This window comes from Mustela erminea, chromosome 8 (assembly GCF_009829155.1).
Source record: "Mustela erminea isolate mMusErm1 chromosome 8, mMusErm1.Pri, whole genome shotgun sequence".
NCBI classification, from domain to species: domain Eukaryota; kingdom Metazoa; phylum Chordata; class Mammalia; order Carnivora; family Mustelidae; genus Mustela; species Mustela erminea.
Window position 1 is genome coordinate 89,959,243 of NC_045621.1, and position 144,179 is coordinate 90,103,421.

At 36.1% G+C, this 144,179-nt stretch overlaps 1 pseudogene; it reads right to left on the minus strand.

The window, feature by feature from the left end:
* Positions 1-32,533: 32,533 nt before the first annotated feature.
* Positions 32,534-95,931, minus strand: LOC116597916 (annotated as a pseudogene).
* Between the last annotated feature and the right edge of the window lie 48,248 nt (positions 95,932-144,179).

Below are 144,179 nucleotides of genomic sequence, written 5' to 3' on the forward strand. Positions count from 1 at the left end.
GGATGAAGATAACAAGGTACCTTAAAATCATCCTGCTTCCCATTTAGTGGGGGCCTGTGAACTCCAAGTAAAGAATAAAGTTCTGGCCCGAGTTTCTCATATAGTGGATTAGTACATCCAAGGATCTAGCCAGAAGTTATTCTCTGTCCCTTCAGTACACAATTGGGATGCATATGCTGAGGATCTGGCACAACTCTGACATGCATTGGGGGAGGAAAAGTCCTTATATTAAGGGTTAAGTGGACATTCCCCAAACTGCCCTATGTTCTGGCGAAATAGTAAAATAAAAACAAGAACAAATTCCCAGAGAAATTTCAGAGATCTATGCCACAATTAAAGATTTAAAAGATGTGGTGGTGGTGATTCCCATCTTAAACCATTTGTCTAAATAATAAATAAACCAAACTAACAAAACTGTGGCACTTTGTTTGCAGCTATTGATCTGACAAATGCATTTCTTAAATCACTATCAGAGGAAAGATTAAAAATCTCTGTAATGCTTGAAGAAGAGTAATATGCATTCACTTTGACCATAGAAATATGTTCACCCACCCTTTTTTTTTTAAAGATAGATTGATTGATTGATTTTAGAGAAAGAGAGTGTGCATGCACACACAAGAGGGGCAGAAGGAGAGAAAGAGAATCTTCAACAGACTGGACTGAGCATGGAGCCCAACACAGGGCTCGATCCCATGACCCCGAGATCATGACCTGAAAATCAGATGCTTAACCAACTGAGTAACCCAGGTGCCCCTACCCTTTTCAGGATCCGGAGTCATCTCACATTTTGTAGAACCACACAGTGACATGAGGAGGTCATTCAAATGTTTAGTAAATATAAGCATGCCACATGCGAACTTTCTAGGTTGATATTCATAGGTTTATAATTGAAAATCATTTGCAAGACTTACATTAATTATCGTGACCATTTTGGTAGTGCTATAAAACTCCAGACATAAGGTGAAGTTTAGAACTAAATTAATTTTTTTTGCCTAAATGTTTTTATTTTAAGTAACTGCATGAAAAACACTACTTCAATTCTACATTCCATTTATTTTCTATGGTCTCTTCAAATTTGGTGTTACTTGCACTTTATTTTTAATATAAGTTTTGTTCTATTAAGATATAATCTTTGGGGACACCACACCTGGATGGCTCAGTAGGTTAAGCCACTGCCTTTGGCTCAGGTCATGATCTCAGGGTCCTGGGATAGAGCCCCGCATCAGGCTCTCTGCTCAGTGGAAAGCCTGCTTTTTCCTCTTTCTCTCTCTCTCTCTGCCTGCCTCTCCACCTACTTGAGATCTCTGTCAAATAAATAAATAATATCTTAAAATATATATATAATCTTTGCCTATAAATTTCTCTTTTGCTTGCTTAATGATATTCAAAATAGTGCACTTTTATTCACCTTAAATATTGCAGCAGAAAACATAAACCTTTTTGAATATTTACTTTGCCATCATTATTACTTGCAGCATGATGCCAGCACATTCATGGAAATGCTCCTTTTTGGCCTATATTAGATTGTAAAATGAACTCTGAGTCCTATGCTTGTAAGTGGATGTATATAAATATTTGAAATGAATGTCTTCAATGGATTCTGCAAGACAAGATCCCGACCCTTGACTCTCAATTAATTAGTTCAAAGAAAGAAAATCTAGACAAACAGCCTCCTAATTCATTTGATAGCTAATTAAAATGCATTCTCTGTAGAAGTCACTTGACTCTCAATTACAATTAAATATGCAAGGTTATCAGAACATTGCAAGCAGAAAGCTGAAAGTAATCTTCCCTGTTAGAGTGAACACATCAAGGATGGTTCTGTGTGGTAAGGAAAGGTTTCATGTAACACAGCTAGCTGTGTTGTTCATTTACTGTTCCCACAAGACCATAGAAATAATAATGTCACTGCTGATTCTAGGATCCCATAAGCTGTAGTAGTTTCAAAGTTAAAACCTAGTGAACTGTTCAAATTGTTCGTGGACCCCTCAAATATCAACTAGAATGGTCTAAAAAAAAAAAAATAGCTGTCAAGATTTGCCTGTTGCTCAAATGGTGTTGGGTTAATTTTGTCATAAAATTAATGATGCACTTAAGATGAAGAGATTTATGATATCTGCAAGCACTTCTAATTGAGTTAACCCCACAGAGTAGCTTCCAATTCATACAACTCCAAAAAAGAATGATTAATAAGGTGCCCAAATTGTATCCTCCCTTTTTGACTGAAATCTTCAATAGGCTATTAAAATTATTACCTCATTTTTACTTCCATTACTGTTTTTTTAACCCAGAATCCATTTTTTTTCATAAGATAACAGTATTTTTCATGAATTTCAAGCTCAATTGTTTCCTTAAATTAACCTATGAATAAAAGCTTTTTTGAGCCTTGGAAAAAACCCTTACTATCTATATGTAATTAAACATGGTCCCTTTATTTAGTTTCTATTCTTAAAGTGTAGGATGATTTTATTTGACATCACCAGCTGAATTTTAAAAAGGCATTCATGCATTAAGTGGTATACTGAAGAGACATTGATAAAAGGCCTATACCTAAAATACTAAATACCCTGCATATTTCAGTGGAACTATTATGATAGGGATAAAGAACAGGGACACTCTGCTCCCTTTGATGGTTGTATCTGAGATAGAAATGGCAGCTTGAAGATTTTAACAAGCTCTGGTTAAATGTGTGTCATTTCTTCTTTACAAAAAATCACTTTCATGCCACTAGACTTATGATGTGCCAGTTTCCCATTACAGACCATTTGGCTAAGATGCGACATAGTTATCGCTATGGCTAGTTCACTGTGTGGCAAGAAGGAAGTGCCAAATTTGATTTATCTTCTAGTGCAGATTTCAACAAAAGAACAGTTTTGTATAAATGAAACAACTAGAAAAATCTGGCAAATCATATTTGATATTTAAAATGACACATACTCTACATATCAAAACTTACATGAAAAGATGAAGAATTTCAGACTTTAGGCCCTTATAATTGAATATAAGTCCATAATTAAGCCAATAGCATCTGTTGACCATTAAGTACAAGGCCTTTGTTTTTTTCTATCATTTTGAATTATCCATTTAAGTAACTATAATTAATAAAGATAATTTGTGAATAATAGAACTTTTGTTTTTAAAGTGCTATCTATATGGAATGAATCTAAAATCTACTACTATCTGTTTCTGCATTTGTATTAATATTAAGGCCTATTTATGATATATGTAATTTAACTTATTTTAAAATTGCTTTCTTTCACCTGGCCTTGGGGATTAAATCATGGATGTTAAATCATAGGTCATCATTTCAGTGATCCCTTGAAATCCTAGTTTCGTCTTCGAAGCTGGTATTAAAACACCCCATGGACAAACATGGCAGTTATGTTTTTATCCTAAAATCAGACCCAACCTATCCAAGCCATGCTCAAACAATGTAACACAATGCACGTGATAGTAATTTTATCCCTTTTTGAGTACATATTTTTTATCTATAAAAACCCCTAAAGTGTTTCTTTCATGGATTTGTTTTCACTACAGAGATAACATATATACTAACTATATGTTAACATGTGTAAACTGGATGTTAGCTAAAATGGCTCTTTTACAATATGCAGGGTACCATTTTAAGAATTCAGTATTCAGGAACACATTATAGACATAATATTCCAAATTTCAGAAGGCATGTCCAACTTACCTAATTGATCTCATTGTATTGAAATAAGGCCTAACTTACCATGGTTTCCAAAAGACATATGCAATTTCTTTGGATACTATTAAAGAAGTTGTATGTGATGGAGTACATTTTGCCTACTCTCTTCAAGTAAGCTCTGTGTTTAAAATGTCTCAGTATTATAGAATAATCTGAGATTACTTTTTTTCCCACTTTTAATGTAAATACAGTGTAGTATTAGTCTCAGGTATACAATATAATAATTCAAACCTTTCATACAATAGCTGGTGCTTGTCACAAGTGTCCTCCTTAATCCCCAAGACATATTTCACCCATTGCCCACCCATCTCCCCCTGGGAGCCATCAGTTTCTTCTCCATAGTTAAGAGTCTGTTTCTTGGAGTGCCTGGGTCGCTCAGTCAGTTAAGTGCTTGTCTTTGGCTTAAGTCATGATCCCAGGGTCCTGGGATTGAGCTCTGGTAGGCCCCTTGCTTAATGGGGAAGCTGCTTCTGCTTCTGCTTGTGCTGCCACTTGTTGTGCTTTCTCTCTCTCACTCTCTCTCCCTCCCATTGTCAAATAAATAAATAAATAAAAATCGTTAAAAAAGGGAAAAAAAGCAGAGAGCCTGTTTCTTGGTTTGCCTCTCTTTTACTTCCCCTTTGTCTGTTTGTTTTGCTTCTTAAATTCCACATATGAGTGAAATCCATTCTATTTGTCTTTCTCTGACTGAAAATACTAATTCAAAGGGATATATATATACCTCATGTTTAAGGCAGCATTATCTACAGTAGATGCATTATTATGGAAACAGCCCAAGTCTGAGATTTCCTAACAATATATTTCAGATGAAGATAATAAAATCCTCCTTGATCATAAAGCTTTTCAGATTTCTGTATTTTCTTAGAGGATATTAAAAATGGAGTACAACATCGCTTTGGTTTTCAAGAACCTTAGTAAATCCCAGAAAAATCCATGTTGACATGAAAATCGCAGGTATGGCTGCTGTTTTTTAGGTAAATTAAAATTTAGATGCATCACTGAAAATATCTAATTCCCTGGAAGTTACATTAAGAAAACTTGCATACATAAGACATAAAATATGTTGGAACTGGGACAGGGTGAGGGGCGGGGGGGAAGTAGAAGGAATAGGAGACCTAAATATCCTCAGGTCCCAGGAGTTCAGCTAGATAGTTATCACGCCATTCTGAACACTTACAAACTCAACAGGGGATTGAAGAAAAGAATAGCAGCATTTTGAGGAATAGAAAAGTGACCACTTACTGGAAAGTAGGACTTGCAGAGAAGTGAATCCCAGGTGATATACAGGAAGATAGCCCATGGGGGGAGGGGTCAGCTCCTGGTAAGCTTTAGAGCAGCAGAGCACAATATTGGAATTTTCAAGTCTGCTCTACTGAGGGACATCACTCCAGAGGCTAAGCAGGGATTGGAGCCCTCACAGGGACAGGGAAGTCTCAGGACCTGCAGGGTAACAAAAAGACCAGGGGTGCCTGAGTGCAAAAGAGCTTCCAGGTACAGGAGCAGGGAAGCCAGCTGCAAAGACAGAGCTGAGAAGTGGACTCGCAGTTCAGAATTACCTTAAACTGTGATCCAAAGTACAGTCAGACCACTGCTCTTCAAGCAGGGACTCCACAGGTGACAGATCTGGGAAGACCCCCTCCTTCAACCTCCAGGAGGAGTGGCGCAGAAGCGCAGTGCCGGGTTTCGAGACTCCAAAAGGGGCTGTGCACCAGAGATAGAAATGCTCAGTCACAGGCTGGGTGAGCTCAAATTGCAGCTGGAGACCAGGGAGGCAGGAGGGATTGACTGCTTTTCTTTGAGGGTGCACAGAGGACTGGAGACCTGAGCTCTCAGCTCCTACAGGGCCAGAGATTTGGAGGCTGCTGTCTTCATTCTTCCCCTCCAAAGCTGTAGAGAAAGTGTTCAGGGAACAAAAGCTACCACAAGAGCAAATCAAGAAGATTACTTAACCTGGCCCCTGGTAAAGGAGGTGTAATTCCGCCTCAGGCAAAGACATTGAGAAAAACTGCAACAGGCCTCTCCCCCAGAAGATTGGCAAAAACATCCAGCCAAGACCAAGTTGACCAATCAATGAGAACTACAGGACTCCAGAGCTAGGGGAATGGAACACATAGAATTCATGGTTTTTTCCCCATGATTCTTTAGTCTTTCAAAGTAAATTTTTTTTAATTTTATTTTTTGCTTATTCGATTTTTAAAAATTTTTCCTCTTTCCTATTTGAACCTTTTAAACTATTTTATCTTATCAATACCTTCTTAAAAAATCTTTTTACATTTTCATTGTTTTAGTCATATTCTATCCTTTCACTGTATTTAACTTTATTTTTGTATACATGTAAGTTTTTCTGTCTTTAAAATTATGGGATACAATTTCTTCTAACAGATCAAAGAATACTCTAAATCTAGGGCATGGCTTTGTTCTAGTCTCCAGCCTGATCACATTCTTTCCTTTTTTTTTTCCAACCAACTTCTTATAAATTCCTTTTTTAGAATCTTTCTTAATTTTTATCTTTACAGTCATATTCCATCCCTTCATCATGTTTACCCTTACTTATGTGTGTGTGTGTGTGTGAGTGTATATATATGAGTTTTTCCTTCTGTAAAATTTTCTTCTAACAGACCAAAATACACATAAAATCAAATGTGTGACTTTTTTCTATTCATCAGTCTAACGTATATATATTATATATATATATATATATATATATATATATATGTATATATATAATTTTTTTCTTCTCCTTACTTCTCCCACCAGTTTCAGATCTCTTCTGATTTGGTTAGTTTATATTTTTTCTGGGGTCATTGTTACCATTTTAATATTTTGTTCCCCAATTCATCTATTCTAATATGGATAAAATGACAAGACAGAAAAAAGAAACCTCAAACAGAGATGATACATAGTAACAGTCACCTTATAGGCAATACAATGGCTGTAAAGGCATATCTTGCAATAGTTACCCTGACTGAAAATGAGCTAAATGCCCCAATCAAAAGACACGAGAAACTAGAATAGATTAAAAAAAAAAGTCCCATCAATATGCTGTCTGCATATTTTTCTCAAAAGAAAAATAAATGAAAGAACAAGAGGCAGTATTGATAGCTAGGGACCTAATCAATATGGACCTTAGTAAGATGTCAGAACTAGAGTTCGGAATGACAGTTATCAAGGTGCTAGCTGGGCTTGAAAAAGGCATGGAAGATATTAGAGAATCCCTTTCTGGAGAAATAAAAGAAATCTAAACAAGTTGAAATTAAAGATAACTATTTATGAGGTGCACTCAAAAATGCAGGCTCTTACTGCTAGGATAAATGACACAAAAGAGAGAATTAGTGATATAGAAGACCAAATGATGGAGACTAAAGAAGCTGAGAAAAAGAGAGATAAACAACTACTGGACCACAAGACGAGGATTCGAAAGGTAAGTAATACCATAAGATGAAACAATATTAGAATAATTGCGATCCCAGAAGAAGAAGAAAAAGAGAAGGGGCAGAAGGTATATTGGAGCAAATTATAGCAGAAAATTTCCCTAATTTGGCAAAAGGAACAAGCATCAAAATACAGGAGGCACAGAGAACCCCCCTCAAAATCAATAAAAATCGGTCAACACCTTGTCATCTAATAGTAGAACTCACAAGTATCAGTGACAAAGAAAAATCCTAAAAGCAGCTTGTGACAAGAGGTCTGTAACACACAATGGTAGAAATATTAGGTTGGCAGCAGACCTATCCACAGATACCTGGCAGGCCAGAAAGGACTTGCAAGATATATTCAGAGCACTGAATGAGAAAAATATTCAGCCAAGAATACTATATCCATCTGGGCTGTAATTGAAAATAGAAAGATAGATAAAAAGCTTCTAGGACAAATAAAAACTAAAAGAATCTGCAAACACCAAACCAGTCTTATAAGAAATATTGAAAGGGGTCCTGTAAGCAAAGAGAGAGCCTAAAAGTAACAGACCAGAAAGGAACAGAGATGGAAACAGCCCATACAGAGATATGCTCTAAAGGCATATCTTGCAATAGTTACCCTGAATGAAAATGAGCTAAATGCCCCAATCAAAAGACACGAGAAACTAGAATAGATTAAAAAAAGAAGTCCCATCAATATGCTGTCTGCAAGAAATTCATTTTAGATCCAAAGACACTACTAGATTTAAAGTAAGGGGGTAGAAAACCATTCACCATGCTAATGGATTTCAAAAGAAAGCTGGGGTGGCAATCCTTATATCAGATTTTTAAGCAAAAAAACTATAATAAGAGATGAGGAAGGACACTATATCATACTTAAAGGGTTTGTCCAACAAGAAAGTCTAAGAGTTTTAAATATCTATGCCCCTAACATGGGAGAAGCCAATTTTATAAACGAATTAATAACAAAATCAAAGAAACACATCTACAATAATACAATAATAGCAGTGGATGTTAACAACTCCTGCATTGAAATGGGCAGGTCATTTAAGCAAACAAAGAAATAAAGGCTTTAAATGACACATTGGACTAGATGGACATCATAGATATATTCAGAGCATTCCATCCCAAAGCAACAGAATATACATTCTTCTCAAGTGCACATGGAACATTCTCCAGAATAGATAATATCCTGGGCCACAAATCAGGTCTTAGCCAGTACCAAAATAGTGGAATTATTCCCTGCGCATTTTCAGAACACAATGTTTTGAAACTAGAACTCAACCGCAAGAGAAAAGTTGAAAAGAACTCAAATACATGGAGGCTGGAGAGCATCCTATTAAAGAATGAATAGGTCAACCAGAAAACCAAAGAAGAATTGAAAAAAATCATGAAAACGAAAACACAACTGTTCAAAATATTTGGGACACAGTAAAGGCGGTCCTGAGAGGAAAGTATATAGTGATAAAAGCCTTTCTCAATGAACAAGAAAGGTCTCAAGTACATAACCTAACTCTACAACTAAAGAAGCTAGATAAAGAATAGCAAAGAAAGCCTAAACCCAGCAGGAGAAGAGAAATAATAAAATTCAGAGCAAAAATCAATGAAATAGAAACCAAAAGAACAGTAGAAAAAAATCAACAAAACTAAGCACTGGTTTTTTGAAAGATTTAATAAGACTGATAAACTCATGGCCAGATTTATCAAAAAGAAAAAACCAAATTAATAAAATCATGGATGAAAGAGGAGAGATCACAACCAACACCAAAGAAATATAATTATGAGAACATATTATGAGCAACTATACACCAGCACATTTGTCAATCAGGAAGAAATGGATGCATTACTAGAGACATATATACTACTAAAACTGAACCAGGAAGAAGTGGAAAACATGAACAAATCCATAACCAGTAAGATTGAAGCAGTCATCAAAAAACTTCCAAAAAACAAGAATCTAGGGACAGATAGCTTCCCAGGAAATTCTACTAAACATTTAAAGAATTAATACCTATTCTCCTGAAACTGTTCTGAAAAACAGAAATGGAAGGACAACTTCCAGACTCATTTTATAAGGCCAGAATTAGCTTGATCCCCAAAACAGACAAAGACCCCATCAAAAAAGAGAATTACAGACCAATATCCTTGATGAACACGGATGCAAACATTCTCACCAAAATACTAGCTAGAAGGATCCAACAGTACATTAAAAGGATTATTCACCATGACCAAATGGGATTTATTCCTGGGCTTCAAGTTAGGTTCAACATCCATAAATCAATCAGTGTGATATAATACGTTAATAAAAGAAAGAACAAGAACCATAGGATACTCTCAGTAGGTTCTTTCTTGATCAAAACTCTTCAAAGTGTGGGAACAGAAGGTACATGCCTCAATATCATCAAAGCTGTCTATGAAAAACTCATAGCAAATATCATCCTCAACGGGGAAAAACTGAGAGCTTTTCCCCTAAGGTCAGGAACATGGCAGGGCTGTCCACTATCACCACTGCTATTCAACATAGTACTAGAAGTCCTAGTCTCAGCATCAACAACAAAAAGAAATAAAAGGCATCCAAATTGGCAAAGAAGAAGTCAAACTCTCACTCTTTGCACATGATATGTTACTTTATTGGAAAACCCCAAAGACTCCACTCCAAAACTGTTAGAACTCACACAGGAATTCAGGGAAGTGTCAGGATATAAAATCAACACACAGAAATCAGTTGCATTTCTATACACCAACAAGAAGACAGAAGAAAGAGAAATTAAGGAGTCAGTCCCATTTATAATTGTGCCCAAAACCATAAAATACCTAGGGATAAACCCAACCTAAGAGGCAAAGAATCTGTACTCAGAAAACTATAAAGTACCCATGAAAGAAATTGAGGAAGATACAAAGAAATGGAAAGACATTCCACACTCATGGATTGGAAGAACAAATATTGTGAAAATGTCTATGCTACCTAGAGCAGTCTACACATTTAATTCAATCCCTATCAAAATGCCATCAATTTGTTTTTTAAAAAAATGGAACAAATAATCCTAAAATTTATATGGAATCAGGAAAGACCCCAAATAGCCAGAGGAATGTTGAAAAAGAAAACCAAAGTTGGTGGATCACAATTCCAGACTTCAGGCTCTACTACAAAGGTGTCATCATCAAGACAGTATGGTACTGCCACAAAAACAGACCCATAGATCAACGTGACAGAATAGAGAGCCCAGAAATGGACCCTCAACTCTATGGTCAACTAATCTTTGACAAAGCAGGAAAGAATGTCCAGTGGAAAAAAAGACAGTATCAACAAATGATGTTGGGAAAATTGGACAGCCACATGCAGAAGAATGAAACTAGACCATTTCCTTATACCACACACAAAAATAGACTCAAAATGGATGAAAGACCTCAATGTGAGAATGGAATCCATCAAAATCCTTGAAAAGAACACAGACAGAAACCTCTTCATCCTCAGCTGCAACTTCTTCCTAGAAACGTCACCAAAGGCAAGGGAAGCAAGGGCACATATGAACTATTGGGACTTCATCAAGATCAAAACTTTTGCACAACAAAGGAAACAATCAACAAACCGATCAGATAAAGGGCTAGTATCCAAAATCTATAAAGAGCTTATCAAACTCAACACCCAAAGAACAAATAATCCAATCATGGCCAGAAGACATGAACAGACATTTCTGCAAAGAAGACATCCAGATGGCCAACAGACACTTGCAAAAGTGCTCAACATTACTTGGCATCAGAGAAATCCAAATCAAAACTACAATAAGATACCACCTCACACTATTCAGAATGCGTAAAATTAACGAGTCCTGAAACAACAGATGTTCATGAGTATGCAGAGAAAGGGGAACCCTCCTACACTGTTGGTGGGAATGCATGCTCATGAAGCCAGCTGGATAACAGTATGGAGGTTCCTCAAAAAGTTGAAAAACAGAGCTACCCTATGACCCAGCAATTGCACTACTGGGTATTTACCCTAAAGATACAAACGTAGTGATCTGAAGGGGCACATGCACCTGAATGTTTATAGCGTAATGTCCAGAATAGCCGCACTATGGAAAGAACCTAGATGTCCATCAACAGATGAATGGCTAAAGAAGATGTGGTATGCATGTGTGTGTGTGTGTGTGTGTGTGTGTGTGTGTGTAATGGAATACTATGCAGTCATCAAAAGAAGTGAAATCTTGCTATTTGCAACAATATGAATGGAACTAGAGGGTAATATGCTAAGCGAACTAAGTCAATCAGAGAAAGACAATCCTCATATGATCTCTCTAATATGAGGTATTTGAGAGGCAGGGTGAGGGGTTCATGGGGTGAGGGAAAAAATAAAACAAAATGGGACTGGAGAGGGAGACAATAGTCTTAATCTCAGGAAATAAACTGAGGGTTGCTGAGGGGTGAGGGAGAGGGATAAGGTGGCTGGGTGATGGACATTGGGGAGGGTATGTGCTATGATGAGTGCTGTGAATTGTGTAAGACTGATGATTCACAGACCTGTACCCCTGAAGCAAATAATACATTATATGTTAATCCAAAAAAAAAAAAGAAAGAAAGAAATATGTTGTAATTCAATAATGATTGACAAATATGTGCAAATGTTATTGGATTGATAGATGAATAATTAGTCCTTCTAGATACACAGCATTGATAAGTAAAATCTCTGTTATTTAGAATGCTATAATTTAAGATTTCCTAGATTATATTTGTCTGTACATTAGATTATGCCATAAAAGTCAGAATTTTGTCCCTGTTCTGTGTAAAATACAAATAAATTTTGGAGGAGAATAAGTTTAAAAATCATCCGTGTTTATGAAACTGAAAGATGACACTTACACTGACAGCATAATTTTAGTGAAAATTCACTTTTCACAAAAAAGATATATCCCAATTTCTATCAGCTCTTGTGAATTTCAGACCTTAATCTGAACATAGATGGTTTCTAATTTATAATGGTTTGATTTACAATTTTTCAACTTTATGATGGTACAAAAATATGTGCATTCAATAGAAATCATACTTCAAATTTTGATTTTTTTTCTGGGCTACTGATATGCTATATGATACTCTCATGATGCTAGGTAGCAACAGTGAGCCACATCTTCCAGTCAGCCATTTGATTATAAGGGCAAACAATGGATACATTTAGAACCGTTCTGTACCCAGACAACCATTCTTCTACTCACGTTTAGTAGAGTATTTGATCAATTGCATCAGATATTCAACAAATCTTATTATAAAATGAGGTTTGTGTTAGATTATTTTGACCAATTGTAGGCTAATATGAGCATCCCCTGCACTTTTGAAGTAAGCTAGGCTAAGATATGACATTCAGTAGGTTAGGTGTATTAAATAATTTTCAAATTATTATAGTTTCAACTTACGATGGGTTTATCAGGACATAAACCAATTGAAAGTCAAGGGAGATCTTTAATTGCTGCCTACATTTCTCACTTTTTCTTCCCTGTCTTTGTTTTCTTTTCTTTTTTTCTTTTTTTTTTTTAAGATTTTATTTATTTATTTGACAGAGAGAAAGATCACAAGTAGGCAGAGAGGCAGGGGGAAGCAGGCTCCCTGCTGAGCAGAGAGCCTGACGCCATGACCTGGGCTGAAGGCAGAGGCTTAACTCACTGAGCCACCCAGGTGCCCTTTCTGAATTTGTTTTCCATTCTACCACACCATTGTTGTCAGTGCAATGAACTTCATACCCAATTTATTTATTTCATCGAGGGGTTATAGAATCTTTTTTAGTTACTTAACACTCAATCCATACTATTTCCCTTGGGGATTTTCTTCCATTTGCCCTATCAGAATAGTTATGTGCTCATTTACTAAAAAAGAATGGAATAGGAGAGAAGTTTCAATACATGCTAGGAAAGAATGATCTGGATGGAAGATGGGACTTGGAAAAAGAATGAAGATTTACATTATCTTTGAGTTTCAATAGTTACTGTTTTTTAGTTATTATTGTTAATCAAGCATTTATAAAAATTAACTCTTTCATGCAGTTTTTAAAGTATCTTCATAACTTTTACTTTTGCTTCCATTCTCTTATACTATAGACCAAATGAACCTCCTGGCTACCACAAAGAATCCGTATTACAACATACTGCTTAGTACTATAACCAATCAGATCTAAAGCAATTAGTAACATGGTTAACTATAAACTAATACAACATCTTCAACAAGGAGCTCCTAAACAAAGATTATCTGTTGGATGAGTCCCAACTTGGGCAGAAATAGGCCTTTGTATCACCATCTTGTTTAGTCACTGGATAGCTTCTCTAGAAAAGTTGATCTTGACTCAAAAGCTGAGGCAGACTAACACTAAAGGCTTTTGTACAACCATGCATTTGCAGCTAATCACTGAATACTTTCTAGAAGCAGGATCGGGGTTGCAGATCTCTATCTCTGGAGCAACAACATTTTTTGGTTTTCACTAGATATTTACTGGATACCTGAAAGGTAAAACAGTATCTATAATTTGTAAAACAAAAAATGCTAAAACATGTTAAATACTCTAAAGAATTTGTAATTATTTACTTAATTAGAACATATACATGGTGTACTTGGGTGCCACAGTTGGTGAAGCATCCATCTCTTCGTTTCAGGTCATGATCTCAGGGTTGTGGGATCAAGCCCTGAGTTAGTTCTATGTTCAGTGTGGAGTCTGCTTAAGACTCTCTCTCCTTCTCCCTCTGCATCTCCCCAGTTACTCCATATCTGAAATAAATAAAGAAATCTTTTAAGATGAATAGGTAGATAGATAGATAGATGATAGATAGATAGATATAAATAATTCTTTCTATATTTTTCCCTGAATTGGTCTTTTCCACAAAGGTCTCTATCTACAGTCATTTTTGCCAATCAAAGCTATCGGTGAGTAGTCAAGTGATTACCTCTGGGTTTCCATTTTGTGATCTGCTTTGTCTCCTATCTCAGGATTGTGCTTCCACATTCTTTCACCTTAATCCTGATCAGCTACTAGTATGATATTGAGGAATATTTTGGATCCCCTAGGAACAGCTGCACTTGTCTGTACAAGGGCCTTAATTACCCCGCTTTTCTTAGGACATTTCCGCAGAACTAGAACCTTCTTCTGTAGCACCTTTCATTTATCTATACTCTTTTATAGATTCTCCAGAACTATTAATCCCCTTCTTGACTCCTAATTATTTGGGTGTCCCTCTAGATTCTTTCTTCCATGGCCTGCCCAACCAATGAGTGCTTTTAAAAATGACCACTTCAGAATGCAAGAAAGACTCCTGGCCTCATAAACCCTGTGCCTGTACTATATGTTCTCATTCCCAGCTCAGCCTCTTAAGTTAAGACTCTAAGCCCCATTAATGTGGATAATTTCCTTTAAAAGAAATACATATATGGATTGGTAGGATTATATATCTTGGAGGACAAAAGAAAAAATATATTAAATAGGTGCTGGTTTTTAATTGTTTAATTAGATGAAGTATAGGTAATTTTAGACTCATCATCAAATGTTTTATTTCATGTCATTTTTGAATATTTTTTCTCCTAAATAAAACAGTTGGTTCATTAATAATTAAGCCCCCATCTCTCCAAATGAGTGTAAGGAGTAAACAAGCCAATTAAAGTAATTCCCTTTGCAATACTGGTATAAAAACCCTGGAGGAGATGCATCAGGGAAAGCAGGTTCAGCTTCTTATAGTCGGGCTGATCCAGGGAATCTGCGAAAAGCTTGAACTCAAGAGATGTGAATGTGGAAGGATTCCTCTTGTTTATAGGGAGCTGTTAAAAAATTTTTATTTAAGCACCCCATGTAGTAGGCCCTTTGTAGTGTGACTTTGAAGCTCTTCTTATAAATAGAGTGAGAAAGAAGTAATGGTGTAGCCATTCTGAGGTCAGACTTCAAGAGCCATTGAATATTTTTGCTTATTTTCTTGGCATCCTGCTCAGCTGCTGCAGGAGGGCCTGGTTGAACTTGACAAAAGATGGAAGACCATGAGGATAAGAGGTAAGTCACTAGCTGAGGCTCCCTGGAGCTCTCAGCTAAACCAGTGAATGATGAGACCAGTCTACCCAGAACTACCCAACTGCGTCCAGTACAAGTTGCTATGCCACAGAGTTATATTAAGACACAAAATGTTAAGGTGGTTCCTTATGCAGATAAAGTGACTGATAATACCCAGTGATACCCAGAATGGTTTAAAAAAAATGTCACTGTCTGTACGATTATTGCCAATCACATTCATTCAAAGCAGAATGCCTAGTCCATGAGTATCTTGCCCTGACACTAGTGGTGGGAAAGTGTAGAGGACAGAAAATTTGGTTCCTTCCATTTTTTGTCCACTAGAGTAATAAGCACATATGTTTTCATTAATGGTATTCTAGGTGCACAAATCAATCAGAGTATGCATGTCAGACTATACAGACACATAATGGAATTTTCAGTTTCCATTTAGTTCAGAGTTATTTTCAGTATAATCCCAATTAATATAGTCCCCTCTCTACTGGCCAAGATATAGTTAGATCTGAAATCTAACTAACTTATGTTAGGAAGTACCATGAAAGAGGTCAAAACACTATGGCTTAGAGAGTTAATGACCACAGGTGCTCAGTGATTATTTCATAGATAAAAGGAATCTGTGGCAATCCTGAAAACATGGATAGAATCTCTGCAGGGGAAAAGAATTAGAGAAAAATATTCAAAAGCATAGGAATTATTTAAACCTAGAGCATATGTTTGAGATCCGGCAGAGGGAGAAGGAAGGATTTCATGAAGGCAGGTGGGGGTTTGGGAAGAATAAAACAGGTTAGGAGTCAAGAAATGGAACACCCCAGTGGCAGACTGAATTTGTACCTGACTTTGACTGATGTGGAAGCGTCTACTCTTGGAAGTTTCTGAATAAGCAAAAGATATAAGCAGAGTTGGTCTTTATAAAGCTGAACCATATGGCAGATACAGAATAGATTTTAGGAGTTGGGGATGGAATGACCTAATACAATATCTAGTGAAGAGTTAATGGTCTAAAGAAAGAACAACAAGTATGGTGAAGATAATCAGAAAGATCTGTGTGCGACATGATGTAGCATTTTAGGGACTTGAAAAATTTAAATTCTGGTTCTAATACATTGATATGTTTCAGACAAGAATACAAAGCTGAGATAAACAGTTGTTTTGAGACTAATTCTTTGTTCAGTTTGGAATATCATGAGTTTGTAGGTCTGAAAAAAAATATGTCAGATATTGGCAAGAAAGGTGATAGCAAATCTTGGGAGATGGAGTATATAATGTTCCTAATGGTTAGTTATTCTAAGGTAGACTAAACTTATTGGAAAGTAATTGAGAAGCAGAGCTTCGGGAAAAGGGGGAAAGGAAAGGAAAAAAATATTTAAAGAATGTCTTTGGAAAATTTGTTTCATAGTTATGAATTTTAATTCGCTTGCTTTTTGTTTTATTTTTTGGAAAGAAATCAAAGAAAGCAAGCAGTATAGAAGGAAGTATGAAAATGTGACACATTTAAAACCGAACATCTGCATACCACGGAAAGAAAAGTGAGAGAAAAATTTGACAAACATTTCTTTTAGCTCAGGATTTATTATGAGGTGTTTGCAAATTATCTCTCCAATTTTGAATATAAATTACAGAATAACTAATGCACACTTGTTATTGTGTAGTTTGTGTCATCTTATAATTTGAGCCTTGGAGCTTATTAACTTTTCTTTCTTTATAGAAGCTTATTCAAAGAGCAAAATAACTCCTGAAAAAAGAAATGTCAAAATATAAAAAGCATACTCAGTGCTTTGGATGGAGGAGGCTGATGATAAATACATGACAGATCTTTAAGTAGACTTCTTTGTCATACTATAAAATAATTGTAGATATTATATGTATTTATACATCTATATATTTTACAAGAATTCATGCTCATATCTAGCAAATAATTTAGAAAATAGATATATATTAACTGAAAGGAAAATGGAATAAAAGTGTGAAGGAAAAAAATAACAGCCTTTTCTTGCACTTTTTGAATATACTATTAAAGCCAAATGGTTTGGAAGAAACAAATCATAGGATGATGCATGCTATCCAGTTACATCAGAAAACCATAGAGTGAAGTGTCAAGCTGGAAAAAAATAAAATAAAACTGGTGTTTAAATGTACCAGTTGCAACCAGAATTTGATGAATATGAATATATTCCTACTATTAAATCTTTATTTTCTTAATCAATGACCTAGAAAATACAAAAATGATAGGTTCCAGGAAGAGTATGGTGGGAAAAAAACAAAAACAAAAATATCTGACCATCCTTCAGAGCGCCAGCTTGGAATTGCCAGCCTATCAGACATGCTTATTTCAGATGTTGCACTTTAAAAAAATAAAATACTAGACTGTTCAAAGTAGGAAAAACGAGAGAAAAAAGCTCTCCACCCAAAGAGGATGTGTTTTTTTATTATCGGTGAGTTTGTTAACTGTGTGTGGTATTCATGTGGTTTCTGTGGGGGTTTGGGAATGGTAAATGGGATAAAACCACTCGTCGGAGTTGATTCATTTATGTAGTTATCACTTATCATTTATGTAGTTATCATTGTGTGGCTTGCTCTAGTTACATTAGAGAAAAATACTGATGTATTATCTGATCTGAAGGAAGTAGCCATAAAGACAATGAATAAGAAAACAAATGCTTATGAATTGTGCTCAACACCATGAATACCATAAACAATGTATGTGATAAGTACAGAGAAAACGGGTTGGGGGGCGGCATTTGTATTTAGACATTTAGACATTGTGGTTTGAGAATGCCTCCCTATGTAGGAAATGGTTAAGCTGAAACCTGAAAGATGAGAAGGAGCAACAAGTCCACCCATGAGAAAGAAAATCCAGGCAGAGTGAAAAGTTTGCCCAAGGGTCGCAAAGTCAGAATAAACGTACTGTGATCAAAGACATCAAAGAAAGTCAAAATTCTTGGAACACTGAGAGTTACAAGGGGGTCTAAAATAAGTTTAGAGAGGGACCAGACCTACTATCTCTATTAGTGAACAGTCTACCTTTGCTATGTAACAGCCTCAGAAATCATGGTGTCAAAATACAATGAGCATTTGTTTCTAATAAATATTTAGTTCAACTGCAGTATTTCTGCTTCAGTTTGGTGATAGATGATGATCTGCTTTCTGTGTCCATTGGGAATATGTTCTCATGTCACAAAGAGGACATCCACTGAACAAGCCAGTGTTAAGCTTTTGTTTGCACAATGATGATAACATCCTCTTGGCAAAACATGTTACAGGGCAAGCACACTGGCAACCAATGGAGAAGAGAAACTCCTCTGGTAAGATATGGTAAGAGAAATGTCAAAAATACATTGTGAAGAGTGAGAACCATGTCTCCTATATCTTTATAATGTATATTTATAACATGTTACCTTACACATAGTATGTACTCAAAAAAAATCTAAGACATTTTTAAAATTGAGGATACAAGATATCAATAGCATTGGTGTTTGCAGTCCCCTCACCAATGGGAAATGTCTGGGGCCTTTTTAGTATAGGGAAGCTTACCAAGAGTTTTCACAGCTCAGAGTCTTCCTGTCAGTCATCTGCACAGCTATCATTAAGTGTAAGCAAAGCAGAAATTGCAGCAGCCACTGGAAATATAACGGTTACTTTCTGTGAGCACCTTACGTATCTGACATGATCTCATCTCTTTATTATTATCCTTCTGGCAAATATACCTTTGTCTTTTTTTTTTTTTCTTTTCCTTTATCCTCCTCCTTGTCATCTTACCTCTCCTTCCTCATTATACTATAAAGGGATAGCAAAGGTTTACGTCCTGAGTTTGGAACTGATTCTACCCTTTGAGCCAATCTCAGTTTAGGTCTCTGCTGTAAGTGTTAGGCTGAGTAAATAGTACAAAGTGATATCATTGGAGACAGGCATATAATATGTGCTATATTTATCCTAAAAACTTATCATTGTGATCACTATAAATACAGAGAGATGAGAAACCAGAATAACTTTGAACAGAATGAAGCTACTGACTGAGAATAACACAGATTAGAATTCCTAAATATCTAATTCATGACTGGCTTGGATTAAGCTAAGTGATGCTATTGTAGTGTCTTAAACATAACCTACTTGGCTTACTTATATATATGTAGTTTATATTCAAGGAGGTCCTCAAAATGTCATGAAGAAGCTTTTTATATTTTAACTTTGCCATGGAGATTATCTGAGATGAGCAACCAGAAAGGACCCAGTCTTCAGTCTACATTGCAAGGGAAATCCTTCTGTGTTCCATTAATGGAATTTATTAATAATGGAAGAATCATCCCTGGAGACCATTTTTACCAGAAGCCATGAATTTTTAAAATTTTTGACCTAGATGTACAGGTGGCCAAATTAAAGCAGCAGACCTATATACTACTTTGATGAGAGACTGTTGAAGACAACTAATCACTACTGTGACCCAAATGCATTTAAAAACAACAGGGAGTGGCACCTGGCTGGTTCGGTGGGTTAAAGCCTCTGCCTTTGGCTCAGGTCAGGATCTCAGGGTCCTAGAATGGAGCGCGTCAGGAGCCCCGTGTCAGGATCCCTGCTCAGTGGGGAGCCTGCCCCCCCACCCTCTGTCTGCCTCTCTGCCTACCTGTGATCTTTGTCTGTCAGATAAATAAATAAATAAATAAATAAATAACAAAAACAACAGAGAAACCCACTGTGTTTTGGTAGTATTTTAACTCAAGGTGTTTGTGAAGCTGACTTCCCTTTCAACGAAACTTCCAATATAGAAAAAAAAAAAAAAAAAGACATGTATTTCTTTTTTTAATTATTGACTGAATTCCCTATGCTGTGTTTCTCATTCTGATAACCTATTTATTTTGTAACTCAAAGTTTGTACCTCTTAATCCCCTTCTCCTATTTCACCCATCTCCCACCCCCATCCCCTCTGGCAAACACTAGTTTGTTCTCTATATTTATGAGTCTGTTTCTTTTGTTGTTATTTGTTTTGTTTTTTAAATTCCACATGTAAGTGAAATCATATGGTATTTGTCTTGGGCTTATTTCATTTAGCATAATAACTTCTAGGTCCATCCATGTTGTCATGAATGGCAAGATGATAAGAAGTTTTTTTTTTTAAGTAACTGAGTAATATATGTATACACACACGTACATCCATCTTCTTCTCCATTTGTTTACCAATGGGCACTCAGGTTGCTTCCCCATATCTTAGCTATTGTAAATAATGCTGTAATAAACATAAGGGCACATATATTTTTTCAAATTGGTGTTTTTATTTTCTTTTGTTAAACACTCAGAAGCAAAATTACTTTATCATATGATACCATATGATCCTTCTTTTTCTCTTTCTTTTTTTTTTTTTTTGAGTAATCGTCATACTCTTTCCTCTAGTGGCTGCACCAATCTACGTGTCCACCAGCAGTATAGGAGAGTTCCCTTTTCTCCACATCTTCACATCCTCTCTAACCCTGTTAATTCTTGTGAAAAGAGCATGGCTTGACAGTCACCAGTAGTAAAAACGTCTCAAGAGGGTAGAAGTGAGGGCAGTGGCCAGGATTTAAGGCATGATTAGAGAAAGAGGGAGGATTTGGGCCAGGAATTAGAAAAGCTTTTTTGGAAATGTTAATGTAGCTGGAACTGCACATACATTTGAATGATGAGTCATGGAGATTGCAAATAATGGATGTTTTTATGGTTTTGATAATCAGTGATGATGGTCTCCTTTGTCATAGATTCATTTCTGTTTTTGTTTTAATTGATAGCACAGTGGATAATGGTTTTCATCTAACTATTGGGTCATTAATTTGTGTTTAATTAATCCTGAGAGGACCAGTGTTATTCTAGAGTTAAACAATCAAAAGTTACATATTTTCATGAAAATAAGCAAGATTTCCTCCCATTTTAAAGACTGGTGGTTTATATTTAGCCACCAACCCTGTAGGAAAATTTATTAAGCCCAAAGAAATTGGCATTTATTCATTTATATAAACTTGTTACTGACCTAACCTTCTGCCTTTATTCAGGGTATTTCTTTAAGGAACATGTATTTCAGGTACACAAGAGTCTATTATTTGTTTAAAACTTGTGGCCAAGATTATTCTAAGAATGTTCTTGTGCTATCTGCTGATAATCAAAGAATCCAACACATATTCTGCATTTCTATTTCCTAACATGAATAAATAAATGCATTTGCTAGCAAATGTTAATGACCACTCACAATAAATAGAATTCACAGATAAAATCTGCATTAAAAGATCATTAGCATTGGGGATTGAAAACACAAAACTATGAAAATGAGTTTCAAGAGCTTAATTTTCTCATTCTATCTTCTCAGAGTTAGATACATACCACGGGGTAGAAATGAATCCAGAGGGCAATTTTAGTGGCATATGGGGTAGCATATTCCTTTTTTGCATTTGTAATTAGAAATCAGGAGTTTGGGGTCTCAGCCACAGTACTTGTTAATGCCTCATGGACATTTTCTGAGTTTACTCAAAGACAGCACACCAGCTTTGGGTAGCTCCTATACCAGATGTCATATGAACACATCACACCATACTACAACTTTGCTTTTAGTTCAAATCTGCCTTTACTATGAGATGAGAGGGTATAATAGTTCTAATTTTCTTTCCCTCTCCTGGTCATAGGCAGAATACCCGACCTTCCCCCGGGTACTCCCTCATTGGTTTTTACCAACCACTAGGGTCCTGTGAGCCTTCAGTGAGCTAACACATCAGAGTGCTCCACACCCTGAGCAGCCTGTGTTTCATCCAGCAAATATTTACTGAGCATGTACATGTGTCAGCACTGTTCCCGGTGCTGCGGGCACAGCACCAAACAAAACTCATTTCCCTCTTCTAGGTCTCTTGACATCCAAGTGAAGAAGAAAGGCAATAAACCAGGAAGAAAGGTAAAGCAGTATGTGTAAATATTGATGGGGTATTAAATTAAATAAGGTGGCAAGGGAAGGCCTCCCTAGAGAAATGACATTTGAAAAGAGATTTGAATCCAGTGAGGATGTGAGTCATTTGAACAAATGTAGGGGGTGGGTGAAGAGTGGAGATGGAAGGATGCTCCAGGCTTAGTGACAGGGACATGCAGAAACAGGGGGAGAGACTGATTGTTCATTTGGCATGCACAGAAGGGCCAGGGTGTCTGGAATGGAGTGAGAAAGTGAAAGACATGTGAGAATTGAGAAGGAGGCAGTCTGTGGTAAGACCATGGAGACCCTATGGGCACTGAGAATGGTTTAATTGTATCTTTAGACTAACAAATACTATGCCACAAATATGAAAAATGAATTTATTATGATTGTAGCATTAATAGTTTAGATATATTCCTAGGGAAAATGTTAATGATTAAACACTGAAATTAGTTTTCTTATTTGTAATCAGTTCTGGATGATGATATGATTTTAAATTATGTAATATAAATGCCATGAAAATCCTTCTGAACTGTCCTTGTGGGGCGTTTTTCAACCATTAAAACCAGCAAACTGGCCAGCAGTGAATGTGAATGCATAAACACAAAGAAAACTTCTGGATTGAGGCATTTCTTAAGGTCACATCCAGCATTATTTTTGAATATGAAATGCATTTGAAATGCCCTTTAGAGATTGTCTCTTTAATCCAAAGAAAACAAAAATAAATATTTGTATTTGTATTTTTAGTGGGCATTAACCTTCAGGGAATTGAAAGAGATTGGGGAATGAAGCGGCATTTTATATGAAATTAAATGTATTCAGCACATTCGATGGAAGACATTTTATTTGTTCTTTTTTTGGTATTACTTTTCCTACACCTTAAAATAGTCTGGCTTAGAAACTCTGTAAACACAGGTAGATATCTTGGTCCCACAGAAACATAAAATAAATATGGATTTGCTCCCAAAATATATGCTGCTTTCTCCCCAGGTTATATTAACTAAAAAACAGCAGGCTTTGGGGTTACTGGAAAACTGCATAAGTCATCTAAAATCAATACTGTTGGCCTCGCCTCGTCTAATAGGAGGTAATGTCAAACTTAGAGTTTAGAGAGAAACGGCTCCACTAATTAAATGTCTCACAGAAAAATGACTTTTTTTGTCAAAGAAATGATGCCTTACTCTGGATGCCAACCTTACATAAGGAAGAATTTTTTTAAGTTCTAACCTGCAGATTTTATGGGCATGGATTCTGCCAAAAATGTAGATATTATCCCAACTGTTCTGAACTTCCATAGTGAAGGTATGAGCAACTGTGTCACTGCCTCCTCAGCACCTGCCGGAGCCAACTCCTCTCTCCTCTTCCCCTCTTTCTCCACACCCCCAAAGCAGCTTTTTAGCTAGCTGCCACTAGAAGTTTCCTTTGAAAATCTTTTCATTTGAAACTTGCCTACATAAAGCAATTACAGCTAGTATAATGTTAGCGATGACACGATTTAGTGCTACAAGCGACAGTGTTTAATTTGCAGGATCAGAAAAGGAAGTCAGAGTAGATGCAAACTGTCAAGAAAAGTGGTTGGGACTTGTGGCGTTTCTTCAAGGTTGGGCACAGATTGCATGGTGCACTGGGAGTTATATGCAAACAATGAATCATGGAATCCTACATCAAAAACTAATGATGTACTGTATGGTGACTAACATAACAGAATAAAATAAATAAATAAATAAATAAATAATACAATTATAATTAGTTGCCCCCCTCAAAAAGGCTGTAGAACCTACAAAAAGGAGCTTCTGTTGTTAAAGGTAGACTGCATTTCTACTCCAGTATGTAAACATTTAAAAAAAAGTCTCACTATGAAATATCAATTATATGCTTTTTACATTAAAAGATTTTATTTGCTTATTTGGCAGAAAGAGATCACAAGCAGGCAGAGAGGCAGGCAGAGAGAGACAGGGGGAAGCAGGCTTCCTGTTGAGCAGAGAGCCTCATGTGGGGCTTGATCCCAGGACACTGGGATCATGACCTGAGCCGAAGGCAAAGGCTTTAACCCACTGAGCCACCCAGGCACCCCTGGAAAGCACTTTCTAATGTCTATGTAAACATTGATCTTGTCGGACCTCCACTGTTTCAGACCTGAATACTGGTTTGTTTATGGATTGAATTTTATTGTGTATAGAAAGGTTAGTAGATGCAGATACATGCCCATTCCAAAGCTTAAATAATTCTGATCTTTTTTCTTTTTTTCTTGAAATTATCTTTGGAGTAGCATGCATGTGATAGGACAAACATACTTAAATCAACCCAATAGAAGTAAGACTTTTCTGTGATTTTTCAAATCAGAAGTACAGTTCTCAACTGCATAAAAATGTAAAATATTACTTTAAATTACAACCCTATTTTACTATATTACATAGCCCTAGTGCTACTCTGCACATAAAACAAAACTCGTAATTATTATAATTTCTTGTCATCATCAGATGCTTTAGAACCATGAGTTGTTATATGAATTATAAACATGTTGATGAACAGAATAGTTACCATTAACATCATGGTCAATAGTAGGTTTCTCACAGTTAATGAAGTTTTGAAAAAGGTAATTCATTAATTTTCTCTTAGAAACTTGCATTTTTATTGGTCTCTTAAAATGTGTTGTAAACTCTATTATTAGAGGATAATGATAGTATGGGGGGAGAAGATAGTCTGAACAATATCTACTGAAATCAGTGAAACCTGAGTAGTTGTGCCTAATGACGGGTTGTAAAATGATCTTTGTACAGAATATTTCCTTCGATTATGTTGTTCTTCATCAGTTCATCAGAACTAAAAGAGAAAAAAATCAACCTGGCATGACTAGAGCTGAGTTTTTAATATTCCTTATATAGAAGTCCTGAGATGCTCAGGAATAGCATTTTCCAATGTGCAGAAACCAAGTATAAGTTTCCAATGAAAAAACAATTGGAAGGTTGAATTAGTATTACAAGGTGTTTGTGTCAGAGCACAATGGTATTTACAGAGTACTATCTATGTGCCAGGTGCTATGCCAGGTAATTTATATTAATTATCATATTTATAATTACAGAAGAGGACACTGGAGCTTAGAGAAGCAAGGCCAGTGTCTCAGAGGAGACAGCTGTGACTTGAACTCAAGCACTACTACTCTGAAACGATATTCTGGTGTTTCTTCCAAATTATAAAGTATGATAGCAACATTTATTTAAACATTTCCTATGCTAAATATCTATATGTTGTTTAATTTTCATAAAGATAATATAATTTATAACTATGCATTATCGCTTACTAAATTTTCTATTTCTTGAGAGTAGGAATACTGTGTTAGGCATATATGCCTCCCATACTGCCTTGCAATGACTTATAGGTATTCAAAAAATATACATGAAACATAAATCATGTTAACTTTATAACACGAGAGAAAAAGTAACTCTATGTGTTTGGTAGCTTCATAGTTATAATTATATAGTAGGCTCTACATTCCTGTTGTAATTTGTCTCTGGATTTTATTTGCATTGTTATTGCTTATTAAACCCTAAAGGTTTGCCATACAAACATCTTTTCAATAAAATCATATTATAGCCATTAAGGCCAAAGTCTCTGTTTTATGTAACATATTAACTATATTTCATGTATTTAGTAAAAGAGACAAATATACTTCACTCCAAACAAATCCACGATTACAGAATTTATAAAATAATCTCAGTTACCTTCTAATGACATCATCATAAACAGATTAAAAACAACAATAACAAAATGAAAACCTTTTAGGTTTGTCTACTTAATTCACTTTCTGAGAGGCCATAACAGTAATCAAAACAAAGTGAATAAAAAGTCCTTAGACTTTCAAGGAAAATAATTTAATTGCTATGGACAATATATCATTATGAACTGTAGTCTGTCACCATATGTTGAAATGCTTTGAGAAAACAATGTCTCATTAGCATTAAAAACCTATTGATTACTGAAATTTTAGTATATTCATCATTAATTTACTTTATCACCCATTTTAAATAATTCCATGCATATGTTCACCATTAACTTAAGTCTCTTAAATTCTGTTTCAATTTTTTTTCTGATTTTATTTTCATTCTTTATCTTCCATTAAAAAAATTCTTTATTTTACTTTCTATCTGACACATTTTCTTTCTCTTAACCTTCATGTTCTCTGCCTGTTCCACATTTTACTGCCGCTGTTCTCCATCTTAAATAGGAAACTTACTTAAATTCCCAGGATATCCCTAAGCAACATGCTGTTCTTACTGGATTCTAACAAAATAATTATATCTAAATGGCCACACTGATCTTAGCATTCACTATTGTCTTCTATATGCCAGGTATGTTCTAAGTGTTAGTGCTAGAGCAGTGAAGAGAATAAGCTCTCTTTTTCTAGTGAATAATCTAATAATATCAAATACAATTTACTGTTAATTAATGATACATGCTATAAAGAAAATCAAACAAGGTAGGGTGAAAGAGAGCAATAAAGGAAGAAGAGGCTATTTGGTGATAAGAGAAGTTATGTCCCAGGAAATAAAATACGAGCAGAAGAATAAATTAAGAGAAGGATACAGCCATGCGGTTATCAGGAAGAAAACATCCTGAAGAGAGAGCCACAGGTACAAAGAACCTGAGGTAGGAATGAGCTCAGAAGCACACAGCGACTCTGGTGGGATAAGAACAGAAGGAAGACAGATGTGAGGGAGAAGAAGATCACATGAAAGTCTTTGGATTTTGTTCTAACTGTAAAGGAAAGGGCATGGGAGATTTTGAACAGAGTATTGATAGGAGCCACTAACCTTTTGAAAGGACTATGTGGGCTGTTTGATGCTGAAATGAGCTATTGAGGGGCAAAAAAATATATATACACAAGTAATAGTAGAGAAGATTGAATGTAGCTAGATTTGGAGTATATTTTTTTAAGGTAGAGCTGATAAAACTCCTCAGACCATTGGATGTGGGGTGTAGGAAATTTAAAGATGCCACAACCCAATCGCACTGTCATATAGAAACCCAAAGAGTAAATGGTATTTGGCCTTAGCAAAGATACTCGTTTAAAGCAGAAATTATTAGAAGCACTTAAGAAATTATTAGAAATTATTAGAAGCACCCATTAAGTTGCATTTCAGTGGAGACTAGAAATGTAACATGGGAAAAAGACTGAACATTTCCAGTGACACCAAGTGTTGTTCCTAAAAAAGGCAAGATGGTTGTAGGAATTTGAAGCTGGGAAATTAGAAAAAGAGGAAGGAATTCCAAGATCATGGTGTTTCTTCTCACCAAGCACCAGGCAACCAGGCAATAGGAAGGTAGGCAGACAGCAAGATGGAAAAGGGGAAAACGCAATCTGCTGACTCAGCTTGGATATCCCCGTAGAGAGAATGTCAATCCTCATTCTCAACAAGTATCACCAACCATTCTTTGCTGTAGTCCTGATGATATTAGCAATACTAATATTATTTCTCAGTTACCTAAGTTCCAAGGATTCGTCTGGGTATATGCTCACAGCTATTAAACATTCTCTCTTTAGGAATATCTAAGCTGAGTTCTCAAAGACTGGCTTACAAACACAGGGTCTGTGTGTATATTTGGAAGCTGCATTTCCTCAGCTCACTTTGTGAACTTCTTCCCTAGAACATTCATATTTACAGCTATCACAGCTAAGAGCCCTACCTCAGAATTGCCCAACATAGGGGAATCAGTTTCCCACACTGGGATGGGAGTTGAGCTTTCTTAAACGTGTATTATGCATTTTTGTGACTGCAATTTTTGTCAAACTATAATGTTAAAAGGAATGATTTTGTAGAAGACTCTTTTGAGATTAGATTTGTTCATAACATAGAAGTACCTAGGTCTCCACTGAATCTGGTATCCCACACAGGTCTTCTGTCTCTAAACCTAGGCCTTTTCTCACCATCCTCCACGATTTTTCTAGAAAATTGCTTTGAGGGTTACATTAGAAGAGAAATTTTAACAAAAGGCAAGGTTCAGAAAGAACAAAAATAAAAAGAGAACTACATAGGATGCTCTCCCTCAATCACTCTATAAAAAGGCTGTCCTCAGCAAGAACAAAGGGTACATAGCGAGTCCACCAGATGGGATTGTCATGGAAGAGGGGGTGGAGTGCAATGGGATACAAAGGCATGAGTGAATAAATAAATATATAAGTTATAAAACCAAGTAAATGCCTGAGATGGACAAATGACAATGATGCCTTGAACTGAGGCATCTGCATCTGAACCCAAACAAACCACCATCATCACAAACAGCAATGAGATGAGCTGATACAAAACTTTGAGAGTTGAAATGCATTTTTCTGAAGAAACATATTTTTACAACTCATTTAGAAAGCTCACATTTGGGGCGCCTGGGTGGCTCAGTGGGTTAAGGGCTCTGCCTTCGGCTCAGGTCATGATCTCAGGGTCCTGGGATCGAGTCCCGCATCAGGTTCTCTGCTCAGCAGGGAGCCTGCTTCCTCCTCTCTCTCTGCCTGCTTCTCTGCCTACTTGTGATCTCTGTCTGTCAAATAAATAAATAAAATCTTAAAAAAAAAAAAAAAGAAAGCTCACATTTGGCCATCTATTTTCCTGCCTATTTAGGTGTCCTCTACTTCTCCGTTCCAAAGGTGAATCCAAAGGAATCTGCCTCATACCATGTGGCTAACACAGCCTCCATCCTCCACTCCCATTTCTAGAGATTCCTAACTCAAAGCTGTTTCTTCCACATGTGTCCTCCCTCTATAGTTCCTGACGGCACATTGTTACCCATTTTATTTTAGGGTCATATGAAAGAGAGCAATGGAATTATGCTCAGAATGCATCTAATTTGGACTTCAAGTTGGTTTGTGCAATGTTCTTAAAATAATATACACTGTTAATTTTTCTCAACAGAGAAGAAACCTTTCTGTTCAAGTTGAACATGCTGATTAGGAAGCAGGAAAGGGAAAGACAGAGATGCCAAGAAAAACGTGCTATTTTAACATCAAGCAACAAAAAAGAGGCATAGGGTTTTTTCCAGCCTTAAGTTGGAGGCTACATTTGGAGCAAAACTCTCGGATACCAGATGCTTAACTCAATCTTCTTTTTTCAATTGAGGTGAAGTACACATAACATAAAATTAACCATTTTAAAGTGAACAATCCAGTGACGTTTAGTACATTCACAATGTTATGCAACTATTACTTGTATAAATTCCAAAACATTTTCATAATCTTTGGGTTATGTACCCATCAAGCAGTCTCTCCCCATTTCCCTCTGCCTCAGTCCCTGGCAAACATCAAGCTACATTCTATCTCTATAGATAAATTGATTCTGGATATTTTGTATAAACAGAATAATATAACGTGATGTTCTGTGTCTGGCTTCTTGCATTTAGCGTAATATCTTAATGTTCTTCTATGTCATGTGAGTTGGTTGAGCATCACTACATCATTCTGGCTGGGGGCTCCATAAGTTTTCATTTTATGCATTTATCGAAATTGCTTTATTCATTAATCCATTAAAAATCAAATCTTAAAAGACACCTGGAGATGAAAATGTATCTATTTTTAGACTTAATAACAAGGTTTACAATTACTAGAATTTCTTAAATATGGCCAATCAATCAATGTGATTTTTCAGATGCCAAAGAATAAAAGTATCAGCAGCAATCACTGAAATATTTTTAGGATTCCCTTATTTTTTAAAAAAATTTTGTTTACTTATTTGAGAGAGAGAACAAGTTGGGCGTGGGGGGAGAGGCAGAGGGAGAGGAAGAAGCAGACGCCTGCTGAGTGCTTAGCCCAGCCCAGGGCTTGATCCCAAGACCCTGAGATCATGACCTGAGATAAAGTTAGACATTTAACTGACTGAGCCATCTAGGCACCCCTAGGATTCCCTTTAAACCTCTTAAAAATTGAGTTTCTCTTTCCTCTTGTGGTTTTAAAGTTACAGTCTTAGAACATGATAAGGAGAGGAATATTGAATTTTTTTTTAGCCATATATATCTGTGATTTGTTTTATGTTTAATTCATATCTCAATGTTTGAAATGATCTAGGAATCATCATTAAAAACAACAACAACAACAACAACTTGGCTTTATACTGCAGAATCAAGTTGAATTAGGGATAAATCATTCTGTAGTGTAGTGGAGAGACCCCGGACCCAAGCAGCCACAGCCTTGGCTTCGTGGTCTAGCTGTATTCATTACTTCCCCTGCTTCTCCTCCAGGGGAAACACTTTCCTCTTCATTAAAATAAATAAAGTTTAAGAACTTTCCCAAAAGTATGCTATCTATTTTAAATGTTAAATTTTTTTCCACATTTAAATAATATGAGAAAATACACGTTTCAATAATGAAAAAACTTGGTATAACACTTTTTGCAACTTTATGAATGAGCATTGCTGATTTTGAAAGATGGTTAGACTCTGACTTTTCTCAAACATATTTGATAATGAAAACATAGTTTTAAAGCAAAATCTAATAGGACTGATATTCAGCAGAAATAAAATTAAGATAGTTTTTAAAACCGTCTAAAAGTTTAAGAACTAATGCCTATTAAAATGCATCTTGTCATAAATGAGAGTGAAAGCTATAAAATGGGAATGATTATTGTTTAAAAAGGAAAAAAAAATGTATGACTATTCCTTTTTTAAATTTTGAATTTGAATTTTATCTCCTTCCTATTAGTGAAGTGAAAGCTTAAGATCTTGCCAACAAAGAACAATATGGCAATCTTGGCTGCTACATAGGAGCAGAGAGAGTTCCAGGGCTAGTGAAATAGAAAGAGCTAAGCGAGGAAGACTAAATTACTGAATCTTTTCAGCAGCAAACTTCATGACATTCAAAACTAAACAGACTCTCTCTTCCTCCTCATTCTGCTTAGATTTAATCACATACATGTCTATTCACACATACACACTCATGACACACACAAATCCTGATCTGCCGATGTTACTGAATGGTGATGATAATGAAATAATTAAAATATTCTATTTAGTGTTTCACTGTCCCTGAATTGAAGCTGTAAATTCCCTATCATCTTCCCCACTGATTAATGAAGATCATTATCTCTGAATTTATGGTTTTCATAAATCAATATTTATTCACTGCCAAGAGGCATGGCATAAGATGCTAGTGCTTTAGAAACACTGGCTTAACAAAGACAGCAATTCCTGCCCTCTGTAAATCTGTAGTTTAGAACACATAAGAGACAATGAGAATTTGATTAAAAAATTTTCAGGGAAGTTTAGCGATAAGAATGAAGGGTTGGTGTTTGTAAAAATACACTTATATATCCTATCGTTAAATACACTCCAATTACTCTGAGTTCCTAGGTGACAGACTGTGAAATAAAATAGGACCCACCTTCTTAATTTCTAATAAGAGTTAATAAATGAAACCAATTACAATACAGAAAGTACTCATTAAGGAACAAGAGAACGTATTCTCTATTGCATTAATAGATGAAAATAGCATAGACATTTTTACTATAACAACTAGTTTCAGGAAAACCATATTCAAGAATCCAGGTAAATAACTGAACAAACACAAATTAATGAAGAAGGCCCATGTAGTAATCAAGCATACATGCAAACAAAAGGAGAAAGCAAGTTTCTTATATCCTTCTTAATCAGTAAGAGACCCATTATATTCAAAGCTATTTATGTATCTTCTGGCTGGGGAAAGGTATGGCCAGAGAGCATCCGGGAGCTGAGCCAATAGTAGTCTGGGGGTGGGGTAGGAGATGAGGGAAAGTCTCTATCTGAAGGAGATTTCTTTACCACTCTGTTTACTAATAGTCCAAAGAGCAGAATGTCCATTTTCTTTTGGGATGAGAGGGTCAAAGATAGGTAAAGAAGGTATTATTCTTGTTACCTTCTATTTTTAAGAGTTTTAAATATGAACTTAAATAATTTAAAGGCAACATATGTTTTGCTTATAGCAGGTATTTGGGATTCACTGGTGAGTGTCTGTCTGAGATAATATTCCTTTCCTGCTAGAGTAAAATTGAGCAGTAGGGATAACACACAATATTAACAGGAAGCTCCTCTCCCACTTGTCAAATCTGGCTTTGCTTTCTCTAGTAGAGACTGTCAAACACCATGTACCTTGGGTTAGAACAAAGCATTTGCTATTCCTCAAAGGGGTCCTTGCCCTTATATCTTTTTTTTTACCCTGAACACTTCCAAGCAGTCCCTCTGCAGGGCAGGACCCTTACTAGGCCTCTGTGGACCTGGCAAATGGTTTTCCAAGGTATTTCAGGCTCATTTTATTTTCCAACATTTTATAGAAATCTGTAATCTTTGGGCACTAAAAGTTACCAACAACAATTATTCTGTAACTAACATTTTTGAGCACCTACTGTGTGTTGAATATTGTTCTAGGAACTGAAGACACCACAATGAGCAAAACAGACAAGAATTTTTATTTTCATGAGACTTAAAAATAGTAGGAATGGTCAAATGATAACCAAATGCAGGCATGTCTCAGTTTTATTGCACTTTGCTTTATCACACTTCACAGATATTACATTTTTTACAAATTGAAGAGTTAAGACTTCATTGGAGGAAGTTAACTGCAGGTGTGCTGTAAACAGCAAAAGAAGTGGAATTAGAAGTGAATCTGAAGATGTAACCGAATAGTTGGAATCTCATGATAAAATTTGAAAGGATGAGGGGTTACTTCTTGTAGATGAGCAAAGAAAGTAGTTTCTTGAGATGAAATCACTCCTGGTGCAGAAGCTGTGAAGACTGTTGATATGACAATAAAACATTTAGAATATTACATAAACTTAGTTGACAAAGTAGTGTGTGTCAGGGTTTGAGAGGCTTGACTCCAATTTTGAAAGAAATCCTACTGTGGGTAAAATGCTGTCAAACAGCATCAATGCTACAGAGAAATATGAAAGGATAAGTCATTTGATGTTGTGAACTTTGCTGTCTAATGTTAAGAAATTGCCACAGCCACCCCAACCTTCAGCAACTACCAACCACTCTCACCAGTCAGCAGCCATCAACATCGAGGGGAGACCCTCCACCAGCAAAAAGATTATGACTTACTGGAAGTTCAGATGACGGTTGGCATTTTTTAAGATTTTTTTTTTTAATTTGATAGTGAGAGAGACAGTGAGAGGAGGAACACAGCAGGGGGAGTGGGAGAGGGAGAAGCAGACTTCCTGCTGAGCAGGGAGCCTGATGTGGGACTCGATCCCAGGACCCTGGGACCATGACCTAAGCTGAAGCCAGATGCTTAACAACTGAGCAACCCAGGCACTCCTGGCATTTTTTAGTAATAAAGTACTTTTTTATTAAGACATATACTTTTTTTTTTTTTTAAGAAATAATGGTGTTGCACACATAAGAGACTATAGTATAGTGTAAATATATCTTTCATGAGCACAGGGAAAACAAAAAACTCATCTGACTCACTTTATTGCGATATTTGCTTTATTGCAGTGGTCTGGAACAGAACCCACAGTATCTCCAAGGTTTCCTTGTACTTATATGTATCATGGTAATCAGTTTTGTGAAAAAGAGGGCTGAAGCTGGACAGAAAAGTGTGGTGAGCCGTGGAAGGTGCTATTTTTGTTCTAACCCAATGATTGAGGGGCACGTGGGTGGCCTAGTGGGTTAAAGCCTCTGCCTTCAGCTCAGGTCATGATCTCAGGGTCCTGGGATCGAGCTCCACATATGGCTCTCTGCTCAGGGGGAGCCTGCTTCCCACCCCCCAACCCCCGCCTGCCTCTCTGCTTACTTGTGATTTGTCTGTCAAATAAATAAATAAAATCTTTAAAAAAATAAAATAAATAAACAAAAAGAATGATTGAGAAAATTCCCTAAAGTGAGTGTCCTTAGAAAACAGGTGGTGGTTGTGAGGGAGTGAGCCAAGCTGATTTCTGGAGGGAAGAGCTTAAAGCTTTGGGGAAAATGACATAAATAAATTAGTCCTATTGATCTCCTGCCAGATAGTGGTGATGATAGTAGGGATGTAATTCTTGAGGGAAGACTCAGAACTGCTTCTCAAGAAATTCCGAACTGCAAAAACTGAATAGCTCAGTGGGCATAGCTCTCCCATAGTTCTTTGCTTTTAAACTCACAGGGTCTTCCTAACCCACATTGCCTTCACTGCTCCCATCCGTATGTGCCTTTCTTACCTTCCTTTCCTTTTCTACCCTTGACTATTCGTTCATTACCCTTATGCTTCTTTGGGACTTTACATTCCCCAAGACCTTCTCCTGAAACACCACACTGAATCTTGTGATCAGGACTGCAATCTGCCTCAACTACTGCAGTGGCCTTGTGGACTCAGCTACCCCAAATCCTTCATAAGAGCTTTCAGCGCTAAATCTTAGAAGCAAGCTGGACAACGTCACCCCTCGTCTTGAAATCCTTTAATAATCCACCATACAGGAGAGAGCAAAGACTCTCCAGCATGATATTCAAAGTCCCTCGTGATCTCACTTGACCAATATGCCAGCATGGTCTCTGAGTTGCTCTGCCTCTGACTTTATGCAATATTTCCAGCAATCATCTTAGAGTCCCATTAGAGGCAATGTTGCTCCCCTTGCCTCTAGTCCTGTATTATTTTCCCTTTCCTCCTCTACCTCATTCTGGGAAATTTCCTTACACTCTTCTCTCATCTTCTCTCAGATTCATTGAGAATCCCTATACCATTCTCTTAGGATTCCTTGTGCCGACATTATCATTAAACTTACTCATTTACAGTAGCCTTATTATATGTCTGCTCCTACCAGACAAGTAAAGAAACAAACCAAAATAAATGAGCAAACAACAAGAATAAGACAATGAGGTTTTTACCCCCAGTCTTTTAGCACTATCTTTGAACATTTTAAATGCATGAATGAATGATTAATTTGCTAAAGGGAAAGTATACAACATTACAGATAATAAAAGAGATGAAATGGAAAGATAAATATTTGAATTAGAAGCTGATATCATAGAGGAAGCTGATGTAATATCCTGAAACTATATTTTGAAAATGATCTAGATGATGCAGACAAGATAGTGATCATCATGGTTTTTAATAAGCAGAGTTTCTTAAGAGATGATAAATTAAGAATGACCTACAAGTAACAGCAATCATTTGTTGATTGATTCTTTTTGTTTCAAATATATTTGTGGAGTTCCCCATATGAGTCAAACAGCTTTTCAGGCATTAGGAATAAAATGGTGAGCAAGAAAATGAGCTGTTCTTGCTTTCCTGGAGTTTAATATCACAGTAGTGAAATAGATATAAAACAGACATATTCATTTTGACCCTGAATAAAAACAATATCGTCCTTTGAAAATAAATAACCTAAGAATCTGGCCTAGTTGAAAGGATCAGGGAAGACTCAGCTGAGAGGTGAAAATTAGGCCATGCTAAAAATGCTAGGATATCACTGAACAGAGGCTGGAATTAGAGAAGAAAACAAAGAGCGGAAGGAGAAATATTAACATAGGGGTGTTCGAAAACAATAGAAGAGAACAAAGGGAAGTAGCATATTATTAGTATGTCATAAGAGGGCAGAACAAGATACTGACACAGGAATAATGACAGTACCAGCTAACTTTATTGGCTTATCATGTGTCAGATACAATGCTAAATGTTTTTGCATTGTATTTTCACTTTATAATGGCAAAAAACAAAACAAAACAAAACAAACTATGTGGAAGCATAACAACTTTTCTCATTTTTCATACAGTGAAACTATGTGGAGTATTAAATTGTCTATAGTCTCAGCTAGTGAGTAACAAAAGCCCAGCGAGAAACTATGGATCATGTGTTTAAAATCAATATTGCAGCGTGGAGAAAGGGCTAAAATGTCAGATAATCGTGCTCCTTCACTCCTGGAGCTCCAGAAACTGATTTGTTTCTTGAGTAAAATTTTATATATCTATATTTGAGAGAAGTTTTCCACTTAATACTTGAGTCCCATCTCCTGTGAAGGGCAAAACAGGAAGGATAAAACGTGGAACTTCTGGCATATCAGTTCCTAGTATAGTCTCTATACTTTTCTTGCTAAAAAGGGATTGCTGGTGGATAGGAACAAGACATATAGCATTGAATCCATTTTATAAAGTTCCTTTGAAAACTCTGGTTTCCATGAATTTCAATGATATGAACAGAGACACTGCCAGCATCTTGTTCTCTAGTCTTTCCCCCACAGCATGTCCCTGCTCTCCCGAAACTGCTGATTCCTGTCATCCGACACGTAACTGAGGCAGGAGTTTGAAAGGTGGAGAGGAACAAAGGAGTAGGTCCGGGAGGTGGCTTCAGATATCACCCCTTCCGAAGGCCAGCTGTGAACACCGCAGCTGCCTAGTAATATCCAGTTTTCATGAACTTACTTTGGAGAAAATAGGTCTTGAGATGGCCTCAATTTGACTTGGAAAGGTAAGATATTTTACATATGTTTAGTGTCTCAATGCACCAAAGAAATAAAATACACTATATTCTTCAGATAACTAACCAGAATCATTACAGAAATGGTGGCTGGTGTTCATAACAGAAGAGGGAGAAAGGAAGGTTTATGGGATGGTTCTAAAATCTCCAGAGATGATACACCCAACCTAAAGTGACAATGGCTATGACTAGCCAATGTGGCAGCTCTTACAGACTTTGACCACATAGGATGTCCTGACATCCAGTGATGATGTACTTACCGGGCAGAAATACATGAGGACTTTGAGGCAGGCTGTCAGCCAGCTGGCAAGCATTTCTCTTGCTGATATCACCTCTCCTGACCATGTATTTTCTTTACTGAAGCAGTAGTTACATTAAACACTTATGTTTTCAGACTAGCATTTTATTTTTTAAATAGAAAGGGAAATGATCAGTGTTATATAACCTCCATCATTTGGCAATGAGGAGTAAGAAAACACTGATAGCTTTTGAAGCTTAGAGAAAATAATTTAGGTGATTAAAATCACTTCTAATACCATCTTTGGTTAAAATATTTAAGTGCACGGCTTTTCAACTTGGATATATAAATGGTGTCAGGTAAAATGCAAATCATAGTGAAATAAATAATTACAATGTACTGTCTTTGGTTCAGGGATGAGGGAGGGGAGCATACTTTTTCTTTTCAGTCACCAGAGGGAAAGGAAAAATTGGTGCTGTTATGGTTATATGGTATTTCAGAGGCTGCAAGGATTTGCTTCCAAGGTTTACTCCAAATATAGTTTATGAGAGCACATTTCTCCCTCAGATTCATTGTAAGTCAGTTTCACTGCATGGAAAGCAGATGCTATTGGAGACAGAAAAGCTGCTTTACTGACACATTACTAAGTATTCTACAAAACAAAAGAAAAAAAAAAACAAATTATAATGCACACCTCTGAAGACCAAAGTTAAAACATTTGCTGCAGAATCGTGCATTTTTTATGACTTGTAGATTTCTTTTACTTAGGGGTCCAATGTCTTAATTAAAAGTTAAGCCAGTTTTGTATGTATATGTTAGTTACTAACTTGAAGTAAGTGACATATTTTAGCACTTACCCATCCACACAAATGGACAGAACTTAGCTAAACTTTCTCCACTGAGCCTGGTGATAAAATATAAATTGTCACTATGGGTTTAGGGTTGAATACCATTACTTAACATTTATTTTCCATTCACTGAAGAGATACAGAAAACACTTACACACACACACACACACACACACACACACACACACACGGCTTCAGGTTTCAGTGAGGAGTACCTAGTTGGAATGGTCAATATCTCTGGCATTATGGGGAGCAAATGAAACAGATACACCTCTGTGAAAGGAGGTGTCTCTATCGCTATTTTGCTCTGGTTCATCTTTCAAGAAAGGGGGAAGCTATGTTTTTCTCCCCACAAATCAATAATTTTAATGCTGACTTTATTCCTAATACTTGATGGTCAGGGTGTTCCAAGATTTTGCAGTCCTCAAAATTCATTTCAGAAAACACCTTTGGGAGATATCCTGGCAGGAACTCTGGCCTAAGCATCAAAATATTGGTCATAAAATTCTTATTTATTGCTCTTATTCCTATAATGGGAAGCACTCTGATGCTTATCTCGTACCCTATTGGGTAAGGAGTGTTTGAGATTAGAAGAATCATGCCAACAGCTTTTAATAACATGCTGAAAATAAGTGTTGGCTCTGCACCATGTCTCTTCTGGCCCTACTTCTGCATTCGGGGGGTTCACTATCAGAGAATCTAGATTCATTTAGAAAAGATGGAGAGAGAATGCTAACAAAAACAAACAAATAGTATCTAGGAGTGTTTTTATTTTGTTTTCTTTGAGTGGCATTTGTTATTCCATTGTGTTTGTGGAATCCAACAAATAGAACTCTGGGTTATTGGTCCATAAGCAGAGGAAAGTATTCATGCTCACAAACACCACACTCCTCTTTATCTTTTTCCGAGCTTCCCTGCTCCAGTGTCTGTTTTGAGGGATGGATGTTGACTTTGGTTATTTTTCTTTGTTCCACTAACCTGGGTGTTTGATACTTGTGCCAGACCAGATTCCCAACAATTGTGTGTTATGCATTAATACTTGGTATTTAGTCTCCTTTGATGGTGACGAGTAAATGGACAATGAAGAGTAAATGCTCAGGGCATAAAAGAGTTCACACAGGGAGTTCCAGGCAAAATTAGATTTTATAGTTAGTACTATCAGTCATCTTTTTTTAGTGTAGATTCCCTTCTCCTTTTGTGCTCTATTTCTTAAACGACCTCCCCCTTAAACTCTTTAAACTCATCCTCTGTATACTCAACCTAATTGTAAAGATTTTCTAATTATGTATCAGTAGATAAGAATAAATGGTGTGTACCATCTCTGGGGGTGTTTGTATTGAGAAGTATTCTGTGTCAAGACCCCTTGAATCATAACTTTATAGATCCATCCACTCCATCTACTCTAAAGGCTGATTTTGCTTCACACATAAAAGGATTTGACTATGTGGCCAGTAAATTCAGTTAAGGTATACAGACAACCTTATAAAGTGTTCTGGCTGGAATTTATAGATTGTTTTACTCTGTTGAGCAGTCATAATTTCAGAAGACACAAGATCACAAGTTTCAAGGTTGAATAATCACTGGTGGTGTCCTGACGAGCCAAAATGTCACAATAAGGCTAAATAGCATATGCTTTTGACCCAGCTGTCAGATGTTATTAATAGGCTGACTTTAAAAATGAAAGCAGTAGGGGTGTCATCGACATTTTGAGGCCCATATGCTTAATGCGGTAAAACACCTGCCAGGGCTAGTTTCTGGTTCCAAATGAAGTAAATCAGCTTGCCTTTCCCCCCACAGTTAAAATCACATCAACACCTACTCAGAATGTTACAATGTGCCATAACCCTCAGGCTATCACCTCTTCCACTCTGAACTGCTTGTGATTCAAGGTATAGAAACTGTTTCAATTCTTCTTGCCTTTAGAATAAACTTTTTAATATATATTCTTTTACTCTCTGTGTGTGTGCTTATTGGACTCCTCACCTTACTCATCTTTTATGATCTTCCACATTTACTAAGTTGAAGTGGAAAGTCTGTACACTTACAACATGGAAACCAAGAAGGATTTGGGAAATCCTATCTCAAGATGCGAAGTTGTGTTAGTGATTGGATATATCAAAAAGTAACTCACACTTACAAACTGTTATTGGTTGATCTATAGTAGTTCTTTCCAGAGGCCGTTAATCTGGTTTTAAAATCATTTATTTTCTATGGCTTCATATAAAAGAGAATATTAAGTTGTTCGTCATTCTGTGGGGGAAACTCATTGAGTGTCATTAGGCTAGAGCTGAGCAGATAGGAGTTTTTATTAAGATTTGGTCAAGCTGAACAATCTCAAGACATTTAGTTCACTTTTGGATTAGAATAGGTTCTCCATACTTTTGTAACAATGACATTAGTAATTATCCCATTTTAGCAAGAATCTATTATTCCTTGTGTCTACTATTCTAGGGAGTACTGGACTGTAGGGGAAGGAAGAAAAGCAGAGTAGAGTGTTGGTGGTAATTCATGCTTTATCCCAAACCCTTGTTTGAGTCTATTCACTTTGGCACCTTTTATTATTCTGCTTCATTTCCTTTCGTAATCTTTTAGTTTGAATTTTCTACATTTTCTTGGGTAGTGTTAAAAACTTACTCCCAGGACAATTCCAAAAGAGCAGTTCCCCAAATTTTTATCAATGATATACATATTCTATTACTGTACATTCTTCCAGAGTGACTATTTGAAGGGGAAGTTTCATTTGACTAATAATGTATTTTCCTTTTTTTAAGTCTTATTATGTTTCCCATCTTATACTTGTTACTTTAAACACCAAATCTTTCACATCATTTAACAAATGACTATCCAGTACTGACAACTGCCACTGAACTTTCATATGCATTGGATTCACAGCCAGCTGTTGACTGCCAAGTTGAGAGAATCTGATTTATTATTATCTACCTCATCTTCCCTCTTTCCTCTCCTGAGAAATAATCAATCCCATTTACAGTCATCTCTCCTTTGCCTTATCCAACTAATGCTTATATGATGTTGAAACAGCAATGAAAGTTCACGCCAAATTCCTATAGCATTTCTAATGTTAGAGATGAACTAAGTTTACTTTTCTGTGCATTGTGGAAAAAAATAAAGGTAGTAATAGGATGTCTCAGCAAAGATTGTTGGAAGATAATTTCATGAGTAAATGTCAGATCAATAGCATTATATTTTGCTGACATTTCTTCCCTTGCAGTGCCTCCAGCTCAGTTGGAATCTAAACTAGAATCACCTAATAAGCATAACCAAAGAAGTATTGCCATTGATTGTTGGTCTAATTGAGTTCTTTTTCAGGTGTTCACACCACCAGAAAGGGGGGGAAAAAAAAAGAAAGAAAGAAAAGAAAAGTATTTCCTTTACTTCTGTGATCTTAATGACACCTTCTTAATTCTACATTCACTGGGCCTTCTATCCTTTTTTCTTCTCTGGTTTCACATTGCATCCATTGGATTGCTTTATTATATCACTTTTACAGTCACACAAAGACACATACAGCTCAAAAAAATGGTAGTGTCCTTGATGATTATTTTTATATTACTCTTCAATAGCCTTAGTTAAAACTCTAACTTTATACATGCATACTGGATAAAAAGAGCTCAAGGGGGGCGCCTGGGTGGCTCAGTGGGTTAAGCCTCTGCCTTCAGCTCAGGTCATGATCCCAGGGTCCTGGGATCTAGCCCAGCATCAGGCTCTCTGCTCAGCAGGGAGCTTGCCTCCACGTCTCTCTCTGACTGCCTCTCTGCCTACTTGTGATTTCTGTCTGTCAAATAAATAAATAAAATCTTTAAAAAAAAAAAAAAAGAGCTCAAGGTCTTCTCAGGCAATAAACATGACAAGTCCTGTCTTTCACAGGCTATGAAAGTAGCTTCATTCTCCCAAGAATCACATCTGAGGCATTATGATTGCTTCCTACTGCTAGTCATTTGGTGTTTCACTGGCACTGGATTAAAAAGTGAAAAAAAAAAAATCCTGATTGGAAATTTCCTTAAGACATACTACACTCTCACTAAGTATGACAAGTACCAATATAAATAAGAAAATAAATTAAAGATAGACTCTGATAAACATTTTTTTGAAAATTTTGAAATAGCAATTTTGACCACTTGCATAATTTATCCCCAATATAGACTTCTCTTCAAATAATATTGAAATATCAAAATTGTATTACTATACAGAAATAATGATAAGGTGTATTAAATATTTTCACATTGTACTGAATCTTATTAGACCTTTTTTTTTACATGTCCATTTTACATATTGAATCAAGAACAACAGTGGTATTTTAACTTTGACTCCTTTTTCTTTCACAAACTACATCTAATCCATACCAAATTCTTTCTGTTTCCTATTTAAAATATATACAAAATTTCTGCACTTTCATTATCTCCACTGCCACCTGATTTTAGCTACCCCAATCTCTGACATTAATTATTGAATACCTTCTTAACTAGACTGTTTCTGGACCTTGCCACCTTGAAGTATTTTCTCAGTAGCAAGAGAGATGTTTTCAAATCCTATCAGACTGTGTCATTTTTCTGCTCAATAATTTTCTAAACCATGTAAGTCAAAGTCTAAGAGTGCCATCCAGCACCCTACCCAGTCTGCACCTCCAACCCTAACCCCTACCTCTCTGATTTCACTTCCCATTAACATTCCCTACCCTTCTTCCATTCCTGCTATGTTAGCTTCCTGGTTGTCCACATGCCAGGCAGCACATGATGTCTCTTTCCAGTCCCAACTCAAATGTCACTGGGTAAGACCTTCACTACCACATTATTTACAAATGCAACCCTTCCACTTGCCCCCTGCACATCCTATATCCATTCAGACATCATCTTTCTCCATAGTTCTTGTCAACCAGTGTATTATGAATTTATCAATTTATTGTCTTCTTTTTCTCTTAAATGTAAATTCCGTAAAGGACAAGGACTTTTTCCTGTTTTATTTATTGCTAATATTCCCAAGTCACTAGAATATTCCTGGTTATAGCATGAGATTTATAAACACTTGAATGAATAGAATGAAAGAAATGTGCTTGGCACAATATGTTGGACATAGTAATTACACCATAAATGGTAGTCATCATTATAAAGATTTTTTTCCAGGAAAGCTTTATTATATGTAATATCTAGTACTCTAGCTGTGGAGTCAAAACTACATTTGAATTCCACTAATAATGAAAACTTGGGAAAGTTATTTAATTTCAATGAACATTTGTTTCTTTATCTATAAAATGGAACTGCTAACACCATATAGATTCTACTTTTCACAAGCAGTGGATGAAATGACAAGTTTGAAATGTCTGTTACAGTGTTAGCTCTAAATCAATACAGATTTCTTTTGTCTTGGCTTCCTACTCATCCCTTCTTAGTGCTCTTTGATAATTACTTTTCAAGTGTCTACCTTGTGCCAATCACTGACTGCCACTGGATGTCAAACTGTGAGATACAGTTCTTGCTCTTGAAGTGCTTACAATCCATTGAGGAGATAAGTATATGAACTAAAAAATTTTTTCTTTAAAATAATAGAGAAAGTAAAGTAATAGAAGTTGTCTAGATTAGATAGTACCTAAGCTAAATTTTGAAGGATGGCTGACATTTATCCAAGCATCCAAGCTCAGAAATGAGGGAAGCTTTTCCTGGGGAAGCAAATATGCAGAAGCACATGTGAAGCATGTAAGGGAATAGCTGTGTAAGGTGAGCCAGCAAGGTGAAAACCAGGAGTGGCAGGAGACAACCAGGGAATCTGAAAACATCAGGCTCTTGAAAGACCTGTATGTCAGACTAAAGGACTTAGTTTGCATCCCCATGTCCCCACTGGTGGGGGCAGGGCTGAGGGGGGTGTGGGGGAGGGAGATGGAGATCGGAGTATGGCAGAATCACATCTATGTTTTAGAAAGAGAATTATGCCAAATATATGAAAGATGAATTTCAGTCAGGGATAGCAACAATAGTTTTTTAGGAGTGTGGAATTTGCAAACACACTTTTTTTTTTTTTTAAGATTTTATTATTTATTTGACAGAGATCACAAGTAGGCAGAGGCAGAGAGAGAGAGAGGAGGAAGCAGGCTCCCCGCTAAACAGAGAGCCCAAGGCGGGGTTCCATCCCAGGAGTCTGGGATCATGACCTGAGCTGAAGGCAGAGGCCTTAACCCACTGAGCCACCCAGGAGCCCCTGTGAACACACTTTTACCTTCCAATCTCACTAGTTCCACCATTTCCATTAGTTCCCAACCTATTAACAGATTCGAATTCTGCCAGCAACTTCCATTTACAAGCTAGATGTCCTTTAGAAATGTCTTAATATCTCTATCTGTAAAAACGGGATTAAAACTAGGATAGCTTTCTCCAAAGTGTTATTATGAGCATTAAAGGCATTAGACTTATAAATTTAACTTGCAAAATTTTTACAAGTTATTTAACTTGCAGAGTTAAACAATATATTTAACTAAAAGCATTAAATTATAGGTAATTATATGTATAAAATATACATAACTATATATGTTATATGTAATTGCATACATAATTATATATAAATTACATATAAAATTATATATAATTAATATATAAAAGTTGTATACATAAAAATACAGGACACTAATTAGAAGGTCATTATTTTATTTTATTTGTAAAATTAAAAATGATTATAGGAGTCTAATTGGTACATTACTGTTTTCCATTAAGATATTAGTGGTAGTAGTGATGAAGAGGAGGTGAATTTACAAGTATTTGTGAAGTAATACCAGCAGAGCCTGATTTTAGCTTTTAGCCTCACACAGTTGGTCACAAATTTCCACAAATTCCCATGTATACTATGTTTCTTTCAGAACTGGTGAGTGATTGGCCAGATTGGGAGCAGCAGTGGTTGAAGGAGCCTGAGACTTCTTAAGTAGAGTTAAGACTCCAGGGGTTTCCAGTTTAGACAATTCTGGATGTCATTTAATGAAATTTGAAATATAGGGTGAGATATTTTATACATTCCAGTTCTATACACCTACTATATCACCAAATATTTATTTGGTACTTAGTATGTACCTGTATCGTGCTAGGTACATAGATATAATTTCTGCCCTCATAAAGCTTAAATTCTAATTAAAGAAAAAATATAGTTGATATAAGGATCCAATTAATGAAATAAATATCAAATTAAATAAACAATATTCAATTACAAAGATAATGTTATAAAAATTATAATAAAATAACTTATTTAAGAATGACAGAAAACAGACTAACGAGGGCACTGATCTAGTCTAGAAATCAGCAAGATTGTGACATTTATAAAATTTCTGGAGATAAGCAGCAGATAACAAGGGTATATATAAGATGAAGCTAGTAAGACAAGCAAAGGTCATGAATTCCTGTAGGGTGGTATCATTGTGTGTCATTTCAAAGTCCGTCACAAATGGGGTAAAGTCTCTGGGACTTTGTGAAACAATTCTTTCTGTTTAATAGAACTTTTTCCTTCCCAGGAACAATGGTATTGTCAGAGAGTAGGTAACTTCTGATGTAGCTTTATTGCCCTCTTCATGTATCCAGCCTTTTTCTGAGTACATGAAGCCCAACAAGCTGTGTGCCTTCTTATTGATGGTGATTTTTCTTCTATGTTCCTCTTGTTCATCCTGAAAGTCTTATCTTTGTTGTCTTCCAAGTCCCTCCCAATTAATCAGATAAATCTGGGTCTAAAGCACAGTGGTATACATGGTTCAAGTTGTATTCTAGTAGATTCTTAGATATTAGGCAAATCAGAGGAATTGGCCAGAACTAATTTAATCTCCATATATCCCATCCATATTAGAAACTTAAGCTGGACTTCCAAGAGACTGTCATCTTCCTTTAGAAGTCAATACATTCAAGTATCAGTCCCAGTGCAAATCAACACCTTGCAATAATTACTATTCATCATATTTTATCATGGAATAAACAGGTTGTGTTTTTATATACTGGTTCATGAGTTCAGAAACCTACAATGAACTGGCTATCTTCCTCTCTGGGTTGTGTATCACATTAAAACAAGTACAGCTTGGTATGACCAAGACTTATATAGGCTGGTTCTCAGAACGATTCTGCCTCTGTCACCGTTGAAAGAGCAGAGGGTAGAAAGTGGAGGAGAAACGATGTGATAGATCAGTAGCATGGAGTAATAATGACAGTTTGGGATTCTAACATTCTAACATTCAGAACAAAAGCTTTATAAAAATGTCAATCTTCGGGGTGCCTGGGTGGCTCAGTGGGTTAAAGCCTCTGCCTTCGGCTCAGGTCATGATCCCAGGGTCCTGGTATGGAGTCCCGCATCGGGCTCTCTGCTCAGCAGGGAGCCTGCTTCCTCCTCTCTCTCTTCCTGTCTGTCAAATAAATAAATAAAACCTTTAAAAAAAAAGTCAATCTTATAATTCACTGATATAAATCCTTAACTCTTCAATATTATTATAGCTTTTAAGTTGAAGTTTTAGCCATCTGAGGCACAGGGGCTTTCATTTTCTGGCACCTGCCCACCTCCATTCTCAGATTACTTTTTTCTCCTGGAGCATTTTTCTCTCTAGCCCTTTTGTGCCATATAGAGTGCTGCCTCAAGTTTATGTGCCTTTGAACATGCAGTTCTCCTGCTCCCTTGCCACATTCCTCCCTAGTCTCCCATCCTTCTAAGCCCAGTCTGTTCAAGTGTACCATGTTTTAGACAGTTTTCCTTGATTCTCCACTGTGAAGAATCAGATCTCCTTTAGAGAGACGACTGTACTAAGCTCAAACTGCTGTTAGCCGACAGGCTCCAGCTGTTAACGCCTTTAGGATTCATTTTGGCTTTTGAGGAGCATGATGCTTTAAACTTGTCTCTTACCAGAGGCCACACACAGTTCATTGCCATGTGGGTCTCTCCATGAAGTAGCTCAAAACAAGGCAGCTGACTTCATCTGACCAAGCAAGCAGGAAGAGCCAGAGGGAGTGCAAATGAGATGAAAGCCACAGCTCTTTGTGACCTAATTTCAGAAATGAAACCCTTTCATGCCATATTCCCTTCATTTGAAAAGAGCCACTCAAGGAAAGGGGTTATACAGTGATGTAAGTATCAGGAAGCCCAATTCATTGGGAGCCTACCTCATGTGGTAAGCTCTTTGTCAATACTCTGTGGTTTCTCTCTTCATCTTTTCCATAAGAACATTTTCAGCTCAGATCACAAGCATTTACTGAACACTTTATTTATGCAGGCATACTTCAAAACTATAACACGTGTCTTCCTCTCTCATTACTTTATTTAGCACTCATATTATTCTGTAAAACTTTAATTCCTACTCATTTAATTTACATTTATTAAGCATGTACTATGCACTTGGAATTGTACTAGATATTGGAATTTCCAACATGAATAAGAACTCAGAAACAAATTTCTAACCTCACCAGTTTTATGTATAATTTTAATTAGCTTCATTTTACAATAGAAGTGACCTTTTAAAACTTAATCCTGTTAATGTATTTTTATAGAAAAATAATTAGTCTTTGATATAATGCATACTTCAAGAATTATGCTATCACGTTAGTTATGTGTTTGGGTTTTTAGAACATAGCAGGATAAATACCCTTATTTGAAAATGCATTATTGCTCCTAATTTTGTTGTTCCTATTAATGTTTTGTTTATGCCTTTAAACTGGCTACCGTGATTTAGATTCCTGTTTATAATAATGTGTGAACCCAGACATTTATAGTCAGAACATGAAAATGAACTAGCCTAGTCTATCCACAACGGTTGCAGTACTCTCTCTTTTAATACTGTTGATTGATTGCACATTAGTTTGCATTAAACTTAAAGTTGTATTCCCCTTGCAAATTACTTTTCTCCTTTACTCCAAAATATATCATAAATTAATTGCAAAACTACTAAGCACACAGCTACAGGATGGAAAACAACTGCTTTTAGACAGACCAAAATGATACATGTGGTTCCTAGAAGTCTATCTCTGGGTTGTGTATCACATTAAAACAAGTACAGCTTGGTATGACCAAGACTTATATAGGCTGGTTCTCAGAACGATTCTGCCTCTGTCACCGTTGAAAGAGCAGAGGGTAGAAAGTAGAGGAGAAACGATATGATAGATCAGCAGCATGGAGTAATAATGACAGTTTGGGATTCTAAGTATAAACAATCTGACAATAACTGAGTCCAAGGAAAAAGAATGGAAATGTAGGACTGGCTAATAAAGAGATTTATCCAGGGAGAGCCATAGCTGTTGCTGGGCTATTTTAAAAAAGTGGAATACATACAAAATTTAAAAATAAATAAATAAATAATTGCATTGATTAAAATCTTAGAAATGTTTTGATTACTTAACTTTTTACTGTGAATCATTTTTTAGATGTTTGGTAAAACTATTGGGGAAGATGATATATAAACTACTAACTTGTGGCATAGAAGCACTAACCATTGACAAGTGTTTGTTCTGCTGACCTCTGACTCAATCTTAAAGATTTGGGGTTACAATTACCCCTGGGGTGTAGAGCCTAAATGGCTCAGTCGGCTACATGTCTGCCTTCTGCTCAGGTCATGATTCCAGGGTCCTGGGATCGATCTCCATATTGTGGGGAGGAAGGGTCCCTGCTCAGCAGGGACTCTTCCTTTCTCTCTCCCTCTGCAGCAGCCTCCACTGCCCAGCTTGTGTTTTCTCTCTCTCTCTCTCTCTCTTGTTCTGCTCTTTCACATAAATAAATAAAATCTTAAAAAAAAAACAAAAAAAACAAAAAAACTTCTCCCTGGGGGACAAAGGAGAGATTTTTACCAGTGTTCAGCAAATCAAAGATGTCAATTAACTCTATAGTCTCCCTGAGATTAGAGAAGAAAAATAAAACCTAGATTCTAGGTATAAGATTAAAAATATTTTTAAATGAATTTATTTTGATAGAATCAGTTTATCTCCTTTGCCCTGGAGTAGACAAAATTGTTACTTTGTGGAGAAAGCGGTAACGTGGCAATTTACCTACATGGGGCAATTAGCCATGTCTGAACACATTTTTTATTATTATAATTGGAGAGGTGATAGTGGTTTCTAGTGAGTAGAGGCCAGGTTGTTGCTAACCATCCTACAGTGCACAGGCCATCCTCCCACAACAAAGAATTATCAGGCCTCAAATGCCAACAATGTCAGGGTTGAGAAACCTGAGGTAGTCATGAAGTGCACACTGAGAGAAAAGGTAGAGAAAGGAAGAGTATTTGTGGTATTTGTTTCCCCTCTTCCAATGCAAGTCAAGAGGAAGGAACACAAGAGTTCCTTGTAAGACCAGGACAAGTCTAAATGAAGAAGAGACATGTTTTCTAAGTACAGCCCAAGAAAGGAAACCCACAAATATGCCCTGGAGAAAGACAGTGACATCTAGGCATGAGAGGTTCTTAGATAAGCTTATTAGTTTTCCACAGGTCTGAAGGTGGCATGAGAAGATCTGTAAGTTCCCCCAGAGCCCTAAAGTGAACTGTGGGACCAGCTGGGAAAGTGAGTCAAGAACTACTCCAAGGAAAAGTGTGCTCACCTCAGAAGGGTGCACATGCCCTGCCCATAGGGAACTCCTAGGGGCTGGATATGAGTCAAGAGCAATACCTGGCTCGGTCCACGATACAAACCTGAGCATGGGCTAGGCTAGACCAACTCTGTTCAGCTAAGACCCTAAAGGGATAAGACATTTCCTTCTCTTGCCATCACCTCACATGCTCTGTGCTGAACCACTAATGGGAACCAGTGCCCACGGACTGTTTCACATGACTTTACAACTAAAATGGGAAGGAAGAAAGACCTTTTACAGAGAAAACAATGGTATAAAAATGAAACTTTGAGCATCAGTGACGTGCTCCTGAAGTGGCTAACGTCTTCTGAAGTGATCTGAAAAATTGTGCAGTAGGACTGAATTTACCTGAAAGCTCAAACAATAAGTCATCTGACAAAGCTTCAAAAATTAGTCAAGAAAAATTACTTTTTTTAATACCTCTGTTATATGGACTATTGTAACTGTGAAATATTATGCCTGTTACAAAGCTTCTGATTTATTTTTAATTTCTTGACATTGAATAGCAAACTGTGAGAGACAGGACCTCTGATATAACAAATTATAACCTTCTCCTTGTTTTACTGTTTCATTCTTAAAAGTTGCATCCCTTAATGACATGGGGCCACCTGCCAATGGTTTACGTTTTGGCATCACCCATCCCTTTTCATCTCATTAATTCTTACTCCTTCCTTTTGTCTAAACTTAACTTCTCTTCTACCTGAAACTTGCCCTAACCACTTCAGATTAACTTAAAAGCCCCTGAAATTCATTTTCATAGTACTTAACAAACTTTACTGTAATTCTTTATTACATTTTTCTTTTTCTTTGAAGACAAAGTCAATGGTTATGGCTTGTCATGGACTCCCCAGTGCCTAACACAGTACTTAACACATTACAGGCATTAATAGATGTTGGTTTTTCTAATTAAGCTATTAAATATGTTGAAAATTGCAATGGTAGTTAAGTTCTAACAGCTAATTAAAGCCCTTGAAATCTTTCCCCATTTCGCTACATTCAAAAGTCCTGTTTGTGCCACCCATATGAATATCATTTTTGAAAATTATTTGTTTATAAGAATCAATTTTGAGACTGTGTTGCTTCCTATTTCCTGGGTGATAAAAAAAATAGGACCATGGTTTTTAAAGGAGGGATGACAAATTACATATTTGAGCTGGAGGTTCCCAAGAGCAAGATATTGTGTTGTTTCATAAAATTAAATGCACATAACAAATATTAATTGGTTTCCCTTGAATGAGGGAGAAAATGAGAATATCATATAGGCTTTCGAGGCTGGCACAACCAATGTAGAGTATCGATTCCAGTGCTTACCAATTTTGTGATCTTGGAAATTACACCTATTCAAGTATCTGTTTCTTAATATGAAAAAATAGGCATAATAATTCCTAATTATATATTTGATGATTATATATTTATGTGTGTGCAAGTAAGAGAGAAAAAAGGAAGATGAAAAGAAAAGAAAAAGAAAGAGAAACTTTTCATCTAGATCCTAGTATAGGGTAAATAATAATCCAATTTCTCCCCATAAAAACATTAATTGTCTACCTCAGATTTCTAACTCTGCTGATGGGAGAAATCAATTGTGGTTTTTTTTCCTTTTTCTTTTTTTTTTAAAGAGAGAGAGTGAGCACGTGCACACTTTGGGGAGGGAGAGGTGGAGGATGAGGGAGAAAGAATCCTTAAGCTGGCTCTATGCCCAGCATTGAAATGAAGAATCAGATGCTTAACAGACTAAACCACCCAGGCACCTCAGTCATTTGGTTTCTTAAATGATACCTTCTGAACCATTATTATTATTATTATTATTATTATTATTATTATATAAATTATAATATAATTAGAATTATAACAATTACTATTATTAAATCTTTAAGCTCCTCACAAATGGGAATAACCCAAGTTGTTCTGTACTCCTAAAGCCATAGTTTGTGATACAACATTTGTTGGATTGCCAGTGATTAATTTATGAGCCTACTCCATCATCAAAACATTTAAGTCTGGGGAATTCCTTAAAAATAGAGAATTCCTTTTGACAAAACTTACCAATGCGAGTTAAAAACAAACAAACAAAAAAAGCATGTTCTCTTTCCTCTTGATGAGCTGAACTGAGGAAACCAAGGTCCTCAGAATGTCAAGAAGTTGGTGACTTCTGGAGTTAACAGAATGGAGGTACTGAAACTGAGCTATTTTGTGGTAGAACTGATGACTAAAGATGTAGTTTGGATAACTTTTAATCCTACAACACTGAATTGGAAGAGAAAGAATAATTACATATGGTCTTGAAATCAGTTATTAAAAAAATCCTTTAGGATACAAACTTAATATCCATTTTATGATTAAATTCTGCCATTATATTCCCAGAGCCTCTGGATAAAGTCCCATTCCTATTGTTTGATACAGCTTCCTGTGACTTACCTCTTCCCTGTCTTTCTACCTCCTTCTTGTTGCTCATGCCCATTTAATACTAATTCCAGCCATGCAGATATACTCATGATTCTCAAATAAACTGTGTTGTTTTACCCTTTTGTGACCTTGCCCTCCTAAGCAGGGTTTATCGCTCCCACCTAACTATACTTTGCATTTCAATTTATTTATTCAATCATCATTTATTAAGTATCTTCTGTGTCTCAGTTATGGCAGAAGGTTCTCAGGAAATACAATGCTAAAAACATGACCTCTTTCCTCAGAGGGCTTAAGATCTTATAAAGGGAGACATGCAGGTAACTAAATGTTCAGAGATGAACATACAGTGCATACAGTGGAGGGCATGGAAAATTCTGAAGGGGTAAGAAGATTTGAAACAAGAGTCAGAGAGGTGATCATGAGGGAAAGCTGGTCTTAAATGAAGGCAAGAAGGCAGAGAGCTGTGGAGTAAAAGGTAGGGTTATGAAACTCCCTGGTGTTTTAGGAAAAAGTATTGTGAAGAACTACAGACATAATGGCATAGTGGTGAACAATTAATAGCAAAGGTCTAGAGTCTAAGATCAGAGTCTGGATTCAGAATTTTAAGAAAGAAGTAGAAAGGTAAAATGGTGCTAATCAAAAGGCAAAATATGTCATATATGGTAGACCAAAATTTGGTAGACAAAATAGGTATCCATGTCCTAATTCCCAGAGCCAGAAAAGCTTACGTGGCAAAAGGGACTTTGCAGATGTGATGAATTTAACAGTCTTGAGATGGGAGACTATCCTGTATTACCTGGGTGGGCTCAGTGTAATTGCAATGGTTTATGAGGGGAAGAGGAGGCAGTAGAGTCAGAATCAGAGGAAACATGAAGAGGGAAACAAGTCAGGAAGGAGAGAAATTTGAAGATGCTGCACTACTGGGTTTGAAGATGGAGGAAGGCACCATGAGTTAAGAAATGCAGGTACCCTCCAGAAGATGTAAAGGTGAGGAAACAGCCTCAAAAGCCTCTAAAAGACACTATGGACATCTTGATTTTAGGACTTTTTGAACTTTAGAAACTATAAGATAATAAATTTGTGTGGGTTTAAGCCAATAAATTTGCAGTAATTTGTAAGAGCAACAATAGGGAACTGTAACATACCTAAACATATAATGGATATACCCTATCCTATGTTCAATGGAAAATTATTTGTATTTTAAAAAATAAATCAAGCTCTTAGGTATGCAACTTAGAAACAATTTCAGAGTTAAAAATTTTAAAAAAAGGTTGAATCAGAGATGAGCGATACTGAAAACAATAGAAGACAGAAGAGGAAACTTTTCAAAATCTAGGATGAAGTAAAGAGGGTTGGATAAAAGTATTATTCAGAAATGGAGGGGCACCTGGGTGGCTCAGTGGGCTATGTGTTGACTCTTGGTTTCCATTCAGATCATGATTTCATGGGTCATGAGATTGAACCCCATATCAGGCTCCACTCTCAGTGGAGAGTCTGAAGATTTTCTCCCTCTGCCCCTCCCAACACTCTGTCTTTCTAAAAATAAATAAATAAATCTTTTAAAATAAATGGAATCAGGGGTTCCTGGACGGCTTAGTCAGTTTAAGTGTCTGACTTCTGATTTTTGACTCAGGTCATGATCTAGGGATCCTGAGATGGAGCCCTGCTGTGGGCTCCATAATCAGCGCAGAGTTTGTTGGAGATTTTCTCGCACTCTCCTTCTGTCCCTCCTGCTCTCTCTCTGCAATAAATAATATCTTTAAAAAAAGAGAGAAAATATAAAAAGAAGAGAAAGAAATGGAACCAGATTTTATTATCTCTGAAGTATGTATAACTTATAAATCTGTGCAAAAAAAGTACCAAATTACAAATACAAAAGTGAATAAGGAAATATTTAGAATGAGAAACAAATGAGAAACAAATAAAAAACTGTTTTATAAAGTGATGGATACCACAAACATCACAAAATTTTAGAAAAATGTGATTTTTCCTTTTATCGATCAATTAATTAAAGTTAATTAATTTTTATTTGAGCCTAACACAAATCTGTAATCTCTTCCCCTCAGTAGGTCTGTAGCCCATTCCAAGGTCTTAGTAGAGACCAAAAAAGTGACAGGGCCACTGGAATGTAAGCTTCATTAGTTTTACAGCAGATATGCTTCTCATATGGATATAAAGACTAGAGACATTCAATAGAAGGGTGGAGAACATTTGCGGGTTATGATTTGAGTACTTGGGTGAAGTGCTTCTTCCCCTGATACAGCATTTTTAAAAAATATTTTATTTATTTGACAGACAGAGATCACAACTAGGCAGACAGGCAGTCAGAGAGAGAAAGGAAGGCAAACAGGCTCCCTGCTGAGCAGAGAGCCCCATGCCAGGCTTGATCCCAGGACCCAGCACCCTGGGATCATGACCTGAACCCCTGGGTTCATGACCTGAGCCGAAGGCAGAGGCTTTAACCCAATGAGCCAACCAGGAGCCCACCCCCTCACCGCATACAGCATTTAGAATATGAAAATAATGCCTTTTGAAGCTTACATCTAAATTCCTGGAGGACAGAGACTGTATTCAACCTGGTACAACATTTGGATGAATGACTATTACAATGCAGCTTTAACTGAAATGTACATACACATTTGCATTTTAAAGTACAGCTTATGTTTTGTGGCAGTATTATATAAACTAAAAAATTAGGGTAACTTTACTTAAAGTAAAAACTCTTTGCTACGATATGTACCATGGGCTATAATTACAGTGAAACTGTTTTACTTTTTCATTACAGAAGTTTTTTATTTGTTTTAGTGAAAAGCTGAAAATATCAAAACAATAATTTCAGTCATATAAAGTTATGGTTAGAAAACAGCTGACCACTTTGAGTTAAAAAAAATCAGCTTTCATTTCAAAAAATATAAAAAACACATTATGACACTATGAAAATAATTGATAACAAAATCAAATTTATTTTTTGGCATAATAATTTGCAATCTCTATTTCCTTATTTAGTTGTCTGGGTAATAATCTATTACCTCTAAGTTTTATTTTTTATCAAGTCCTAATACAATTTTAGGTATAGAAACAGACTGTCACTCTATTGCAAATAATTTATTATATCCATCCAATCAATTGCATTTGATCCATCAAGGATGACAACATCCACCCACAAAATATTTTACCAAGGAAATTTTACTTAAATTTTGGGAACACTACACCAAAAAGAAGTTAATTCTATGGTGTTAATTAAAGCATATAGCCAAATATGTCCTTGTAAGCCTTGAAAGAGAGTATAAAGGATGTAGGTTGGAGAATAATTTCGTTTCTTAACCAACATCATTCTAAAGTAAATTCAGGTGACTAAATAACAATTCTGATTATATATTTTTGTCAAATCCATTAATGTCATTTTAGCTGTACTTGGTATATCACTGAGAACTTTCATTCAAGGTAAAGAATGATTCTTGCAACGACCTTACTTTTGTATGTGTATGTGTGTTCAAGTGCACAAATACAGGACCAAGAATAGGAAGGTCACAACTTTAGATTACTGTGAAACAAGTCAGAATTTTCCATGCTTGCCACTTTGGAGTTCCAAAAATCAAGTGGCTCACCAAATATTGTTTTGACTATGACAAGTAATTTAGTTTTTTAAGCATCAACTCTGTGTAGGATACTATTTTGTGATGTTCAAGAGATAAAATAATCTCTGAAATTTCAACAAACTCTCTAATATCCATCTATCCAATTTGTTATGCCCAAGATAAAGTTGGTACCTGAGAATTATATAATTTAAAGGATGTCATTTTTATTCTCATTTTTTACATCCATTTCTTCTAAAACCTGAGACACAATCACTATAATATCCTTGAGGTGAGCAAATCTTCCTTGTTTGAGAATGAATTTCTTTTTTGAAATAGCCAAAAATTTGGATGCCATCCTGGTGAATAATGAGCCTCATTAAACATAAAAGTTTTGGTCAGAAACCAGGTATCACTCTACATAAATAAATCTGATTTATTTTTGTGGCTGGGAAGGTAAGTAAGGTAAATTTAAAATGGTTTTGAATATAGGCTCATGAAAAATTATGCAGTGCCTTCCCAGTCAGTGATTGGAAAGGGATGTTAGGATTTTGGTTATGGAAGCTAATGATATAGAGGTTTCTGTTGCACTCTGTCCTTTTTCCTTTACAATCCTGACTTCATTATTATATGATATATTTCCTTACAATCCTCACTTCATTATTATATGATATGCCCACTATATTATAAATACCTGAAGTATGGAAACAATATTGACTTCATTTTCCACAAAGTATTTACCTTATATCATCTTAAGACCCAAATAACCGGATTTAATTCCAATTAGCAATTAAATAATTGAATTCTAATGATATCAAATGAATTCTAGATACTAAAAAAATTGCACAATTGATGTATAATTTATCCACACCAATTAGGATGATGCAATTATATTATTAACTTCACATAATCCTCTTCTAGGAAGAAGGCTAAACCAGAAAATACTGAACAGTGATTCAAATGATACTTGATAGAGACTTAGGAACCTAAATTAAAATTTAAAAAAGAGGGTGCCTGGGTGACTCAGTGGGTTAAGCCTCTGCCTTCGCCTTGGGTCATGATTTCAGGGTCCTGGGATTGAGTCCCACATTGGGCTCTCTGCTTGGCAGGGTGCCTGCTTCCTCCTCTCTCTCTGCCTGCCTCTCTGCCTACTTATGATCTCTCTCTGTCAAATAAATAAATAAATAAAATCTCTAAAAAAAAAAAAAAAAGAAAAGGATATAACACAGTGTTCAAAGAAAGCTCTTCAAAGTTCAAAACTTTTAATTACTCAGAGGCAGAAACTTAATTCAGTAAATAGAAATAGCAATTTATCTTCAGACGTTGTGGCTAATGTGTTGTATTTCTTGGTGTGGTGGATTAAAAATGAAATGTGACTGGCATTCTACACTGATAATTGGAACCATTTCTTGTCTCTTGTTATACCTTGCCAACCAATCACTGGAGTACATTTACAAAAAATTAAAAAGTTAAAATTTTTTTTTATAAAGTCCAAACCCTCATAAACTCACAAAACCAAAGATCTGCCTAGAATTTTTCTTTTCTTTTTTTCCCTTCATATTTATTATCAATGAATTATTTTACATGGATTGATTATATATTAGCTTCATTTACCTCAAGCTCACATACTTTTATAATTTGGCTACTTAGAAAAACTCAAAACATACAACTATAATTAGTGAGGCCTATATAAAAAATTTATTTTTTTCTGTGATCTATGAATCTTCATATTTATTTTCATTTCTCCTTTATTATTGTTTTAATGACCAGCTCACATAGATTTGGAACAATGTAAAATTCTACATAGATGAAAAAAAATTTGTATAAGAAATATAAGAAAAAATACTGAATCATTTTTATTCTACTTGGTACTTGGTTTAGAAAATAGCAAGTATCCATTTTCAATTAAATATCATTTGATTCGTTAAATCTCCTACCCATTGAAAATAGGTTATTAGAGCAACTCAGGTCCCTTGAATACTGTTGGTAGAACCAAAGTCTTTTAGGAGAAGTATGGAAACTCTGTAATATATATTATTATTGATACAAATAAATTGTTATAAAAATTATCACTGACAATTTTAAGGCTCAGTTTTTACTGAGATATTCATAAAGCATGATTTATTTGTGCTAATTAGAAAGTACACACATGTGCATATATGCATGCACATGTACACACACATACATACACAGAGTTTCCAAATCTCATTTTTTAAAATTCCATTAAAAATTCATTTTATTTAATTTTATTTTTTATTTAAATTCAAGTCAGTTAATATATGGTGTTTTATTAGTTTCTAGGTAGAGTTTAGTGATTTATTCCTTTGCATATAAAAAATCATTTGAAGATAACCATTACCAACACTGGGTCACGTCAGTGCACAGTGCACTGATGAGCTGGAGAAGGGCATGCCTCTGCCTTGATTCAGGGACAGAATTGCTGTATTTCTTCTAAATGTTTTGCAGAATCTAGGGCATTCCACGTGCTGTGTTTCCACGTAAAGGATTCCTTTCTTTACTCATAAAAAGAACAGGCAAGTATTTATGAAGCTAATGCTGAAAGGCAGAATAAATCCTTAAATCCTCCTCAACTTAAGACTGTTGAGAAAATAGCTTACAGAGGACTTACAGTCTTGTTTCTGAAACACAGCTCAATTCTCCCCAATGTATTGCTTTATTCATAATGTGAAATTTTAGTATCAAAGTGTCAAATAAAGGGGAGAATATTATTTCTACAAAAGTGAGCACACAAGAGGGAAGACAGTCTGTACCAGGAGAGGAATTCTGTTTTTTAACAGACTGATTAAGCATGGTGCATATTCAAAAGTACAACTATGTATACACAGACTCACCCCCCACAAAACAGTTCAAAAGTAACCTAACCATGGTCTGTTCAGAATGAAGATCTCTATATTGGTATCAATATAGATCTTGATCTGACTTCTACGTTTGCCTTTCTACATTTTTCTCTTTTCTGTTTATTTTTATTTGGGAAATAAAGCTGGGGAGAGTATTGTAAAAAACCTTCCTGTAGTCTTATACAACTTCAATACTATCAACAATTTTTCATTTTTGTTTCATCTAGGCTACTCCGACTTTTTCCTGGAGTATTTTAAAGAAAATTTCAGATTTCACTTGAATTTGTTTATAAACATTTAAGTCTCTGTATGTTATTAATGAGGAGTAGATCTCTGATAAAGGTGAAAATAGGCAGGACTAGGCATGTATGGACTGGGTGTGAGAAGCATGTAATCAGTCATTATGATAATCTTGTTTTTTATTAGGGTTATTGACATACTAAAGGCTTAGGAAGTAAGGAAATATTCAACCTGTAAAATGACTCAGTTTTATCAAAATCAGATCCAAAAGGTCAGGCTGGAGCCTGCAGGCCCACTGTGACCTTACTTAGCTGGTTCTCCTAAATTTCTGCCAAGATCTAAGGTCCTGATTCTGTTATTTCCCCCATTTGATGGCACCTAAGATAAACTGCACTGCCAGAAAGAACACATTATTAATATTAGTCAACTCTGAGCATACTGTGTTTCGAAAATAATGTAAGCTGTTTATTTATTTTTCCCATCAAGTTATCTTTCTGTTTGTGTAGACTTTAGCTCATATGTGCAAAAGGTCTTCTGTGGCTTAAATGTCATGTTTTCATTTATCTCCGCCCACTCACCCACCCTAATTTCTTTCAGTTATGTCTTCCCTCTGTCCTCCCCCTGAGTCACACTCCATGCCAGGATCATACATCCTCTGTAGAAGGGGCTTTATGGAGTGCTAAAAAGCACGGGGAGTGGGCACAAATAGAACGGTATTTACATCCTTCTTCTAATGTATAGTACCCTTGAGACTTTGAGAAATGTGCTTCATCTCTGCAATTTTCATTATTTGTTAAAAGGTATAGGAAAATAACTCAAAAGTTAATTGTGTTAAATAAGGAATGTGAAATGATTAACTCAGTGCCTGGTATATAGCAAGTATTTCCTAAATATTAGCTACATTATGGTTCTTCTTATTTTGGTGATACAAAGACATCTAATAGCTTGTGAACATCAGCTACACATCACCACTGCGAACTGATTGAGAACTGGAAAAGGAATTAGTCCTTTGTAGCATTCTTATTACAGTCCAAAGTAAGTTTTTGTTCTCTAAGCTAAACTGGCATATATTTTATGGCAGGCATTTTATACTATATTTTCTCTATATAAGTCTAAGAATAATACTACATGTACACTAGATACTGATGACATAATTGCTAAATTTTATTTTTTTTAATTTTTAAAAGTTTTATTTACTTATTTGACACAGAGAAAAAGAGAGATCATAAGTAGGCAGAGAGGCAGGCAGAGAGAGAGGGGGAAGCAGGCTCCCTGCTGAGCAGAGAGCAGGATGCAGGCCTCGATCCCAGGACCCTGAGATCATGACCTGGGCTGAAGGCAGAGGTTTAACCCACTGAGCTACCCAGGCACCCCTAATTGCTAAATTTTAATATTACCATTGCTGATATGCATATCTTAAAGATGATGGAACTACTTTAATCAGATTTAAAATATTATTTTCATTAGAACACAATAAATTAAAGTGTTTAAATTACTCATAACTTTTATTTTCTCACGTATTTTTATTTTTGTTCACCATCTTGCAGTTATTGTACATAGACATTTTTATGTAATTCCTACTACATCATATATGGACTCTAAATAAGATAATTAAAAATGAGATAACCCCTTCAATCTAAGATTATATTATATTAATAATAAATTACTGCTATATTACTATATCATTACTGATTTTTCTTTTGTCTTACATTATTAGTCTTGGTCCTTATCCAACGAGCTCAGAGTTGAGAAACAAGAACAAGAATATAACATCCATGTGCTGCCTCTGCATGATTCCATGACTCCATTTTGATCCTTTTAGATTATTCTCCCAACTCTCAAGAGAAAAAAAAAATGTGCAGTAGTCCTAGTAAGGTGAATTCATGTACTTTCCTTTTCAGCAAAGAAAAACAAATTCAAGATGTTTAAAATTCAAAAAAGATACTATCAAAAAGATACAGTATTCATGGGTTTGTGTCAGTGTGAATGGAATTCAATTCTCAACTCCTGTATATAAACAATTGACCTAGTGTTTAATTATTTAACTATCATGCAAGACTAGGAGAGCTATTTGGGGAAAAGAAACTATATATAATACACGGAGTATATAATTTGTTATTTTCATGCTCAAATGCCTTCTTACTCAGAATTGTATAGCATCAGAGTATATACATAGTTAAATCCTGCTGTGTTTGAAATTAACCACATTAAACACCCATTGGTGTGATTAGTACAACTCAGCAGACTATGGGTTGCTGAATTAATATATTTATTTGTATCTATACTCTTATAAGACAATGATTTGGTTGATTGTATTATTTACAATTTTTTAAAGTATATCAAAATTCGACTACCAAAGGGTAGAAGAGAAAAATAATATGGATAAGCACATAATATGTGGATATACTGCCAATATCTCACTCCCAGTTGGAGACACTCACTGATATTTCCAGTGCAGTGAATAGAAAAGCTGCAATCACAGTTGTATTTTGCCAAGAGCAATGGAACTGTTAGTTCTTATAAATGAGTGAACCTAAAAACATATTAAATAAAATGATTACCTTCTTCCCCAGCTTGTCAAGAGTTCCAAAGCGTTCATTTTCAATGACACTTGGTGGAATCTTACTCCACCCTCTTCTGAAGGCCCACATTCTATTGAAATGCTAATGAAACTAATCAGGTTGTTTCTCTTTTGAACTTTTTTGTCTTTCAGTCTAAACTCTTTCTATCTGAGATGCTGATTCATTTACTGATTTATTGTTTGTCAAGTTTATACATTTCTTTGTCTCTCAGGGTAGAAATTAGGGAAGGGGGAGGAAAAAAAGAAAGGACTATGAAAGAATGTGTCTAGTTTCTTCAAAGTGATAAATCACTTCCAGATTTTGATTCCACCTGGATGACTGCAAATTTGGGTGCATCAGAATGTAAAGACTAAACAACTAACAGAAGGGCTGTCAAAGGATTATCATTTCAAAGTTAGATGTGGCAGAAGGCAACTCCCGCAGATTCTGGAAAAATGGCTAGGCTTGGGCTATATTTAGACAGTAGATCTAACAAGTAAGCAGAAAAAGGTTTTGGTGAAGGTCAATATTCCTATTTAGAAAAGAGAATGTCACTTGAGACAGGTGAGGTGTTCTTGACATGGTTATATTCATTTCATTTCCTACTTTTTTAATACTTTCTTCTTTTCTTTTTTTTTTTTTTTTCTTTAAGCAGGCATAGAACCTACAAAGAATAGTGTAGACAACTTTCAGATCTGATCTCACTGATCAGCAGTTTGGAAAACCACTATTCTCACAGGACTGTGTGTAGTTACACACCAGTTCTAAATTCAGAATATTCAGAAGTAGAAGAAAATGGTGCAGTTTGGCAGGAAGGTGAATTCTAGATCTACAACCTTAGCCTCACAGATTATATTCTGCAAGTCTCTGAGCTTCAGTTTACTTGTGTTCAATTCCAGGGGCATGTAGGAATAACATGCTGCGTGTTATACATGCTACATCCTAGAAGGAATATATGTGTGTGCATATACGCAGTTGTGTGTGGAATTTTACATAAAAAGTTTTGAAACATAAAAGGAACACTTCTAGTTGTTTCCATGGATAACCTATTAGAAGTTGGCTGAAAAAGATTAAAACTGGTATGCCTAATAAAATGCTTTTCTCTACTTGTTTGTAGGGGGGAAATTTGTGCTTCAATGGAAAATTATGCATTGTTAGAGCTCACACATCTTGGTTATTCAATTCTAGCATTATATTGCTTTTGAGCTATTTTAAAACTCTAAATTATAGATAATTGATAACAATGCAAAATCTTGTTTATAGATATGCTAATTCTGTCCTGTAGAGGTTCAATTTACTTCCCTCTCCCAATGTGAAAGAAGCCAATTTTGCCTCTATTTGCATATTCCTTCAATGTTTCTGATATATAAATGTGCGTTTTCTTTGGATTCTCCTTTGAATGGGTCATTAACATCTTACCAGTCCCCTCATTAATAGAGTTAAATAAACTTTATAATAAGTGTTATTATTATATCTGTATGAGAGTCACCTTTTTATATATTATTATTATCCTTTCCCAGGCCTAATAGGCTTTTTTAAGATTTTTTTTAAATGTAGGTGATAGAACATAAAAAATATATGTGTACTTAGAAATATACACACATTTAATATATATATTTTTGCACTATATGTTTTATTCCTACCAGTTTTGTTGAGGTATAATTGACAAACAAAAATTGCATATGTTTAAGGGGCACAATGTGATGTTTTAATATACACTTTTTTTTCTATTTCTGTAAAAAATGCCACAATCCAGCTAATTTACATATCCATTACCTTACATAATTACCACATTCTTTTGTGTGTTGTGAGAATACTTAAGATATACTCTCTTAGAAAATTCAAGTACACAATCCAGCATTAAAAACTAGTCATCATGCTGTATGTTAGCTCTCCAGAATATATTCATCCTGCATAACAGAAATTTTGTCTCCTTTGACCAACATTTTCCCATTTCCCCCACCTTCCAACCCCTGGTTAATACAGTTCTACTCTCTGTTCTACTCTCTAACTCTAAATGAGTTAGACATTTTAGAATCCACATATTAGTGAGATCATGAAATATTTGTCTTTCTGTATCTGGCTTATTTCATTTAGCACAATGTCTTCTGGGTTTATCCAAGTTGCAACAAATGGCAGTTTACTTACTTCCTTTTCTTAAGAATGAGTACTAGTCTAGGGTACCTATTTACCACATTTTCCTTATTCATTCATCTGTCAACAGACACTTAAATTGTTTCCATATGTTGGCCATTGTGAATAACGCAGCAATGAACATGGGAGTGCAGATATCTCTTGAAGATACCAATTTCATTTTCTTTGGATACATACCCAAAGTGGGATGGCTGGGTCATGTAACAGTTTTATTTTTAATTTTTTGATGAAATTTGATACTGCTTTCCATAATGGCTGTACTAATTTATATTCCGACAACAGTATACAAGGGTTCTCTTTTTCCCACATCTTTACAGACACTTGTTATCTTTTGTCTTTTCAGTAAAAGCCATCTTAACAGGTGTGAGGTAATGTATAATTCTGATTTTGGTTTACATTTCTGTGATGATTAATGATGTTGAGCACTTTTTCATGTGCCCATTCCATTCGTATGCCTTCTTTAGATAAATAAAGTCCCTTTTTTTTTTAAAAAAAGATTTATTTATTTATTTCTTTGACAGAGAGAGAGAGAGAGAGAGAGAGGTCACAAGTAGGCAGAGAAGCAGGCAGAGAGAGAGAGAGAAGGGAAAGCAGGCTCTCTGCTGAGCAGAGAGCCCGACACGGGCCTCTATCCCAGGACCCTGAGACCATGACCCAAGCTGAAGGCAGAGGCTTAACCCACTAGCCACCCAGGCACCCAATAAAGTCCTTTTTAATCAGGTAATTTGCTTTTTAATATTGAGAACCATGAGTTCCTTATATATCAGATGTGTGGTTTGCAAATATTTTCCTTCATTTTGTAGATGGTCTCTTCACAAGTTGAATGCTTCTTTTGCTGTGCTGAATTTTTAGTTTGATGCAATTCGAATCATTTGTCTATTTTTGCTTTTATTACCAGTGCTTTAGTTTCATATCCAAAAAATGACTGCCCAATGTCAAGAAATTTTTCTGTTTTATTATAGTAGTTCTGCATATTCATGTCTGACATTTAAATCTTTGATTTATTTTGAGTTAATTTTTGTATATGGTGTGAATTTTTTGTACATGTATGATAGCTTATTTATTTTTCCAGATATGGATAACCAGTTTCTGCAATGACCATTTATTGACAGGCTGTCCTTCTATTTATTTTTTAATTTTTTTATTTGAGACAGAATGAGAGAGAGCTGTGGGAGTGGGAGGCACAGGAAGAGGGAGGGAATCTCAAGCAATCTCCTGATGTGGGGCTTGAGCCCAAGGATCTTGAGATCATAGCCTGAAGTCAAGAACAGAGCTGGAACGCTTAACTGCCTGAGCTAGCTACCCAGGCACCCGAAAACCATGCATCTTTTGTTCCTGGCACCCTTGTCTAAGATCTGTTGACTGTAAATACGTGGATTAATCTCTGGGCTCTCTGTTCTATTGGTCTATACTGTTGTCCTTGATTTTAGTCCCTTACTGCTTTGGTTACCGTAGCTTTGTAATATAACGTGAAGTCAGAAAGTATGATGCCTCCAGTTTTGTTTTTCTTGTTCAAAACTGCTTTGGTTATTTTGGACCTTTGTCATTTTGTAAAAAATCTGTGATTTTCTTTTCTATTTCTGTGAAAAATACCTTTGGAATTTTAATTGGAATTGTATTCAATCCCCAAAATATAGTATGTTCAATTTAATATTAACTCTTCCAATCCATAAAAACAGAGTATCATTACATTTGTTTGCATCTTCTTCGTTTTCTTTCATCAATATCTCATAGTTTTCAGTGTACAGGTCTTTTACCTCCATGCTTTAATTTAACCTTAAGTATTTTGTTCTTTTTGAGGCTATTGTAAATGGAATTGTTTTCTTAATTTTTTGATAGTTTATTGTTAATGCATAGAAATGCAATGAATTTCTGTATGTTAATGTTGTATCTTGCAACTTTACTTGATTTATTGGTTTAAACAGTTATTTAGTGGCATCCTTAAGATTTTCTGTACTTAAGATACGTAAACTGTAAATAAAAACACTTGCACTTTTTTCCTTTCCAATTTGGATGCCTGTAATTTCTTTCTCTTATCTAATTGCTCTGGCTAAGACTTCCTATATTTTGTTGACTAGGAATGGTGAGGGTGGGGATTCTTGTCTTGTTCTTGATCTTAAAGAAAAAACTTTCTGCTTTTTATCACTGGGTTTTATGTTAGCTGTGGGTTTGTCATATATAACTGCATTCTGCTGAGTTATTTTTTTTTTCTTCTATTCCTACTTTGTTAAATGTTTTTTATCATGAAAGAGTATTTTTCAAAAGATTTTTCTACAGCCATTGCAATGACTAGATGACTTTTAGCCTTCATTCTGTTAATGTCTATTAGCTTCATTTGCTTTATAGTATTATTCAAGTCCACGGTTTCCACATTGGTTTTCTGTCTGGATGATGTATTCTGTGTTGAAAGTGGAATATTGTTGTATAGTTCTTTATTCCCCTTCAATGTTGTTAATAGTTGCTTAATATATTTAGGAGCTCCAATGTTGGGTGCTTATATATTTACAATTGTTATATCCTCTTGATTAATTGACCCCTTTACCATTATGTTATGACCTTTTTTTTTTTTAAAGATTTTATTTATTTATGATAGAGAGAGAGAGAAAGAGAGGGAACATAAGCACAGGGGAGCTGGAGACGGAGAAGCAGGCTCCCTGAAAGCAGGGAGCCCAATTTGGGGCTCCATCCCAGGACTCTGGGATCACAACCTGAGCTAAAGGCAGATGTCTAATGACTGAGCTATCCAGGTGCCCCTATGTTATGCTCTTTTTTGTCTTTTCTGAGAGTTTCTGACTTAAAGTCTATTTTGTGCAATGTAAATATAATCATTCCAGTTCTCTTTTGGTTATCACTGCATGGGAGATATATATATATATATATATTTTTTTTTTTTATCATCCCTTTACATCAGCCTCTGTATGCACTTAAAACAATATATGTTTAATTAAATGCAGATATTTAATATATAATATAAAGATTCATAGAGAGAGGTAGAATATTATCTGCTAAACTGTTGTGGTGAGGCAGGAAGGTGAAAAGTTGTGAAGGTTGTTTTTTTGGTTTGTTTTTTACTTTCTATTGTATCTGTTTATGAATTTGACTTTTTTATGTAGGATGTGATATTTTTATAATTAAAAAAGAAAACATAAAACAAATAATAGCTATTCACCCAATCAGATAACAACTACATGAGGAGATTCGTTTTAAAATTTTAATTCTTGCTCTTAATGTATATATAAGAGCAAACCACTTTGAATATTGTGTATTAAGTTACTTAGTAGTAATGAAAACATGAAAAGATGGGGCGTCTAGATGGCTCAGTTGGTTAAGCTTCTACCTTTGGCTGGGGTCATTATCCCCAGGTCCTGGGATGGAGGCCCACTTTGGGCTCCCTGCTCACCAGGGAGTCTGCTTATTCCTATCTCTTTGCCTTCTATACCCCTTGCTTGTGTTCTTTCTCTCTCACTCTCTCAGATAACATAAGTAAAATCTTTAAAAAAAAATATGAAGAGAAAATGAACCAAAGTTCACCATTACTCATAGATATAACAAAAATAGTCTCAGTTTATATGATACTTTATTTTTCCATCTTTTCCCATGTTGGTCAAAGAGAAGGCTGTAAGCATTTTGTACTTTTCATCTTATCACCATAGTACAGTCCTCAAGCACTGAAAGTAAATGCAGACCTGTCAATATTTTTAGAAATATTTTATCTCTGCAGTATTCTTGTGGCTCACAGATTCCTTGCACTTTTCAAAGTCAAAACCATGTTAAATTTTCATTTTCTATAATACAGTTTTAATTATAATAACAAATTGTCCTTTGAATCTTACTTATAGGAGGAATTTGAGAATAAAAGTTGACAATTTGTTCTGTCCTTTGGGATATTAAACACAAGCTATAAAAAATAATGATAGCTCTATTTGCATGTGGGATATCATTCACTGAAATCCATATCCAAAACTTATTCATTGGTTCAATTAATCATTAATATAGTTATTTCTTAAAATACAAACAAGCAAGCAAAGAAGCATATTGAGCATTTTCTGTGTACCAAGCCCTGGTCTAGGCTTGGGGATTCAGAAGTGGACATAATCATACCCTTATTTTCTATTCCCATTCAAAGTCCAAGATATAAACTTTTTACTTTCTTACCTATGATTTCTCCAATCTCAGTTCTATGTCAGGGCTTTGAATTTTCTATTTCTTCTGCTTAGAATACTCTTTTCTCCATATTACTAATGAGAGTTTTTTTTTTTTTTTTAGTTTTGAGTCTTATTTATTTTTTTCTTTTCTCAACTTAAATGCTATCCCTTTCAAGAGTCATCCCTGCAAATCATTCTTGATATACTAGGCCTTGGCACTTTCTATTATGTTACCATATTTTATCTTCTTAAATACCTTTTACACAACTGCATTGTTTCCTTTATGTATTTGCTTTTGTATTCATTGTCTTAAGTTCTCTATTTGTATATAGCTTCTCTGGGGTAGGAAATAATATCTTCTGTTTTTATCACAGCTTTCTTAGTGCTTCCAGAATAATTCTCAATAAATATTTATTGACCTGTAGAGATGATATTTTATGGGTGGGAGGAATACTGGTAAACTACACATCTATCTCTATATAATTTGATATCTACATTGCATCTACATCTATACTCTATCTATATCCTTTTGATGCTGAAATGATCTATCACAGCTACAAATTCAAAAAAAGGAACCAGTAAGCCCTGGCATGCTACTATGGCCAACTGCTCCACCCTGGGGAATCCCAAGGGCTGGACAAATTGGAAGCACTACTCTTGGCTGGGTTTGCCAACACTGTTGCTGAACAAATTTTGATAAATTAATCACAAGAGAATTCAATAATAACTCAAGAGATGAGGGTTTGGAAAAGACAAAAGGAGTAATTTTTTCAGGTCCTGGCACCAGAGAAGGGAGCAGGTTCAAGCCTCAACAACTGACATCTCTGCCAGTAAGATGGATACCTATAGTTTTAGAGAAAGGTTGGGAGCGGGTATGTGCAGGAGAGCAGGCAGGGAATATGTGATCATTGGTAAGGATAAGTATGTGTACATCCCATGATCATGGACAGGGAAGGGGTCTTCTAGGCATTCTGTTCTTACCATGGTGTTTCTGGTCTGGTGGTTGGGATGTTCTGGGTCATTGCAAAACATCTTCAGTGATGCCTCAATGTATGATAAGAAATAAGCACAATGGGTTCTTGTTTGAGTGTGACTTAAGCAATCTTGTCTATTTCTGGTTTTTAACTATTGGGTCTAAATTTGAGCAAGAAGACTCTACTAGCACTTTAGAAAGCTGTAACTCTGAAGTAATAAACTAGAAGAGTAGAATAGAGCATGATTTTCCAAGTGTGGTCCTGGACCAGCAGCATCTGAGAAACTGTGCAATTACTGTTTTTATCTTTACCAATTCCAAATCAGAACTCTGAGGATGGATCTTAGCTATCTATGTGTCAACCCTCCAGATGATTCTAATGCAGTCAAAAGTTTGAGAACCAATGGAATGAAAAACTGGGGGTGTTTTCATAGGTGCCTATTGTAACAATGAGCTGCACTTTGTTTCTTGGGTTGTATGTAATCTAGCCCTTTACATTGACACTGGATGTTTTAAGGCTATCATGTGTGCTTCCTGTGCTTTGTTTCTTCATCATAACCTCCTCAGCCCACTTTAGACTATTCATTCCATAAGTCTGCAGGTCTGAGGTCAAAAGATTTGCAGATAATCTCACTATAAGCACTATGGAAAACTTTGATGGAAGAGGAGTGATTTTTTAGTATAGTGAGTTCAGTTCAGGTAAGCTGTGTAGCTTTTTATTTAGAACTTACAGTGTCGAAGACAAATATAATCCTAGATATCTGATATTTCCATGTTTGACTGATTTTGAGAACTTGTATGCTTTATATTCAAATGGTACTTTAAAGGGCTTAGTGGCTAGTTGAAAGTGACTTCTTTAAAACTAACATTCAAACATGTTTTCCAGTATACAAGCTGCAAAGTTATAATGAAAAGCAAAGAAAATATTAGTGTATAATGATGTAGGAAAGATGTTAGAGTTTGAAACTGACGGCCAAGAAATTCTTGAGATGTCTTTGGTGCAAAAAGGTGACTTTATTAAAGCACAGGGACAGGACTCGTGGGCAGAAACATCTGCACTGGGGTCATGAGGAGTGGCCCATTATATAGTTTCAAGTTAGGAAGAGGTTTGGGACAGCATAAGTCTCTAAGGAATTTTGGAAGCAAGATTTCCAGGACCTTGGGGGGCCAGCTGTTGTTGGGAAAATGTCATTTAATTATTGCCTAATAAAAACCTTAGTCATGAGATCCTTCAAATGTATATTGGTAGACCATATGCTTGGGGGGTGATTGCCAACATGTGTCCTGGGGGTTTAGAGATAAAGGAAATTTCTAAAGGAATTTTTATATGCTAAAGTAGATTTACTGGATCCTGGTGGTGGGGGGTGGGTAGACTAGGCTTGCCTTTTGCCCCTAGCAAAGGCAGCTGAGTCCCTAGAAGAATGTCACTCTGCCTGTTTCAAGGAATGGGCTGTAGGTAGTAAGGAAATTAAATAATTTTTCTTCTGACTTTGTTTCCCACGTCATATAATACAGAAAGAATCTTTCTTTCATTAGCTGTGCTACTAACTTTGAGCAGGTTACCTGAACTTTTTGGCAGGGAGCTTTATTTGTTCATTTCTTCTTTTAAAACATAAAGGTGTTATAGTTAAAATAAAATGGTCCAGAAACCTTTTTTACCTTTCAGATAGAGGGATATTAAATTAGTTGTATATGTCCATCTATGTAATTCTACATATATGGATAAGTATATTTCAAAGGCCTGATACTCTATAACAAATAAAAATCGGTATCAGCATTTTAATTTTAATTGAATAAATTAAATTATTCTAAAATAATTTATTTTAAATAAATAAATTATGTTGCATTTTATTAATTTAGCATATTATTTAATTAAGAAAAAAATTGGCATTTCCAATTATTTATTAAGAATTATTTTATTTTATTTATTTATTTTTTTTTAAGATTTTATTTATTCATTTGACACAGAGAGATCACAAGTAGGCAGAGAGGCAGGCAGAGAGAGAGAGAGGAGGAAGCAGGCTCCCCGCGGAGCAGAGAACCCGATGCGGGACTCGATCCCAGGACCCTGAGATCATGACCTGAGCCGAAGGCAGCGGCTTAACCCACTGAGCCACCCAGGCGCCCAAGACAATAATTTTAAATGATGCTCATTAATTCCAAGCTCCTGATGGATCAAAAGAAATTCTGCTATTGATTGCCTAATTTCTTCTCAGAGATATTGTCTCAATTTATCTCCTTACTGACCTGGATTTAAAAAGTTTTTCTTAGCAATGTGAAATAACATTATTGTTTTTACTTTACCAATAAGAAGGTGGAAAAAAAATGGCCCCTCACTCTCATAATATTTAATACATTGATAGAAAATTATAACACTTTTTACCTGATTATTAGTAATGCCCCTTTTCATTTCTTCCTCTGAGAGTTTTCTGATAATAACTTTGGTCCATTTATAAAAAATTGTTATATGTGTGTCTGTCTTAAAATTTTGTATATTCTCATTATATATCATTATTAAATTAAATGGTATATATTCTTTAATATTTTATATATCTGTAGCTTATCTTTTTAAAAACCTTTTAATGGTGCTTTTCAGTGTACAGAAATATATTTTTTTAAAGATTTTATTTATTTATTTATTTATTTGATAGAGATCACAATTAAGCAGAGAGGCAGGCAGAGAGAGAGAGGAGGAAGCAGGCTTCCTGCCGAGCAGAGAGCCCAATGTGGGGCTTGATCCCAAGACCCTAGGATCATGACCTGAGCTGAAGGCAGAGGTTTTAACCCGCTGAGCTACCTAGGTGCCCTCAGTGTAAGAAATATTATCATCTAATTAAGTCTTTTACTTTTTTAGTTTATGGGTCTTGAATTTTGTGTCATTCATAGCTACGCCTCCTCAGTTTACAAGGAATGTGTGTTCCGCTTCATATTATATGTACTTTATACCTTTCCATTTTATCTCATATCTCACTCATATTTCATTCTGGTGTTAAGTTGTAAGTTAGGGACAAAGATAGTTTTTCCCTCAAATATATGGTGGAAAAGACAAAATATGCCATGGCAAAATCTGGCAAAAGGATTATCTAGAGCTGGTTATTTCTGAGAAAGAGCAGATACAGACAAAGCTCTGAAACTTCAGGAATGGAAGTTGACCTTTTGTTAAAAAAAAAAAATTACGTTTATAAGAAAAATCTCCATTTGTAAGGGTGTCTCCTTCTCTGTACCAGGAAGAAGAAGATGACTAATATCTTGAAACTCCTATCAATGGAGAAGGCCAGCACTTAAATCTGCATCACAACTTTGTCCTTGTTCACTTTTTCCTGATAACCTTCAATTAACAGCCCCTTCCTCCATTCCCCAAATGTTATTAAACTTGTTTGTTTTTCTCCTGTTAATCTATCTTGTATTAAGGGGAGAGGTGTGTTGCTCCACCAAGAATCTAGAAAGGTAGAGGGAAAATTAGTTTTCCTCCCCTACAATTATATATATATATATATAAATACATATATAATCATATCATATTATGTAGCCACACATGCATGCATGCAGCATTATTATCTTCCATGTTTTAGGCTCTGCTCTATAGATGGAAAAACAGCAGTGGAAACCACAGGAAAGGGATCTATCTAATGATGATTAGATACCAAGGAGGAATTACAAAAATAAACTATTAAAATTTTAAAAAGGTAATAGACTGATAACTATTTTAATTATTCAGAAGGGATTTTAAAAAGGATAGGATGGAAAGCAGAATTTTAAGATGACATCAAGATTCCCACTGACACAAGAAACAACAGGTATTGGTGAGGATGTGGAGAAATGGGAACCCTCTTACACTGCCGCTGAAAATGCAAACTGGTGCAGCCACTCTGAAAAACAGTATGAAGGTTCCTCAAAAGATTAAAAATAGAGCTGCCTTGCAGAAGACATCCAGATGGCCAACAGACACATGAAAAAGTGCTCCATATCACTCGGCATCAGGGAAATACAAATCAAAACCACAATGAGATATCACCTCACACCAGTCAGAATGGCTAAAATCAACAAGTCAGGAAATGACAGATGCTGGCGAGGATTGCGGAGAAAGGGGAACCCTCCTACACTGTTGGTGGAATGCAAGCTGGTGCAGCCACTCTGGAAAACAGCATGGAGGTTCCTCAAAATGTTGAAAATAGAACTGCCCTATGACCCAGCAATTGCACTACTGGGTATTTACCCTAAAGATACAAACGTGGTGATCCAAAGGGGCACGTGCACCCAAATGTTTATAGCAGCAATGTCCACAATAGCCAAACTATGGAAAGAACCTAGATGTCCATCAACAGATGAATGGATCAAGAAGATGTGGTATATATACACAATGGAATACTATGCAGCCATCAAAAGAAATGAAATCTTGCCATTTGCGACAACATGGATGGAACTAGAGCGTATCATGCTTAGCGAAATAAGTCAAGCAGAGAAAGACAACTATCATATGATCTCCTTGATATGAAGAAGTGGTGATGCAACATGGGGGCTTAAGTGGGTAGAAGAAGAATCAATAAAACAAGATGGAATTGGGAGGGACACAAACCATAAGTGACTCTTAATCTCACAAAACAAACTGAGGGTTGCTGGGGGGAGGTGGGTTGGGAGAAGGGGGTGGGATTATAGACATTGGGGAGAGTATGTGCTTTGGTGAGTGCTGTGAAGTGTGTAAACCTGGTGATTCACAGACCTGTACCCCTGGGGATAAAATATATATGTTTATAAAAAATAAAAAAAAAATAGAGCTGCCTTATCATCCAGCAATTGCACTACTAGGTATCTACCCAAAGAATACAAAAATATTAATTCAAAGAGATACATGCACCTGATGTTTATAGCAGCATTATCTACAAAATAGTCAAAATATGGAAATAGCCCAATGTTTATCAACTGATGAACAGATAAAAAAGATGTGGTGTACACACACACACACAATGGAATATTAGCCATAAAAAAGAATGAAATTTTGCCATTTGTAACAATATGGATAGAGTTAAAGAGTATTATGCTAAGTCAGAAAAAGACAAATACCATATGATTTTACCCATATATGGAATTTAAGAAACAAAACAGAAGTAAAGGGAAAATAAAAACAGGGAGATAAACCAAGAAAGAGACCTTTACCTATAGAGAACAAACAGATGGTTACCAGAGGGGAAGTAGGTGATGGGGAGGGGGGAATGGGTAAAAGAAGTGATAGGGATTAAGGAGTACACTTGATGTGATGAGCACTGGGTGTTGTATGGAAGTGTTGAATCATTTGTATATATTGTACACCTGAAACTAATACTACACTGTATGTTAACTAACTGAAATATAAATAAAAACTTAAAAGAAAAAAAAAAAAGATTCCCACTGGCTGGCACACGTATCCTGTATACTTCCTTTGCTTCTGAGTGTAGGCAGACCTGTAAATATGATGGGATAGGTGCCCCCTGATTGGGTTACATTCTATGGCAAAAGTATGGCACCATAACTCCTTTTATTCCATTATGTTGTGTAAGCTTCCATCTTCATCAGTTGGAGAAAGAGTATCCTACTGCCTTCGGAGAAATATCCCTGGTTGTGAAAGAGTCACATAAGGAAGACCTGAGGGCAGGCTTCAGATGCTAAGAGAACTCTAATCAACAGGCTGCAAAAAAAATGTGAACCTCAGTTCCACACCTGCAAGAAATTAGCTTATGCCAACCACGTGAATAATCTTAGAAGAGGACCTTGAGCTATAGATGAGAACACAGTCCAGCCAGCTGCTGGATTATACTGTGTTGTGAGACTCTGAGGAGAGAACCCAGAGCACAGAAAACTAGAACATTTGAGAATAATTAAAAGAACCAGTCCTGCAATCAAAGAGCAGGCCACTCTGTTTTCACATGGGAACAATGTGATCCAATGTATGCTTTTAAAGATCATGATGGCTACTTCAGGGAGAACGGATTTTAGGAAGGCAAGAAGGGAGCAGGAAAACCATTGCTGTTGAAATACCAGAGGCAAGAGAAAAGAGTGACTTGGAACATAGTAGTTGCAGAGAAAATGTAGAAAATCGGACAGATACAGCATGAGTTTTAGATGTTTCTGATGAACTGGATGTGAAAGCTGAGAGAAGTAGAGAAAATAAAATAATTTTTTGATTCTTTTGGGGCGGTGACAGAGGGAGAAAGAGAATCTTTTTTTTTTTTTTTAAGATTTATTTATTTGACAGACAGAGTTCACAAGTAGGCAGAGAGGGAGGCAGAGAGAGAGGGAGAAAGCAGGCTCCCTGCTGAGCAAAGAGACCAATGTGGGACCCTGAGATCATGACCTGAGCCGAAGGCAGAGGCTTTAACCCACTGAGCCACCCAGGCGCCCCGGAGAAAGAGAATCTTAAGCAGGCTTCATGCCCAGTGTGGAGCCCAACTCAAGGTTCAGTTTCAGCCCCTGAGATCATGACCTGAGCCAAAATCAAGAGTCAGACACTTAACTGACTGAGCCACCAGGCATCCTGGAAATAAGATAATTCTTTCATTTTTGGTTTGAACAAAAAGTACCATTAATATATAATCTTTTTCTTTCCCTTAAAATTCCCCGTACAATTTTAAACTAATAATTGCTTTAGTTATACCACTTAAGATTGGATATGCAATAATTTCATTATCACTAATTTCTAAATAAAGTCTGATACCCATTGTGAGTTTCTCTTTTTATTACATGAAATATTTAAAGTTATGTTCAACACCTATAACAGTTTTGGATGTTTCTAGTTATCGTTTTGTTCTTGATTTCTAACAGTTGCATGTAGCCAGAGAATGTGATTTACATGGCAGAAATTTTTTAGAATTTGTTGAAACTGGCTTTGCAGCTTAGTATCTGACAGTTGGGTAATAGTTCCATACTGTTCTTTTGTTGAATACACTATTATGGAACTGTCCATTAAATTAAACTTGCTGATTGTCTTATTGAAACTGTACAGATGCTTACGGATTTTTTTGCTTGTCAGATCTCTCAATTACTAAGATAGATATGTTTAAAATCTCCTACCATGATAATGAATTTATTATTTTCTGCTTTAATTCTGTCAATATTTGCTTTATGGTATTTTAAGACTGCTTCTGGGAGCATACAAATTTAGAAACATTATTTTATGCCAAACCAAACCTTTCTTTTTTCTTATTTCGCATAAGACTTTTTACATTCAGTCTATTATTTGGTTTACCAATACCAGCTTTTCAATTGGTATTCATCTAGCATATGTTATTATATAATTATGTTACATGTTTTTTGGTGTGTATGTGTCCTCAGATTGTAGGTATGACTCATAAATTTTACATGGCTAGGATTTTTTTTTTCATTCTGATAATCATTCTTTCTTGAATTGGAGAGCTTACTCCATTTACATTAATTGTGATTATTGACAGATTTTTTTTTATTGTAAAAAAATTCAAAATGTATAATAGTAGATTAGTAAAATAAACCCATCTGTTGGAGTCAGTTATCCATAGATCTCCTGTATTTCTGCCTGTCTTATGAGCAGAGGAGCTGACTACATTTGTTCGGGACTATCTTTTAAAAATTGTTTCTTTCTATAGTGAACAGCCTTGGAAGTTAGAGATAATGTCTATCTCTAGACTGAAGGACAGGTTTATTTTCTGTTCATATAATAAAGATAATGTCTCCCTCTAGCACAAAGTTAAGGTAAGCTTATAGCCCATTATAAAGGATTCCATTCCCCAAGCTCAAGATTCCTTCTCCCATAACATGATATATTTTATGTATAAGTGTGACTTGGCCCTTTTCACATTGCCTTATGGGAATTGGGGCACAGGGACCAGCTCTGACACTCTGGCTACAATTGCTATTATTCTAAGTGATAAAGACCTTTGTCTTTGACCATGAAATTCTATATCTTTTGCTAGCATTCATAAGACTGTGGCAAGCTAGTATATTAGCTTATAAGTAGGGTGAAATCTCACAATCTTCACAATTCTTAACACCCCCTAGCCCCAGTATGTTAACCACTGGCTGAGGGATGGTTCTTGACTGGAAAAGGCCATTCTCCTTTGATGATGGCCAATTCTTTGCAGAAGGAAATAGATGTGAGCTACTAATAGCCACAGCTATAGCATCTGTGTGTACTGGCCCTGCTGTTGGTACACCACCAACAGCATCCACTGCCAGAAAAAAAAAATAAAATAAATAAAATAAATAAATAAAAAATCTACAATTTCACTGTAGTTTTAAGTGTGGATGTTCTACAGTAAACCCATGGAGGATGGGAAGGACTCCTCCCAAAGGAATTGTTCAGACATCAACAGTGATGACACCATGTGCACTAAGAGCACCTGCCAAGATTTATTAGTCACTCCATGAGACTTTCTGGGGAGAACAGGGCAGGTGCCAGTTGGTCCTGATGGCTAGAATGAAATGAGAATGAAAGTTAGAATGTGGTTGAGGGGTGGGGCTGGAGTAAGTGTTCCACTAGAGGGCTTGGGTTTGCATGGTTTTGACTTCTCCCTGGCACCAAGGGAAGGAACACAGTGGGTTTTTTTATTTTTTAATCAGTTTCCCCAAATGTGAGGCAAAAGAGGAAAGGGGAGTTGTGGGGTTTGAAAGCCGTCATAAGTCAAACATCAAAACTGAAGTCTTTATTATGAAGCATTTTAGTCAACTCAGGTGACTTGAACTTAGTTTACAAACCTACTTGGAGTCTGGCTTATGGTGATCTCAGGGTCCTAGGATCGAGCCCCGCATCGGGCTGTCTGCTCAGCAAGGAGCCTGCTTCCCCCTCTCTCGTTGCTTGTCTCTCTGCCTACTTGTGATCTTTCTCTCTGTCAAATAAATAAAATCTTTAAAAAAACAAACAAACTAGAAGTTATCAGTTAAACTGATGAGGGACAGAAGCAGAAAAATGTTCTCTTTTAGCCTGGAAGGCTGGCCTACTGCCTGCATAGTTCTGATAAGGATCAAATACATGCTGGTTGCTACATTCTAAAAGGGTCTCATGACTGCCTATCTCACTGATAGTCAATAAAAAAGTGAATGATAAGCACTAGAGAAATCTTACAAAGGTAGTTTTATGAGTAGAACTTCGAAGAAGACATGTATGATATAATACTCCCTGCATGTCCCCTCCTCCTTGAGTACTAAGCATATAACCACTAGCTTAATAGAGCAAAGGAGCCACCCTTTTGTTCATATACTGTGCTATTTAAAGATTTTATTAATTTATTTGACAGAGAGACAGTGAGAGAGGGAATACAAGCTGGGGAAACAGGAGAGGGAGAAGCAGGCTTCCTGTGGAACAGGGAGCCCCACGTGGGGCTCGATTCCAGGACACTGGGATCATGACCTGAACTAAAGGTAGATGCTTGACAACTGAGCCACCCAAAGCACTACTATACTATGCTATGCTATTTAAGTAAAATTACTACGATGCACTTTACAACATCCCAAGAATTCTTTCTTGGTCTTTACATTCCATGACCCTGCAACATTTTTTGGTGGCCCCACTCAGGGATTACAGAGTGAATACAAGAGCGCTGGTTCAACTTGGTGAGCCTCTTATTCTTTTATCCCCTTGTTCTTTTCTGGAAATGTCTTGAATAGTATGACACTTCATGCCTTGTCTGCGCACTCCTGCCTGTGTCTACACTATGCACTCTCCTGCCTCCCACAGGCACACTAGTACCTTGGTAACAAGGAACCTGGGCTCAGAAATCAGGGTCTATTTTACCTGTTCTTTTAATCCCTGTACTCTTCTTGGGCATGAGACGGCCGCCCATACATGTTGTTAGGATGGCCATGGATCTCAAGACTACTGTGTAAGGTTTCCTCCTAAATAACCTGGTGTGACCTTTGATGAAAATAAAATTTAAGATATGTCTTACTGAGATATGTCATTCCCTTGGGACTGGATCATGATAAAGCTCACAAGAAAGTTGCCCAGATTAGGTAAGAGTTCCATACTTTCATTTTTTTCTTGTCTTTCATTTGTCCTTGCCATGGTCTGTTTGGTATTCTAGGTCCTGCTCTCAGATTAAAAGTACTTCTAGCTTAGATATATGATGCTGAATTAAAAAAAGAAAAATAGCTGCCCCCTTCTTAACAAAGGCAAGAACCTTTACCCCGGCTATTAATAATAGAACTAGAGGCCTACAAAGGGTTATTATTGGTCACCAAATATATGGACTCCCCCAAAATGCAAAGAGGTAGCCCCAGTCTCTGTGGCATTTCAGGCCATTCACAAGCACCCAATTTAGTCTAGAATGGAGTAGGGAAGTGAAGGGAGTTCAACATCCTTTTTCAGAACAGTCAAAAAAGAGGAATGCCTCCTGCCACTCTGAACCCCAGGAACATTCTGCAATATTCCTGATGGGACACCATTGGACGTCAACAGATATTTTGGTAATGTAGTCCTAGTTAAAGTACTCACCTCATTTTGTAAAGTACTCACCTATATGGTCAGGCTTTTATGGCCCTATATCCAAACTCATTTGTCCATACCTCTCACTCTCTAACCCTCAATCCACCATCAGTTCAGCTGCTTCAGGCTTTTCTACTTCTGTTAATCCTCTACTTTCTCTGTGTTCTGTCACATTCTCTATTCCCTCCCACCACCACAACACCCACTATCTCTCTTGTAAAGGGGTTGCTGCCAAGATCCCATACATGTCTTCCTCTGTTCTTCCCAAGTCACTCATCTCTTCCTTGTTTATTCTTTTGTGTGTCAGATCTAGCATGTATCTTGAGAGGATTAGATGAACGTTGCCTGACACTTATTGTGTGGAGTTTTCTTCCTCATTCATTTCCTGGGTTAATGGCTGGGAAAGCTGGACTCAATCATCTGTGGTTAGTTTATCTGGGGCAGGTCTCAAGGAATATTCCCAAACAGCTACTGAAACTCCTTTTGTTCTGGGAAGACTCTCTGTCTTCTTTGACCTAACTTGGACTGCCTATTTTTTTTTTTTTTCTTTTTGGTGGAAAGAAAACATGTCTTCTTCTCTGTTTGAGCTGACCAGTTTTAGGACTGGGAATCCTCTTTCTCTGCCCTCTGGGCTTTTATCCACCTCCAGCTTAGCCAGGAGCACCCACATCCTCTGCCTCCACCCCCCTTCTATTTCTGTACATCATTAAGTGCAGCTTGCATAACCCACTCATAAACCATCTTCCATACCTCCAGCACCATTGGCTCCTGATCCTCCTAACTTTGGTATCAAGGAGCAAAGAACTCCCCTCACTGGACTAAAACCACCCACTTCAGATCTACCCTCATGTACCCAAGGTAAAAAGTGACAATGGGGAACAAACTGACTTTTTGAGGACCCAGGTATAACATATTTGGTATTTAAGCTTATTAAAATTGTTAGTTTAATTTAGGCATTCCTTTAGATTTATCAGCATTAATTAATATTTTCAAAGATTTTATTTATTTATGTGAGAGACAGCATGAGAGAGAGAGAAAGCACAAGAGGGGAAAAGATCAGTGGGAGAAGCAGACACCCTGCTGAGCAGGGAGCCCAATGTGGGACTTGATCCTGGGACTCCGGGATCATGACCTGAGCTGAAGGCAGTTGCTCAACCAACTGAGCCACCCAGGTAACCTAAATATAATATTTTTATTCTAGCAAGGTTTACTGAAGGTCTAATAAGTTCATGTTATCTCTGTCGCACTTTGTCAGCAAAAAAGATGACTTAAAATGATGGTTAGTTTTGTCTGTCTCACAAAAGAGAGCAAGTTAAGAATTTATTCTTTACTTTTTAAGAACAAGTAGGCTGAATAAATAAAAAGCTTTATATGTAAAACTTTCAAATAGCTTTCAAAGTCTTTGGTAACCTGAAACTTTGAAATTTTGCTAAATGATAAACTGAATTCATTGGATAGCTATGTCTTTTCCAAAAAATACTAAAATATTATTTGCTGAACATAAGTTTATCTGCTTTGACTTCTCGTTGCAGAATACTTGGGCCTGCTGGTCAATATGCTTGTTTTATTAAAAGAGTACACTATGAAAAAACATCTGTTTTTATAAATTATAAAATATATTTATAAACTTGCTGATCTAAAGAATTCTGGTGTAACAAACAACACAATTTGTTACTACTTAATCTTCTTTGGAGGCTAAGATTTCTAAGACTTAAAATTCTGCTAAGTTTAATTAAGACTGATGGAAACAAGGGAAGTCAGTCTGTATGCAAGAAAGATGTGTTTTTAATAAGAAAAAATTAAGAAATGGGAATAGATTTTGTTGAGGGAAAATAAATTATTTTTGTCCTAAAAGGAGATTGGTTATTTAGAGAGAAAAATCTTGGGACAAAATCTGAATGAAGAAAGTTGTAGATTTGTGAAGGGAGAGTTTTGGAAAAAAAACTTTATGTGTGGTCAGGACTAAAGCTGAAATCAGTGGATTTTAAAAGCACAAGGGTATAAGACTGAAATTCTGCTTTTACTTTTGTTAAAAGACAGTTTTCTTGGGTTGATGGTCTGCTCTTGATAAGAAAATGTAAACAAAGTTTTTCTCTTTTCTTTATCTTCCCAGAAAACCAGTTTCTAAGTTTTGTTTTTATTTGGTCTTTGAAAAGTTAAAATTCTCAATGTTAGGGAGCTTGTTTTACTAACAACTATATAACTTCCTATAGAACCCCTTATTGCCACCTTAATTAAATACAAATATTAGATTTACAATGATCTTTAATACTATTTAGGGATGTACTTTAAAACTTTCTACGGTTTTTAACAAACTTCTCCAAGATTTAAATGATAAAGGAAATCTAATTAGTCTTGTTTATTTGCTATGTTAAGTTACATGGGAAGCATGGTCAAACAAATGATGATAAAACTTACGTTATGCTGTATGGGTAAATGCAAAATTGTTCTAGAAAATATATGAAATTCCCAAAGTTTTAATATGCTCCGTCATAAAGTCATTATTTGGCATTCTAATTATTAAAATACAATGTTTCACAGAAATAACTGGGCTTCCTTGTCAGATACATTTAATGAACTCTCCAATCTAGAACTAGGTCCATTTCTAGTTTTTTTGCTATTTATAGTTATTGTGCGGATGCTTTTGCAAAATGTGTTTTGTCTTCAAGGAGATTCATAAGAAGGGCCTTTGACAAATAAGGCTTATTTTATATCTTTAAAAATCATAAAACTAAATGGGTAAGAATTTCTAGAACTAATGGGGAAGCTGCATTCAAACAGAACCAAAATTAACAGGACTGAATAAAGATGATAAAATGTTCTTTTATAAACAGATTGAAGCACTTAACTTTTCTTCCACCCAAACCCTCCAGATTTCAGAAAGCCTTTTCTTTCAGGGTCATTTTCATTATTTGCATAAGTTCAAAAAGAATCTGTTCTCTTTGCAAAAGGATACAATTGGAAATATTGGTTATATTATCAAGGCTTTGACTAGAATATTATATTTGAGAGAGAGAGATGCATAGACTCAGATACAACCAGATAGCTTTAAAGGATTAAGGTTGACTTTATGGAGCCAATGCAACCACTTGGAAATGTTGGCATGATACTTTGCTTACAGAATTCACAGCAGTCTTACTAGGTGAATAAAGAATGTCACTTCCTGGCAGGAACAGGAACCTCAAGATATTTTAGGGACCTCGAGAACAGAAATTTGCCCAAATTTACAGGTATTGAAGGCAAGTCTGATGAAATTATTTGGCTTTTTTCTGGCCTTGAGAGGATATTAAAAGTTCAATATAGAGATTCCTTATAAAAAGTTCCAACAAAGAACATTTTAAAGGATCCATATGATCAATCAATTTTATTTCTGTGTTTACATGCCCCATGAAATATTATGATTCAATAACACACCTTGGTTGATGTTAGAATCTAGTTCTAATTATTTTTGAATATGACTTGAGGTAAGCTTCAAAGAAACTGCTGCAATAGCTCAAATACAGACAATCTTTGGGTCTTTCTTCTGTGGGGACAGTAATAGAGACCCTATGGGTACATGATTATTTAAACAGCTAAAGAATGGGATAGACACTCCTAATCATTGTATAACTCAATTATCACCTCAATCAATTCTATGTGAAATCACTCCTTAAAAGTTGGAGTGCATCCCACTCCATGGGGTTGACTACAAACTTGTGGCGATAATGGATGCTAATTGGATTGGATAATGCACTTGGGGATGTCCTTATCTTCTGGGACAAGTCATCTCCCACTTGCTAGTGATTCCTCTAATTAAGATATTGTTAAGGCTAGATATCAGGTAAAGAAGGCTTCTTAATGGTTTTATCCCTTAGCCATATGTCCTGGCAGCCACCACTATGGATATAAAACTACAGGTAGAGGCTTTATCAAACATACAGCAGCTACCTTTAACCAAACCCAACACAAAGTCATCCACAAATTTAAAAAGTAGCCCTCCAAAACCTAATGGCTCTTGATATCCTGACTGTAAGTCAAAAGGAAAATTCTTATGCTAATATTGACACTAAATGTTGTATATATATCCTAAATGGCTCTGCTAATGTATCCAAAATTTTGGCAGACAAGCACACCCAAATTAAGGCAATGCCTGACTCCTAATTCTCTCAGTGACTGGTTAAATTTTTGGTTGGGTGGGAGGTGAACTATGGTTTACCTTAAAAGGTCTTCTTAGCACACTTCTTATTTTTATTATAATCATAATCCTAATGTGTGTATCTTTTGCTTTGTTCTCTCCTATTGTCAAGATATGTACAAACAGTTCTGACTCCACCCAGCCAACAGATGATTCTTACTACTCAAAACAAATTTACCCCAACATCCACTCTGAACTCTACAGCAAGGCCTTCTATAATAGTTACTTTTAGGGACAGATAGTGGCCATCTCTATGACCCCTGAAAACTTGAAGAATTTACAGAAGATGAGCCCTTCACCCTTCAACATCTTAAAGATTTAAAGACTGAAAATTGGTTGGGGCGAGGGGTGGGAAGATGATGGGGTATAGAAGCAGAAAAATGTTCACCTTTAGCCTGGAAGGCTGACTTGCATAGTTTTGAAGGATCAGATGTCCTGGTTGCTACATTCTTAAAGGGTCTCATAACTGCCTGTATATCTCACTGACAGCTAATATTAAACTGAGTGATAAGCACCAGAGAAATCTTCCAAGAATAGTTTTATGAGTAGTATTCAGAGAAGACATTTATGATCTAATACTCTCTGTATGTCCCCTCTGCCTTGAGCACTAAGAATACAACTGCAAATTCATACAGCAATGGTGCAGTTCCTTCTGCCCATGAGTCCTGTCTCCATGCTACTTAAATAAACTTACTAAGTTGCAGCATACAATATTTTTTTCTTGGCCTTTGCCCTTGATGACCCTGCAACAAAACTATATGGGTAATGAGTGTTTCAGTGGTAGGTTTTAAATTACTAGCTCAATTTTTCCTGTTATGATTTGGTTGTTAGCATTTCCCAAGAAATTTGTCATTTAACTTTTTAAGTTTTTTACATAGTATTAAAATGTAAATATTCTCTGGATCTCTAATTTATTTTAGTTCCTTAAATTATTTGTACCTCTATATTCGTATCCTCATTACTTCACAAGAGCACTTCTTGTTTTATTAATCATTTTTATTTCATTACATTCTCCCTAAATAAAATTTTATCTCTCTCATATTTTTGCCTTAAAATAAAAATTCATACAAGACAAACTTTTCAGGTTTTTGATGTCTAGAACTATATTTCTGTGACCTCCATCCCAAAAGTATTTTTTTGGCTGGACATAGATTTACAATACAATATTTTCATTTTCAAAACCATAAAATTGTATTATCAAAGATTTTTTTTTAGCATTTGTGTAGCTGGAAAAAAATACATTTTGGAGACACTGTATCCTAAAAGTATAAAGCAACAATTGACTTATTTTAGTTGGTTAATTTCTTTTTATATTGACAATAGAACTAGGTAAAATGTGTTAATATAACAATAGACATAAAGATTTAAAAAAAAAAGGGGGGGGGGTCAGCAAACTTCTTGGCAGGAATTGAGTAGTCTACCAAAGGTAATTTTAAGATATCTACTGTCATCCACAGATATAAGAGTAACTACTATTTTTTAAGCAATATGCTATATTTTATTTTGATAAATGATGATGGGTGGTCATGTGGCCTCATATGAGTTGCCCCTCATATATTTGATTTCTATTTGGAATACTAATGTATATAGATTTTAAAAAATGAATGAATAAGAATGTAAAATAAAATGCTAGATTGTGTGCTAAACTGTGTAAGATATTGATGTTATCTGAAAATTGAATATCTGAAAATATTCAAGATAGGGATAAATCACTATTTATCCTCTAAGGTAACAAAAATGTTACTATGACCTAGTGAAGTTCATTCTAATCCCATTCAGTATCATGTCCGTTTTTCTTCTCTTTTCTGCTTTTGAGGTCTACATCTCTTGTTTTGTCTAAGAAAGTGAATTTTAGAAATATTTCCAGGCCTATTGGAAAGCCAAGAGTTGTTGTTGTTGTTGTTGTTGTTGTTTTAAATAAATGTGTGTTTAATTTTACTGCTTACAGAAAACTACTTTGCATTAAAATGTGACCCAAGTATCACAGATTCTTATCATTTCATTAATTAATTAATTAATTTCTAATTTTTAAAATTGGTTTTGTTTATTCATTTGAGACAGAGCAAGAGAGAGCATGAGCAGGGAGGTGAGGGAGAAGCAGAGTCCCCACCGCAGGGAGCGTGATGTAGGGCTCCATCTCAGGACCCTGGGACCATGACCCGAGCTGAGGGCAGACGCTAAACACACTTAGCCAACCAGGCCCCCTTTAATACATTTACTCAGAGGAGATATCATATTTGTGGATTAAATTAACTGATGATACTTGCCTGTCTGTTTCATTTAAAAATTTTCCCCACCATTCAAATTAATTTTAAAACTATTTTCATACTGCTAACTTAGAAGATCATCATCCAATCACTGCATAAGTGTCTGTATAAACATTACATAGAAAAATCATTTATTTTCTTTTTGATTCATTTTTCTTCTAAGAATTGTACAAAAGCAAACTAAAAGAAATAGTAAGAAGTGAATTGAAAGGCATTTGACGAAACTGAATATAAAATTTCCTTTTTATAGTTCTTGCCAACTGAATTTTTATATGCTGCTATTGAAACCTGAGATTGAGGTGTAGACTTTTGTTTTCAGAGAATATTGTATCAAAGCCAAGCTATGCTGGTTTTTAAAGATTATTACACGCCACATGCCACCTTCCTTGTCAGAGGAAATTCAGTCTGTTAGAATCAAATGACATAAAGAACCAAAATGATTAATTCCCACTGCCTCCCATTTCCTGTTGGTAGAAGAATTGAGAAACTCAAGTTTTACCCTCATTACTCTATTTGATTAAATGATCTGACATTTATAAGAGCCCTCTGATAATGCCAGATGACTTTCACAGATAGACACCATCATCAGGCAGTTTTCTAGTCTTCTTCTGTTTACCAGTCAGAGCACAAACAAATTTATTTATCTATTTTGAAGAAAAAGAATTTGATCTGACAAAAATTTCGTTTTAAGTATCCAATGATTCATGAAAAGGTCTAAAATGTATTCTTCTAAGTTTTTAAGGCTTGAGAAGTGAAATAACAGATGTGACTGTTGCAAGTAGAATTCAATGTATTAAAAAAATAAAGGCGGGGGGGAGGGGAGGAAGGAGGCAGAGAGAAGAGATCTCCAGAAAGAGAGTTCTGAGCTTACTAGATTTCTCCAGCCATCAGCCTAGCTGTAACAGATTGATTTGGGGAAGTTCTCAGCTTATCAAATGATCTTTCTCTGAAAGTGCAGCAAGGTTAAAATAAAGATTTGCCTAACTGATTCCCTGGCTTAGTTCCAGCATGTACAATGACACAAATCTGAAGTGTGGAGTCTTTAATCGTTAAGCCTGCTGGGGAGAAACACAGTTCACCTGTTTCCTGAGAGCATCACCCTGATGTCCAATTCACCCTTTGAAAACAGGTTTCCCAAGCTAAAGGGAAATGCCTCTTCTGCATCATAGTCACTTACTGGATGCTGCCACTTGTAATTGTACTGCTTGTATTACTCAACTTCTTTGAGGGGTTTTGATGCAGTGCTAAGCACCCACACCATAAACACTTAGGAATACACAGATAATAAGAGATCTTAAACATCAAGGAAGAATAGGAGAAGATTAAAATCACATCAAGAAATGCATGAACAATGTCATGTGAACTCTACAAAGAAAAAAAATAATGAAAATTTAATAAAGCAATTATGTCAATCAAAATGCACTAGGAATTCCTTTACAGAGAATATGAAGTTTAACACAATAATAGGAATGTATATACTTAAGATACAAAAGATAAAAAGTGGAATATTTCCCTTAGAATAAACTGAGCAAAAATCAGGCAGTCAGAAAGCTTCAGAGCACATCTGACAAACTACAATAAGTCCAATATGGTTAGATCACAGAAGAGTTGTGGAATTAAATTTTTAAAAAAATGGTTATAGGTGATTCTCAGATGGCCCTGATGTCAGAGTTGTGGTCAATGTATGAAAGCTGCTGAAGGAGTCTGAAAAAACGAGTGATACAGGCAGAATTGTGCTTAAAGATTTACGAAGAGTATATTTTGGAAGGACCAAGTTGGGGAGAATTGGAAGCTAGGATATTTATTGTGAGGTTTAGCAAATAGTATTCACCCAATTAGTCTAATAGAAATGAACCAGAGTGGGATGCCTGGGTGGCTCAGCTGACTCAGAATTAAGCATCAGCTCTGGTTTCAGCTCAGGTCATGATCTTGTGCTCATGAGATTGAGCCTGCTGTCAGGCTCCCCTCTCAGTGCTGAGTTCACTTCAAGTTCTTTCTCCTCTCCCTCCCCATACTCTCTCCCTAAAAAAAATAAATAAGATCTTCTTCTTTTTTTTTTTTTTTTTTTTAAAGAAATGAACCAGAGTTTTTGGCTCCTGTGACAATAAAGAGACTGATGTTGTACAAATGTAGATAAAGGACAAGCAACAAAGAAATAGTAGGGGAAGGTGATAAGATTCTTGAACTTGTTGAATTTGAGATGGAAGCCATTAGGGATATCCAGGAAGTAGGAAGAGAGGAAAGAATAAGAGAACAGCGAGAAAGAAGTCAGAAGAAGTAATGACAATTTGAGATGCAGACTGAGGTGTGAAAATTGAAGCCAACCAAGTAACTAAAATCTCTGAGGACAAGAGTACAAATAAAGGAGATTGTTCATCACAACATATCCGGGCCTGCCCACAACCTAAAATAGACCCATAAACTTGTTATGAGATTATATAAGTATTTTTTTTCTTTTTTCATCTGTGAACTGTATGGTTATATTTATTTTTGGGTCCATTTGTTTAACATCTGTCTTCACAATGAGCCTATGTACCAGTCAGAAAAATAGGAACCACAGTTAGTGCTTCAAACAGAAGACATTTTACACATAAAATTGTGTTTTGGGATGGAGTGAACAAAAAGGAAGTGGCAGATCTAATCTCTAGATGTCCTGTTCCCTCATACAACACAAGAGACAGGACATGGTTGCTTAGACTTTCTTTTCTTGGGGCCATTCATGAATACTCCCTCAACTTTTTGAAAGTTTCTCACAAAAACATACCTGCTTTTTCTTATTTCTTCAACTCTCCTTTTCATCTCTTATTTCCTGCTGCTCTTAAACTAACTTTGCCTTTCCAGAGTCCTCAACATGTATCCTTTGTCAAGGTCAATTGCTCCTCAATACTGAAATAATCCTCTTAGTTTCTGTCCTCTCTTTCTGATGAACTGCAAACTCACTGTGTAGGGAAGATGAAGGCAGGTATGCGTTAGTAACTGGAACATACCAGTCTGCTAGAGGACAGTGACTAGTTAGTGGCCTTGACTTAAAATATTTTTTCAGTTTGGGAAACAAACCCCATTAATTGCAGTTCAGTTTTCAGAAGTGCTTCTTGGCTGGTGGGAACAAGAAAGAAGTTTGCTCTACCTTGCACAGCTATGTCTGCTACTCTTTTACATGAGAGAAATGAGCTCCAGCTCCCTTTCTGCTGTCCCTGACATGTGTGTCCTCTGCCTGCCTATGAGTATGTTCTCTCTGAAGTCAAATTCATTTATGGAAAGTTCTCCCCTTTTGAGTTAAATGAGAAATTCATATTTCTCCTATTTTTTCTCCTAAAAATCGTACCCCTCTCTCCCTCCCTCTCTTTCTCTATATATACATATATACATGCATACGTACATACACTAATCTCTTGCCTTCATACATTAAGAGTGCATTTCCCCCTACTCGCCTGGATTTATGTCACAGGTCATTATATTTCTGCAAGACCAAGTTGCTACTGTGGTCAAGAGTAGTAAGAAGTCTCAGTGTTCTTATGTTTTTGTATTTCATTTTCCCAACAACAGAAAACTGAACAATCTACAGAAACACCTGACATTTGTTCTCTCTGAACTTTGTGTTATATGTATGACTCTGTATTTCTAACTAATAATTATTTTATATGAAAACATATAATTCAGCACTCCCCACATACTTCTGAAATAAATATGTTATAAAGTGATATTAACTTTGGTCATTTGATGTAATAATGAAAGAAATGTTATAAGTTTGGGGATGAAGGCAAAAATCTCCACAGGAAACAAATAATAAGACAGTCAGAGAGAAGGAAGTATGAATTGAAGAAATACACAAGAAAGAAAAATGAATTAAAAAAAGAGATGACAAGGGGTATCAAAAAAAGATAATCAAAGAAAAAACAGAGAAAAGGTATAGAAAATTTGAGTAAAAGAAATTTCATTCAAAACCTACTGGTTCAGGCTTTTGGACCTCATTTTTAAAGCCTAAGTATAGCCAAAACTACCTGATCATCAAACCCCTTGACACTCTGAATGTCATTTCTCAAGACTGCATCATTCATCAAAACCAAATGGAGCAGGTAAGAAGGTGAAAATAACAAGTTGCCACCTGACACGTCTACTGGGGATAAGGTAGATTGGTGAGCCTGGCTGAAAAGAAGATGAACACATGTAGAAAATAGATAAAAATAAAATTAAAAATTACCTACGATCCTAATTCATAATCAACATTAAGTTTTTGGTCTTTGTGTCCATCTAAAGCTCGTATCTCTGTGTGTATTTTTTTAAAGGTTTTATTTATTTCTTTGAGAGACAGAGACAGAGTTAGAGAGAGAAAGCACTAGTGGGGAGGAGAGGGAGAAGCAGACTCTCCACTGAGCCGGGAGCCCAGTGACGAGTTTGATCCCAGGACCCTGGAATCATAACCTGAGCTCAAGGCAGACACTTAACTGACTGAGCCACCCCTCTATGTGTATTTTTGATAGAAATCATAATATGCTGACTATTTTTCATTAACCCTTATACTTAAAAATCTATTATAAGCAAGTTTTCCATATAAATAGATGTAGGAGTATAATATTTTAATACATTAGCATACTGCCTAATTTAGAAGAATCTCATTAAATATTGTTGAATGGTTTAATTTTATAGGCATTTAAAATTCCTTAAACAACATTATTTAACAAGTTCATCCACTGTTAGATACTTAGATTTAGTTTTTGTTACCCACTCAATTCTTCCATTGTTCTATATTCTCAGTAAAAAGACTGGGGTATTCTCTGGAATCATCAATGATCCTGTGGAGATGAGGTTGTAAATGTCTGAGGACATTGATTTGAACTATTATGTTCTTTTTTTCCAGTGTGTGTGCATGGGAATGGGGTCATTAATATTTTCTGAGATTTTTTTATAATTATCCCTTTGAGTGTTTGTTTTTTTTTTTTTTAAATGTAGCCCAAATTGGTTTGAAATAATAGCTATATGAAGGCTTTTATTTTATTTTTTACATTTGTATGGCCAGTTTTTATAGCTTACATATAATAGCTAATATCTTCTAGGATAGAATATTCTAAACTGAAGGAAATAATTATTTGAATTGTTTATTAAGTATGAATACTAGCTTTCCTCTGTTCTAAAAATGATGATATTGTAACCCTGGATTGTTGTTCAAGAATCAGCATATTTAAGAAACTCTCCAGGCAGGTATAGGTTTGTTACTATGTCTTTATCATTACCACAGCCCATGAGGCAGCTGTGGGGTTTGAAGGCAACAATTTGGTAGAGGGGAGAAACATAATTTTCATGATGTTTTAAATTCACAGAGCAAGACTTGGTGTTGGCTACTTTTTCTGACATTTTCAGGCTGAAAGTTATAAATCACACTCTCCAGTTGCTTTTAAAAAGCAGCTCTAAGAATAAGTATAAACACAGGAAGTCAAAAAGGGCAACAGAGAAGGAAGTTTGCTATTGGATGCTTTACGAATTCTTTATGCACTAAGCAAATTTTTTTTTTAAAAACTGAAAATTTTCTTTTGATTTTTCAATGGACCCAATTATCCTTCTCACCAGGGGCAACTGTTTTTTGTCTCTAGGGAAAAAAGACGTAGAACAATATAATTAAATATTTGTCTTTTATATTTCTTAAGCTTAACACCCAAGGTTACACAGTTGATTGGAAACTATATGTACTGTATCAGACACAAGGCATCCTCACCCTTCACCCTGGACTAGCTAAATTTTATATAGCCTAAAGGAAGAGAGAGAGTAATAACGGAACATAGCTGATTAAATACTGTTAGACAAACCTGAGAATAAACTGTGGTCTCTTCTGCACTAATATCCTGCTGGGAATTGGTGGGAAATAGAAGACCAGATACATTTTAGGATACCTCAGGGTTAGAGAGACAAGTTGCTCACCTTCTCTGTGGAATTCCTGGTTGCCAGGAAAAGATGGCAATGCTGCAGGTGAGCTTGGCATAGCCTCAAAGTTCCAGTGTAGCTTATGTCTCCTGTGGTCTGAGAGTGGCGAGGAAGTAGCTAAAAAAGAGTGAAACATGGTGATGACTTGTCAGAGCATGCACTGTGCTGTAGTTACCTACATAGAACAATAATGAGAAGGCAGTTGAAAGTGAGGCTGTTTCAGTGTGTACATCTTAGATTAATAATGATCATGAAGGAAGCTAGGGACTTCCTCCCTTAACAACCCACCAATCCAATGCTGCAACCCTCTATAAGCTCCTATAAATGTAGTTGTATCTTTGAACAGAAGGAAGAAAGGCCTTTAAATAAATGAAATTTTCTTGAATTATCTGTAGTAAATTTTTCCCAATGGGAAGAATGAGAGATTTAAATAAAAAACAAAAATGTTCCAGTATAGAGACACCAGGGAAAGTTATATTTCTCCAAACTACCAAAACTATAGCTAGTTATCTTATAAGTTCTTCTGGGTAGAAAACAGGTGTTCCTATATGTGAAAGAAATTTGAAAGGACAGTGAAGGAGAGGATTTCAGATTAGAATAAAGATTTTATGTTTTGAACTGGCCAATTCTTTCTGTGGAGTTTGCCACATTTTAAACTTGGATCAGGACGAGTTTGTGTGGAATGAGACATCCAGGTAATTCTGAGCTTCTAGGATATACTCCCACAAGTTACCATACTGCTCTTTCCTAAGAGTGAAGTGGTATTTACAAGTAAATAAAAGTTAAAGAATAGAGAAATGTGGGATATAGTATGCATTACATTTGGTTGCATACAAATCAGAAGTTTTATTTACTCATTTACGTATTACGTATTTCAATTAAGAACTTACCAAATATAATGTAGTAAACCAAAACAGAATCCTACAGAAGTGAGCAGAATGAGGTTACCCTCCTCTAATGCTGTCTTTGCCCTTGGCCCTGGGTAAGGGGTTAAGGATAGAAGGCATTTGCTAATATGCAAATATGGTCCGAGAAAGGTAATCTATTGGCCCACTGTCACCTCAAGTTTAATTCCCAAATTATGAAGGTAATTCTATTCTAAGAAACAACTTTCACACATATTTGTTTACATCAGAAGAAGGGAAAATTTTAAAGCACTCAGTATTTTCAGGTGGGGCAAGTCAAGGACATGTGCTATGGCAAAAATATCTGTAACGCTGATAAAGGATTCTGGGGCTTCTGGGATTTGGGGGTGGGGAAAGGATAAACACATGTGTTGTGGCATAATCCAGGTAGAAACATGGCATAAAATGGGCAAAGACAGAGAAGGTAAGCTACTTAAAAGATTCAATCTGGATAAAAGTCCATGTGTATGCTCTAGTGCCTATTAAAATATAGCTGTATGTCTGTGAGAATATTTTGTCTAAAATAGAATGCTTTTGGTCTGAAGTGCTCTTTTCTATTATCTATCTACCTATCTACCATCTCCTTCCCTTCCTTCCTCCTTCACTCTCTGTCATGGTCATCTTTTGTTACCCCTCCCCCTTCTCCTCCTTGTTCCCTTTCTCTTCCTCTCTCTCTTTCCCTTACAGTTTTGGTTTATTGGCAGTTGTTTTTATATAGTTATACTATTTCTCTAAACTTATATCTCAAATGCTTTTCTCTTTCTGTCTTAATTAATGGGTACTTATTTTCAATTTATATGCTTGACTTTCCCCTTTCTATCTTGGAGTATGTTTATGCACTTAGTCACTTTTAGGTAGACTAAAAGCCTTGTACATACAACTTTGTGTACATGTGAGGGTATTTATTTAGGTTAACTTCCTAGCAGGGAAAAGGTTTCCAAGGACAGGTAGAGTTTAGATTTTTATACATATTATCAGGCTGCTTCCACAAACAATTTATACTCCTACTGAAACTTTATGCCCTTATGGAAGGATACATTAGTGTGGGACTTTAGAATCTAAGCAGAATTATCATGGTGTCATATAGTTTATAACCTACATCAGGGTGTCAGAACTTTAACAGGTACCTACACAGGAGAAGGGATGGCAGTGCAAATAGACATAGCCTACATACAGACTATTAATCAAATATATAAATACATTAAATAAAATGGTAGATATGTTTCTCACTAACAACAATTGTAGTTATAAACACAGAAACAAAGAAAACCAGAATAAACTGTAGTGTTGGACTCAAATTAGAAGTGAACTCATAGCTTTTCAATAAAGAGATGGATGGATATATAAATAGATAATAAATAAACTAATGCATATGTAAATCGATGCATATATTCCCAAGTTCTAGTCACTACGGTCTTCAGAAACAATTGCTAACCTAAAACAATGAACCCATCTGGTACACAGATATTTCTATTACCACTTTCTGTATAAGAGAAAAAAAAGTACATTGCAGAAATAGCTGCTATTATGGCTGGGGAAGGGAATATGAGCCTGGAATGTCTAGAGCACTGGGAAGAAAATGCTTAAAAATGATAAAATATCCCAAGAGAACAGAAAAACTAGGCTAGATGAATTTCCACTGACCAAATCTGGATAATTTGAGACTCAAAGAAATGACAATATAGATTATAATACACAAATAATTTATGGAACCATGAGATGACAAAGATTAGAAACATAAATGAATGATTTGAATTTTTTTTAAAGGAATGGGATATTTACATAGTTTCAAAATAACTTCCCACAAAATAACTATAATCACAAAGGGAAAAAGAGCTATCTTACAGTAGACAAGATTGGAAAACACCATCTTAAATTACTAAATACTATCAATAATGGGGCAAAAATGAAATACTTTGCCATTTGATAGGATGCAGTGAGAAGAATATAGCATCATATTTGTGATATTTGTGTCAAAGATGCAGCTCTTATCTAGTCATAAGGCAATATCAGACAAACCAAACTAAAGAAATAATCTTAAAAAAAAAAAAAAAAGGCCTGGGGCGCCTGGGTGGCTCAGTGGGTTAAGCCTCTGGCTTAGACTCAGGTCCTGATCTCAGGGTCTGGAGTCAAGCCCCACGTAGGGCTCTCTGTTCCGCAGGGAGCCTGCTTCCCCCTCCCCCTCTGCCTGCCTCTCTGCCTGCTTGTGATCTCTCTCTGTCAAATAAATAAATAAAATCTTAAAAAAAAAAAAAAGTCCTGTAATTTATAAAAATATCAATCTCATGAAGTTTAAGGAACTGTTCCAGACTAAAAGAGATGAGAGAGACATTACAACTAAATGTAACAGGTAATTCTGAATTGGATACTTTAGCTGTAAAAGATGTTTTGGGGGCAATTGACAACACCTGAGTATACTTTGATAATTAGAAGATAGCAACTTACTAAGGTAAACCTTCTGGTTTTGATGGTTTTATTGTGGTTATAAGAATGGCCTTGTTTATAAAAAATACCTGCCATAGTACCTGGGAATGATAGACAAGAAAGTATAAAAAATATTATTTATATTGTACTTCTAATTTTCCCATTCATTTATGATTCTTTTAGAGAAAAGGAGACTAAAATTATGGTTATTGAAAAACCAATAGCAACAAAAATATACCAAGCAGTAGGTAAAAATAGAGCAATAATTCATGATTTTAAGAGTTATATATAATTTCTATAGATTCTTGCTAAATTCACTACACACTGCAAACTAACCTACTCAGTTTTCACCTTAATCCATGTAGGGTTAAAATCGCACAATTTCTCACATCTTTTCGGATGTGGGGCTTTCATCTTCTTATTTCCCAGGATTTGTATTAGAGAACGTCTTCTTGCTCAAAAAAGCAGAATTTGAACAGCAAAACATTCTCTAATATGAGAGGAAAAAGCTTTTGAAGTGATCTCTTCTGGAAGTTTTATGTTCACTGCTATCCTTTAGCTTTCCCCAAATGCCCATAAGCCAGAGATTTCATGTGTTATTTCTGTAATTTGGTAGTTTTCATTCAAATTGTGCATTAACAATGAATACCCATCTTAAAACAATTGGCATGATTAATTATCTACTAAATTTTTCATTTCACAAAAGGCAGTGCTTTATGCCATACATTTACACAGTTAAGGGACTTTTAAGTCAGAAAGACACATTTATGTTAAGTCAAGAATCAAGCTAAAAATTCCTTTAATCTCACATTGCTACATAAGATTCACTGTTTTTCCCCCTTAGATTTTAAGATCTACATTTCAATCACAACTATATTTTCAAGAAATTAAATATAGAAAATCAATACCATTCACACTGAAGAAATGTGTAGATAAGAATTAATGACATAAAAATTAAGATATGAAAATTAATTCTAAATGAAGATATTAACATCCCAAATTACTATTTTCATAAATGTTTAAATAAGTGCTAATTCTTAGGAATTGAATATTTCAGATGAATATATTTCTGCAGCATTCTAGTCTATAAGCTGATTACAAAATATTTGATAGAAAACAATGCACTAAATAAATACAAATAAAGCAGGTGTTTCTATGGTCAAATAGGAACATGTTTTTATTCCTCACGGGCTATTTTTCAAATGTGTGTGTATTTATATGTAAAATAATTTGTAAAATAATCTGTGAAAATATATATTCTATCACTAGATGGCGTATTCATTTCTGGGCTGCGGGAACAAAGTGCCACAATCAGGACCACAGCCCGCTTCCTCCGCGCCTCGTTCTTCCTAAAATGGCGCCCCACCCAAGGTCAGGCCTGTGGCGATGACGCGGCCGGGAGGGAACCTACCGGAGCTGAGGCGAAGGTGAGCCAGCCGGACGGCGAGAGCGCCGCTCGGCCCTTCTGGCACCGGGGTGCCGCCGCCCGCCTGTCTTTTCCCTGGGGGCCCCTCTGGTCCTTCCTGCTGGAGGGCCTGACGCGAGGCAGAGCAACGTGGCCCCACCAAGCATCAAGCGGAAAGAGGGCTTGGAGGATTGGCGAGTCCGCCGGTGACTTGGGTTCCCCCAGTGGGATCCGGAGGAATAGGGAGGCCTCTGCCCCCCGGGTTGCCCCTCCCAGCCTTTGGGCTACCCCAGGGCTCTGAGCCCTGCCAGCGTTGCTGGGAGGAGCACTGTCTGCTCACGCCGACTCGCATCTCCCCGAGCCTGACTGAGCCCCAGGGGACAGTGCTCTCGCGATGGGCTGATGCCCGAGAGGTGGTGACAGGAACAGGGGGTGGCCCGTGTCTTAACAGGGGATGCCGCTGCGCCTGCAGCATGCGGCCGCCATGTGTTCCGGCCCAGTGCAATGGGAAGATGGTGGGCCAGAGCGGTATGGCGGCGCCGTGGGAGGACCTCACGGCCTCCCTCCCGTGCCGCTCCTCCCAGCTGCTTGTTAGGAGTGCGGCTTTGCTTCTGCTCCTTCCGTTATGAACCCGTGGTCCAGCACCTTGCTGAGCTAATTTCAGTGGAGGAAGGAGTAGGCCCTCAATACAAATACCTGTCGGTCCCTGAAGTTGTTGCTTCATAATCCTTTTTTTTTTTTTTTTTAAAGATTTTAGCCATTTATTTGACAGAGCTCACAAGTAGGCAGAGAGGCAGGCAAGAGAGAGAGAGAGCAGGGGAGGCAGGCGGGGGGTGGGGAGGCAGGCTCCTGCTGAGCGGTGAGCCCCATGTGGGGCCCGATGGGAGGACCCTGAGATCATGGCCTTAGCAGAAGGCAGAGGCTTAACCCACTGAGCCACCCAGGCGCCCCTCATAGCCCACCCCCCTTTTCTTTTATAAGATTTTATTTATTTATTTGACAGGCAGAGATCACAAGTAGACAGAGAAGCAAGCAGAGAAAGAGGAAGCAGGCTCCCCATCGAGCAGAGAGCCCCATGCGGGGCTGGATCCCAGGACCCGGGTATCAGGACCTGAGCTGAAGCTTAACCCACTGAGCCACCCAGGCGCCCCCTCATAGGCCCTTCTTAACTCAAGTTTTCATTTTCTTGGTTTCCCAGAGGAGATGAGCTGACCTTGTTTCTGCCTAGTCCAAGTAATAGTAAATGTATGTGTGGGTAAAGGAGTGGGTGTAGGAGAAGAGGAATGCACGTTGTTCCTATACTGCTTTTCTGCCAAGTGCTTCAGTGTAGGTAATGCTTAGGTGACAGTGTTTAGCGGTTAGTGCTCATGCCTGTTTTACTGATCGGGTTAATTTTGATCTGCTGTGTGCTAAGTGGGTAAACTTGATCATTTTGAGGGGTTTTTTTACCCCCCCCTCTCTTTAATTTGTAGTTTTAAAGCAATTATCTTTGTAAATTCTTTCTCTTAAGGAGGATATTACTGTTTCTTTTGTTTGTTTTCCTTTTGGCTCTCTTGGTATAGGAATTGAGATTTACATCAGTAAACAAGTTTGCAAAATGTTTAAGGTCACACCATCTCTCATGGATGTAACTCAGTTGTCCTTACATATTAATTATATGTGCTATATGATGGGGGAGTCATGCTTGTGCATTTTCTCCTTTTTAATAGGATAATTAGATTAAAATGAGGATAAAGCCAAACAAAACCAAACAAAGCACAAAGTACTGCATACTGGGTGCTTAAAACAACAGAAATGGGGGCACCTGGGTGGCTCAGTGGGTTAAAGCCTCTGCCTTCGGCTCAGGTCATGATCTCAGGGTCCTGGGATCGAGCCCCTCATCGGGCTCTCTGCTCAGCAGGGAGCCTTCTTCCCTTCCTCTCTCTGCCCACCTCTCTGCCCACTTGTGATCTCTGTCTGTCAAATAAATAAATAAAATCTTTAAAAAAAAAAAAAAAAAACAGAAATATATTGTCTCCCAGTTCTGAGGCTAGAAGTCTGAAATCAAGGTCCTAGCAGACCCTGCTCCCTCTGAAGGATCCAGGGGAGGATCCTGCCTGGCCCCTTTCTATCTTCAGGTAGTTACTAGCAGACTTTGTTGTCTTTTGTCTTACAGATTGAGCATTCTAATTTGTGCTTCTGCTGTCACATGATGTTCTTCTTGTGTGTGTTTCTTCTTTGTGCATGTCTCTGTTTTCAAATTTCCCTCTTTTTTTAAAAGATTTTATTTATTTATTTATTTTTTATTTATTTAAGAAAGACAGCAGGGGCAGGGGCAGAGGGAGAGGGAGAATCAGACTTCCCTGCTGAGCAGGGAACCAGATGTGAGGCTTGATCCCAGGACGCTGGGATCATGACCCGAGATGAAGAGTCATATGCTGCTCTACGGACTGAGCCACCAAAGAGCCCCTAAATTTTCCTCTTCTTATAAGGATACCAGTCACTGAATTAGGGCCCACCCTAATTTAGTATGACCTCATTTTAACTTGAATACATCTTTCCACATAAGGTCCAGTTTCCAAATAAGGTGACATTCTGGGGTTTTAGGTTGACATACATTTTTGGGTGGGGATAGGGATGCCATTCAACCCAATTCAGATGGTAAACATTTCTTCCATATTTCAATTATAATTACTTTGTAATAAAAATATATGAGCAAGCATATATATATATATTAAAATAATAGATAATAAGTATATAATTAAAACAAAACAGTCCCCTTAAAATTTATATTAAAAATCTTTATTAAACTATTTTTACAGTTTCTGAAGCTGTGTCATGAATGCATTTGGTATAATGGAACAAACCCAGGCTTTGTGCTTAGAGACAAAGTTGCCAAATTACTTTGTGATCTTAGGAAAGTTACTAAACATCTCCCACACTAGGTTTCAACATCTGTTCATGCATTACAAAATCACTGGACATCTTCAAGCAAGAAAACCTAAGTAGACCATCTACTTTTAAATTGTTAGATTAGATTTTTCTTTTGTACCCAATTTTGTGAATTAGGAACACAATACATACCTCTAATGTACTTATTCTCCCTACCTCTCTTTCCCTAAAGTATGAATACATTGTTTCGGATAATTTATGACCATGACCATTATAAGAATCAAATTTTTATGTATGACTCTACTAGTCTGCCTCAATAATAGCAGTTAATTCAGGGCTTATTTAAAAACAAATTTAATATAGAGTTCAGGTATAACATGCTCAGAAGAGTGTTAGAACTACACTACGATTGCTAGCTACATGATCTAAGACAATGTGAGGTCCCTATGTGAGCCCCAATTTCTTCTGTGGGGATAATAACCATCTTATTGGGTTGTGAAGTGGTACAGATTAAATGCTGAAGTGAAGGTAGATAGCAAATGTAACAAAGAGGATTGCTACTTGGGGACATTATGATTCCTTCACTTGTGTCCTTATTTAGAGAATAGGTTAGAATCAATAACATCTTTATATACACTATAACATATACAGCAATATCTCAGATTCTCTTGCAGCTTGGGTTCCATATGTGATTTAAATGCAGCCACCCAGGGGCATTTATTTGAAATTTGAAAGACTTGAGGTGATATCACACTTTCATACTTTCTCCTAGTAAACAGGGTCTTTTTTTTTTTAAAGACTTTATTTATGTATTTGACACACAGAGAGATCACAAGTAGGCAGAGAGGCAGGCAGAGGGAAAGGGGGAAGCAGGCTCACTGCTGAGAAGAGAGCCAGATGCGGGGCTCAATCCTAGGACCCTGAGACCATGACCTGAGCCGAAGGCAGAGGCTTTAACCCACTGAGCCACCCAGGCGCCCCAACAGGGTCTTAATCGTGTGTGTATTAGTATGTGCGTGTGCCTTATTAGGATCACTAGCTTTGTTGATTGAGAACTTAAAGAAGCCAACTATTTTCCAGGTTCTGGTAGCTACTACATGTTGGTACGTCTCTCTTATATGGTGACAGGACTGTTCAAACATCAGGTGATAAATGATGACAGAGAAACACTGAATTCTTTGGGAGCACAGAGAAGAAATAGCAAATTTTTAAAATTACAATTAAAAAATTAATAAACCATGTCCTCAAAATCAAATACATGCATTCTGGGACACCAACAAGAATGGAGTAACACATTTGTGTTTAAAACTATAAAATTAACTCTAATATCTAGTGCCATTATTAAAAAGAACTAAACTGTTTTAGGAATAATTATAAACTCAATAAATTAATTTTGTTATTAACATTAATGATTTTCAAATTATATAATTAAGATCTCTAAATCTGGCAATATCAGTCATTTTGAGGGAGCTATAGTTCATTTGCAAATGGATTAATTTCTTAATATGGATTTTAGCATATTAATGAATTGCCTTATACCGACTTTAAAATCCTCAACCCAAATGATTAGCTATAGTCCACTTAAACAACTAATGCATTTTTTTCAGTTTATAAAAGAAAAATACATAAGGAAAAACAAAAATATATGTTTTTTTGTTTTTATTTATTTATTTGACAGACAGAGATCACAAGCAGGCAGAGAGGCAGGCAGATAGAGAAGGAGGGGAAGCAGGCTCCCTACTGAGCAGAGAGCCCGATGCGGGGCTTGATCCCAGGACCCTGGGATCATGAGCTGAGCTGAAGGCAGAGGCTTTAACCCACTGAGCCACCCAGGTGCCCCCAAAAGTATATTTTTAATGGATGATATAAACAGATAATAATGGAAAGATGTAGTTTGAATATTTCTGCTATAACCTTATTACCTGGATGTATATAGATATATAAAATGGGCCATGTTGATATGTTAGGAATAGCTTACATTTATTGAGTTATTTTTATGTATCAGTATGTGTGATAGGTGTTATTTACTACCAACATGCAAATATAGCTTTATGTCATTAATTCCTGAGGTAAGGTTCAGTTCCCTCATATGTAAAAAGAAAAATTATTATACTAGCTTCTCATGGAGATCTTTAGGAAAAATATAGATTAATTATCTGAGCTCACACCATGGGTAGCTGGTAGATGATTTGAAGACTGTCAGTACAGAGCTTGAGCTCTAAGTCAGTAAATATCACCATTAAAACTTTGAGGTAATGCAATGATAGCAAATGTATTTAATCAATCTACACATATATTGAGCTGAAAAACATCTATGGGCAATCAAGCATCTATTGCCACTTACTTTTATACTCTCTGTAGACTCAGTATCCTAAAATCCAAAATCTGTATTTCCCAGACTCCCTGGTCATGTCAGTGGTAAATCAGATTTAATGTTTAAATCTTGTTCAAGATTTAATGTTTAAATCTTGTTCAATATCAGAACTTTACTATTATAATTTTTTGTTCCCCAAGTGTAAGAACAATATAATAAAACTATATAAATATGTGAGACTCAAGCTGACTATAAGTCCTGGGATCGAGCCCTGCGTTGGGCTCTCTGCTCAGACGGAGCCTGCTTCCTCCTCTCTCTCTGCCTGCTTCTCTGCCTACATGTGATCTCTGTCAAACAAATAAATAAAATCTTTAAAAAATAAATATATAAAAATAAAAAGGTGGTTTTGTCTTCTCAGTTCTCAAGGGTGAATGACATACAACCTTTTATACATTACTATGTGTTAACTTTTAATAATATTTAATACTAATAACTATGTGTTAACTTTTAATAATGGCCCAGTTAAGAGAGAAGTTTTCTAAGTGAGAAGCACAATCCCTTCACACAAAATTGGAGGCTTACGTCATGCAACACCTTCATTTTTTAATTTTTTTTTTTTTTTTTTAATTTTTGAGAGAGAGAGAGAGAGAGCGAGCGAGCTTGGAAGAGCATGAGCAGGGAGCTAGGGGCAGAGGAAGAGGGAAACTGGAGAATCTCAAGCAGGCTCCAAGCCCAGTGCACAGCCAGACTTGGGGATTGATATCACAACTCTGAGATCATGATCCAAGCCAAAATCAAAACTCGGACACTTACCACGTAGCTACTCAGGCACCCCCAAACACTTCCATTTTTTCTCTGGTAAATCCATGGTATACGGGGACATTTTCTAGGAAGCCAGATACCATGAGACCAGGCTCTTTTAACATAAGCAATTTTAGATGCACAAGATACGTTAGACTTAAAGTGTTCCATAGATGAGGATCCCCCCATTAGTAATATATACATATATACATTTTTAAATTCTAGGAGGTCTATCACTAAGGTTACAAGGAAATTAAATAGTCTCCTGCCACCCTTTCCCCTGGTAGTATCCTCTGTCTGCACTGGGTTAATCTTTCATTGTTTAGAGATATAAATGTTTAAAGTTGTGGCCTATTATTATTCAATAACTGAATTTTAAGATATATGTATCTCATATGCCATCTTTTAAATATAAATGATCCACATCACTCTTATGAAACAGATGTAAACTTGATTTCCCAAAATTTACTAATAATGATCCTTTCTTGTGGAGCTAGAAGTAAAGCTATTTAAATTATTTTTTGTATAGTTATCAAAGTAAAATTAAAACAACTACAGTATTTTATATGCATGTGAATAGTCAAAGTCTTCTCTTATGACATAAACAAGAGATGTTTCATGTCTGTTCCTTTCCAGCTATTGATTATTATCTTTTATTTCTTCCTTTGGTGAGAATGTAGATGGTTAGTCATTGATCTAAAGCTTTTTTGGTATTGTAATTTACATTGGCCAAAGCTAGTTCTTAACAGTGGTGCCTTTTGATATGTTATAGGAAATAATAAATTGCAAATAGCAAAACATTCTAGATCAGCTTTCTTAAGTGGGAGGATGATTTTTTTTTTTCTTTAAAAATGTGCTTAAAAATTCTGTTTTAGGAAGAAAGCCATGATGAACTTCTACTTAAAAAAAAAAAAATCTGAGACTTAATTAGCGCTATTTTCTCAAACAATAATTGACTGCTGGTGTAGATATCCTGAGACTCTCGTTGAGTTTAATTGGCTTCATTTATTTATTTACTATAAAGAGGGTACATTTTCATGATAGCAGGGTGAGCTACTATGAAATGAACATTAGTACTCATCTTTAGACAAATTTGTCTAAATTCCTGTCTGCTAGGTCTGACAGGTTATTAGTGAATAAAACATTCTAATTTATTTGGACAAATATCTACTTTTAATCTCCTGCTTTTTACAGTGGAAAAATAAAACAAAAAACAAATACAGACACCCACAACTAAATGACAGGTGGCCCTGTAATATGTTTTTTTCCCTTTCTTTTTCTTTTCCGCTGGTTAGTGATTGACCTATTGTATTTCTCCTGAAAGTTGTATTTTTTTCCTTGTGTTGTTTTCCAAAATGAGTTAGAATCCATCTGTTTAGCAATCTTCATTTTTAAGCATCACAAAAAGAGAAATCCATTGCAGTGAAAAGTTATGCAAGCCTTAGAGCTCACTGCTGTGTCCTGCAGGAGTTGCCTTCCTTGGGATCCTTTCTCTGGACTTCATAGCATGGAACTAACTCACCTCCAACCAAACTTTAACTAGATGTCTTAAAAACCTTAGAGTGTGAGCAGTTCCATTCAGTTAATTTATGAGAATCTCTAAATATTCAATAGGTATCCATGCTTTTCTTAATTGTGTTTCAAAATTTCAAACACATTGAAATAAGTCTTAGCAAACTGCTTATAATTTTGGCCATTAGCCAAAATACCAGGTTTGTGACCTTATAGTCTCCATATCCCTAAAGGTATCCCATTATTTTCATCCTTTAATCATATTATTTTTATGATTACACTAATTTGTAGCCTAATATTAATATATTTTCACTTGGAATTTTTTGCTAACATCTGTTTCATTATTATTTTAATATATTGCTTTATTTAATTTGCCTTTAAAAAAACTTCTTTGTTGACATGTAAGAATTAGTCATAGTTTTCCTCTATAACATCTAGTTCATGTTTCAATGTTATGGTTATATTAGTTTTATAAAAGTAATTGTGGGGGCACCTGGGTGGCTCAGTGGATTAAAGCCTTTGCCTTCCACTCAGGTCATGATCCCAGGGTCCTGGGATGGAGCCCCACATCGGGCTCTCTCTCTGAGGACAGCCTTCTTCCTCCTTTCTCTCTGCCTGCCTCTCTACCTACCTGTGATCTCTATCTGTCAAATAAATAAATAAAATATTTTTTAAAAAAAAGGTAATTGTGAAGATTTTATTAGGCTTTATGTTGTGTTTTTTGTTGTGCGATTTATGCTATCAGCTATTAGGCCAGCCACTGTAATGCCTTAACTAATGGACAGATGGTACCTGATTATGTACTGTTTATCCACAGAATTCCTTTGTCAAACCTTTTATCAAAATTAAGGGCTGAGAAAAAAAAAGTCTAGGTATACTGTGCTTTCAATGATGTAAGAGTTGTAAGGTATGGCCTTTGAGTACATGTATTACCGGAAGTCAGAATACAGTTCACATCTAATATGTAATAACCCTTGAATGACATTTTTTAAAGGAAAGAGTAATCTTGAAGAATTTTGCTGATATGATTACCATTTTAGCTTCGCTGCTTGAAGAAAATTCATTTCATAAGATGCCTTTCTATATAGGTGAAAATGTCAGATAAATGTCATTTTAAGCAGCTACCTAAGCAGTAATGATATCTTCTTATTTTGAACTCTAAATTAAAAAAAGAATCTCTCTTTCTTCTTGACTATTAAAAGTTAAATAAATTTTACCAAAATGTTTCAGCATCACATTTATTATTTTTAGTGAGAATACTGAATATGTTCTTTCTAGCAATGATTCCAAGCAATTATGTCATGACTCTTTAATTGTGTTCCTTGCTCAACACCTAACTTATGTACTTGTAAGAGGAGTATTTTTGATTCACAGTGACGATTCATATGAGCCAAGGTACCAACACTCTGCTTTACAACATGAGTCTTTGGGCTTAAGTAGATATTACTATGAATATGATTTGAATCTTAGTTTTATCAGGTTGTTGATTATAAATGGCTATGTATAAGAGGGAAAATGGGTACTTTTACTTAAGCTTTATAGATAAACTTAGATCATAGTATTATGTATGTAATTTGATTCATTAAAAAGTTGGTGGGTTTTATATTAGTAATTTTTGAAAATACATAGTCTGGAGCATTATTGTCTGTTCAGTGTTCTAGCCATCCTTCACTTGAGGGCTTTCTTTGGGGGGATATAATTTGGGGAAAAAAGTGTAATTAGAAGTATAAATACTATACAGGTGTCACTTGAAACAGAGTTTTCATTTATAGTCCAGAATTCATTATCGAAAATATTTTCAAAGCTAACTCAGTTAAACAACTCATAGGAACTTGGGACCATTTAATGAATGGACTCATGCACAAGTGTATTATTAAAAAATATATTGATATTTAAAATACCAACATTGGAAAGCTTAATAGGTAATCATAGGCAGTTGTATAAGAAGGAAGGAAAACATAAAACAGTTAAGACAGGGCGCCTGGGTGGCTCAGTGGGTTAAGCCGCTGCCTTCGGCTCAGGTCATGATCTCAGGGTCCTGGGATCGAGTCCCGCATCGGGCTCTCTGCTCAGCAGGGAGCCTGCTTCCTCCTCTCTTTCTCTGCCTGCCTCTCTGCCTACTTGTAATCTCTCTCTGTCAAATAAATAAATAAAATCTTAAAAAAAAAAAAAAACAGGATTTCTCTGTTTAAAAAAAAAAAACAGTTAAGACATATATTGGCTGAAATATGAAAAATTTGTTTTGGTAAATACAGTATAATATCTCAAATATGTGGAAAATATGAATATACAGAGAAGAAGAGATTTGTTTATTAAATGTTTATTGTATACTTGGCATTAGTGCATAGCACTTTGTTGTATGTTGTTTTGTTTATCCTCAGATCAATGAAGTAATATTAATCTTGTTTTCATATTAAAAACTCCAAAAAAGAGACTATAGAAGTAAATAACTTACTCAAGATCATATTACAAGTATGAATGTGAGCTTTGAATCAAGTGTTCGCTGACTAGAAAGTACTTTGCTTCCTGTAGAGTTCTTAGCAGCTGAGTTGTTACCGAATAACCACATCTCTGATTGTGTCTCTTATTATCTCATTTTTGCTCTCCTCCCCGTCCCCAAACCTTTGATCTTTCTCTATTTATCATATTCCATCCACTTCTCACCCAGTGAGATGCTCCTTTCAATGAAAAAGATAGCCAAAAAGTTATGGTATTACAAGGAGCACCCCAAAACTTTCTAGAGATCAGAATTGCAGATCTTAGTAAGTCTGTTGCCATATTTAATCGCTTTGGCTTAAGGATGCTTAGAGGGGCTGAGAGTACTAAAATCATTTTATCACTTGTGTATTATATTTTTCAGTGGTTTAGGAAATGCTAAGTTTTATCTTCTGCTAGTTGCTTTATTTATCAGCTTAATAATTAGATTTTAATTAATTTGTGTATGATTGGGCCTGTTGCCATCCTTGGAAATGATAAGTAACCAATGTTCTTCATGGTCCTGCCTTTGTTAATGATGACTCTGCCTTCCTTGCCTGTAGTTCCTTTTTATATAATTTACCCTTCACATTATGAGCTCCATTAGAACCCTATCTTTATTCTCCCATCAGCCTCAAACTATAGCTTTAAGACCTTCCCCTTGTCTGTATTTGAATTGCATATAATTTCCATTTACCCTTTCTTGATCCAATTTCTTTCTTTCAAGTTTCAGATTTCCTTTGTCAAGAGTTCTTTTTGAGATGGGGCTAACTTCGAATACCTTCCCATCACTTTCCTGTGTTACTTAATCTGACTTCAGAGAGGCACATTTACAGGAGGTTAAGAAGGTACTTCTATACCCATGCTAATTATTCCCAGTCATCATTGGCTAAATCAAATTGGATAAATTGGTATATCGATTTAATTAATATTGATATTTCACTTTCTATACATGAATGAAACATCTAGTTTTCCATTTGTTTATTTATTCATAGGTGTGCTGTGTGTTTGTTGCTTTGTGCCAATCATGTAACCACTTAGTTGATATCACTGCCTCTAGGAAACTCTACTTGCAAACCTAGAATCAAAGAAATATACCCATTTTCCCAGATTCTAACTGAATGACTATACTCTTTTTCATATCCTTTAACAGATAAAAATTTAGTTTGCCCGGAAATCAGCCTTTTGCAGCCTTTTGGGAATTATATGTTTTATATTTTATTGGATTTCATGGTATTTCATATTTATGTTATAAAACAGTAAATTACAATCAAGTCAATTAAGTTTACCTATATTAATAATTGATAGAGATTTTTCATTGTGTCTGTTTTGTTATGTGTATTAAGTAGTATCTATATGCATCTGTAGAAGACTTACATACATAGATTAAAAGGGTCTTGTTCTCTGTGGTGCAAAGTTCTGTCTTCTGTTGCAAAAGACCGTGAGTGCCTCGTTGCTAGGTTAAAAAAGGTATCTTCACCTTTTTGTATCTCTAACAGGCACTTCTGATCCCCGCACGAAGAAAACATTCAACAATGTTGAATGCATCAGAGTAAGTGTTCCATAATTTATCTGAAATAGAGTAGCAGTGAAGTAAATATCACTAGAAAAGTACAAAATGGAATAGTGACTGAAAAAGTCAATGCATTATACTAAAAATGGAGAGTATCAGGCATTCCAATTCTTGCAATTAAAAGAATATTATCTTGAGGCCTACTGAGAAAAATGAAGGAACTTTTAAATTGCTTTTCTGAAACTAATTTGCAGAAAAAAAAGACATTTGAGGATTGATAATTATTAGTTTGCTATAGTGTGGTAAAATATAGCAGGCTGAAAGAACTGATAACATGGCAAGTTCTTTTCTCTTTAAACTTAATATTTACAGTAAATTGTGAAAACTGAGCAGTAGTTCGTTGAGGAAAAGCCTATTGTTTTATTATCTAGCCAACCTCATAGTTGAAATTGTAGTGATGCAACCAAATACTCTGTAAATAGCTATTACATTACTGAATTAGAACAAAATATATTGATCAGTGTATTACTAAATAGTATAGTGATTACCCATTTTCTTGCCAGAAAATTGTACATTGTATTTAGTCTGAAATTATATCTAGAGGACCCAGGTTTTTAAGAAAGAAGAAAGACTACTTCAAAAGATTGCATTGCCAGTCAAGGTTATATTTGCTATCTTTTTTTCTCTGAGGTAATTGCATGATGAAATTACGTGTGAAAAGAGAATTTTCAGCTACTACCTTGAATAAAGGTTGAAGAAAGGTTATGTTTAGCATAACTCCATTTCCAACACATTGTTGCCCTACAGGCAGAATAATCTAATTTCATTTTCCTGATTCCAACAGAATACTGAATCCTTAGTCTTTCACTGTATTTTTTGGTCTATTCCTCACTGATATTTGCATGCCTCCCGCTGATTGTGTGGAACACGAAGGTGATTTGAATGTAATGATTTGACCATCACTCACTATTTTAAAAATGTCCTTTGCATTCCCACACTTGCATTTCTCTTACTAGTAAATACTTTCCAATGATACTTTATTTTTTCTCATTAAACTTCCAAATTGGTCTTATTCTGAAATGTTGCTAAATTCAATTCAGAAAGAAAAAAATAATCAAATTCTCCAGTTTGGTTATTGTTAAACTGGAATGATACAGTACCAATCTGGTATCAAAATCCACACTGAAGAATTAATTTTTTTTAAGATTTTTTACTTATTTATTTGACAGAGAACACAAGTAGGCAGAGAGGCAGGCAGAGAGAGAGAGAGAAGCAGGCTCTGCACTGAGCAGAGAGCCCGATGCGGGGCTCGATCCCGGGACCCTGGGATCATGACCTGGGCTGAAGGCAGAGGCTTTAACCCGCTGAGCCACCCAGGCGCCCCTGAAGAATTAATTTTTAATTAATATTGATATATCACTATCTATACATGAATGAAACATCTAGTTTTCCATTTGTTTATTTATTCATAGGTATGCTCTGTGTTTGTTGCTGTGTGCCAACTATTGTTTTTACAAAGATCATTGATAAGATGTTTTTAAAAAACTAGGGGGACAACTATATAAAGTTATAAAGTGTAAGGAACACTTTACCAAATACCTGACCAGTACTCTTAAAAACTGTCTAGGTCATTAAAAACAAGGGAAGTTTGAAAATCTGTCACAATCAAGAGGAGCCCAAGGAGATAGGACGACTAGATGCAATGTTAGTATCCTGGATAAGATTTGTAATAGACAAAGACAGTAGGTATATAAAGTAAGGAAATCTGAATAAATTATGGGCTTTAGTAAAAAATATATTGATATTGTTTCATGAATTGTGACAAGTGTTCCATCAGAGCAAGATGTTAATAATAGAGGAAACTAAGTCTGGGGTATTATAGGAATTCTCTATATCATGATGAAATTGTCGAAATTAGACTTTAACATATGCAATCAAATCTTACTTTAATGAACAGGAAAGATGCCTACATAGTTGAAAATCAAGATTTAGGTACACTTTAAAATCCATTTCTGTAAATCAAAAACTGTTCTTTTTTTTTTTTTTTTTTTTAAAGATTTTTATTTATTTATTTGACAGAGAACACAAGTAGGCAGAGAGGCAGGCAGAGAGAGAGGAGGAAGCAGGCTCCCTGCTGAGCAGAGAGCCCGATGCGGGACTCGATCCCAGGACCCTGAGATCATGACCTGAGCCGAAGGCAGCGGCTTAACCCACTGAGCCACCCAGGCGCCCAATCAAAAACTGTTCTAAAGTTTAAAAAAAAGTTTAAAAGCTGGAAGCAATCTTAGCTATAATATATTTAGCCATAAACTCCTTGTCATTTTACAGAGGAAGAAACTGAAGACCATAGAGGTTGTATAACTTATATATGGTGGGATACAGCTTATCAATTAAAAAACAAACAAAAAAACAAAAATAAAAACAAAAAAACCTGGAACCAGAAAGTGAACATTCTTTGGCATAACTGACAATTAATTAATTACACTATTGAAATATGTATCAGTACTTACGGGAAAAACACCTTTAGTATTTTTTTTTTTTATTCCTTGATTTTAATGGCATATTAACTAGGTCCAATAGTATCTTCAATTAGCAGTATCTTTTTTATTTTTATTTTTATTTTTTTAATATTTGATTTATTTATTTCACAAACAGAGATCACAAGTCAGACAGAGGTCACAAGTAGGCAGAGAGGCAGGTAGAGAGGGGGAAGCAGACTCCCTGCCAAGCAGAGAGCCAGCTGCTGGGCTCTATCCCAGGACGCTGGGATCATGACCTGAGCCGAAGGCAGAGGCTTTAACCCACTGAGCCACCCAGGTGCCCCATCAGCAGTATCTTTTTAAAATTGGTTGCATTTTCTGTGGGCTCTAGGTACTTTCTGGCTGCCTTTTCTTGTTTTGGTCAGTAATCCATTTATATGCTTTCTTCGCCTCTGCATAACTGATATCTCTAAGACTTGATTTGATTTACTTCCGTTTACTTTTAAATTTTTTAATTTCTTGCTTTATTGATGTCTTTGGGATAGAGACTTTATTACAGTGTCACAGAAATGTTATTTTGTACTATATTGAATTATGTCTGAGCTTTGTTGAAATGAGCAAAGCCCAGAGAGTGACTAACAAAGCTAGATGAAAAATTTTATTTACATATATATATTTAACATACTTGAGCCAATATATCTAGTTATGAGAAGTATTAAAAACTAAAGAAGAGGGGTGCTTGGGTGGCTCAGATGGTTAAGCATCTACCTTTGGCTCAGGTCATGATCCCAGGGTCTGGGTTGGAGCCCCAAGTTTCTCAGCTCAGCAGGGAGTCTGCTTCTCTCTCTCCGTCTGCCTCTCCCCCTGCTTGTACTCTCTCAATCTCTGAAATGAGTTAAAAAAAAAAATCTCTAAAGTAAAAAGCACAAAGAAATAAAAAATAAAATGAAAGAGGATAATCTCTTGATAAACACCTTTTGGTGTCCAGGTAGTCTATGGAGCTTTATATAAATGGCATTTGGAGGGAGACAAACCATAAGTGACTTTTAATCTCACAAAACAAACTGAGGGTTGCTGGGGGGAGGGGGTTTGGGAGAAGGGGGTGGGATTATGGGCATTGGGGTGGGTATGTGCTTTGGTGAGTGCTGTGAAGTGTGTAAACCTGGTGATTCACAGACCTGTACCCCTGGGGATAGAGTATTATGCCTCCATCAGAAAGGATGAATACCCAACTTTTGTAGCAACATGGACGGGACTGGAAGAGATTATGCTGAGTGAAATAAGTCAAGCAGAGAGAGTCAATTATCATATGGTTTCACTTATTTGTGGAGCATAACAAATAGCATGGAGGACATGGGGACTTAGAGTGGAGAAGGGAGTTGGGGGAAATTGGAAGGGGAGGTGAACCATGAGAGACTATGGACTCTGAAAAACAATCTGAGGGTTTTGAAGGGACGGGGGGTGGGAGGTTGGGGTACCAGGTGGTGGGTATTATAGAGGGCACGGATTGCATGGAGCACGGGGTGTGGTGCAAAAATAATGAATACTGTTATGCTGGAAATAAAAAAAAATAAAAAAATAAAAAAAAATGTGAAACAACCTAAAAAAAAAATAAATAAATAAATGGCATTTGGCATCCATCTGTTATATGGAAGAACCCAACATATATATTGAGACTATTGTTTGTAGGGGATTATGTTACTTGAGAAAGGCTTCTAGGCATCCTCTTACATTATTTATTTAAAATAATACAAGTGAATGCTTGAAATACTTGAATAAATGCAAAGAATGCTAAATTTGGCTGTGAATAAGAAGAGCTAACTAGAGGCTAATGAAGTAGAATACCCAAAGAAGTATTTAAGAGGTGCTAGCGTAAGTGGGGGAATGAATTATATTTGCAAAATTTACTGTTCTGGCATGAATAACAAAACTTCTTAAGTCTGCCCATTCAAGATGTATGATGAAATTGTCGAAATTAGACTTTAACATATGCAATCAAATCTTACTTTAATGAACAGGAAAGATGCCTGCATAGTTGAAAATCAAGATTTAGGTACACTTTAAAACTGATGGAGAAGAGTATTACAGAATGTAGTCAACAGTACCATATTAGGTGAAGGGATTACTCTGGTATCTGTAAGGTTATAGCATATTGAAGCTCTACCTATCTTAAGTGGATTTTATGTTAGAAAATAGTATGGGTAGATTGTATTGGTTAAAATGGCCTTTTGAAGATGAAATCTTTTGATACTTTTCAGGGAGTATAATAAGAAAAATATTGTCATATGTTATTAGAACCACAGTCAGATAAGAACTGTGAAAAGCCTGTGCCAAAGTCTCAGTTATATGATAAAATTAACAAATAGAGACAGTATATTCTGAAAGGAGTGGGAAGGAAAATCCACATATCTTTTCCATGGCTGTTTTTACCAGAGCTAAGAAAGTGGTTGAGGATAAGTGGGCGGCGTATGAGTCTCCATCTTGAGCAAGAGGAGGGAGTGAGAAATAGCAACTGCACAAAAGTTATGGTAAAAATTTCCTCCTTATACTTACCTTGTGATCCAGCTTGGATTTTTCAGTCTTTCTCTCTTGACAAGCAAAAAGCAATAAGGATGTCTATAAAGCTTTTTATTCCACTGAAAATCTACTGGACAGAACTTTTCAGCGACATCTGGTCTCACTTACATAGTAAAATGACAGAACTGTTCGACATTCTTAAGTGCTTTGGAAAATCGGATACATGACAATTTACACCCTGTCTCCTCTTTGTGTGTGGGTGAGTTTGAATTTACTGATGAGGTGTAGATAACTTCAACAGGTTTAAAGCTAAAGCATTGTTAGGTTACAGGTCTGTCTGTGAAATTTTCTTGATAAGAAGGAGAAAATGAAAAAAAGGAAACTTGTGGTAAGCTTAAGTATCTTAGCGGACCATCCCTTTATGATAACCAGATTTTGGGTCTTTTATGAAGAACTTAGTGGTTACTCCTCATCACTTAAATCATTGTGATAATTTTCCCCTTAAAAAATGTATAGACACACTTCTGTAGTAATAACAGCTTCAGCAGCCAAGAGACAATAGCACCTAGGATTTTCCATGTTGAGCCTTTGCTGCATTTTTAGAGCCAATGAGCTCATTTCTCTCCTTTATGCTATTAATAGATTTTCAAGTTATTCAACATTTAAAACATTTATTTTAAATTACAGAAGTGGAAGAAATAATAGAATTGACACTTTGGGAACTACCTTCTCTAGATTTACTCCCAAACCTATCCTGCATGAGGCAGATCTAAATAAAAATCCAAAGCACCTTCTCAGAGAACCTTCTCAGAGAATCACTGATGCTAACACTGGGGACTTGTGAAAAAAACAACAAAAAAACACAACACAACAAAACAAATAATGGTGATAGATTCTGGTTAAGCAGTGTGGGCACAGAATATCTTTACATTTCTTTGTGTCTTTTTCAATTTCTTTCATCAATGTCTTATAATTTTTGGATCTTTTACCTCCTTGATTAAATTTACTCTTAAGTATTTTATTCTTTTTGTTGCTATTATAAATGGGATTGTTCCTTTATTTCTTTTTCAGATAGCTCAGTGTATAGAAACACAACAGATATCTATATGTTAATTTTTGTATCTTGCAACTTTACTGAACTTGTTGATTGGTTCTAACAGGTTTTGGTGGAGTCTTTAAGAATTTGTATATACACAGACCTGTACCCCTGGGGATAAAAATATATGTTTATAAAAAATAAAAAATTTAAAAAAAAAGAATTTGTATATACAAAATCAAATCATTTGCAAACAAAAACATTTGTATTTCTTCCTTTTCAAGCTTATCAGTAGAATAAAAATTCCACTAATATTATGTATCGCATTTTTTTATTTATGTATGTTGAATTATCTTTGCATCCCAAGGATGGATCCCACTGGCTCATGGTGTACAACCTTTTAATGTACTGTTGAATTGGGTTTACTAATATATATTTTTTGAAGATTTTATTTATTTGTCAGAGAGAGAGCACAGTGGGGTGAACAGTAGGCTGAGGGAGAAGCAGGCTCCCTGCTCAGCAGGGAGCCCAATGCAGGGCTTGATCCCAGGACCCTGGGATCATGATGTGAGCTGAAGGCAGACACTTAACTGACTGAGCCACTAAGGCATCCTGTGTTTGCTAATTTTTTTTTTTTTTTAAGATTTTATTTATTTATTTATTTGACAGAGAGAGAGATCACAAGTAGGCAGAGAGGCAGACAGAGAGAGAGAGAGAGAGAGAGAGAGAGAAGCAGGCTCCCCGCCGAGCAGAGAGCCCAATGCAGGACTTGATCCCAGGACCCCTGAGATCATGATCTGAGCTGAAGGCAGGGGCTCAACCCACTGAGCCACCCAGGCGCCCCTGTGTTTGCTAATATTTTATTGAGAACTTTTGCATCTGTCCATAAGGGATATTTATCACTAGGGTTCTTCTATGATCCTTTATCTTTTTTTTGAGATTTTAGTTGAAATGTCTCTTTAAAAGTAAGGGAAGTCTTTGGTAATGTTGCTGGTGTCACTCCTCTGATATTCTTCTCTTTTACTTCTGGCCATAGGGAGAAAGTATGATCTAAGGTTCTGATTGTGTTCCAAGATAAAGTCATGAGGATTACCTCTAGTTAGGTGGCCTATTCATAGAATACTTTTTAATCTCCTTGAATAACACATTTAAGTCACTTAACATTGTATTATTTACTTTCATATATATATGAAATATATATATTTATATATAAGTGTGTGTGTATATATATATATATATATATATATATATATATATGTGAATAGATATATACTTTCTTAGCATCCACAGTAAATTCATGAGGTAGATATAGTCATCATACATAATCCATGTATGCCTACTCAGAATCAGACTAAGTGGTTGACTCAAAGTGGCTGTTGAATAAGAAATTATAAGTATTTGGAGCAATTCTAGTTTCATAATATTACTTCTTATCCTTGGGAAGTAAGAAAAAAAAATAGCTTTGGAAAAATTTAATTAGGCCACCAGGTCTCAGTTTAAAACACAGTGTTGGAGGAGAAGAAACCAGTCATGACCAGGTAAAGTGAGTTTTGGATTGATATGGGACAGGCATGTGACTGTTTTGATGGGACTGAGCAGATAATCACTGTATGAAATGTGTTTGGTTACTGCTATTTAATATACAAATGTGAGAAATCTGTTCTCTGTTGGAAGGCAACTCATAAAATAAATAAATAACATTGTATCTATTAACATTAGCAAATGAGGACAGAAAATAGATGACTTTGAAAACCATACTTTTTAACATACCATATGAATGATGCAGATTCATTGGGGGTGAAAAAATTAGCAATCTGTTCATACTGGTTGCCAGAAAGTTATTGAATTTTAAATATGGGTACTTCTATTTTGACTGTGGAAGCTGACAGAACTGTATGTCTGAAATTTTAACCAGATTGACTGGTGAGGCTGAGATAAGATGGTGGATATTCTGGACTTGGAATATATACTTAACAATGCAAATATCTTACTGAGGTGTAATATGTATTTTACAACCTTTTTTTTTTCTGATGTTACTATGAAGTTTATGCAAGAGTATGTGTTACTCAAAATACAGGAAAAACGATTAGCAGCAGAAGATAAATTATCACCATTTGATCACCTATATTTGGAGATGATTGAGTGATATGCTAAGAGAAGCAAATGCAAAATATTTCCAAGCCATGAGAAATTCTAATATATCTAAGTAAGATAATATATCTAAGTTGATATATCTAAGTTAAAGCTTCTTCCTTAGCTCTCCTTACTCTTTAAAGTTACGTATTTTGGGGCTAACTGGAAATATGTCTACTCAGATGATGAACTGTTATTTATTTCATGATGATGGTATGTGAAATTCTGAATGAGATTTGTGTTTTAAGGCTAAAGGAATGCTGTCATATTGGGGAGAAAGTCTGGTTTGGAGGAAGTATTGACTTCCTAGAAACAGTAGAGCAAAAACCACAACAATAGGCGATCTGGACTCTCAGGCAGTGGGAACTGGCAAAACTACATTTCTAGTCTGAGAAAGTGAAATAAAGAATCATAAAGATAGGAAGGCTGATGCTTTTTTGCCCAAAAGTTGTCTGGGATCTTTCTAAGAGCAAAGAATATGATGGAACCTGAAAGAAAGTTTGTAAGTTTAAATATCAGGAAAGTAATCAAATTGAATTTCAACATTTGAATTTAATTTTTTTTTTCAAATGAGTAACATTTTTCTGCATATGTGTGTCAGGCAGTGGGTTGGTGATAAAGAATAAAGTCTCATGTCTGCTTTAAAAAATCTAGTAATAAATAGGGGAGAGAGAAATGTCTACAATATGAATAAAAATAATAAAACTGTGAGAAAGGACCATGTGCAAAGGTATGTCCTTTCTTCAGTTTCAGGTGCTGTTTTAATATTTTCTATTTTGGGCTGCGCTCTTAGTGAGAACACAACACTAAATTTTCTCCCAGCCAGCCAGTGATTAGAGAAATACTGAGATTTGCTAGTTAATCTGAGATCACCACCTATTGATGGTGACAATTGGGATCTCTCTTTTAAAAAAAAAATAATTAATTAATTTATTTATTTTAAGATTTTATGTATTTTAAAGAGAGAGAGAAAGAGAGAGAGAGAGGGAACAAGCACCGGGAATGGCAGAGGGAGAAGCAGCCTCCCCCGAGCAAGGAGTCCAAGGTGGAATTCCATCCCAGGACCTTGGGATCATGACTTGAGCCAAAGGTAGGCTCCCAACTAACTGAGCCACCCCAGCATCCCAGACAACTGGGATTTATAATTAGACTACAATGTGTATATAGAGTTTTATTCACCTTCCTTGAGACGTGGGTGGTGTGCAGACAGGTAAATCTGTGGTCCCTCGGGAAGACTGAGTTGTAGACAAGAACTGTGTCCAAAAGGGCTGCTTAGAAAAAAGAGGGAGAAGTGGTGGTCAGAACTATGGTGTGAGGATATAATAAGAAAAATATCTGTGTTCTTTGTGATGCCCACTCATCAAAATAGATAAGGCCTTTTACATATCACTTCAAGTTTGTCTTTCTTCATCCCTCTTCCTCCCTTCCCTCCTCCCTTCCTTCCTCCCTGCCTCTCTTTCTCCCTATCTCCCTCCCTCCCTCTCTCTTTTGTTTTTCTTTTTCTTTTTCATCTGTAATCCTGTAAGGGCTTTCCTGATGATCCTGATTTTCATTGATATGAATAAGTAAAATCTTGTTAATATGTGACACATAGTATTTGACAGGGTTCCTAGAAATTTAGGACTTTACTCAGAAATATATTAGATATGCTGCATTTATTGAAAACATCAATTTACTTATTGTTTTGTTTTGTTTGACACAGAGAGAGAGATCAGAAGTAGGAAGAGAGGCGGGCAGAGAGGTGGAGGAAGCAGGCTCCCTGCTGAGCAGAGAGTCTGATGAGGGGCTCGATCCCAGGACCCTGGGATTATGACCTGGGCTGAAGGCAGAGGCTTAACCCACTGAGCCACCCAGGTGCCCCCAGTTTACTTATTGTTAACTCTTTCTTAGTCGTGTTACTCGAAGGAATCATTAGACTGTCCTAAGTAGTAGGTAAGCAGAAGTCAATTTATTTGAATACTCAAACTTTCTTTTTTTCTGTCTCTTTCTTTCTGTTTCTTTCTTTCTCCTTTTCTTTCTCCTTTTCTTTTGAAGTAAAGCATAATATAAATACTTAATTATCTGGGACTGGGAATGGTAGCAGATATTAATTTTTAGTCATTTTTTTTGTAGCAGGACAATTCTCTCAAAGACAAAAGAAATAAAAAAAGAAAAAGAATTATTATGTATCATAGAATGTGTGTTTTGCAACTTTGAGAAGAGACAGATATTTGTTTGAGTAGATATGGTGGATATGTTAGAGCTCTCCAGAGAAACAGAACCAATAGGATACATATGTATATGTATATTTCTCTCTGTATAGGTTATGTATAATGCATCTATATCTTATATACATATAGCTATATCATTATGGCATATATACATATAGACTTATTGTAAGGAATTATCTCATGTGATTATGGAGGCTGACAGGTCCCAAGGTCTGTGGACAAACCGGGACACCTAGGAGAGCCAGTGGTATAATTCCAGCCCATAGGCTGACAGGCTTGAGATTCAGGAAGAGCTGATGTTTTAGTTTGTAATCCAGAGGTGGCGGGGGGATTCTAGCTCAAGACAGTCAGGCAGGTGGAATACCTTCTTATTCAGAGGAAGTTCAGCCTTTTTATTCTACTTAGGCCTTCAATTGATTGTCTGACATCCACCCACATTAAGGAGAGCCATCTGCTTTACTCAGTTTATCAATTTATAACTGGGCACTCTGTGGTCCAGTCAAGTTGACACATAAAATTACCATCACAATGGGGAAGACAAAAGTGGCTACAGGAGGCAAAATGTGAGGCTAGTGCTACAGTGAGGTCAGAAAGGCATTTCATCAGTGTGGTTTCAACCAGAAACTGAAGAAAGGTTATTTGGATATCCATGTGCTATAAAATATTCTTCATTTGCAAGACAATAAAACACAAAACTTACAGGGCAGGATAAAGTAGCGAGGACTCTTTAAGGGTAAGAATCTTTTTTGAAGGGTTTATCAAAATACAGACAAGGGGGGCAGACAGGGTATAGGAAGGATCCCCTAGGGCTTTGCACTCATGTGACCTTCTCAGCTATGTTAGCGGTATCTGCTCTAGATCTCAGTTTTGTAGCATTAACTTGCTCAGTTTTCTGTCTGCATTTTTCCTTTTTGAGAAATATTAAAATGATGTCTTTAGGGATTCTTATTGGCTTGAAACTACATAAAGACAGAAGAAAGAGTAAATATTTTCAGACAATAATGTGCTAATTACTTTTTTGAAAAGTAAGTTTTTCAAGGGAAGACATTCACTGGAATAAATGGTTTGTGGAAACTATACTCCTGGCACTCCCTGCCTGCCCTGCCCATAGAGCAGCTTCCTGAGTTTTCTTTCCTCCCTTCGTAAGCTCCATGGCTCCTAGGCTAACACAGAAGACCCTGGGATTATTTTAACTGTCCTCACTGATAGGGCAGTGCATTTCCCCTGCGGCCTCAGGTCGGCCTCTTGTTCTTCAGTGGACCTCTCACCCTGTTGCACATGATTTCTTTTCTCAACAGGTAATTACAAGAAACCGTTCAAGTATGATCTTGTAAGCCATTTACAATGAATAGGTGGGTTAAAAGCAAAGGTGAAAGATGTAGTCTTTGAATGCTAAATCTCATTGAGGTTTAAGGGTATCTTCTTGTAGTACATGGATTTCTATTCAGCAGAGATAGCTCCATAGCAAGAGATTAATGTTGCAGACATAAAGGTTGCTGAACCTAAACGATCTTAGGAAGAAGCTATTCTTCACACATAGCTATCTCGGATGCCATTTTGGAATGCATTTTCACCTACATGGAGGCTATGTGTGGATATATTTTCTGTAACTTTGGCAACCAGAAGGATAAATATTTTCTTCTGCCCATTTTTTAAATATGATTGTCTGTTTTGTGTGTGCTGAGTTTGAGGAGTTCTTTATAGATCCTGGATATCAACCTTTTGTCTGTACTGTCATTTGCAAATATCTTCTCCCAACCCGTGGGTTGCCTCTTTGTTTTGTTGACTGTTTCCTTTGCTGTGCAGAAGCTTTTGATCTTGATGAAGTCCCAAAAGTTCATCTTTGCTTTTGTTTCCTTTACCTTTGAAGACATATCATGAAAGAAGTTGCTGTGGCTGATATTGAAGAGGTTACTGCCTATGTTCTCCTCTAGGATTCTGATGGATTCCTGTCTCACATTGAGGTCTTTTATCCATTTTGAGTTTAACTTTGTGTACAGTGTAAGAGAATGGTTGAGTTTCATTCTTCTACATATAGTGTTCGCTTTTCCCAGGACCATTTATAGAAGAGACTGTCTTTTTTCCACTGTATATTTTTTCCTGTTTTGCCAAAGATTATTTGACCATAGAGTTGAGGGTCCATATCTGGGATCTCTACTCTGTTCCACTGGTCTGTGTGTCTGTTTTATGCCAGTACCATGCTGTCTTGGTGATCACAGCTAAGGATAAATATTTTCTGATGAATATTTCTGTGGTCAACTGAGTTTTTCAACTTTACCTCATGAAGGAAGAGATTTACCACTAATTCTGTGACCTACTTTCTTCCCAAGATTGTCACCTGTGGGCTCAATCCTGCTCTAAACCAGTAGGAAATGCAATGCTAGGTCAAAGGTCAGAGGTCATAGATGAGTTCACTGGCGTTGCTTTGTTTTTGTTCTAATTCTTTTTTTTTTTTTAAATTTTATTTATTTATTTATTTATTTTTGATTGATTTTTTATTTTTTATAAACATATATTTTTATCCCCAGGGGTACAGGTCTGTGAATCACCAGGTTTACACACTTCACAGCACTCACCAAAGCACATACCCTCCCCAATGTCCATAATCCCACCCCCTTCTCCCAAACCCCCTCCCCCCAGCAACCCTCAGTTTGTTTTGTGAGATTAAGAGTCACTTATGGTTTGTGTCCCTCCCAATCCCATCTTGTTTCATTTATTCTTCTCCTACCCACTTAAGCCCCCATGTTGCATCACCACTTCCTCATATCAGGGAGATCATATGATAGTTGTCTTTCTCTGCTTGACTTATTTCGCTAAGCATGATACGCTCTAGTTCCATCCATGTTGTCGCAAATGGCAAGATTTCATTTCTTTTGATGGCTGCATAGTATTCCATTGTGTATATATACCACATCTTCTTGATCCATTCATCTGTTGATGGACATCTAGGTTCTTTCCATAGTTTGGCTACTGTGGACATTGCTGCTATAAACATTCGGGTGCACGTGCCCCTTTGGATCACTACGTTTGTATCTTTAGGGTAAATACCCAATAGTGCAATTGCTGGGTCATAGGGCAGTTCTATTTTCAACATTTTGAGGAACCTCCATGCTGTTTTCCAGAGTGGCTGCACCAGCTTGCATTCCCACCAACAGTGTAGGAGGGTTCCCCTTTCTCCGCATCCTCGCCAGCATCTGTCATTTCCTGACTTGTTGATTTTAGCCATTCTGACTGGTGTGAGGTGATATCTCATTGTGGTTTTGATTTGTATTTCCCTGATGCCGAGTGATATGGAGCACTTTTTCATGTGTCTGTTGGCCATCTGGATGTCTTCTTTGCAGAAATGTCTGTTCATGTCCTCTGCCCATTTCTTGATTGGATTATTTGTTCTTTGGGTGTTGAGTTTACTAAGTTCTTTATAGATTCTGGACACTAGTCCTTTATCTGATATGTCGTTTGCAAATATCTTCTCCCATTCTGTCAGTTGTCTTTTGATTTTGTTCACTGTTTCCTTTGCTGTGCAAAAGCTTTTGATCTTGATGAAATCCCAATAGTTCATTTTTGCCCTTGCTTCCCTTGCCTTTTGCGTTGTTCCTAGGAAGATGTTGCTGCGGCAGAGGTCAAAGAGGTTGCTGCCTGTGTTCTCCTCAAGGATTTTGATGGATTCCTTTCGCACATTGAGGTCCATCATCCATTTTGAGTCTATTTTTGTGTGTGGTGTAAGGAAATGGTCCAATTTCATTTTTCTGCATGTGGCTGTCCAATTTTCCCAGCACCATTTATTGAAGAGGCTGTCTTTTTTCCATTGGACATTCTTTCCTGCTTTGTCGAAGATTAGTTGACCATAGAGTTGAGGGTCCATTTCTGGGCTCTCTATTCTGTTCCATTGATCTATGTGTCTGTTTTTGTGCCAGTACCATGCTGTCTTGATGACGACAGCTTTGTAATAGAGCTTGAAGTCCGGAATTGTAATGCCACCAACGTTGGCTTTCTTTTTCAATATCCCTTTGGCTATTCGAGGTCTTTTCTGGTTCCATATAAATTTTAGCATTATTTGTTCCATTTCTTTGAAAAAGATGGATGGTACTTTGATAGGAATTGCATTAAATGTGTAGATTGCTTTAGGTAGCATAGACATTTTCACAATATTTATTCTTCCAATCCAGGAGCATGGAACATTTTTCCATTTCTTTGTGTCTTCCTCAATTTCTTTCATGAGTACTTTATAGTTTTCTGAGTATAGATTCTGTGTCTCTTTGGTTAGGTTTATTCCTAGGTATCTTATGGTTTTGGGTGCAATTGTAAATGGGATTGACTCCTTAATTTCTCTTTCTTCTGTCTTGCTGTTGGTGTAGAGAAATGCAACTGATTTCTGTGCATTGATTTTATATCCTGACACTTTACTGAATTCCTGTATAAGTTCTAGCAGTTTTGGAGTGGAGTCTTTTGGGTTTTCCACATATAGTATCATATCATCTGCGAAGAGTGATAATTTGACTTCTTCTTTGCCGATTTGGATGCCTTTAATTTCCTTTTGTTGTCTGATTGCTGAGGCTAGGACCTCAAGTACTATGTTGAATAGCAGTGGTGATAATGGACATCCCTGCCGTGTTCCTGACCTTAGCAGAAAAGCTTTCAGTTTTTCTCCATTGAGAATGATATTTGCGGTGGGTTTTTCATAGATGGCTTTGATGATATTGAGGTATGTGCCCTCTATCCCTACACTTTGAAGAGTTTTGATCAGGAAGGGATGCTGTACTTTGTCAAATGCTTTTTCAGCATCTATTGAGAGTATCATATGGTTCTTGTTCTTTCTTTTATTGATGTGTTGTATCACATTGACTGATTTGCGGATGTTGAACCAACCTTGCAGCCCTGGAATAAATCCCACTTGGTCGTGGTGAATAATCTTTTTTATGTACTGTTGAATCCTATTGGCTAGTATTTTGTTGAGTATTTTTGCATCTGTGTTCATCAAGGATATCGGTCTATAGCTCTCATTTTTGGTGGGATCCTTGTCTGGTTTTGGGATCAAGGTGATGCTGGCCTCATAAAATGAGTTTGGAAGTTTTCCTTCCATTTCTATTTTTTGGAACAGTTTCAGGAGAATAGGAATTAGTTCTTCTTTAAATGTTTGGTAGAATTCCCCCGGGAAGCCGTCTGGCCCTGGGCTTTTGTTTGTTTGGAGATTTTTAATGACTGTTTCAATCTCCTTACTGGTTATGGGTCTGTTCAGGCTTTCTATTTCTTCCTGGTTCAGTTGTGGTAGTTTATATTTTTCTAGGAATGCATCCATTTCTTCCAGATTGTCAAATTTATTGGCGTAGAGTTGCTCATAGTATGTTCTTATAATAGTTTGTATTTCTTTGGTGTTAGTTGTGATCTCTCCTCTTTCATTCATGATTTTATTTATTTGGGTCCTTTCTCTTTTCTTTTTGATAAGTCGGGCCAGGGGTTTATCAATTTTATTAATTCTTTCAAAGAGCCAGCTCCTAGTTTCGTTGATTTGTTCTATTGTTTTTTTGGTTTCTATTTCATTGATTTCTGCTCTGATCTTTATGATTTCTCTTCTCCTGCTGGGCTTAGGGTTTCTTTCTTGTTCTTTCTCTAGCTCCTTTAGGTGTAGGGTTAGGTTGTGTACCTGAGACCTTTCTTGTTTCTTGAGAAAGGCTTGTACCGCTATATATTTTCCTCTCAGGACTGCCTTTGTTGTGTCCCACAGATTTTGAACCGTTGTGTTTTCATTATCATTTGTTTCCATGATTTTTTTCAATTCTTCTTTAATCTCCCAGTTGACCCATTCATTCTTTAGAAGGATGCTGTTTAGTCTCCATGTATTTGGGTTCTTTCCAAACTTCCTTTTGTGGTTGAGTTCTAGGTTTAGAGCATTGTGGTCTGAAAATATACAGGGAATGATCCCAATCTTTTGATACCGGTTGAGTCCTGATTTAGGACCGAGGATGTGATCTATTCTGGAGAATGTTCCATGTGCACTAGAGAAGAATGTGTATTCTGTTGCTTTGGGATGAAATATTCTGAATATATCTGTGATGTCCATCTGGTCCAGTGTGTCGTTTAAGGCCTTTATTTCCTTGCTGATCTTTTGCTTGGATGATCTGTCCATTTCAGTGAGGGAAGTGTTAAAGTCCCCTACTATTATTGTATTATTGTTGATGTGTTTCTTTGATTTTGTTATTAATTGGTTTATATAGTTGGCTGCTCCCACGTTGGGGGCATAGATATTTAAAATTGTTAAATCTTCTTGTTGGACAGACCCTTTGAGTATGATATAGTGTCCTTCCTCATCTCTTATTATAGTCTTTGGCTTAAAATCTAATTGATCTGATATAAGGATTGCCACTCCTGCTTTCTTCTGAGGTCCATTAGCATGGTAAATTCTTTTCCACCCCCTCACTTTAAATCTGGACGTGTCTTCGGGCTTAAAATGAGTTACTTGGAGGCAACATATAAATGGGTTTTGTTTTTTTATCCATTCTGATAGCCTGTGTCTTTTGACAGGGGCATATAGCCCATTAACATTCAGGGTAACTATTGAGAGATATGAATTTAGTGCCATTGAATTGCCTGTAAGGTGACTGTTACTGTATATCGTCTCTGTTCCTTTCTGATCTACCACTTGTAGGCTCTCTCTTTGCTTAGAGGACCCCTTTCAATATTTCCTGTAGAGCTGGTTTGGTATTTGCAAATTCTTTCAGTTTTTGTTTGTCCTGGAAGCTTTTAATCTCTCCTTCTATTTTCAATGATAGCCTAGCTGGATATAGTATTCTTGGCTGCATGTTTTTCTCGTTTAGTGCTCTGAAAATATCATACCAGCTCTTTCTGGCCTGCCAGGTCTCTGTGGATAAGTCAGCTGCCAATCTAATATTTTTACCATTGTATGTTACAGACTTCTTTTCCCGGGCTGCTTTCAGGATTTTCTCTTTGTCACTGAGACTTGTAAATTTTACTATTAGGTGACGGGGTGTGGGCCTATTCTTATTGATTTTGAGGGGCGTTCTCTGAACCTCCTGAATTTTGATGCTCGTTCCCTTTGCCATATTGGGGAAATTCTCCCCCGTAATTCTCTCCAGTATACCTTCTGCTCCCCTCTCTCTTTCTTCTTCTTCTGGAATCCCAATTATTCTAATGTTGTTTCGTCTTATGGTGTCACTTATCTCTCGAATTCTCCCCTCGTGGTCCAGTAGCTGTTTGTCCCTCTTTTGCTCAGCTTCTTTATTCTCTGTCATTTGGTCTTCTATATCACTAATTCTATCTTCTGCCTCATTTATTCTAGCAGTGAGAGCCTCCATTTTTGATTGCACCTCATTAATAGCTTTTTTGATTTCAACTTGGTTAGATTTTAGTTCTTTTATTTCTCCAGAAAGGGCTTTTATATCTCTCGAGAGGGTTTCTCTAATATCTTCCATGCCTTTTTCGAGCCCAGCTAGAACCTTGAGAATTGTCATTCTGAACTCTAGATCTGACATATTACCAATGTCTGTATTGATTAGGTCCCTAGCCTTCGGTACTGCCTCTTGTTCTTTTTTTTGTGTTGAATTTTTCCGTCTTGTCATTTTGTCCAGATAAGAGTATATGAAGGGGCTAGTAAAATACTAAAAGGGTGGCAACAACCCCAGGAAAAAATGCTTTAACCAAATTAGAAGAGATCCAAAATCGTGAGGGGGGAGAAAGGGGATAAAAAGAGGTTCAAAAAGGAAGAAAGAAAAAAAAAGAAAAAAGAAAAAAAAAAAAAGAAAAGAAAAGAATTAAAAAAAAAGAAAACACCTTTCAGAAAGTGGTTGTTTTTCTGTTTCCAGAATTGCTGTTCTTCTTCTCTTCGATCTGCTGATGGATTTTCAGGTGTTTGCAATCTTTAGATAAGCTATCTAGCTGATCTCCGGCTAGCTGAAGTAGTCTCAGCCTGCTACTTCTCTGCCATCTTGTTTTTGTTCTAATTCTTAAATAGAGTACTTAGCTTTGTATGGCTAGGTTAAGAGAGAAATGTAGATCCAAGAAGCCAACAAGATCAGACAAATTCTTGGCAGCCACTGGTGTGCAAATTGACCATATATGTGATTTGACCCATATTTAATTTGGAGAATTTCTAACCAAAATGATTGTAAACACTTTCTCTTTTTGTAACCAAAACATAATTTACATATATCCAAGTGCAAACATATATATATATATACACACATATATATCTCCACCCTTTTGACAATTTTTTAAGTGCACAGTACACTATTGCTAAGTACAGACAGAGCATTGTTCAGTAGATCTCTAGTACTTATTCATCTTATATAACTGAAACTATACTTGTTGAGTAGCAACCCTTTATCCCACTAGTATAAAATTTTTAGGTAACTTCCATACAACAAACTCATTTATAAATTACATATAAGAATTTGTCTGTAATACTTACCTGGCAGGGGAGATACCATGATCAAGAATTTGTCTGTAATGTTCATCATAAAACATTCCTGATAGAAATATGAAACAAGATACAAAAAGAAAGGAAAGCCCATGTTAGTATAATAGGAATAACTTATATTTATTGAGTAATTATTATGTACCTGTACTTGAAAGGAATATGGCCTGAGGATTATAGTCATTCCTTTTGCTGTTTGTCCATCTAGATCATGATTAACATTTGCTTGCTTATTCCTGTCTTGCTTACCTCCCAGATGGGGACATTGATGACCTTCTGGCTTCTTTGTATTAACTTGTTTCATTTTGTCTTGTACTTCTGAATTTAGCTATGTAGACCCCTAGAATTTGTGTGTTCTCCATATGTTCCCTTATTTCCCCTCTAGCTTCACAGACATTTATGTAGATCTGGAATGTTTGCTTCAAACTATGACTTGTTTCAGCTCTGGGGCCAACTTATCTTATTCTGCCTTGTTCAATAGTTGCCAACAATGGACAAGAGTATGTGTGCTAAATATTTACAACTTGTGATGTTGTAAATATCTAAGAAAAAATTCTAAGGTCTTCTGTCTTAGTGCAGACTATTACATTATGTAGTATGGATAGTTTTGGCACTGACCCTTTGCTTTTAAGTGATGTCAAGTTTTATAAGTGTCTTGAGGCAAAAACAAATGTGGCAAACACTTGTATCCAATCCTGAGTTGAGAAAATGGTCTTTTAAAATGTAAAGCTGCAGTGTCTGCTGTTTGAAACTTTTTCTACATTCAAACATGGTGTGTCCAGAATTTTTCCTTGTTACTGTTGGACCCCAAGTTGCATAGTCTGCTGCTGTTGTGCTACCATGGTATCACTTGATTATGCATTGAGATCTGGAGTTTCAAAACTATTAGTCTGTCTTCATTTCTTACAGTTAGTTGTACCATTGTGTGTATGTGTGTTTATTTTAATATTAATACTTAAAAATTAATTTTGAAATAATTTCAGGCTTGGAATGTTACAAAGATAGCACTAAGAGTGCCCTTGTTAATTTCATCCAACTTTCCCAATTGTCAACATCTTACATAACTGTGGCCAGTTATCAAACCCAGAAATTCCTGATATAACAGCAGTAGCCAATCTATAGACATTATTTACATATTATGCATTGTCCCATTAATGCCCTTGTTTTCTTGACCAGGTTCTGATTCAGTATCACACAGTTGTTATATCACTTTAGTCTCCTAAAACAGTTTTCAGGTCTTTTTTTTTTTTTTTTTTAAATCTTTCATAAGTAATGGCCAGTTTTTTGTTTTGTTTTTTTGTACAATATCCCTCAAATTAGGTTTGACATCTTTTCACATGATTAAATTCAGTTTAGTAATTTGGGGCAGGAATAGCCCAGAAATGATGTTGAACATTTCTCAGTGCATCATATTGGAAGGTATATGATGTAGATATTTCTTATTGCTGGCAATATGAGCTACAATCACCTAGTTAATGTACTATCTGCCAGATTTCTCTGTCTCTTCATATGTGTCTTTGTAGAGCTTTCTCTTTTTCCACATTTATTTATTTGTTTATCTTTCTCGACTCATGAATATTTATTTGGTTATACATTTTATTTGATCAATCAGAGTATAATTTATAGTCTATATTTGTCAGAGTTCTGTGGATAAACTGAACTAGTTGGATAGATAGATAGATGGACAGATGGACAGACAGATTGATAGATGCATGGTTCTATCTTTGGCTCATGTGATTATCGAGGCATCGGGCATCTACAAAATGGAAACACAGGAAAGCTGGTCCTGTAAGTTCCAAACTGATTCTGAAGGCCTGAGAACCAGGAGAACTAATGGTATAAATCCTGTTTGGGGGCTGGAGAAGGTGAGATGAGATGTTGTGTTCAAGTAGGCAGTCAGGAAGCAAACAGGACAAATCCCTCCCTCCTCCAACTTTTGTTCTATTCAGTTTCTCAGTGGATTGATACCCACCTATATTAGAGAGGGCAACCTCTTTATTGAATCCACTAATTTAGATATTAATCTCATCAAAAAATACTTTTGCATGCACACTCCAAAAAATGTTCAGTTTGGGAACCCCATGGCCAGTCAAGTTGACACATAAAATTAGCCATCACATAATTCATTAATATGATTATCTATTAAATTGCTGAAATTGTCCTGAAATTGAATATTCATGTTGACTTCTGTTTCATTTATCATCAAATATCTATATTAAAAATGATTTATTTCATCCTGGTATCTTTAATTCCAATTTAACACCTCAAAATTGATTTTGACCTTCCCCCTTTCCTTATTTATAACACTTTTATATAACAATAAGAAATTTGGCTCTTATTATCCACAATATATTCACTTATTTGTTCTAGAATATACTTAGTTTGAGAATTGGTAACCTATATCTATGAAAAGCCAGTTTACTAACTTGGTTGCAACGGTAGTGTACAGTTTTAACTTGCTTAGATTATGTTGTTAAATACCGTTATACTAAGTTTGGTTAGTTTTTTTTTTTTTTTCTTTGTTCCCTTTAGTGTGGTTATGTAATTCATTTGTAGTAAGAAAAAGTTTTTTGTTTTTGCTTTTTACGATTTCTAGTCCATTTCCAACTATCCCACATTACCTATTGACCTAAGTTTTTAATTTATTTTTTGAGTATATGAAATATTAACTCAATTTTAAATGTCATAGCTCAAAGATATCTTCAAAGAAATTCCTTCTACTGTGTCCTCATTCCTTATTCTTTCCGTGCCATTCTCACTCATCCCCTGGAGGTAAACGCATTCATTCATTTCTGACAATCTTATCTGTTGTTCTTTCATTTTTTTCATTAATGAGCAGATAAATGTGTATATTTTTGTATATGCTTTTATATTCTTTTCTGTCTTTTATGATAGGGAATATATAGTAGAGTATCTTTTGTACTATTATTTTTTTTCATTTAGCAGTGTACCCTGGAAATATTCTATATAACTTCATTGAGATCTTCCTCTTTCACTTTACAGCTGCATTTACATTGTGTTTATTGTTTAATTAAACCGCTTTTAAATGTGTGAGCATTTAGGGGCACCTGAGTGGCTCAGTCGTTGAGCAGCTGCCTTTGGCTCAGGTCATGATCCCAGGGTCCTGGAACAGAGCCCTGCATCGGGCTCCCTGCTTTGTAGGAAGCCTGCTTGCTTCTCCCTCTTCCACTCCCCCTGCTTGTGTTCCTTCTCTCGCGGTGTCTGTCCCCGTCAAATAAATAAATAAAATCTTAAAAAATATGTATGAGCATTAGATTGTTTCCAGTATTTTGTAATTATAAACAATGTCTCAGTGAATAGCTGTGCTTATTTTTTAATTTTTAGAGGTGTAGCTTCATGGTTTCCCTTTTTAGTGTGTCATGTAACAAGTTTTTGCATTTTTCTAGAATATATTTGCTGTAGCAAGGTTCTGGAATTAACATTACATAATTTTTGGTTGTTCCTCCAAATAATAATTATCTAATATGAATACAGTTAATGCTCCAAGGGACAGCTGTAAGAATGTGACATTTGTTCAAAATATATTCTAAATACAATGTTCAAAAATGTTTTGATCAATAGGAACACAAATAAAATGTACGTGGAGGTTCCCAAACTTAAGTCATCACTTAGCAAGTATTAAATTTCTCACTTACACATTGTTCTAAGTTATATTTGCTGATTTTCTTTGTGGTATACCAGTTGTTTTGTAAAACTGATTTTTTTTTTAATTAAAAAAAATATAACATCTCTTCCACACACAGAAGGCTTAATATAGTTTCACAAAGTTATTTATATTCAGAAATGGGGGAAGAGATACATTTCTCATTATCATTTGTCACTTTAGTTCACATGTACAAAAATTACACAAAGCATATTGGATCTCCTTTTACATTTGCCAACCAAATTTATGACCTGTCCATGATTTGGTAAGTGGAACCAGGTTGTCATCTTTATTCCCAATTCTTGTTTATTGAACAACAGCAATGCTCTACATCAGAATAGACCATAAACGTGTTTCTTCAAATGTAAAATGTAAAATAGAAGTAATTATATTCTGCACAGTAAGTAATAAAAGATTAATGAGGTAGTGCCCATAAAGTATTCATTTAAATAGCTCTGGGGAAAAAAAAAATTAAACACACATGTTCATGATCCCTTAAAACAAAAAATTAGGGAGCTTTCCTTTGAATAAATGAATCTGTTTTATTATTATTATTATTTATATATTTGTGGAGCAATATACTGTTATCATTTTTCCACATTTAGTGCCTTCTTTTTATTATCTCCATAGGTTTTCCATCTTTTGCACTCAGTACTATTTAGTGTCTTTCTTCATTTCTTCTTGTCTTTGTCCTATTTTATCTTTCTCATAAACTCTCTCTGCCCCAATAGGCAAGCAAAATATTTGTTTCCTTTAGTAAACAGTTTATTTATTTCTAATTTATATGCAATATTTTATGGTACAAAGGATCTTGCTTGGTGTTTCATGCTTTGAAATGTCCCATTTCTGATTATAATGTATAATATACAATAAGAATTTCTGAAGACTCATGAAATTTCAATATTCATTTATTTTAAATTAACCAACCAAATAACAGCATTGAAAATCTGCACATCTTTATAACCATTCACTATTAAACACATGCAATCTACTTAACATTATAAAAAGCCAACTTTGTTTATTGTTGGAAAGGCAGTATTTTGGATATGATAATCAGAGAGCACTCACAACATTTTGTCAGAAAGCACATTATTTTGTTCTGCAAATATCCACTATATTATGCAGATGATTCGTCAGAAAATCTTGAAACACATTAAAAAATATTTTGCAAATGCTTTATAATTAGACATAGGTTGTTTCATTTATATATTTTTATGTAATATGAATTTTATATAAATTCATATATATGAATATATGTATATATGTATATATATGTATATATATCTAGTGTGTGTGTGTATATATATGTGTGTGTGTGTGTATATATATATATATATATATTTTTTTTTTTTTTTTAAAGAAGGTTGGACACTGACAATTTGTATGGTATTTTCAAGATTCCCCCTTCCCCAAGGGTTAATCAGGTCCAAGAAACTGAATCTTATTTCTGTTGCCAATTCATTAAAAATGGCCATACCTGTTGCCCAGGGCACTATTATTCCTTCAGACAGCCACAGTGGGGAAGAGATTTCTTTTCTTTTCTTACCTAATTAAAATAAAACAAATGAGCTATAATAGAAATCATAAAGTCACCATAGGATATTTCCTTGGGCTATCAGCATTCCCAGATGGTCATTAATACCCAGATTATAACATGTAACAATTCTCATTACCTCTTGCTATGTACTGCATCTTGAAAACAGGCTTATTAAATATTTGGAAGCTGGCTAATATCATTGGAAAAATAATTATATACAGTGTTGACTCTTAACCGGCTTAAAGATTGATTAGTTAAAATTGAAGAATCCCCGGGACCAAAAAAAAAATAAAAAGCCTCATTATATGAGGGAACTGGCACAATTTTGCCATGTTCTGGGAGGAATATTAGTAAAGTCAGTTGATTATTAATTTTCTGCTTCCAGTTACCCTTAGCTTGCATGTGTCTTTGGAGACGCAGGGAACGACCATAGCATTTGACCTTAAAAACCTGAGAACAGTTTGATGATGTGTACAGTGGGGAGATGGGTGATGTAGCTGGATTGTGCAGCTAGATTGCCTCCTGAAACTTTTATTTTCACCCAAACTCCAGACAAATGAAGAATTGAAAGTCAAAGAATAACAATAAGTAAAAATTTTATTTAAAAAGTGAAGGTTTTGCTAAATACCCTGCATAGATAGTTGATTATTCAGAAACTGGTTATTATGATATTTGAAGACACAATTTTATTTAAAAGTTAATAAAAGATTTACAAGAAGAGATTACTACAATAAAAATAGAGGAGGAAGGAATCTTCAAATCTATGATGATTTTTTGCATTTGCTTAGAGATATATATGCATGCCTGAAAAATTTGATAGCATTCATCGTACCTAAATTGTTTTACCATTACCTATTTGCACTTGGAAACCATTCCCCACTATTGTGCTTGTTAAACTGCCTTCAATATTTCATACACTAAATTCAGAAATTCAATTAGCAAGCTGCATATTATATCAACATTTGATAATTACACTTAAAGATACAGCATATTATGCAGATTTCCTCAAATATGCTATTGTTATTTTATTCACTCCCAGAAAATTTCCATTCTTTTTGGCGTATTTTATTTTCCTTCTTCATGCAAAAGTGATGGTGTTGAATGCTAATCAGTTGATTCTTGGTCAAATCCAAACCAATTATTTTCAAGTCATTAGTTTAGCTTTTTGTGTCTCTGACATTTGAAAAACATTTTACTTGAATTCTTGATTTATCTTTTCTTAATAAATCAACTGCTGGTCTTTAATAGGTGCTTGTCCTAGGGAATATGGAGAGCAGAACAGATGTGTCTTTGTTGAATGGGCTAGTGGCAAGTTCTGGCAGTTTTTAGCTTGAGTATTTGCTGTGGGTAGCCTTGAAAATTAGCCATTTGGCTGGAGAAAATGAGTGCTTGTGTAGTAGGCATGACTCACGTTTCTCCTTTGCTCATCCAGTACTGATATTTCTGGTGGGGAAAGTGGTTGGGAATTGATCAAGATTCCAGATGTCTTGGAATACGGAAGTCTTTTTGCTTCTCCTGGATGCGCTGTAACTAATTGTGACTCAGTGCTGTGGCTGCTTCAGTTTTTCACATCCCACTAGCTGTTGCCCACATGACTCTTTCCATAGTTACTGCTTAAAACCAGACCCCTAGGGATTCTGAGGATTAATTTCCAGGAAAAGCATGGATAATCCTTGCAAACTGTAGGAAGAATGTTATTGTGTTAGTATTTCAGTAACTTCAAATCCATGAATGATAGAAACTTTTGAGAAAACATCTAGCATACTATTTTAGATGTTTTTTTCAAAGCTGAGGGAACAAGATGGATATTGAAGGACAGTGAAGCTCATTAGCCTCAGAAGAGCTAATTTTTACTCACTGTCTTTTTACCCAAGTGTGTCTGTGATCTAAAAGTAAAATTTTATATTATTATTAAACAAGCATTTAAACCCGTTATGTATCCCATTTCTTAAAGTTACTGTTGTTTCTACCTTAACACTGTGGAGTACCTTTGGCTTTCAGACTTTTTCATTCATCATTAATTTATATAACAAATTGTTCTAAACACTTTTTATATGCCAGGCACTACATTAGGCATTGGGATACAGATATCAAGAATATAAGGACGCCTGGGTGGCTCAGTTGGTTGGACGACTGCCTTCGGCTCAGGTCATGATCCCGGAGTCCCGGGATCGAGTCCCGCATTGGGCTCCCAGCTCCATGGGGAGTCTGCTTCTCCCTCTGACCTTCTCCTCGTTCATGCTCTCTCTCACTGTCTCTCTCTCAAGTAAATAAATAAAATCTTTAGAAAAAAAAAAAAAAAGAATATAAGGTTCTTTTCTTGGTTTCAGTAAGCTCATCGGCTAGTGGGAGACAAATCTAGAGCTAGTTAAACCATCCATTGGAGCATTCAGAATCAGGCTGGAGTGGGGAGGGAGATAGGTGATAAAGGAGAAAACTTTCTTTTAGAGGGGATAATGTGGTGAATTAAATTTCAGATGATAAGAGGAAAGATAACGGAGAAAGAACATTCCACCCAGAAGTTAGAGCATCTGGTAGCAAGATTTGAGGTGCAAAATGTGTTTGCAGTGTAGCAAAATAATAGTGAAAGGATTGACAACAAAGATTCCAGATGAAGAGTTCCTGGGTCAGATTTTGGCTTACATATACTGTGCAGCCATAAACAGGATGCTTCTTTTCTGTACTTTTGTTACCTCATTGGTTACAATAAGAAAAACAAGTCCACTTTCCTCAGAAGTCTGTTGTAAAAATTAAATGAAATAATACAAGAAAATGCTTAGAATTGTGCATGATAAAATCAAGTAATTCCCAACTGCAACCATCCAGGTTCCAATGGAAGGCTTTGAATTACCATTAACTCCAGAGGGACATTTTCAAATGGGAAGAATAAAATGAACAAAGATAAATTTATGAGTTATAAATTTCAAATGTAAAGTTAAGGATGCAAGTGGGCATAGTTTTGTTTTTCCTTTCACACCTGACACTAAAATGTCTATAAGCTTTGGAGAGAAATTACAGTTGGACCATATTCTAGAAGGTTTAGCAAGTACAGAGAAATACAAGGGGCTCTTACAGAATAGAATCCCCCCTTGAGGCCTTGAAGTTTGTGGAATTCAAAGAAGGGAAAAGCAGTGCTTCCTCAAAACTGTGACTCTGGGGTGCCTGGGTAGCACAGTCAGTTAAGCACCTGCCTTTGGCTTGGGTTGTAATCTCAGGGTTCTGGGATCGAGTTCCTCTTGGGACTCTGCTGAGTGGGGAGTCTGCTTCTCTCTTTCCCTCTGCCTTCTGTTCTGCCTGCTTGTTGTGCCTCTCTCTCTCTCTCTCTCTATCAAATAGATAAATAAAAATCTTAAAAAAGCCAAACAAAACTCTCTATGACTCTGATAGTCAAATGTCTTTGATGGAGTTATTTGTGTCCAACTGAGAATAAGAGAACACATTCAGAATTAGATCTGAAGCAGACTGAGACCAAGGAAAAGCCCTCTCCTTCAAACACGGAGTGATAATTATGTAAGTCACTCCGCCATCCTCACTTAAGCTCCCAAAGATTAGACTCAACCCCTAAGAGAAGTAGTGCAAAAAATAAAAATAAGAGGGTTGTATATAATCTTTAGGTGACTGAAATATAGGTATTAAATGACTGAGAAATAACTAAGTTGGACTGAGTTTCCATGAAAGTGACTAAAATCAGGCATATATAGTTTGGAATCAGAAAATCAAGCAGAGTTATAAGAAAATAAAGTTAATGGGGCTCCTGGGTACCTCAGTAGGTTGGGCCTCTGCCTTCGGCTCAGGTCATGATCTCAGGGTCCTGGGATTGAGCCCAGCCATCAGGCTCTCTGCTCAGCAGGGAGCCTGCTTCCCCCTCTGTCTGCCTGCCTCTCTGCCTGTTGTGTGTGATCTCTGTCTGTTAAAGAAATAAATAAAAGCTTAAAAAAAAAAAGAAGTCAAAACTTTGCACAATGGCATTTGTGATTGTGAATGCCTGTACCCCCTGCATGATAAGAGGCTTGAACTTCTTCCTAAGGGCAATTAGATGCCATTGAAAGATACTAAGCTGAGAGGTGGTATGATTATATTTTTATTTTAGTCAAAAAGCACTTAGGGAGAAAATTAATTGGATTGGAGTGGGAGGAAAAGCAGCAGGGCATAGATAAGGGAACCAGTTAGAAGAATATTGCTGAAATTCAGGCAAAAAGAATTAAGTTCCCTAAAGTATGTGGTGAGGTGAATGAATCTAAGAGATATTAAGTAGAAAGAATTCATAGGACTTAATGGCTTTATACATCGACAGTATTAGAGGAATGGAGGATACATTCATTCATTCACTCATTTAATAATTATTGAGCATCTGCCATGTGCCAGATATTGTGTTAGGTTCACGGAATATAGAAGTGAGCAAAAAATGACCAGTCATGACTGTCAGTGAACTTACAGCATAAAAGAGAGATGCAGTTATTAATTAAACAATTATGCAAACAAATGTAACATTACAGCTCTGATAAATGGTGGAACTCAGGGATTCATGATGTGATAAAGATTAAAAAAAAAAAAAGATTTACAGGGAAGTAAAGGAACATTATCTGAAAGATGAACAACTGAGCTTAGAGTTGAAGGATTGGGGAGGATGGTTAATTTAGTTTTGGGAGAGGAAAGATCTGTTTGACACTTCAGATATTTCTGATTATGAACATCAGTAAGAAATGTATTTTACCTAATGACCCAGCATCTGTTCAACAGACATAAACATACAAGTGAACATGGGTGCGTGCCACACACACACACACACACACACACACACACACACAGAAAGAACGAACGAACGAAACCTTTGGGATTCAAATTTACTCTAACTACCTGGATATACTCTGTCATGCTTTAAGTCTATTTTATTATTTAATGTTCCAGACAACCCATCACATTGATTTCATTATCCTCTTAGGAGTTAGAATCTACAGTTCACAAAATACTGACTTATTTACGATATATATTGAATGCACACTGTAATAATGTTTCTGTCACATTAAGCCAATGAAGTAAATACCACGACTAGCCCCATTTCATATACAAGGCAACTGCGGTTACTGGTCTCAAGAAGTACAGTTAAGAAATGTCAGAACTTGTGTCATGAAGAAACCAGAGGCTGCATTCTAATCATTATACTATATTATCTTGTTCCTTATCTGGCTATTTAGATAGATGAGGATAAATCCTAATAAAGATAAGAAACCAGAAAGTTAAAGATTCTTTGAATATGATCTCCTATTACATATGGATCATATCTTTTTATATCCATAAATCAGACCACAGCATGGCCAAACTCACCAATATGGCATGCCACTGACCATCTCAAGGATTGTGAAATATTTCTAAAGGAATGGAAGAAAAAAATGGAACCAAAATTATTTGTTTTGCCAAATTAGGATTTGGCATAGAAATCCATAAGATTTCTAATCTTCTCTATATCCTTTTATAAAACGGTAGCAAAACATAGTCATTTATACACTGTAATGCAATGTACATCATGACTCAGTGTACACATGCACATATCCTCAAAGCTTCACAAAACAATATTTATTCTAATTATGAGTGGTATATTATATTTTCTGTTTTCTTTTAATTTTTCAAAATGCTGACCAGCACCCCCTAAAATTAGGTTTACCTGCTTGTATACATCTTCCCAAGCATCTGTTACATTTTGGTGTCATTTCCTTGGGGAAATGCTGTGTCTCCAGAAGTTCTCTATTAAAAATTCAATTATCTTGTGTGAGTAGTGACACTTTAATCCATTATCAGTTTTTGACAACTTAATGGGAATTAGATTATCAGATTCAATTCGGTGTAACAAATATTTATTGAAAATCACTAGGAATACTCTGTGCAAAGTTCAGATAACTTTCTTTGGAAGCTGACTGCAAGAGCAGAAAAGGAATAGAACAAAAGTGGGTAACTTTGGATGGGGGGCAGGAAAAAGGGGATTATGGAGCTGACAAGCTGATGTTACTGAGTTGTCATGGGTGAGCCACTACAGGGCAGGGCCTGAAGCAGTCTGAGTCCCCATGGTTCCTAGGGAATTCGGAGGAATAATCAGTAGTAAAATAAGCTGTTACCAGAAGCAATGATACTCTAATAGCAAGTTTCTCATACATTCGCTGATAAAAGGAACCAATGCTTCTTGGATAAATGACTGAATCCAGGACTAGAGCAAGATTAGACTGGGGTATCTTGTGTGGCCAGAAAGTAAAAAGTATTAAAACAAACAAACAAATTATCTACCATGACACCAGAAGTATGTAAAAGGGACATAAGAGACAGAAGGAAGAGTTCCTGTGGCCAAAGCTGGAACAATTTAAGTAAGAAAATCAATGATTTAGTATTGGATTATAACCCAAAGTATAAACTAAATATCTGTGGCTGCATACTGATAAATGATTAAATAAAAGAATGGGGGAGAAGAGACAAATCTCAAGTGCAGAAGAACTCCACATAGTTTATGTAGACACTTTACCAATGAAGTGGCACATAAACCCAAAGTCTTAAGTGACTTCCTTCCAAAAAGCACAGTATGGAAAGGGGGAAGAAAAGAGTAATTTTGCAGTGGAAAAACCTGATAGACACTCCCTCAGCCAGGCCATGAGGGCTGACATTAACAATGATGAGTCTTGTTGATAGTGGGTAACTTTGAAATGATGACGAAAATAGAGCTTTCCTTCTGTGATCTTTTCCCCCAACCCCTCTGATCTCAATCTAATCATGAGGAAAAATATTATTAAAAAAATCAGGGACAATTTTTAAAGTTCCTGACCAGTATTCCTCAAAACCACCAAAGTCATTCCAAGCGAGACAAATCTGAGAAACTGTCAGAGCCGTGAGGAGCCTAAGGAAACATGACGACTGAATGGACTGCAGTATTCTGAATGAGAGTCTGGAACAGAAAAGGACATCAGGTAAAAACTCAGTAAACTTGAATAGTGTACGAAATTTGGTTAATAATAATGCATTAAGTTTGCTTTATTGGTTGCCTCACATGTACCGTAAATAATATAATATGCTAACAGTAGCAAAAACTGAGTGTTAGATCTGTGGAAATCCTCAGAACTAACTTCACAACTTTTCTGTAAGTCTACTTTAAAATTAAAAGTTTATTAAAAAAAAAATTGGCATCACACATGGTAAAACTTTGGCATCACAGCCTCTGACAAAACAAATTCTCTTCCTTATACCTCAGCCTCCAGCTGGCTTTACCTATGTTCAAAAGTAGATTTTCTACTTTTTTCTACTTGAGTGCTAAGTCGCCAAATTAATTCAAGTTTAAAAAGCTGGCAGCAAAACCATTAGCAGTGGAGGTGAGTGACTGAAATGATGCATTTTCAACATCATCAGAGCCCTCTGGCACACAACTCCTTATATAAAACAAATAAAGTGTTATGAGACAGTAAATTGAATATGATGTAATGCCAAATGATCAATTCAACGTGCCTTGTCAACAGAAAAATAGCAACTCCCTGCAGAAAATCGACCAAGTAATTGCTGTGTATGACACAGATAGTGTTCTCCTTGGAGCAGCTGCTAATGCCTCAGGAGAAGGGAAGAGGGCAGGTGGCGATAATGTCACTGCCTCTTTTTAAGTCATTGTTTCTTTTTCCCTTTAGTTTTTTTTTTTTTTTTTTTCCTCCTCTTTTGCTTGTTGTCACTAGTTGGTCTCTCTGGAGAGAGTTAAGCGGATTTGTGAGGTTACGCAGCACAGCCAAAGTTGAATAGCTTCCAGATTGTTAATACTCCACAGTACTCCATCCTATTGTGATGAGCTACTTTCCTTTAGGCCCTCTGCCTGACTGCTTTTCCCTTGTAGATAGACGCTTACTGTTCCTTATGTGTCCAGAACTATGCTAACACATTATGGACATTAATTTGTAAATCCCTCAAAATAGCCTTATGACTGGGGGATTTAGTTACAGGTGAGAAAACTGGGGCTGAGGAAGCTTAAGTAATTTGCTCAAGTTCAGAGACTTGCAAGTGGCTGAGCCAGGATTTGAACCCAGGCATTCTGGACTTCAGTGACTGTACATTTTTCCAGTATACCAGCCAGCCTGTACCACGTGGCCTGTGCATGAAAGGTGGTCATCTGTGGGCTTGTCTGCTTCCCTTACTAGAGTGAAAGCTCTGTTTTTAGCTGTCCCTTTTACATCAATCCCTAGGAATAATAAAAACACTTTATAATTATTTATTAAAGAAAATACAGTGTGTCAAAATATTGTTTCTGTTTTAAAATGTGTATTATATACATAAGCTACATTGACTAAAAAAAGAAGTGAGGTCTTGCTAATGTTTTTGTGCCTTTTTCCTCTTCTCTATTATTCCTGACATCAAAGGGAAAAGTAACCAAGAAAACTTTGCAAGCAGAGATGTTCAGAGAAGGAAATGGGCAGTGACAAGTGTTCCTTTTTAGTTTCACAAAATCAGGTTTTGAAATAACATTTCCTTGAGTAAAGGTTTTTGGGAAGGATGCCCTACACTGAATTATTTGCATAGCATAGCCAGCAGGGTAGTGTGATTATCTGGAGTAGAAAATCGCTTCGTAAAGTGGCCCAGTGCCTCCATGAGAGGGAAACATGATTAGTTATGACACTGAGGCCTGAGGAAAAATGTCCTGTCTACCTGGGACTGGTAAGCATCCACATGTTCACATGTTCAGGGATTTGCTAATCGTTTGCAGTGCACTGAATAACTCTCTGAAGGAAGGAGATTGCATATATTTGAAGACATAAAGATGCCAGAGGACCAATGAAACATATACCTCAGCATCTTTAAGTGGGAGCAGCAACCTTGCTCTAAGACTTTCCCATCAGCTCATGCATTTTGTAATATGGACTGAGAGGAGAATTTCTGAACCTTCTAGGCATTCCTTAACACTCATAAATAAAAGGGGAATCTTTATTAAGTAACTCTGACAGTGGATCCTGCAAGGGAACTGCCAGGAAGATGTCAAACCTGGGAAATCAATCTAGGAAGAAATGGTGGCAGAGTGATTTTTTAATTCTTGTCAACAGGATCTTTAACAGAAAGTGAGTAAGAGGTGACAGAACAGAATAAGGAAAAGTACAGGGAGAATTAGAGGGAAGAAGGAAGAATGAATAAGAGAGAAAAGGGTGTATGAGGAAAAGAGAAAAAGGAAGGTGTATTCATTTCTAGGCCTGCTGTAACAAGTTACGAAAACTGGATGGCTTAAAACAACAGAAGTTTACTGACTCACAGTTTTAGAATCTAGAAGTCCCAAATCAAGATGTCATCAGGGTTGTGCTCTCTCTGAAACCTGTAGTGGAGAATCTTTCCTTGATTCTTCCAATTTTCAGTGTTTGCAGGCAATCCTTGGCTTTGTTGGATTGTATATACATCATTCCAACCTCTGCCTCCCTTGTCACATGGCTGTCTTCTTTCTGAATCTCTTCTGATTGTTTCCCCTCTGAATTTGTGTCCAAATTGCCCACTTAAATAGAGACACTGGTCATGTTGGATTAGGGGCCCACCCTATTCTGCTATGATCTCATTTTAACTAATTGCAGCAACACTATTTCCAAATAAGATCCCATTCTGAAATGCTGGGGGTTAGGATTTCATCATATCTGTAGGGGGAAAATAATTCAATACAAAACAGAAGGTTTTGCCAATTGAAAATTAATTTCAAAATGTGGTCTGGAAGGAATAAGATGTATTAACAAAAGCCATAAAATCTGAAAATAATTATCTACCATTTCTACCTTTTGGTATGTATGTGCCTTAACTGACTTCAGAGAGAAGCTCATTTCTTATGCTTGAAAATGGAGGTCTGTATTGGGTGGGTGGCATAGAACTGTATGAAAAATGCTGACGTAGTGGGATGCCAATTTTGCATACACTCAAGATGAGAGAGAAAATGTGACTAGAGATCATTGATTTGGAAACAACTGATGAACCATAAAGTTCAAGAGTCATTAGAATAGAAGCTTCATAATACAGGGAGTGTTAGTTTTGGTTTTGTTTAGTATGTACCTCTAGTTCCTAGAACAATGCCCGGCTGAGTCATCTCTGCATAAATTTATGTTGTATGAATAAATGGAGGAATTGATGGGAGCTAGTGTTGGGTGGTAGAAATATTAGAGGCTATTAAATCAGAGATGCTGGTTTCAAACTCCAGCTCTACAATTCCACAATTGTGGGATAACATCAATATCACCTGTCGTTCTCAGATGCCCTATTCTCAGATGTAATAACAATTATTAAAGTTTTTATGAATATTAAATGCCAAAGGATATAAAACTCCTCCTACCATTCCTAAAGCATTATAGTGTTCAATAAAAAGCAACCCTTTTATTTACTTCATGACTTTTTCAATGATAATGCTGTGAGTTCAGAATGGCACACAGTTTAGACACTGTGCAAGAATATGTAAAGAAAGTAATACAGAATTCTTCAATTCATTAAGGGCTTTCATTATAGCTAGCAAGGCGTACAAAAGATAGGTACCTTAAATGATTGAAATAATAAAATTATTAAAAGGAATAATTTTGCTGTAGTGACCATCAATAACAGCTATAGTATTTCAAAGAAATAAGATATATGTAGGAAAAGCCATCTACTCATCTCCCTATCTCAAATACACACTTTATTTATTTTAAAATTTTACTTATTTATTTGAGAGAGAGAGCATGAGAGGGGAGAGGTCAGAGGGAGAAGCAGACTCCCTGCTGAGTAGAGATCCCGATGTGGGATTAGATTCCAGGACTCCAAGATCATGACCTGAGCCAAAGGTAGTTGCTTAACCAACTGAGCCACCCAGGTGCCCCCACACTTTTCTTTCACAACAACACAGACTTCTAAGTATCCTACTAACTAAATGTCCCAGTGTAACTTAAAATCACTAGTATTTTAAATTATTTTTTCTCAAACATTTCTGTTCTGAATTATCAACATTAACTTTTTTTGTTTTTGTTTTTGTTTTTTTAAGATTTTATTTATTTATTTATTTGAGAGAGAGATAGAAAGAAAGAGAGAGAGCATGAGAGGAGAGAGGTCAGCGGGAGAAGCAGACTCCCTGCTAAGCAGGGAGCCTCATGTGGGACTCGATCCCAGGACTCCAGGGTCATGACCTGAGCCGAAGGCAGTTGCTCAACCAACTGAGCCACCCAGGCACCAAATGTTAACTCCTTTTTTTTTTTTTTTTTTTTTAAAGATTTTTTTATTTGAGAGAGAGAGGAAGAAGAAAAAAAGTGGGGAGAGGGACAGAAGAAAAGAATCTTCAATCTTCACCCATTGAGGGTGAAGCCCTATGTGGGGAATGGTCTCACAACCCATGAGATGATGATCTGACCAAAAACCAAGAGTCAGTCACTTAACTGACTGAGCCATCAGGCATCCCAATGTTAACTTTATAAAATGCTGAAGTCAGTGCTTTGTTACTTGATTTATTTGATACCAAGGGACTGATAATCTTTCAAAAAAAAAAAAACTCAAATATTGGGGATGGTAAGGATAGTGGGAGATACACACACCCAGATAGCCAGGAAGATCTCAACATTACAGCTTCAGAAGGAGCACATCAGAAGGGAGTACAGTGGAGCCTGACTTCAGGAAGAAGAGGGACCATAAGAAACATGCCTCATGGAGAGTTCCCCTAGGAGGACACTCAGAATCAGAGACTATGACAGGGACGTAGGGGGAAATGATCTCCAATCCTTTCAATGTTTTGTATTGAACCTGCACTGCTCTGATACATTGTTCTTTTTCAGTCTCCCCTTTTTTCCTGATATTCGACTACCATCTGTCTTTTTCACCTGCTAATTGGTGATTCCTTTTCTATTGCCTATCTTACTCTGAATTTTTATAATTTCTGCTTCCTATTTAGGTTATCATGATAGCTTTTAGTCTTTCTACCAGAACGTGCTGTTGTTTTATTTTTTCAGGTTATCTCTAGTCTCAAGTTCCTGAGAAGAGTTTGTAGAAAGGTCTGGGGGTATGGCAAGCACTGTGATTGGCTTTTCTGATCAAGCTTTTTGGTACCCTCCTGAGGAATTTTAGGGACTATACATCGCCACTCTGTTGTGAGACCACCAGAAGCTTCAGTGGAAAAATTAGACTGAGCAAGAGAAGGCTGATATTGAAATAGTGGTCCAAGACCTTATCAATCAATACTCCCTTAGTCAAGGCACCCATCTTTCATTGACCTTAGTTTCCTGTTCTGTAAAATGGAAATAAGTCTATCTTAAGAACAAATGAGATAATATAGGCAAAAAGGCATTGAAAAGTCTAAATTCACATAAGCTGTTTCTGTTATTGTAGTATATAGTAATAAGAAACCATTGAACTAAAGCACTTTAAAAGAAATCAAATCAGGGAGGTGGAAGGGCATTTAAAAATTTTATTAAATCTGTAACATTTTTCTGTACTTTTTATTGTATATAAAATACCTATATTACATGTGAGTTAATATATGAGTATTCTAACAGTTTAGCATTAACTAGTCTGAATTCTGATTGAGGGTGGAGAAACCATAAATCAATGATGAAGTCAGTATTCCTTGACACCCTCCTGCAATCAGCTGTCACTTTCCTTGGGCTAGTAAGCAAAGAACCATTTGCAAAGCTTCCAAACCTTAGTATCCCATGTTGCAATTTGAGCCTATTTCCTTTTATTTTATCCATCTTAAAAAGGAACAACAGCTAGACACATCCATTTGCATAATAATCGCTCCTGCTTGGAGACCGTCGGAAGGTCAGGTCTCCACTCTTGCTAACACATCTCAGGGAGAACCTTTCCATTTTTCTTTTGTTCTTCCCATAACAATAAGATCTTTATGCCCAGAGGTATATTTCCTTTAAGCTTTTGGGTGCCTGACTATATAAAACTGCTTTTCTAAATATCTTACATTTCCTTAGCTAGGTAACATATTTTTTAAAACAAACACTCTCTGCCCCATATCCCCCAGCCACTGCCACTTTTACTAATAAATAACCTTCCTAGGATTCTAGAGTGGTTTGGGTATGCTTCTATTTAATCACTGCTGTAACTTCTTCTTCTTCTTTATTTTTTTAAAGATTTTATTTATTTGACAGGTAGAGATCACAAGTAGGCAGAGAGGCAGGCAGAGAGAGAGAGAGAGAGAGGGAA